This window comes from Magnolia sinica, chromosome 6 (assembly GCF_029962835.1).
Source record: "Magnolia sinica isolate HGM2019 chromosome 6, MsV1, whole genome shotgun sequence".
NCBI lineage: Eukaryota > Viridiplantae > Streptophyta > Magnoliopsida > Magnoliales > Magnoliaceae > Magnolia > Magnolia sinica.
In genome coordinates this window covers 98,642,833-98,773,978 of record NC_080578.1, presented here as the reverse complement: position 1 = coordinate 98,773,978, position 131,146 = coordinate 98,642,833, and the positions used below count along the sequence as shown (strand labels likewise).

General features: G+C 39.6%; 3 protein-coding genes across 10 annotated transcripts; 2 read left to right on the top strand and 1 right to left on the bottom strand.

The window, feature by feature from the left end:
- Positions 1-10,569: 10,569 nt before the first annotated feature.
- On the bottom strand, positions 10,570-13,603 carry LOC131249220 (cation/calcium exchanger 1-like). The gene has a single exon (XM_058249860.1). It carries the CDS (start codon positions 12,800-12,802, stop codon positions 11,039-11,041), a length of 1,764 nt encoding a protein of 587 aa, XP_058105843.1. The 5' UTR covers positions 12,803-13,603; the 3' UTR covers positions 10,570-11,038.
- A 36,429-nt stretch (positions 13,604-50,032) lies between these two features.
- Positions 50,033-54,086, top strand: LOC131249219 (pentatricopeptide repeat-containing protein At1g08070, chloroplastic-like). Its single transcript, XM_058249859.1, has 2 exons — positions 50,033-50,755; positions 52,242-54,086. Exons 1-2 carry the CDS (start codon positions 50,187-50,189, stop codon positions 53,437-53,439), a joined length of 1,767 nt encoding a protein of 588 aa, XP_058105842.1. The 5' UTR covers positions 50,033-50,186; the 3' UTR covers positions 53,440-54,086.
- A 9,795-nt stretch (positions 54,087-63,881) lies between these two features.
- On the top strand, positions 63,882-130,828 carry LOC131249218 (general negative regulator of transcription subunit 3-like). Of its 8 annotated transcripts, XM_058249857.1 has the most exons (18): positions 63,882-64,176; positions 64,258-64,398; positions 77,722-77,859; positions 83,260-83,310; positions 85,488-85,577; positions 85,681-85,827; positions 86,156-86,266; positions 93,853-93,930; positions 99,359-99,533; positions 99,615-100,150; positions 103,065-103,169; positions 115,318-115,456; positions 115,603-115,748; positions 117,742-118,020; positions 123,809-123,943; positions 124,039-124,220; positions 125,124-125,236; positions 130,623-130,828. In XM_058249857.1, exons 1-17 carry the CDS (start codon positions 64,084-64,086, stop codon positions 125,188-125,190), a joined length of 2,613 nt encoding a protein of 870 aa, XP_058105840.1. In that variant the 5' UTR covers positions 63,882-64,083; the 3' UTR covers positions 125,191-125,236; positions 130,623-130,828. The 8 variants fall into 8 exon arrangements, with proteins under 8 accessions (XP_058105840.1, XP_058105836.1, XP_058105837.1 ...); XM_058249853.1 differs by having other exon boundaries at positions 64,267-64,398; positions 99,359-100,150; XM_058249854.1 differs by having other exon boundaries at positions 77,743-77,859; positions 99,359-100,150.
- Positions 130,829-131,146: the final 318 nt, after the last annotated feature.

Genomic DNA, 131,146 nt, shown 5'->3' with positions numbered 1-131,146 from the left:
GGTGCCCAAATGAGGCCCTTTTATAATGCTAGATTTGGTGGAAATGGCCCTAGATGTTGGGTTTTTACTATACTAGACCTATGGGAGGGTCTTTCTAAGCTCTAAGGCCCACTATGGGGTGTACATATTGATATACACCGTAGGATAGTTAGCCCTAATGATGATCTACGTATGAACATGATCGGTCCGCCATTTGGATGCGTCGATCGACAGATATGACTAGAAATCTGTTCAATGGTCACCAATGGTCGATCGAGGCCACGACTATACGGATATGAGTAGGGAAATATCCTTACTCCACATGTAAAGTTTGGTCGCAAACCGACGATCCGAAATCCTCAATTTTGCATGAGAGTGGACCACTCAATTCACTTAAGTTTTAGCTCCTTTCTTTTAGGTATTTGCGCTTTTCATGCACTCGCCCTTCGGCCCAAGTTGAGCGGTTCTGCATACTACCCGGTCTGACTCCCGCGATGGACGTCGAGCCCAGTAAGACGAACATTACTCTATAATTTTGGAACTAATGATCCACCAACGAGCGGTCTAGAACTTGTTCGAAAAATCGAGGCATTTTTAGAATGAATTAGGTATTGAGGTTTTTCGTGGGCAGTGATTAGGATTTGAGTTAACTATATTCGTAGTGTGGTTTATTTATAACTAGTAAAAGTGGAGATTTGGTCATGATTACTTTAAACCGTTGGTTTTAGGCTAAAAGAGTAACGGGATTCATTTGGTATATTAGTCAAGATCCGGGCCTTGTTTGACTCGGCTTCGGTTGGATCTTTAATTTAGTTATGATTATCTTAATTTATTATCGATGGGTCGGTTAGATTTGGGTCCCATGTGAGTAAATCATGGGGTTAAACTTGTTGTCCAAATGATCGGGCGGATTCGTTGGCTTCCTACGGTTGATTAAACGGACTTGTGCGGATCTTTACTGGTACCACTCCTGTATAAACTAACATTGAGTGTCAATAGTCACTAAGTGGTATTATAAGTTAATTAATAAAAAAAATTCAAGGATTTTTGGAAATCCAAAGCAGTGAAAATTCAGGATATTACACCGAGTCACCGAAGTGGTTTAATCCGAGTTTGATTCAAGCTGGATTCGAGCTAGATTCGATCCGAGTTGAGTCTAGCTGGGGCCAGTTCAAACTTAGCTTGAAATCATTTTCGAGCTCAAAAAATCAGATCAACTCGGGTCGAACCCAGCTTCAAACCGAGTCAAATCGAGCTTTTTCGAATCGAATCGAGCGAGCCAACTGAGCTAGCTCAGTTTGTGTACACCCCTGTGTAGAGGCATATAAATACCCCATTTTCCTCTCGTCTAATTTATTCGCAGGTGAGGAATTTTTAAGAGAGTAGAGAGTATCTATACATATATGGAGAGAAGCATGAGTGAAGAAAGGAGAGATGCAGAGAAGAAGGGAGAAATGCAGAAAACAGGACAGAACCCTAATGCACGGCCGTGCAAATCAAAAATATTTTAAAAACTAAAAAATCATTATTTGGCGTATGCTAATGTCAAAATTTTCTTCTCTTGCTTTTAGAGATTTCTCTTCTTATAAATTGAAGTGTCATGTTTGAAAAGAAGATGATAATATCTTCTCTTTTATCCATGCATTTACTATGTTAACCATCCTCTACCTAGGGGTGTACATCGAGTCGAACCAAGTCAGCTGGCCTCAGCTTGACTCGGCTCGACAACTAGCTGACCTCAGCTCGAACTCAGCTTGATCGGCTCAGTCCTCAAGCCTAACTGGCCGGCTCAGCTCGGTTTGGTCAGCAGCTTGGGCCGAGTTCGTCATTGAGGCAATAGTTTTACAGGTACTTTATCAAACACCTTCTAGCAACATAAAAATCAAGAAAAAAGGGTGTTGGTTTCATATACATACCTTCCTTGCCACCGGCCACACTTCTTTGAGTCATTTTACTAAACTGAGCAACATCAATATCAAAGTAACCGAGTCACTGAACGGTTCGACCCGAGTTCGATTCGAGCCGGGTTCGATCCAAGTCGAGTTGAGTTGGGGACAGCTCTAACTCATTTTCGAGCTCAAAAAATCAGCTCGACTTGGCTCGAACTCAGCTTTGAACTGAGTTGAATCAAGCTTTTTCGAGTCGAGTCGAGTGAGCTAACCAAGCTCCCCTACCTCTACCCCCCTTTCCTCCCTCCCTCTTTATATGTGTGTGCATGTAGTCTGCTCATGTTTCTTATTTCTCTGATATCCTCTCTTTCTCATTCTCTTTGTATGTGCCTTGCATGTGCAACTTCCCTTAATGTATATATTTATATATTTATAATATTAAATATTACAAACTCTTTATATATATATATATATATATATATATATATATTCATGGTAAAATTTCATCAAATTATATTATTATGAGATTACCATGAGACAAATTTTTATTTTTCATGAATTTATCATGAAATTATTGTGACTTAAATTAGACAAGTATTTAAAAGTTTAAATTAATTCATTTTCTCTGTATGAAATGATGATTTTATCTTTTTCACCTTGGGCCCGCATCTCACACGCCCATGAGAAGCTTTCCCATTTTCAAAATATATTTATTTTCAAAATAATACTTAATTTTAACATTCTGTTAAAATATAGTAATAAAATTATTTATTTTCCATTAAAATAAAGTTTTAAAGTATAACCTGAAACCAGTACATATTACCCAGTGCATACCAATGTGCCCATAAAATTAAAGCCGGCTAGTCGCATCAGCCTATATCTAAGCAAAATAACCTGCTGCAAGGAAAATTTAGGGCAGAATCAGTAGTCAACAAAATGATACCCAGTACACCAATTTAAAACCTTATTAAAATTGAGACAATTTCACAATAAATTTATGAAAAATTAAATAAAAAACCTCACCATATTATCCCTGATAATATCGTCTGATTAAAATTTTAAAATTAAAAGGCCCATCGGCAGTCATATGCAGCTGGAGAATCAAATAACTATTAAAAGGCCCATCGGCGGTCATATGCAGCTGGAGAGTCAAATAACTCTTGGTGCTGAGATGCAAGGTGGGATCCCCTCGATGTTTATGAGAAATTTATCATGTCCATCCATTTTTTAGCTCATTTTAGGGCATTCAACCAAAAATGAGAAGGATCTAAATTTCTAAGTGGGCATATGCGAGGAAACAACGGGGATTTAGTGACTATTGTTGAAACATTTGTATGACCTTATAAACGGTTTAGATGGCATATAAACATCAAGGTGGATCCTAAGAAGGTTTCAACGGTAAGCATTCCTTTCTCCACTGGTTCATCTCATATGGCTGATTAAAGTTTTGCATCTTCTTCATTTTTTGTTGCATGTCTTAAAATAAGCTCTAAAATTAGATGAACAAGTTTGATTTCTCATAAACATCATGGTGGACCCCACTTTGCATCCCACCACAAGAACTTCCTGCCAAAGGCTTTCACAGGGAATCTGCGTCCATCCATTTGTTAGGAAGCAATGAAGCAATTGGATGGTTTGTGAATCTCACCATGGTAAGTCTATAAAATCCGTCATTGTGCCAGTTCATGTTAGGACTTCAACCAAAAAATCTAATGTACTCATGGCTCAAATAAGCCACAACATAATAACATTAAGTATGAGATGGCCACCATAGAAACCTTATAAATGGACCTGCCATTATGATTATATGCCATCCAATCTATCAAGATAAAGAAGAAAAATAATTTTGAGTGGCCCCCAAGTTCATTTTGGTAGCAGGCCCCATCCTCACTTTTCCCTGCAGTGTAGCCTACATTAATTGCGGTGTAAACGACATCAATTTTATATTATTTTAATTTTTGGGCTCATGATTTGAAGTTATCTTAATCAAAAAATAGATGGAGTGAGTTTCATACACACTGTTTATCTATTTTTCTATATCATTTTATGATATGATCCAAATTAATGAAGGAATCAAAATCTCAAGTGGACAACATCATTGGAAATAACGTTGATTGAAGACCCACCATTAAAAACTTCCCGGGACCATAAAAGTTTTGGATCAAGCTGATATTTGCTTTTCCCCTTCACCTAGGTCTATATGACATAATTAATAGGTTATATATCAAATAAATATTACATTGGACCTTAGGAAGTTTTAAATGGTGGACATTCAATCACTATTTTTTTCCGTGGGAGGGTCCGCCTATCATTTAAATTCCCTCAATTTTTGGATCAAGTTCTAAAATGATTTTTTTTTTTTTTTTAATCAATGGACAGCATGGATAAAACACATACATCATCATAGGGCCCACAGAACACCACTAGCCGTCTCATCTGGATAATATTGTATGATTAAAAGCTCACAATAATTGTGAGAAATGTACTAGCTAGAGATATTTTGTGATATTGTCAGTGGGAGAGACTATTGAGAGTTGGTGAACTGCCCAGGAAAAGTCTCTAATTTCAACCAACTTAAAAACGGCTGTTGGGCCAACAGGGAAAGGAACTGTTCTCAACCAATCAATCATGGACCGACCTGATATGATTACAACATGATATGAAAATCAGGCAGATCTACTCACTGACTGGGTATGGATAGGCCACATTTATTTGGATGTTATGTCCCAATCGATGAGTGGATCGAACTGGTGATCATATGGTGTGGCCCACCTTGTTGATAGGTTGGATATTCTACACGTGTGTAGGTATGTCAATACAAAAAGAAAAAAGATAAAGGCAGTTGATCCAAGCCATTGATCATTTCTATTTAACTTTGGACCTTCAATGATCCAAGCCATTGATCTTGTGGGCTAAGTAATGGATGGGAGATGCTTTGATGTTCTCTTCTAGATGGGTAGATCCTGACCATAGTTTAAGATCTTGAATAAATAAATAAAATGATTTGACTCACCTGAGTAAACTCGATTCCGACGCGGATTTCCTCAGATCATTTTAAAATCGTGATGTAAGTGTTTGATCCACGACGTTCATCGCTTTTCTCAGATCATTTTAAAACTTTAACGGAAAAATTAAGTATGTCCACAGCTCCAGTGGACCACACCAAAGGAAGCTGCAGTGATGATGACATCCACCGTTGAAACTTTTTTAAGGGCCACCGTGATGTTTTTTTACCATCCACCTATTCATAAGGTCATGTGGACGTAGATGAAGTGAAAACACAAATATCAGCTTGATCCGAAACTTCTCCAGCTCCCTAGAAGTTTTTAATGGTGGACGTTCAATCCCCACTTTGTGGTCCATATAAGACCTGTACCTGGCTCATTTTTTGCCTCGCATTGTAAAATGATCTGAGAAAAATGATTAACGGCATGGATAAAATACTTACATCACGGTGGGCCCCACAGATCCCTGCCCGCCCGGATTAGAGGTAGGACGACCAGATTTCACCGAGACTAAAGAGAAACCTGATACATCTCGACTGACTGGGTCAAAACTCGAGAAAATTCCAACATGACTCAGTAAAAACTCAGCAAAAATCGACTTAACCAGGTTTTCAGTCACCAGAGTTTCTGTGTTTTAAGCTATGATCGTAGCCCTTCAACCAATGTTCTCAAAATAATCAGTTATGTACAAACACACGAACGGACCACATTAGAAGTTAAGTAGTCCAAAGATCAAAGTCTTCTGATTTAGAAGATTTTAGAGATATCACTATCTACAGTGGGACCCATCAAATCAACGGTTTGGATCACTGACCATCAACCCAAATTAACATAATCTGTCATGTTTGCAAAATGTACGGTTTCTGAAGAGCAAGACCAATAATTCGTTTATAGGGTAAGGACAAGGGACAATGATGACCTTTGGCTTCATCCTCCAAGTTGTAAAATGTGGTCCATGGTGGGCCATACCTCGGTCGAGTGATTTGAAACGTGTCTTTCAACCGCTTATGCATATTTTCAATTATGATAAGTGAGGCCCACGATTCAATAATCCAGACCATTGATCTCTTTCATCCTATCTTGGATGGACTATGGTAGGAGAATCTTAACATTTCAATATGCACCTTGCAGATATTCCACTAAAAAGAAAATTAGAAATAAAAAAGGAAGTGCCATGGTTTATCATTTGGATCTTCCAATTTTGGATATTTTTGGTCTATCCTCGGTCATATGAAATAATCCAACGGTCTGGATTATGGAATCATGGGCCATGCTAGTCAAAATTGAAAAGCTGAGCACAATAAGAAAATGCAGGGGTAGCGTACCTTATAATTACTCTTAAATTATATGGCCCGTTGTAGCCACTTGCCGGAGACGTACAAACCTCGGATTCCTCTTGAAAGCTGTCCATAGGGTTGGATTCATTCATACCATTCAATGCATGGGCCACATCACACTCACGATTCAAACCGATTTGGGTGATTAATAGGTCCACCTCAGCACTACTGGATGCAGCCCACCTGCCCTCAAAAGGTTTTTAACGGTTGACGATCATTCAACACTGTTTCCTGTAATGTGGTCCACTTGAGATTGAGATATAACTCATTTTTCGTTTCATACCATTAAATTTCTGAAAAAATAGATGGACAGTATGGATGAAACATATCAATCATGGTGGGCCGATAGAGCACCGACCACTAGCCACGGGCTGGTGTCAGGTGGAGACGGATTGGCTACTCCCCCTAACACAGCCCCTGGCTAGTGGTCGGTGCTCTGTGGGCCCTACCATGATTTATATGTTTCATCCATACTGTCCATCTATTTCTTCAGATAATTTAATGGTATGAAACCAAAAATGAGGTGTATCCCAATCTCAAGTGGACCACATTACAGGAAACAGTGTTGAATGATCGTCAACCATTAAAAACCTTTTGGGGGCCATAAAAGTTTTGGATCAAGCTGATCTTTGTTTTTTCCATTCATTTGGGCCTTTATGACCTAATTAATAGATTGGATGTCAAATAAACAGTACAGTGGGCCTTAGAAGGATTTTAATGGTGGATATCCAATAAATATTGTTTCCCTGTGGTGTGGTCCACCTTAGATTTATACACCACTAATTTTTGGGATCAAGCTCTAAAATGATTCGTAAAAATGGATGGACAGAATGGATGAAACACATACATCATAGTGGGGCCCACAGAGCACCGACCACCAGCCATTGGCTGGTGGCAGGGGGAGTAGCCAATCCGTTTCCACCTGCAATAGGGTGATTGTAATTTGGACTGTTGGATGGTTAGGATTGAACCTTGGTATGTACTGAAGGATGGCCGCCTGAAATCCTATTCAGTAGAAGTAATCGGTCAGGTGGGCCTCATGAGTTGATTCTACTGGATTGAAACATCCAACCCCTTCGGTTGGTGCCCCACTAAATAGATGGTAAGATGTGATCATAGAGTAGTTTTAGGGAGGGGCCAAAGATTGGATGGTTAGGATGGTGCAATTAGAAGAGTTTTGGGTGTCGCCAATCACGGTGGGTCCATCATATCAACGGTTCAGATCTTTGAACTGGGCGCGGATTAGCTACTGACAGGTTGAGTAGCAAGCCTTGCTACTGAAGTGACGTCACCAAGTTCCATGGGCCCACCATGATGTATGTTTTGTATCCACACCTTCCATCCATTTGGAGAGATCATTTTAGAGTAATAACCAAAGAATAAGTTAAATCCAAAGCTCCAATGGACCCCGGCACAGAAAACAATGGGGATAGTGACAGCCACCATTAAAAAATTCCGTGGGCTACCAAAGTTTTAGATCAAGCTGATATTTGTGTTTTTCCTTAACTTTTGAACAGGTCGGATTTCAAATAAACATTATGGTGGGCCTTAGGATAGTTTCAACGGTGGGAATCACTCTCCCCATTATTTCATGTGGTGGCGTCTACTATAGATAAAACTGCCTCATTCGTTGGCTCATTCCCTAAAATGATATCTCAAAATGGATGGACGGTGTGGATACAACACAGACCACAGAACTTGGTGACGTCACTGGCCGACTCGCTACTCAACCTGTCAGTATCAAATCCGCGACCCTTTATTCATGTGCCGACGGGAAATATATCCTAATATATTAATGAAAATTCAACAAAAAGAGACTTTTACAGTAAAGAATTCCTCCGCCATTCCCGATTTACCGAATAATGCCTCGGCAAAACCGAACTTACTTGTTGTCGTTGATTCATGGGGAAAGGATTGGCTACCCCTGCCACCAGCCCCGTGGCTGGTGGTCGGTGCTATGTGGGCCCTACCATGATGTATGTGTTTCATCCATTCTGTTCATCTATTTTTAAAGATAATTTGAGTGTTTTATCCCAAAAATGAGAGGGATATTAATTTAAGGTGGACCACACCACATAAAAACAATAATGATTGGATATCCACCGTTAAAATACTCCTAAGGCCCACTGTAATGTTTAGTTGACATCCACTCTGTTGACTAGGTCATACAGACCCAAATGAAGGGAAAAAACAAATATCATCTTGATCCAAAACTTTTATTGCCCCCAAAAAGTTTTTAATGGTCGACACTCAATCAACACTGTTTTCTATAATGTGGTCCACTTGAGATTGGGATATACCTTTTTTTTTTTTGTAACAACATAAAATTATCTATAAAAATATATGAACAGCATGGATGAAACACATACATCATGGGGGGGCCCACAGAGCACCGACCACAGCCATTAGCGGGTGGCAGGGGGAGTAGCCAATCCGTGGGTACTGAAATTACTAAATTATTCCCAGATATTTTTGTACGCGGATTAGCTACTGAAGTGACGTCACCAAGTTTTGTGGAGCCCTCTATGATGTATATGTAGTATCCACACCGTCCATCTATTTGGAGAGATCATTTTAGGGCTTGAGCCAAAGGATAAGGCATATCCAAAGCTTAAGTGAACCCTACCACAGAAAACATTGGGACAGTGATGCCCACCGTTGAAACCTTTCTAACCCCACCATGATGTTTATTTGAGATCCAACCTGATCGTAAGTTAACACAGACATTGACGAAGGGAAAACACAAATATCAGCTCGATGGAAAACGTTTGTGGCCAGAACAAGTTTTTAATGGTAGGCATTCAATCCCCACTGTTTAAGTTGTGGGTTTCACTTGAGGTTTGAATCATTCTCATTCTTTAGTGCAAGCCTTAAAATAATATCTCCAAATGGATGGACGGCGTGGATACATCACATACATCATGGTGGCGCCCACATAACTTGGTGACGTTACTTCATGAACTAGATTGCTATCGTGAGGGTCGCAATTATTATTTTTTCCACTGATAAAGCTAAGAATTGCAAGGCCCGTCTGATATTTATATGACATTCCGACATATACACCCCACCACCACGATAGCTTGAACAAAAGAAACAAAATACACGTGAATTCAAATGTTTTTTGGACAGTGCATATTATTTTTTTTGGTGTGGTCTACTTTCAAGTTGGATGTCTTACACTTACAATGCAGACTCCTTTTGATTTTATTTTATTTTTTACACACGCACCCTCACACTCACACAACACAGTGAGTACTCGAAACTATGATCCGTGTTGTAACTCTAGCTAGTCTACTACGGAGCCATGAGTAGAGACCCGGGCTCCTTTGACTTAGCCCTTTAATTTTTTAGAGGGATTATTTTGTAAAATTAAAAATTAACATTTTAAATTTTAAGTTATTTATTAATTACAGTAAATATTTTCAGGACTTATTGCAAAATTCTTTAAGAATTAGAATTTTACATATTTGTTAATTAAAATTATCCCATATTACTCTTTGAAAGTGTAAATACCAAAATGCTTTCTTTTACTTTTTTTTCTTTTAAATTGATAAGTGGAGAATTGTTGGGTGCATGTGATAGTTTTATGAAATCCAATTACTCTAATATATGAACCCCATCATGATAATCACACAAACTAAAAATCTAGGGATCAAATTGTTGTTGTTCGATCACATATATTTGACTTGAGTTTGATTAAGTAATTACGACCCTACGCACTAAATTAATTATCAGATTAGACTTATAAAGATTGACCTGATTATCTAACCACCAATGTCACACTAATTAGGAAATTTAGAAGGAAGATTTAACCCGACAATGGAATCTTTTTGTCTTGAGTTGAAGACTTTTCTTTGAATAGTGATGACGGTTCTCAAATTTTTCAATAATATAATAATAGAGGATTAAAATTTAAAAATAAAAGTTAGATTGTCAATTATAGTAATTTAGAAGTAAAACGGGTACAATCAACATAAAAAATTAAAATAAGCAGAAAAAGATAAAAGATAAATTACTTACAATTGTATATATACATAAACAATTGAGGTTTACAATCTGCAGGACAAAACTGATAAGATCTTCCAAATATGGACTCGGTTAATTAAAAACCTAATGACATAAGTCCACTTATCAGTTTAGCCATGCTCAACAAAACAAATGTACAGCTAAAGAAAACATGTTGGAAGATTTTTAAGCCACTCATATGTTTCAATCATCAAGACACCCAATGAGTGGACCCACCCATATTTCAAGCATCTCCACCGACGGTGGATTAATTCAATCCCACGGTTTCAATTGACCTGAGGTGCGCCCGCTATATACCAACTTGCATTTTGGGCCACAAGAAGGGAGAAAGAATTTGTGCTAGATCCCAGTTCCATTTATTTGACAAATAAGAAGGAATATACTTATATGTATACAAGCCAATTAGTCCATTTACAAACCATTCATAATGTAAAAGAAAAAAAAAAAAAACCATCATCCGCCACTGTCAATAGCAACCTCATGTGGACATGGCTGGGAACATGCTCTAGCTTTTACTTCTCAGTAGATATGACAGATGAATCATTTATGCATCTATTACATCAGCTGATATTTTCATATCAGCGGAAGTGCGAATCGTAGCCCAAAAAATAAGGCATTGTGTTTCGCTGGAGCTTTTCAGAGAAAGCCGCAGCACTTCCCATGCTATGATCACAACTCTCTATTTAAAAAGGATTACAGGCCATTCTACTATTCTGTGTCATATGAGTGGGACCCAACAAGAAGGCGATCCACGGAATCGATTAGCCAGTTAATGAAGAGGGCCGCAAACCTACAGTCCAGATCAAAAGTTGGTTAATGGGGCCCAAATATTCTGGCCCAGCCTGAGAGAGAGGAAGCAGAAGTAAATAGCCAACAGCCCACTACCCAACACCCGATCGAGTTTCATACCCCTCTTCGGCAGAACAACGACGGCCCACAGCAGTCCGCCGACCAAAAACCCGACCGTCATGAAGAGTGACGTGTCTTTAGAGAGTGGAATCGAAGACGGGTATGCACGCCAGGACGAGAAAATCAAAGACAGGCCGAGGCCCACTAATGTGTTGAAGATAGGCCCTGCATAGCACCCAGAGATGGCGATCTGGGCCCCATCAGGCCCATCTTTTAAAGACATCGCCACGTTGGCAATCAGGTCCCCAACCGAGTTGCCCCAAGCAAGGACAGTCAGTCCTAGGATTGAAGGACTAATCCCAAGTACATCTCCAATTGAAGCCATCAAAGCTACCAATTCAACGGCTATGATGTAAGTCCAGATCACACTCATCAGAAAACCACCAGCAAGCCAAACTAACAGGAATCTCTTTGGTGGGCCACACCTATCAGTGGTAAAAAATGCAAGGACCCCAAGAAGCATTCCAACCAATCCACCAGTCAGATAGATCAGGAGGCCTGCTTTGAGGCCCATGTCTGCCGTTTGGGAATTCCAAAGGGCTGCAAGCAGAACTGGCGCCAATGTAACTGAAATAACTGCAAATGGCTTAGACCATCTCTCCTCACACACTACAGGAATAGTCAGTCTCCTTGGTAGATACAGAGGCAGCTCCATAAATCTGAGAAAACAACCAAAGTAGTATGAATTGAAGACAAAACACCTTGTTATAACTCTCCGATCGCCGTCGCTTTCACTGGCCTCCCTCGGTGTCAAATTGGGTTCTTTATCAGTATCAGCCAAAAGCGGCGTGCTCAAATAACCCAATTCAGGAGACCCACAATGGAAGAAGTTTCCATCTGTGGGAAAGAGAGAATCGACATTGACGGGGGCGGTCTCGACATCTTCCATCCTTCGTAAATCCATTGCATAGACGACGACCACATAAACAATGTATATTGAAGTGAAAGCGACTGCGCCCCAAATTACCACCCGTCCAATGATCAATGTCACGAGCAGAGAAGAAAGTGCGATGATGAAGAAGCAAACATCTCTCACAAAACTGCGTTTCTCAATAGAAATCCCACGTGGGGCCACCAGAATGCTTATGATCCCCACGATGACGCTGGATACAAAGAAAGCCCCACCTAGGACGCTGTTGAGGCCCACGTCGCCGGTGGACCCTGGCCCCATGAACGACACAATACTAGACAAGACATCCGGCGCGCCGTTCCCCAGCGAAAGGAGTGTGACACCAGCCATTGTAGGAGAGAGATTCAAGATACTTGATAAGCTCTCCAAAGAAGAACAAAAGTACACAGAAGCTGTGTTCCCCAACAGATAGAACAGCACGAGAAGCCAGAGGGAGAGAAGAAGATAGCCCAAAACAGGCCATTTCCCACAAATGCAATAGAAAATGTAAAGATAGTCAATGTAACCTTGGGGCCCATATAGGTCTTCTGATCTGAGGTGTGAGTAGTTGGGTTTGTGGCCTTTAAGTCCATGTGGGCCACCACAACATTCATTTGTGCAATTGAAGGGATGTGAAGAAGAGAGAAAATGAGAGATTGAAGAACGGCCTAGATGGGTAGTAGTTGTAGTATTCAACAGAAAACAAGATAGGATTATAAAGAGAAAAGATATGTTAAGAAATATATGGTATTTCTTTGATATGGACATGGAAATTTTCAAGAGAAACGTAAGCAAATTCAATCACGTGATGTGGAAGTTTGGCTATCCATTCAAGAAATTCAAACCAGACCCAACCATAGAAAATCAAAGAAGAAGAAAAGGGGGGAAGAAATTCAATGCAAACACATCAGAATATCAATTCATAAAATTGCACCAAATCCAAGTGGAGAAAATCAATGACTATGACTGAAATCATGAGGGAAATCCAATCAAATGGGCCATTGATCATGACTCAAAAGACACGTTAGTCCATGTTTAAGCTAAACTGAATCAAACCCAAGTACACAAAATCAAAGACCATGAGAAAAGATGTGGTGGTGCATTAGAGAATCCGTTCATGAAACTGAAACAGACCCATGTGGAGAAAATCAATGACTAAGAAGAAAATCATGAGAGAACTCCAATCAAATGGACCATTGATCATGATTCGAAAGACATGTTTAGCCCATCTTTAAGCTAAATTCAATCAAATCCAATTAGACAAAATCAAAGACCATGAGAAAAGAAGTGGTGCACTAGAGTATAAAATCAAAATCTATGAAGAAAATCAAGAGAGAACTCCAATCACATGGGCCATTGATCATGATTCAAAAGACAAGAAGTACAGACAGAAAATTATCTTTTCTCAAAATTTCAAGACATGGGTATTGAAGTTCTACACTACTCTAAGCTAGTGTTGAACTAACCCTGTGTTGGAAGGATTGGATTTGAAGAACACTCACCTTCTCATGTGTCCATGATCATGGAAATAACTATAGCCACCTTTTTATCTTTTATAGAGAAGTTGGGATTTTTGCAATGGGCGTGGGAGGGACGCACAGATTGATTCTTTATTTAAAAGGTTGAAATTTTCTAAAGCTATTCGCGCGAGTATAGATTAGTGAGTTAAATCTTGCTCTAAATGCCAACTTAGTACAAGTATATGAGATCCATACCATTCATTAGTTGAGGATCAACATTAGAATCCATGTAGGTTAGTGATATCATGAATAGATACAAAGGAGTAATTGGTGATTTTATTAACCGTCCATTTTACTTAGGCAGTGTGTCCCAGATTGGTTTTATTTTTAGTTGATATGTGGTTAAGAGGAGTTTCGAGGCGTTTCCCAACTATTTAATGTCTTGGATACGTTACACGTGTGCCTCTTGTCACGTGATTCGACTCTTTAATTTATCCTCGCGCGATTATATGTATGATTTTTATTTTTTTTTTAATGGGGATGAGATAACTTCGTTAGGGAGAAATGAAGCGCGTGGCAGTTACGCGTCCCTTTTTCTATCTACTTTAAACAAGAAAATCTCTTCTTGCTTTATTTGCTGAGCCAAGAGAGCGTAACTCGCGTTGGTGACTTCGCGCACCGAGAGCCACTTGGGTGTAATTTCAATGCAATCCACACCGTCCATAAGGTACAATGCCTCGTTATAACTATCGATTCGAAAATTTAAGACCATCTAGAAGTCATCAGGGCCACACCAGAGGAAAACGTTGGAATGGGATGGTCACCGTTAGTTTTTGTTAGGGCCTACCTTGGTTTGTACATGCCATCCAATCCATTCATAAGATTTTCCTTATAAGAATGAAATATTGTCCAAAAATCAAATTATTAAAAATCTCAGGTGAGATATAATGCACGAATTTAGATGTTTTTACGTATATTTTTATGGAATGGCACACAGAAATAACGAAACTTCATGATTTCTTGGATTAAGATATAATAAGTCATGATGCACCTGATGGACGGTTTAGATCTTTTTCACGTTAGTCATTTTCCCCATTTTTAAGAAGTTACTCCGTTGGGTAACAACGGGAAGTGCTCGAGCTTTTCGTTATCTGCCTGCACCCTTTCGGCAGTGGATAAAGGAAAAAATCACACGGTTTCGACGCTGAGTTGCATGGGGATACTGGTACACACCGATCAAAAGATCCAGACCGTCCATTAGGTGCATCATACAGTTCTTGGGCCACATTTAATAGAATTCGAACCGAACGTATGATTAAATCCATTGTTAACATGTACTTATTTTTACATCCGTTCGTTTTACAAACCACGATTGGGACGGTCAGGATGGCTAGATTAAAGTGATGTTTTAATCCATAAGAGATCATTGATGGGGCCCATTGGGTAGATGCTTAGGGAACCTATTTTATATGGATGATGTTGACCGTTCATTACTGCAGGCGTCTATTGATCGGATTTTGAAAGGGTCGGATGGGTGTTGTACCGTATTTTAATAGTGCGCACGTGAAATATACGATAGTACTAAGGAAGAGGCGGTTTGGCTACTGACGCTGCCACCAGCCAGGTGGATAGTTGTCGGTTCTATGTGGACCCCACAATGATGTATGTGTTTTATCCACGCCGTCCATCTATTTTGAAATATAATTTTATAACTTGATTCGAAAATTTATTTAGATATAAATCTCAGGTAGACCACACCATGGGAAAACAGTAGTGCTTGAATGTCCACCATTAAAAACCTCCTACTGCCTACTGTAATGGTTATTTGACATCCAACCTGTTGATTATGTCATAAAGACTTGGATGAAGTGAAAAAATATATCAGCTTGATCCAAAACTTTTGTGGACCCAAGAAGTTTTTAATGGTGAGCGTTCAATTAACACTATGCGGTCCACTTGAGATTTAGATCAACCTCATTTTTGGAATCATATCATAAAATGATATGGAAGAATTAGTGGACGGCATGGATGAAACATATAAATTATGGTGGGGCTCACAGCGCACCGACCACTAGACCACTGGCCAATCCGTTTCCGGAACGGACGCGGTTTGTATCTAATCAAATGAAACGCGGACTGTGAAGTGAGAAAGCAGAGTGTGAATATGAATTCTCCGTTGGCATTGTGATGTATGTGTTGTGTTTAATTAGCCGCCCATCTGTATTTAATTCATTTCAGAACGCAGGCCCAAAATTGAAGCTTTTTCAAGCTCAAGTAAGTTCAAATCTCTTCATTTATTAGATGTCTCAGCTGCAAACATCACCGCACTTCCACTTCATACCCATGATAATGATAAACAGCTCTTCTTGTGACCTTATCTAGAATTCATCCCCCCAGGGTGGCCAGAAGACCTGTCACTGTCTCGACTGTTCTACCGGAGGCTATGGGGAAGTCGGAATTGCAAAGCACGTCACATGAAATAGTGGAAATTGCACAGTCATCATTGAATGGCCAAAAAAAATTTTGGATGAAGCTGATATTTGTATTTTCCATTCATTTAGGTCCGAGCAAGACGTCTGTCCTTATGAACATGTTAGATGACAACTAAACATAATGTGATGGCATTGTTCCCATTATTTCTTATGGTGTTGTCCACTTGAGCTTTGGATATACTTCAATTTTAGGCCGGGCCTAAATTGGATTAAACATATACATCACAGTGAGCCATACAAAAAATTCAATTTGAGGCCTTCATTAGACAATTTGCGTCTTATCAAATATTATCCAAGTGTCCTGATTTAATATGACTTCAATGGGCCCAGTGAATGGACGGCCAATTGCATACTAACAACGTTAGTAGCGAGGTGGCTATTGACAATGCTATGTGGACCCTGCATGGTATATTTGTGTTTTATCCAAGATGTTTATCTATTTTTTTCATATCATTACAGACCTTGAGCCAAAATATGAAGGAGATCCAAATCTATAGTGGACCACACCGTAAGAAAATAACGGCGACCTATAAAAACTTCCTAGGACTAACTGTAATGTTTATTTGCCATCCAACCCAGTGATTAAGTCACCCATGCATGGATGAAGAGAAAACACAAATATGAACTTAATCTAAAACTTTTGTGGCCCTTAAGAAGTTTTTAATGGTGAGTGTTCAATCAACACTCTTTCCCATGGTGTGGTCCATATGATATTTGGATTTGGTTCATTTTTGGTTTCATGCAGTAAATTAATCTAGAAAAATGGTTGGGTGGCGTGGATAGGATATGTACATCATGATGGGGCCCACATAGCACTGTCAGTAGTTGTTGGCTGTCAGTAGGAAATCTACATAGGATGCGGAATAGCTATTGAACCTGTCAATAATGAGACTCCTTACTGAAGTGACATTAGAGTCGTACTTGTACATGAGTTGAACCGAGTCGAGCTTAGCACAGTTTGACTCAACTCGGCCACTAGCTGACCCTAGCTCGAACACGACTCGGCTCAGTCCTCAAGCTTGATTGGCCAGCTCAGCTCAGTTCAGTTAGTAGCTCAGGCCAATTCGAGCTGAGTTCAAGCGTGTACAACATTTTCTCATATACATGAAGCGCACCTTTAATTTCTCACAGTTTGCAAAACAACAGCAATAATTTACATGTATTTCATCAAACACTCAGTAGGCAATATCAAAATCAAGATTCAAGGTTAGTTTTATCATGTAATATTTGTTTGTTTTTTTTTTTTTTTTTTGTAGTGATTTGTTTCATATACATACCTTCCTCGCCATTGGTCGATCCCATGGAGAATGTATCCACCCGAAACAACACTTCATTAAGTCATTTCATCAAACACTTAGTGAGCAACATCAATATCAAAATAACTGAGTCACCGAACTAGTTCGATCCGAGTTCGATTCAAGTTGAGGTTTGATTCGAATCAATTTGAGCTCGGACAAGCTCGAACTCGGCTTAGAAATTTTTTCGAGCTCCAAAAATTAACTCAACTTAGATCAAACTCAGTTTCAAATCAAGTCGAATCGAGCTTTTTCAAGTCGAGTCGAGTCAATCAAGTTAACCGAGCTGGTTCACGTACGGCTCTAAGTGACATCACTGCGTTTTGTAGGCCCCTCTATGAAATATGTGTTGTATTCACATCGTCTATCCACTTTTAGAGATCATTTTAGAGCATGATACAAATAATGAGGTAGATCCAGAAAAGAAAATGATGGGGGTTGAACAACTACCTTTAAAAACTTTTTAAGGCCACATAAAAATTTGGATCAAGCTAATATTTATGTTTTCCTTTATTCCATGGTTGTATTAACTTCTACAACACGTACCCTAAAATAATATCTATTGATGCAGTTTTTCGATGGACCCTCCTTGAAAGACCTTTTGAGACATGCACAGAAGAAAGTAAGAAACAAAGGAGGCCCTGGCTTGTACAGGAGATCCTCCGGTGCTTAAGTCAAGACCTTGAGTCTTTTGAAGGAAATGATCTCTTGGAAAAGAGTCATCAATCGTGTTTTGTGATGAAATATGCGTGCCTCACATTGGCTAGAAGCACTCCTATTTATCTGAGAGGAAAGATCACACCATAGGGAGTCTTTCTTATTTAAGATTCTAAATATGTCAGAGATCTTCTCACGTAAGCTTCCAAATCTGCAAAGGATCTAAATCTCAAGTCAACCACATCACAGGAAATAATGTTGATTGAAGACCCACCATTAAAAAATTCCTGGGACCATAAAAGTTTTGGATTAAGATGATATTTGTTTTTTCCCTTCATCCAAGTCTAGATGACCTAATCAATATGTTATATATCAAATAAATATTACAATGAACCTTAGGAAGTTTTTAACGGTGGACATTTAATCATTACTTTTTTTTTGTGGTATGGTTCACCTGTGATTTAAATCCCCTCATTTTTTGGATCAAGCTCTAAAATGATTTTTAAAAGAATAATAAAAAATGAATGGACAGCACGGATAAAACACATACATAATTGTAGGGCCCACAGAGCAGTACCATCCACTAGCCGCCTCATCTGGACAATATCATATGACTAAAAGCTCACAATAACTGTGAGAAATGTACTAGAGATATTTTGTGATTAAAAGCTCACAATACAGTTATTAGGCCACATCAAAAAACATTCGAACCGACTGTATGATCAAATCCATTGTTAACATGTACTTATTTTTACAGCCATTCGTTTTACAAGCCACGGTTGGGACGGTCAGGATGGCCAGATAAAAGTGATGTTTTAAACCATAAGAGATCCTTGATGGGGCCCGTTGAGTAGAAATTGAGGGAACCTATTTTATATGGATGATGTTGACCGTTCATTAATGCAGGCTATTGATCGGATGTTGAAAGGGTCGGATCGGTGTGATATTTTCATAGTGGCACGTGAAATGCACGATAGTAGTAAAGAGCAGACGCGGTTTGGCTAGTGACGCATCCACGATAGTAGTAAGGAACAGAGGCGGTGAAATGCACGATAGTAGTAAAGAGCAGACGCGGTTTGGCTAGTGACGCATCCACGATAGTAGTAAGGAACAGACGCGGTTTGCCTAGTTACGCTGCCATCAGCCAGGTGGATAGTTATCGGTGCTATGTGGACCCCACGATGATGTATTTTTTTATCCACACCGTCCATCCATTTTGAAAGATAATTTTAATGTTTGATACAAAAAATGAGGTAGATATAAATCTTAGTTGAACCACACCATGTGAAAACAGTAGTGATCGAATGTCCACCATTAAAAACCTCTCAGGCCCCAATGTAATGGTTATTTGAAATCCAACCTGTTGATTAGGTGATAAAGACTTGGATGAAGGGGAAAATATATATATATATATATATATATATATATATATATATATATATATATATATATATATATATATATATATATATATATATGGGGAAAAGGTACTATGCGCTCAACCTCACGAGTCCGTCCCATGAGGTCGAGCTGTGTGGGCCCCACCATGATGCGTTTCGAACATCTACCCCATCAGTCAGATGCACCATTCCATCGTGGGCCTAGGTCTCAAAAATCAAGTCAATCCGTGACTTGTGTGGGCCACATCACATACAGAAGTGGGGAGGGGCCGTGTACCATTAAAACATTCATAATCATTTTTTGGGCCCACCGAGATGTGGTTTGCAAATCCAGCCCATCCATTATGTGTGTCCCACTTGGATGAGGGTTTAGACCAAGTTTCAGCAGCATTCAAAACTCAGCTTGATCCAAAACTTTCGTGACCCCAATAAGTTTTTAATGGTGAGCGTTCAATCAACAATGTGCGGTCCACTTGAGATTTGGATCAAATTCATTTTTGGGATCATATCATAAAATGATACAGAAGAATTAGTGGACGACATGAATGAAACACATAAATTATGGTGGGGCCCACAGCGCACTGACCACTAGACCACTAGCCATTGGCTAAGGCAGGGTCACTAGCCAATCTATTTCCGGAAGGGACGCGGTTTGTATCTTATCAAATGAAACACGGATTCTGCAGTGAGAAAGCTGAGGGTGAGTATGAATTCTCGAGGGGCATTGTGGTATATGTGTTTGTTGAATATCAATGGTTTTTAAAATAATAAAAATTCAAATTCAAATTTTTCAAGATTTCAGGATTTTCCCGTCAAAACGCTTTTTGAATTTTTTGAATTAAAAAGTACGGTGTGTGTGCTTTGTCCCACATCGAAAATGAGAAGAAAACTTTTGTGATTTATATGTGGACTTGTAAAGAGCATTCTTACTTGGAGTTTCTGGAGGAGATGATGCTTAGGTTGCGTGACGCACGTACGCGCGCGCTCGCTCGCACTTGGGTACGAGCGTAGAGTGGGCAGTGAGGCAATGTAGCTGTAGTGGCGCTAGATGGCGCACTTTGCACTTCGCGATGCAATGGGTCTGGTCTGTGCCTGTGTGCAGTGGGTCTGAAATGGTATGAGTTTTATAGAAGATTGAGAACGGTCGGATCATAAATCCGAAACGTTCTGTAGTTTCTGAAAATGGCTCTCTGCCTTGAAAGCCAAACTGTCCGAAAATGGACGGACCATGATGATCCAACGGTCGGATCCTTTAATCCGAAAACTAGAAACAGTTGGAGTTAATGATCAACGGTCAGAAACATAATTCAAACATTATAGACCATTGATAGCAGTCTAGCAACGGTCCACTACCTAATGCCTATATAAACCGAACCATACCAGTCCGATTTGATCATCTCAACTCACCATCTCTCCCATCAAATCAAATACGATCCATAGCTCCATTCTAAAATACTTAAAACATCTCCACCATCTGAGTCTGTTAGAAGAAAGCTGCAGCGTTAAAAATTATTCCACAGTGGACCTATCGTGATTGCTGCACGCTAGATCTAGAGAAGGCTTGTCTTATCCTGGAAGCAATTCGCCTGTAACCCATCAGCAGTTGATAAGGGGGCGAATCACGCTTTAAGGACAGTGTATTTTATACGTGATTCAGCCTAGTGAAATATTTTATTTTCGATTTACTTTTTAATATTTTCGATGTATCCAATCGTTTATTACCAACAATCTTAAAGCGTGATTCCATGGACACCGAAGGTGTTGCATTAGTCAAACTGATGAACCAGGATCTGATCCGATTGGACCGATTCAATGGTTCAAATTTCACTAGATGGCAGGATAAACTGAAATTCCTGCTAACCGCTTTAAAGATCTTCTACATCTTGGACCCGACTCTCCAGCCTCTGCCTGAAGCAAAGGACACTGACACTCCAAAACAGGTTGCTGCTAGAATCAAGCGACAAGAAGATGAACTGCTGTGTCGTGGCCACATCCTCAATGCTCTCTCTGATCGGTTGTATGATTTGTACATGGGGACCACATTAGCGAAAGAAATTTGGGGCGCATTGGAATACAAGTACAAGGCTGAAGATGAAGGTACACAGAAATTTCTAATTGCCAGGTATTTCGACTTCCCGATGGTAGACAATCTACCGCTGCTTGCCCAAATCCAAGAATTGTAACTTATTGTAAACAAAATAAAGACCATAAAAATTGATCTTCCTGAATCCTTTCAAGTCAGAGCTATAATTGCAAAATTGTCTCCAAGCTGGAAAGACTACAGGTAGAAACTACTGCATAAATCCGAAGAGTTCACCCTGGAACAAATCTAGAAGCATCTTCGTATTGAAGAAGAATCCTTTACCCGAGACAAAAAGGATGACGTTAATGATGCATCCTCATTCAAAGTGAACGCAGTAGAACGGTCATCCCAAAATAATACCTATGAGAAAGCTGATTCCCTTAAACCTAACAAAGATGAAGGGAAATTCAAGAAAACCCAAAAGAAGAAAAATGACAAACTTAAGAGAGCTTGTTATGTCTGCGGCAAGACTGGGCATTTCACCCGAGTTTGTAGGGACCGAAAAAAGCCTAAGAAAGAGGCTAATGCAGTAGACGATGAAATTGTAGCTACGGTCATAGAAGTGAACCTAGTTCAAGAGAAAATTCTTGATTCGTAGTATGATACAAGTGCCACAGTCCATGTATGCAACGATCGATCTGCCTTCAAAACCTATGAAGATGAGACCAATTGTCAAGAGGTTCAAATGGAAAATAAAGGACGATCGAAAGTTACAAGAAAAGAAACCGTGGAGTTACTCTTTACCTCTAGAAAGAAGGTAATCCTAACCAACGTACTGCATGTCCCAGACATAAGGAGGAATCTTGTCTCAAGGGATCTCTTAAGCAAACCTGGATTAGGGTTATGTTTAAATCAGGCAAGCTGATCTTGCCTAAGAATGAAAACTTTATGGGTAAGGGATACGCTTGTAATGGGATGATCAAATTATCTCTAAATGAAAAGAATTCTTCTGCTTACATGGTTGAGTCTGTAACGCTATGGCATGGAAGACTAGCCCATATTGGCTACAGTATGATAAAACTTATGGCTAAGAACGGCCTAATATCATACAATGATAGTGACAAAGATAAATGTAAAGTATGCATACGGTCTAAAATAATCAAGAAACCATTCCCTAGCGTTAAGAGATCATCTCAAATATTAGACCTAGTGCATACTGACATATGTGAACTAAATAGCGTCCTTACCCGTGGAGGTAAAAGGTACTTTATAACGTTTATAGATGATTGTTTAAAATATATATATGTATATCTGTTAAAATCGAAAGATGAAACATTTAATGCATTCAAGATCTATAAATCTGAAGTAGAAAATCAATTAGATAAAAATATTAAAATCCTTCGTAGTGACCGAGGAGGAGAATATTTCTCTAATGAATTTTCTAACTATTGTGAAGAACACGACATAATACATCAGTATACAACACCTTATACACCACAACAAAATGGTATAGATGAGAGAAAAAATAAGATATGGGTAGAAATGGTCAACTCAATGTTAATACAAGCACAGTTGTCATTAAACATATGGGGAGAAGCACTGTTAGCTGCATGTCATATTTTAAACCGAATTCCTTATAAGAAAACTAAGACCTCTCCATACGAAATATGAAAAGGAAGAAAACTAAACATAGGGTATCTTAGAGTGTGGGGGTGTCTTGCATACTACAGAACACTAGAACCTAAAAGAACTAAGTTATGACCAAGAGCTATCAAGTGCGTCCTTGTAAAATATGCACAACATAGTAAGGCATATAGACTTATAGATTTACTCCAATATAATCATAGAGTCTAGACATGTAGAGTTCTTTGAGAATTCTGTATTCACGGAGAAAAAGAATGCTGAGATTCAATCTGCTAATAAAACTATAAAAGAAAAATAAATAGAAGAGAAAACTCCTAGTGAACCTCGTAGGAGTTAAAGAGCAAGAATAGAAAAGAGTCTTGATCTTGATCAAATAGACTCTCAGCGACTCTTTTTTCATCTAGTTGAGGGTGATAAAGAAAAGGTGATTAGGAAGTTTTGACTATAGAAGATGAACCTAAAACCTTTAGTGAAGCTATGACTTCAAGAGACTCTCCTTTTTAGAAAGAGACAATTAATGATGAAATGGATTCCATAATATCTAACCAAATATGGAAATTGGTAGATCTACTTTCAAATTCTAAACCAATTAGTTGTAAGTGGGTATTTAAGAAAAAATATCACACAAATGGTACAATTCAAACCTTTAAGGCAAGATTAGTTGCTAAGGGTTTCGACAGAACGAATGAATCGATTATTTTGACACTTATTCACCAGTAGCTCGAATAACATCGATAAGGATCTTATTCACTCTCGCATCCATACATCATCTTCATATCCATCAAATGAACGTGAAGACAGCATTCCTGAATGGTGATCTCGATGAGGAGATTTACATAGAGCAACCAAAAGGGTTTGTTCTACCAGGAAATGAAATATATATATATAGACTTGTTAAGTCTTTGTATGGATTTAGGCAAGCACCAAAATAGTGGCATGATAAGTTTGATTCTAAAGTTATGTCTCATGGTTTTAAACATAATATTGCTGATAAATGCATATATTCAAAAGAAGGTAATGATTATGTTGTAATCATATACTTGTATGTAGATGATATGTTAATAATCAGTAATAAAATGAAAGGTGTAACTAAAACCAAAAAGTTTCTCTCTTCAATTTTCAAAATGAAGGATTTTGGACAAGTGGATACCATATTAGGTATCAAAATTAAAAAATATAGTGGGGGTTTCGCATTATGTCAGTCTCATTATATTGAAAAAATAATAAATAAGTTTAATCACTTGAAAATTAAATAGGCAAAGACCCCATTTCATCCAAATATCAAGTTAAAAGAAAACAGTGGAATAGCAGTTACACAACTAAAGTATGCTAGTGTTATAGGCAGTCTTATGTATGCAATGCAATGCACAAGACTGGATATAGCATATGTTGTGAGTAAACCAAGCAGGTTTACGAGTAATCCAAGTGTTAAATGCTAGAAAGAAAAAAGTAGAGTTCTAGGTTATCTTAAAGAAACCAAAGAATTAGGATTATTTTACTCAGAATTTTCAGCAGTGTTGGAAGGATATACCGATGCAAGTTGGATATTGAGTGCAGGAGACAACAACTCCACTGGTGAATATTCACCCTAGGAGGTGCAGATGTATCTTGGGGATCCAAGAAACAAACTTGTATAACGCATTCAACTATGGAATCTGAGTTCATAGCTTTGACTGCTACAGGCAAAGAGGCTAAGTGGTTAAGGGATCTTCTATTAGAAATCTCATTTTATGCGAAGCCTATACCGGCCGTTTCACTTCATTGGGATAGTGAAGCTATTCTAGCGAGAGCCTATAGTGGTACCTATAATGGGAAGTCCAAACACATAAGTTTGAGACATGACTATATAAGGCAATTGATTCAAGATAGAATCATTGCGATCTCATATGTAAAGTCAAGTAATAACTTGGCTGATCCTTTTACTAAACATCTAACTAGAGAGGTAGTAAAAACAACATCTAGAGGGATGGGGTTGAAACTCTTTACTTAAAGTTTCACCAGTTAAAGAAACCCAACCCTAAATTAGAAAATCTCTAAACATTGGGTTTAATGGGTAACAACAATTCAATGATAAGTGAAAAGTTTCAGCACTAAATAAATTAATAACCTCATCTAAGATGATAGTGCTAACCGTTTTAAAAGAGGGATGAGTATTAAACTCTTAATGAAGTCCAGTCAAATAGGACAAGTGTTTTAACAAAAACATTGAAAGGATTTCACCTATGTGAACGTAGAAGTGGTGCCGCTTCTCATGAGAGTTAGAGTTATCTCGGGATTGTTCATGAAACAGGATAAGCACATGGCCATTAAAAGTGTTAAGCGATATTATAAAGGAACACCTAACGCAGGAGCTATTATATGTATGGTATTTTCAGTTATATCATATAAGAATAACTGGTTCAATGTTGTGGCAACCAAAAATTTTGAAATAACTTTAAAATACTTACACTAAGGAAAGATTCAAATCGTAAGATATCTTTCTTTATGCATAATAACTGTTATTATTCTGGCAGAGTTTTCATTGTTTTAAAAAATCAGTGGGGGATTGTTGAATATCAATGGTTTTTAAAATAATAAAAATGAAAATGCAAATTTTTCAAAATTTCAGGATTTTTCCGTCAAAACGCTTTTTGGATTTTTTGAATTAAAAAGTGTGGTGTATGTGCTTTGTCTCACATCGAAAATGAAAAGAAAACTTTTAATGTTTATATGTGGACTCGTGAAGAGTATTCTTACTTAGAGTTTCTGGAGGAGGTGATGCTCGGGTTGCCAGTGCACATGCACGCATGCTCGCGCTCGTGCTCGCGCTCGGGCTCAGGCTTGGGCACGGGCACGAGAGAGGGCGAGGGTGAGGGCGTGGGCGTGGGCGTGGGCAGTGAGGCAGTGTGGCTGTAGTGGCGCTAGATGGCACACTTCGCACGTGCGCATCGTGTCGCAGAGTGGTCGCTCCCTCGCGACCTTACGCGAACTGGCGCGAGACAGTGTGATGGGTCTAGTCTGTGCCTGTGTGCAGTAGGTCTGAAATGGTCTAAGTTTTATAAAAGACTGAGAATGGTTGGATCATAAATCCGAAACGTTCAGCAGTTTCTGAAAATAGCTCTCTGCCTTATGAGCCAAACGGTTCGAAAACGGACGGACCATGATGATCTAAAGGTTAGATCCTTTGATCCGACGACCAGAAACGGCTGTAGTTAATGATCAACGGTCATAAACGTAATCCAAACGTTATGGACCATTGATAGCAGTCTAGCAACGGTCCACTACCTAATGCTTATATAAACCGGACCATACCAGTCCGATTTGATCATCTCAACTCACCATCTCTCCCATTAAATCAGATACGATCCATAGCTCCATTCTAAAATACTTAAAACATCTCCACCGTCTGAGTCTGCCAGAAGAAATCTGCTGCGTTAAAAATTGTTCCACAGTGGACCCATCGTGATTGTTGCACGCTGGATCTAGATAAGGCTTGTCCTGGAAGCAATTCGCCTGTAACCCATCAGCGGTTGATAAGGGGGCGAATCACACTTTAAAGACAGCGTATTTTATACGTGATTCAGCCTAGTGAAATATTTTATTTTCGATTTGCTTTTTGATATTTTCAGTGTATCCAATCGTTTATTACCAACAGTGTTGTATTTATCAACCATCCATCTGTATTTAATTCATTTTAGAACACATGCCAAAAATCGAAGCATATTCAAGCTCAAGTAGGTTAAAATCTCTTGATTTGTAATGATAAACTGCCTATCTCGTCCTGACCTTATCTGGAATTCTCAAGACTTTCGCCACTCCATCCCCACAGGGGCAGAAAGAAAACCCATCACTGTCTCAATTGTACTACCAGAGGCTATGGGGAAGTCATAATAGGAAAGCATATCGCATGAAATAGTGAAAATTGAACACCCATCATTGAATCAATGATCACAAAAATTTTGGATGAAGCTGATATTTGTATTTTCCATTCATTCGGGTCCAAATAAGATGTGTGTCCTTATGAACATGTTAGATGACAAATAAACATAATGTGATAGCATTATTCCCAATATTTCTTATGATGCGGTCCACCTAAGCTTTGGATATACTTCAATTTTAGGTCAGGCCTAAATTGGACAAAACATATACATCACAGTGAGCCATGCAAAGAATTCAAATTGAGGCCTTCATTATACAATTGACCTCCTATCAAATATTATCCAAGTGTCCATATTTAATACAACTTCATTGGGCCCAATGAATAAACGTCCAATTGCATACTGACAACGTTAGTAGCGAGGTGGCTACCGATAATGCCATGTGGACCTTGCATGGTATATTTGTGTTTTATCCCAGATGTTTATCATCTTTTTCTTCTTTTTTTTTATCATTATAGGGCATGAGCCAAAAAATGAGAGAGATTCAAATCTATACTGAACCACACCATAAGAAAATAATGGTGATTGAATGGCGACCTATAAAAACTTCCTACGACTAACTGTAATGTTTATTTGTCATCCAAACTGTTGATTAGGTCACTCATACCTGGTTGAAGAGAAAACACAAATATGAACTTAATCTAAAACTTTCGTGGCCCTTAAAAAGTTTTTAATGGTGAGTGCTCAATCAACACTCTTTCATGTGGTGTGGTCCATATGATATTTGGATCTAGTTCATTTTTGGTTTCATGCGGTAAAATAATCTGGAAAAATATATGGGTGGCATGGATAGGACACATACATCATGGTGGGGCCCACTGAGCACTGTCAGTAGGCAATCTATGTAGGACACAGATTAGCTACTCAACCTGACAGTAACGAGACTTGGCTCAGTCCTCGAGCCTGACTGGCCAGGGCTCGATTCGGTTAGCAGCTCGGGCTAGTTCAAGCTAAGTTCAAGCATGTACGACACTTTCTCAAATACGTGAAGTGCACCTTCAATTTTTCACAGTTTGCAAAATAGTAGCAGCAATTTACAAGTATTTCATCAAACGCTCAGTGGGCAGCACCAAAATTAAGATCCAAGGTTAGTTTTATCACATAATGTTTGTTTTATATATATATATATATATATAATGATTTGTTTCATATCCATACCTTCCTCGCCATCGGCCGAACCCACGGAGAATGTATCCACCCGAAACAACACTTCATTGAGTCATTTCATCAAACACTTGGCGAGCAACATCAATATCAAAATAACCGAGTCACCAAACTAGTTCGATCCAAGTTCGATTCGAGTTGAGGTTCGATCCAAGTCAATTCGAGCTCGGCCGAGCTTAAAATCGGCTCAAATTTTTTCAAGCTCCAAAAATAAGCTTAACTCGAATTGAACTTAGTTTCGAATCGAGTTGAATAGAGCTTTTTCGAGTCAAGTCGAGTCAAGCAAGTTAACCGAGCTAACTTAGTTCGTGTACAACTCTAAGTGGCATCACTACATTTTGTGGGCCCCACTATAACATATGTGTTGTATTCACACCGTTCATCCATTTTTAGAGATCATTTTAGAGCATGATACAAATAATGAGGTAAATTCAAAGCTTAAGGCCGTGTTTGTTAACGCTGAATTTTTGCACTTAACACTGAATGGGGAAAATTTTCCGTGTTTAGTGGTGTTTGTTAGTGCGTTATTAACGCAGAAGACGGAAAGCGCTAAGTGGTTTTTCACTGAATTCTTTCAGTGATAGGAGTCTGGCTTAATGGTGAACGCGGAATGCGCTCCGTGATTTTTCATTAATCAGGTTCAATGATTAATTGAACCATAAGGTGGGGATTGAATGTGCACCATTAAAAACTTCTTGAGAGCCGGAGAAGTTTCAGATCAAGCTAATATTTGTATTTTCACTTCATCCACGTCTACATGACCTAATGAATAGGCTAGATGGTAAAAAACATTGGCCCTTAGAAAGGTTTCACATAATGAATGGGATGGGGCCATATGATGTATGTGTTTCATCCATGCCATCCATCTATTTTTATATATCGTTTAATGATAATAAAAGTTTTGGATAAGATTGATATTCATTGTTTCCCTTCAGTCTTTATGAACTAATCATGTCAAATAAAATGCAGTGGGCCTTAAAAGGATTTTAATGGTGGATATCCATTCAGTAGCTAAGATTTATATCCCTATCAGTCCTAAAATTATCTCAGCGGAATGGATGAAACACGAGTGAGCACCAAACAACCGCTAGTGTCGATCCAAGTGAGTCGGATTGGAAGTGGATTCGAGCATCATGATGTATTTGTTATATCCAAACCGACCATCCTTGTAGTAAGACTTGAGCCAAAAAATAAAATAGATCTAAAGATAAAGTAGATGAAGTCAATTTATTTTCCTCTTTATTCAGATATTTTAGACCTTATGAATAGATTAGGTGCAAAATAAACATTCTGCCGGTTCCAGCGGTGCTCTCCATTTGAGTTTTGGATATGATTCATGCTCTAAAATAATCTCGAAAAATTTATGAATAGTGTAGATATTATAAATACATTATTGTGGGGCCCATGTAACTTTGATCTCCTTTGATTCCTACAACTGGGACCTCGAGGAGCGTCTTGCGCATGACACGTATCTACACTGGCGATATAGCTGATGTGTGATACGGAAACGGATTGGCTACTCCTCAGCCTGGTGGGTGATGGTCAGTGCTGTGTGGCCCCATAATGGATGTGTTTCATCCATCTTTACATATCATTTTTTTTCTCCATCCCAAAAATAAGATGGGTATAAATCTCAGGTGGACCCCACCACAGGAAAACAATAGTGATTGGATATCCACCATTAAAATCATTTTTACATATGTCATAGTTAGATGGGAAGGGGTGGCATGTTGAGCTTGATCCAACAAAGAAATTTATGTTGCCTCCTCCTGGTAATATTATATATATATATATATATATATATATATATATATATATATATATATATATATATATATATATATATATGTATTTCATATTATATATTTATAACTTGAAACTTTGCTAAAATGTCATTTGTTTTTATATAGATAAATATTATCTGCTTGATGATGTTTACACTCACATAAGAGGATTTATGGCACTATACCATAATTTATTTGAATTAAAAAGAATAATTTTATTTTCATTTAATAAAAGAAATTCAGTCATTTCAGATATTTGTTAACAAATAAATTGTTTTAAATTCAACTTCAGATTTCATATTCAGGTTTTAGATTTCAGATTCAGCTTCAGATTTCAGATTCAGGCTTTAGACTTTAGATTTAACAAACGGGGCCTAAGTAAACTCCCACCGGAAAAGAAAACAGTGGGGATTAAACAACTACCCTTAAAAAAATTTTAAGGCCACGGACAACTTTGATCAAGCTGATATTTATGTTTTCCCTTATTCCATGACTGTTAACTTCTAAACAAGTTGGGTTTCAAATAAACATAACGGTGGCCCTCGGAAGGTTTCAACGGTGGGCATCACAGTCCCACTGATTTCTATGCTAGGCCCATTTGAGCTTTGTATATGCCTTAGTCTTTTGGCTTATACCCTAAAATAATATCTACAAATAAATGGACGGCGTGTATACAACACATACGTCATGGTGGGGCCCACATAACGTGGTGACGTCGCTACTGTCGGGTTCAGTAGATAATCCGTCCATCCGCGTCCCCAATGAAAAGGATGGTTGGTGCGCACATTGTAAAGACAGGACGCGGATTTCCTGCATAAGCCTTTCGCAGTATGTGATAAATCCATTCCGTCCATTCATTTTGATAGATCATTTTAGGACGTTCTACCAAAAATTAGGGGATATAAAACTAAGTAGGTAACACAAGAGGGAAGATTGGGGAAGGAAATTCCTATCGTTGAAATCTTTCTGGGCGCTCCACCTTGATGTTTATATGCTATCCAAACCGTTTATAAGGTCATTCCCAATGGTATGAAGTGAAAAAACCAAAAATATATTCTGATACAGAACTTTTATGGCCATAAGAATGCTTCAACGGTGATCACTATATGCAAACTGTTTTCTATCGTGTGGTCCACTTTAGTATTGGATATAGATCATTTTTGGTCTCACGTCCTAAAATGATCTCTTAAATCGTATGGACGGAGTGGATTTATCAAAAACATCTCAAAGGGCCCCGCCCAGCATCCTTGCGCAGGAAGGAACTTACTGGCAAAGGCCTTCTCAGGAAATCCGCGTCCGAAAAGAAAGTGGGCGGAATTTATAAGCACTTCACACTATGATTTCTCAAAAATACGTTTTTTTTTTTTTTTTTTTTTTTTAAAAGAACGCGGCCCGCACACGCAATCTTAGTTACTCGGTATGCAATCCGCGTCCCCATGAGCAGCGCTGGTAGTGGTTGGTCTGGCCTAAAATCAGATTGCATACGAGCTACTCAGAGTAAACTCTGTTGGGTCCACCATGAATGTATGTGATTTATCCATGCCGTTCCTCCATTTTTCTAGCTCATTTTAAGGGTTCAGCTCAAAATTGAAGTATATCCAATGTTGAAGTGGATCATACATAGGAAATTGTCGTAATAATGATTTTCAATCTTGAAAACATGCTAGGCTTACAATAATGTTATTTGTCATCTAACCTGTTAATAAGATCTCACAGACATTGATGAAGGGGAAACAAATATTAGCTTGATCTAAATATTTTGTGGGCCTCAAGAATATTTCATGGTAGACGTCCAATTCACACTGCTTTCTGAGGTGTGGTTCACTTGAGCTTTGGATGTACTTCTTTTTTGGGCTCAAACACTAAAATTATCTGTAAATGAAAAGAAAGAATGGATAAAATATTTAAATCAGAGTGGAACTACCACAGTTTACTCAGTATGATTGTTGATGCGGCCATTTTGGTGTACATGTTCCTGTAGTTGAGTCTCTTATTTATGCTAGTTGGTTGGAGTGAATATATCCGTCAATCTCGGCACATTCTCTGCCATTAGATGAGAACTTTGAGTGCACTGTTATCGTCAGTTATTCTATGAATGTGGTGTAACAGTTAATGCCATCGTGCATTACTAGATTAAGCCCGGTTCAACAGTAGTATCTCAACTGACTGTCTAAATTCAGACAGAGCAGATGAGCCGAGCACAATTACACCTATTGGTCAGGATTATGTCGTATCAATTGTATACAGATATGCCCCGATCACTTGCAATCGGTTCGGTCTAAATCTTCTGAGCCCATATCTCACCATGAGCCAAACTTACCTAACTTTGTGATCTTGTTTGATGAAATATCTTATGTTTCTACTCGTCTGGTTGAGCTGACCCTGAACTAAGCTCAGCTGAACCAGCCTAGGATGTGGTCGAGCGGAGCTACCTCCAATTGAAGTTGGCTCGGAATCTCCCATAACAACAATAAAAGCATAGTGAGTCACTCACGAGCGATCCGATTTGGCTTGCATTTGGCCACCGATATGCCTCGCTACTGGATGGTCCCATATAGGCCCCATGTGGTCCGTCCATTTTGCTGGCTCACTTTATGGCTGAGCCAAAAAAATGAGGCATATCAAAATCTCAGATAGACCACACCATAGAAAACAATGGTGATTAAAAGATCAAAAAACTTCTCGGCAACCACAAAAGTTTTGGATCAAGCTGATATATGTGCCCTCATCTACTTATTTGTGACCTAATCAACAGGTTGGATGGAAAATAAACATCACAGTGGGCGCTATGAACTTTTTAATGGTGGACATTCAATCACTATTGTTATTTGTGGCGCAGTCTACTTAAGATTTGGATCAATCTCATTTTATGGGTCATCCCCTGAAATAATGAACTAAAGTAGATAGTGTGGATAAAACACATACATCATTGCAGGACTACATAGCACCATCCAATAGCCACATGGCGGTTAGTAATGTCAATACGCAATCCGTGTACCTGACCGAATCTATTTTCGTTGTTTCACACCTAAACCTGCCGTTGGGCTTCCCACCCTCATCTACTTTTAGTGAAGTGGCCCATGTAAGTCTAGAGGGAGTGGATGTCCCTTACCTATTTGTGGAGTCTATTCATAGTCATCTGATTGTGATTGGAGTGAGCATCCTTATGCCATGGGCCCATTTGGATACCACTTAATAAGTTATTTTTATTTATTTATTTATTTCTCACACACATGTAACTACATGGGCATTCAAACACATGACCTCATGCTGAAACCTATGGAGTCGACCACTGAGCTGTGAGCAGGGAATCAACCTACGCATGCTAATAAGTTACTTTTTAACTTAGGTTAGCTTCGCAAGTCACACTCAAATCCATAGCTCAACTGGCAGACTAAGTAAGATACCTCGTTTCAACACTTGAGGTCTTGGTATCAATCCTAGCGGGGGTGGCTAACATGGAGTGCATGTACTGACATGGGTGTGTACTAACAAGCTAACCCAAAAACAACAACCAAAAAAAAAAAAAAAAAAGCTTCCCAAGTGCGTTTGTAAAAGTACCTTTAGGCTCTCTCTCTCATCTTTTAGGATGGATGGTCCATATCAAAGGAGGGCACACATGAAGGACAATCACATTAAATATGGGGCCACACAATAGATGGTCCACATTAAAGATCAGCCCCCCACATTCAAAGTGTGCGTCATATGATGGATGACCCACTTCAAAGGTAGGGCCCACACGATGGGCAATAGCATTGATGGTGGGGCCCATATGATAAATGGTCGGCTAGCCCCTAATGATGATGACCACATCCAAGGTGGGCCCACACGATGAAGGATCCACATCAAAGTTGGGTTCCACATGATGGGCAGTGGATCTTGAACGTGGGCTTCATTCTATGGACAATAAAATTGATGGATGACCCCCACAAGAGGATAATTCACATCAAAGGTAGACCCCTAATAATCAATGACCCACATCCACCACAGGCCATGCATAATGGATGACCCACTTCAAAGTTGGTCCACATTAAAGGTAGGCCCCACATGATGGATGGCCCACATCTAATGTCTGACGTGATGGACTACTCACATCCAAGGTGGGCCCTGCATGATGGATCGCACGCATCAAAGGCGGGCCTCACAAGGTGGGTGGTTCACATTAAAAGTAAGCCCCACATGATGGATGGTTCACATTAAAAACAAGGCCAAGGTGGTCCAACATACTGAATGGTCTACATCTAAGGTTGGCCCCACATGATCAATGACCCACATCCACCACGGGCCATGCATAATGGATGACCCACTTCAAAGTTGGTGGACACCACTTCTTTTATAAGCATGGACTGTCAAATCATCATCAATGTGGGCCATCCACTAGGTTGAACCTAAAGGGTGCAAATGGGTTGGGTTGATATAGTGGGTACGTCGTTGGACCCACTTAGGAATTAAATAGGATAGGATCGAAATTTTAGACCCATGAGTAGGTCTAGGTCCAAAAGTTCAACCCTATTGTTGAATGGGTTGCAAGCTGGACCTTTAAAAAACATAACCCCGCCCGAGGAAAAGTGGCAATTTTGTATATCCAACTAGTTTTGTTTTTTTCTTTTTTTTTTTAAAGCAAACGAACTGACAACCCATCCATGTAGTTGGTGTGTGGGTGCACCGTGGTGTTTGTATGACATCGGGCCCATCTAGCAAGGCTGTTACATCATGAAAATGAGATGTCCCAAAAATTGGTTGATCCAATTCTCAGGTGGGGCACACCATTGAAAACCATGAACAACCACTTACAAAAAGGAGAGGAAAAAAAAAAAAAACTCTACAATCATGTGGACCATTCTATTTTTATGGTTGGATCTACCTGATTACTGGGGCATTCCATTTTCATGATTGCCGCAACCTGATTTTTGGGGCATCTTAATTTCCTTGCTAGATGGGCAAGATGTCATAGAAACACCCTGGTGAGTCCTAGACACCAATTGGTTGGACGTACAGCTAGTGTGTTATTTCTGAATGGGGATTGTGTGCCGACACTGCCAGTTGGGATGTAGCTACTGGATTATGCTGTGGGCCCCACAATGATGTGTGCTATATACCCAAGTCATTCATCTATTTTTGATTATTAGTTTAGGGTATTAGCCAAAAAATGAATTGATCCAAATCTCAAGTGGACTACACCATAGGAAAACAGTAGTGACTGAACGCCTACCATTAAAAACTTCTTAGGATCCATTGTAATGTTTATTTGCCATCTTCCCTCTTGATTAGATCATAAAGACCTTGGATGGATGAAAAGACAACACAAATATCAGCTTGATCCAAAACTTTTGTGGCCCTCAAAAAGTTTCGCGTGGTGGGTGTTCAATCACCACGGTGTCCTATGGTGTGGTCCACCACAAATTTTGATCTACCTAATTTTTGGGCTCATACCCTGTAATGAGCTGACAAAATGGATAAAAACGGGGTGGGTAAAACACATAAATCATTGTGGGGCCATGTCTGCTATTTTTAAGTTTAATTAGCAAACATGAGAATAAAAAATTATAATTAATTAATTAATTAATTAATAGATGTGAAAGTTGGTGAGATTGGTTGTTATCAAGTGTGACATTTTTGCAGGAAAGAAATGTATAGATGTCATTAAAAAAAATTTTAAAAGCATCTTGGACCCCACCTAATCGTTGTTATTCAGAAGCTAATCCGCATTATTGAGTAAGCAGGACGGTTGATGGGCCTAATGTCTATCTATCTTACTTTATACTTTAGATTTTGAAATGTACGTTTGTAAGGGACGCTGGTTGAGTTACTGCGTTGGGATGCAAGGTGGGACTGACTGATGTTTGTAAGAAATACACTCCGTCCATACATTATTTTGGAACATTTCAGGGCAGGAGACCAAAAATCAGTTGCATGCAAAACTCAAGGCGGCCACACGAGAGGAAATATGCTTACAGACACACCTGGTTAGGTGCATGGGGGTACATCATGGTGTTTGTATGACGTCTGGCGTGCTTAGCAAAGTTGTCCCATCATGAAAATGTGATATCCCAAAAATAAGGTACATCTAACTATCAGGCGGAGCATACCATAGAAAACCTTGAACAGCATGGGCGCCTATTTGGCGCATGGTATTAGGTAAGATTAAATGGGATGGAATTGTCTGAAAATAATCATTATAGGTATGGATGTATATCGAGTCGAATTGAGTCGAGCTGGCCTCAGTTTGACTCAGCTCTACCACTAGCTGACCTCATCTCGAACTCGGCTTGGTCCTCGAGCCTGACTGGCCAGCTCAACTTGGTTTGGTCAGTAGCTTGGGCAGAGTTCGCCATTAAGGTATTTTCACAACCACCTAGACTGCACCTTCAAAATTTCACTGTATTTGAGATAACAGAAATCGTTTTACAGGTATTTTATCAAACACCTTCTAAGTAACATAAAAATCAAGAAAATAAAAAAGATGTTGGTTTCATATACAAACCTTCCTTGCCACCAACCACACTTCTTTGGGTCATTTCAACAAACACTTGGTGAGCAACATCAATATCAAAGTAACCAAGTCACCAAACAGGTTCGATTCGAGTTAGGTTCAATCTGAGTCGAGTCGATCTGGGGCAGCTTGAACTCGGCTCGAAATCATTTTCGTGCTAAAAAAATCGGCTCAACTCAGCTCAACTTCGAACCGAGTTAACCGAGCTAGCTCGGTTCATGTACACCCCTAATTATGGGCAAGGGTCGTCGTGGAATTCAAGAACTTCATCACATCTTATTGCATGTTTGGAATGTAAAAATGATCTCATGTATATCATTAATGAATCCAATTACCGTGTTTGGCTAGCAACGGTGAAAACCCCTGGTAGAGGAGATAACGCGGATTGTGGATTGTGACAAAGAGGCACCCAATGTGTTTGTGTTTATGTCACCACATTTTGTGGGGTCCACAATGATGTATGTATTACATCCACATCATCTATCCATTTTACGATATCGTTTTAGGGTTTGGACCCAAAAATGAAGCATATTCGAATCTTAAGTGGACCACACCACATAAAGTAGTTAGATTTAACGTCTACCATTGAAAACCTCTAGCGGGCCACTGAAGTTTTGAATCAATCTGATATTTGTTTTTTTACCTTTACCTAGGTCTGTGTGACCTTATGAACAGCTTAGATGACAAATAAGCACCATGATGGGTCTTCGGAAGGTTTCAACTATGGGAATCATTATCCTCACTACTTTCCATGGTGTGGTCCACTTTAGCTTTAAATCTATCTCATTTTTTGGTTTTATGGCTTAATATGATCTCTCAAAATGGATGGACGGTGTGGATATAATACATATATCATCATGAGCCCCATGAAACTTGGTGACGTCCACACACCACCATGCAATCTACCAATTTTTTCCTCCTCTTAAATCAAGGATCCACTCTATCAGTTGTAAATCCAGTGCGGTTTCAAAGTCTTGAACCAATGCCACCAAAGATAATAGCCAAACATATACGAAGTTTGAATTGAAGAAGTGATTTTTCTTGTTCCATCTCACCTAAAACTGTTTAATACAGTGCACCAAACTAGCCCCGGAGAACTTCACATCCATGTGGGGCATCCCATTTCATGGTTGGAATTACTTAAATTTTTTTGGGCATCTCATTTTCATGGTTGGATGATTTTTGGGGGTATACCAATTTCACGATGATCAACTTTGGTGGATGGACAAGATGTCATACAAACACCATATTGGTCCCACACACTAATATTTAATTGGATATATAACTAGTGTATTATTTATAAGTTTAATCAAGGAAAGTAGGAATTAAAAATTATGATTAATTAATTAATTAATTAATAGATGTGAAAGTTGGTGAGATTGGATGTTTTCACGTGTGACACATTGGCGAGAAAAAAATGGCCGGATGTGATATAAAAGTAAAAAATAAGAAAACGGTTCCGTGATATTTGTGTTTGTAAGTATCATTGCCAACACAACCTACGTTATCATTTCTCTTTTAATATGCAGAATAAGCAAAATGAGAAGAAAAGAATATCATCTCAAGCAATGATGTTGCTAGGTTTATGTGCATGCATGACAATACGATGGTTACCTTTGGAATGTGTCAGGTGGTTGTCTTATTTTGACTTGGGACTTGATAGGAACCGATCCAGCAAAATTATGTGCCCGATTATAAATGGCTCGGTCCGGGCCCCTCTATCCAACGTAATCCATTTGCATTCTTAGTTGGTAGAGTTGGGCATGGGATGTCTCCACTCCTTCGGATTGGACTCAATCTGAACTGAGTGGGTGAGTTGATCCGAATCGAGTAGACTTCGTCCAATTTGTATTCAAACCGAGTCGAGTTCAAATTATCTAATAAATCGACTCGGCTCAACCCGCGATCCAACTCGGTATTAACTCAACTCATATATATATATATATATATATATATATATATATATATATATATATATATATATATATATATATATAGGCTGCAATTCTAGCAAGTGCGCCTAGGTTTTGAGCCATGATTTCAGCCCGTGGATACCTGTTGCACCCGACCCAACTCGGTGTCGACTCGACCCAACTTGGTACTTATGACCAGGTCAGACTCGATCCGGATTAGTTCGGGCCAGATCCGGACTTGGATCATGTCAGGCATGCAGGTCTCAGTACCGAGTCGGGTCTATTTCGAGTGAGTTCTATTTCAAAACCGAATTGAGTCGGGCCAGTCCTAACTCAATCCAACTTGACTTGATGCCCAGCTTTACTTGTTAGACCTAATTTGCACAAGTCAGTGAAAAATCCAATCCATTGGCGAAACCTTTGCATTTGATGTTGGATTTTTAATAATTGGTGAACTGTTACTGATCAATGGACTGGGTTATCTGGATTGATGGCCGTTGGATTGAAGGATTATGGGCATGTAGCGGGGTGATCCATGGATGAACGAGAGACTGCATACACTTCTACATTTCCATGTGCATGGTATCCAAGAAGAGTGTTCGGAGTCCAGGAATCATTTGGCAGCATGAATTAGAGGTATTTGGAATTTAGTAGATTGCCAGTTAACTAAGTTTTTCAATCTCTCCCTTTTGCAGAGATTACCAATCTTTTCCCTTTTTGCTTATTTTAAAATCAACTGTCGAAAAACTTTGGTTAGTTGGCTGTTGTGATCCAATGCTTGTAGTCTACTCCAAGCTTGAAATTTCATTATTTTTTTTATAAAGTATATATTTGAATGGGTTTATTATAACCATAGTGTCAAACATCACATGTGGATGTTAAAGTTGATTTAATAATTATATTCAAACTCAGTAAATATACTAAATAATTTCAATGCATTGTTATTTTTGAATTGCAGGAGATTCTGAATAAAGGCTGCTAAACACAACTAAGGATTAAAAATTTAGGTATTTGAAAACCAAGCTACAAACGGGATAAGGGCAGGGGTTGTCAACAGGCTAGGCCTGAAGTTAGCCTCGGCCTAGATTTTGAATTGTTTAAGACCAGACCTATTCAAAATTTAGATTTTGACGACCGACCCAGCCCATCAACAATCTTTTGTAAGGGTTTAGCATGGGAAGAATAAGGCTAAAGATAATAAAGGAGAGGCTAATGTTAGGAAGGTCAGCATCATTGGTCACTATGATTTATGGTGACTTATGGATGGTTGGTCAAAATTACTCATCTATGCATTAGATTAGACCCATTTTTTAGAAAGGGTCAAGCTGGGGTGTCTCAAGTTCTTGGGCTATGCTCAGGCTGATAGATTGCCAACTAGGTCAGGCCGATGACCTAGACCCGAATCTGATCAGGTTCGGGTGCTTGTCAGATACCTCTTGGGTCACTGAATCTAAGTTGCAAGTTGGGCTCAAGACAAATAAGAGGATTTACATAGTTGGGCCCACCTAATGAATGAATTAGATCTCATATACATGTATTAACTCAAAATATGCATGATGTATAAATAAGCTCTCTTACATGTGTGTAGCTCTGGAAACCAGTCTCATTGCTAGAATAATCAATACATATCTACAAGACCTAAGTTTTTGAATCGTTTCCGTAAAGGTGAGACCCGGACATGCTAAAATTGGTCAGGTTCTATAAATATGTGTAAATACATATTTACACATATAAGAGCTCTATAAAGATAATAATATTACTTGACTGGACTGTTGCAAAAATATTGATTTTAATAAAAAATATTTTAATAATAAAATATAATATAATATAAAAAGTTGTTTTGAAAAACACTTTTCTACGGGTTTTTGGGGAATAGTCCCACATGGAAAACAGAAGAGAAAAACTTGCGGTTTATATGAAGGATGTGGAGTATTATAATATTTACCTACCTAGTCCGTGGACTATGGAACACCCGCGCTCGCGCTCGGGCTAGGGCACGGGCACGGGCTCGGACTCGGTCACGAGCTCGGGCTCGGTGCGAGGGCGTGGGCATGTGAGGCAGTGTGGCTGTAAAGGCGCTAGTGGCGCACTTTGCACTTCGCACGTCCGCATCGTGTTGCAGAGGGTCGCTCCTTCGCGACCTTAAGCGAACCGGAGCGAGACGTGTGCGAGTCGCGGTGCGACTAAGTGGCTATGGTGGGTGGGTGGTTAGTAGAGAGACTAAAGGATTGAGAGAGAGATCTCTCAGTATAAATAGAGGGACTGAAAAGAGCTGTTGCAGCAGAAACTGTAACAGCTGAGCTATTAGTGTAAGGTCCAGCTGTAACTGCTGCATGGCTAGCCCAACAGCTAGAAAACGGCTAGCTGTTGTCTCACAACAGTCAGCATGCAGCAGCTTGATGGTCCATGCACAACAGTCAGAAAACGGCCATAAAATGGCTAGTTTTCCAACAGCCAGAAATGGCTTAATGGAATTTAAGTCTCTGGACCATAACCCCCTAGCCACCATAGTTTATAAAAGGAGGACCTGGATGGGTTTCCAAACCATCTCAACTCACTCCAGCAAACCCATACGAACTGAGACAGCCAGCCCCTCTCCACTCATATATTCTAGTGTTTCCAGCAACATAGCAAGGCTTAAACCTTAGCTTAAAGAACAGACCAGCGGTGTGGTCTAGAACAGTTCAACTGAACCAGTAGCTGAAGATTTGAACTGACTTGTGCAGAAGTTTTTCTCTTCTTTTCTTCTTCTTTTGGGATTTTTTCCTTTATACTGTAATACTGCCAGAAAATGTGTAATTGAGTTCCATTTAGTGGGCCTTCGTGTTTGCTGAACGCAGACCCACACCAGGCTCGTCGTATCCTAGAAGCTATTTGCCTGTAACCTATCAGCATACTCAATTCACTTGAGTAGGGGCAAATAACGCTTTAAGGACAGCGTTTCAGACGTGCTTCAGCCTGTCCTGATTTCTGATTATTTTGCACTTTTCGGTTTCCACATTATACAGAAATACATTAATCTGTATAAAATCTAATAATCTTAAAGTGTTATTTTACTGATGGAAGCCGATAGTGTTTCATCCATCAAGTTGATGAATCAAGACTTGATACGTCTTGATCGGTTCGATGGAACCAATTTTACAAGATGGCAAGACAAGCTGAAATTTCTCCTGACGGCGCTGAAGATATATTACATATTAGATCCAAATTTGTAAGCACTACCTGAAGCATCTGACAACGATACACCTAAACAAATAGCTGGCCGCACCAAAAGAGCCGAAGACGAACTCTTGTGTCGAGGACACATTCTGAACGCTCTCTCCGACCGCCTGTACGATCTGTACCAACAAACGTCATCGGCAAAGGAGATCCGGGTTGCTCTGGAATTCAAATACAAGGATGAAGAAGAAGGTACCAACAAGTTTATCATCGCCAGGTATTTTGACTTCAGCATGGTAGATAATAAACCGCTGCTGCCCCAAATCCAAGAATTGCAGCTAATAGTAAACAAAATCAAAGCGATAAAAATCGATCTTCCTGAATCATTCCAAGTCGGGGCTATAATCGTCAAATTGCCACCGATGTGGAAAAACTATAAAAAGAAGTTGCTTCATAAAACTGGGGACTACACACTGGAACAAATTGAGAAACACCTCAGGATTGAGGAAGAATCCCGTAACCGCGATAGAAAAAATGATAACGGGAATACCTCGTCTAAGGTACATGCTGTAGAAAATACTAATAACAAACATCCCGAGAAAGGACGATTCCCTGAAACCTAATAAAGGAAAATTCAAGAAGAACACTTAAAAGAAAAACGGAAAGTTCAAGGGCTCATGCCATGTCTGTGGAAAAACCGGGCATTATGCTCGAGTATGCCGCTATCGTAAATCTAAAAAAGAGGCAAGTGCAGTAGAAGAAGGCGATATCATGGCTATAATCACTGAGGTGAATATCATCCAAGGCAAAGTTCTAGGTTGGTGATATGATACTGCTGCTACTGTACATGTATGCTACGACAAATCAGCCTTCAAGACCTATGAGGAATTGACCGATGGTCAAGAAGTCCAAATGGGTAATGAAGTCCGATCGAAGGTCGTCGGCAAAGGAACTGTCGAACTGATATTCACCTCTGGAAAGAAAGTGATTCTAACTAATGTACTGCACATCCCAGACATGAGATGAAACTTAGTTTCTAGGGATCTTCTGGGAAAACCAGGCATACAGGTGGTGTATGAGTCAAGTAAACTGATTCTGTCCAAAAATGGAAATTTTGTCGGAAAGGGATATGCTTGTAACGGAATGGTTAAGTTTTCTCTGAATGAAAGTAGCACTTCTGCGTATATGGTTGAATCCGCTGGACTGTGCCATGATAGACTAGCCCATATAGGGTATAGTACGTTGAAGTTCATGGCTAAGAATGGTTTCATCTCATACACAGATAATGAAACCGAAAAATGTGAAGTGTGCATAAGATCCAAAATGACAAAGAAACATTTTCCAAGTGTTGAAAGATCGTCTCAAATATTGGATCTTGTGCACAGTGATATCTGTGAGTTAAACGGCATTCTTACTCGTGAAGGTAAACGGTACTTCATAACCTTTATAGATGATTGTTCTAGGTATGTGTATGTGTACCTATTAAAAAGTAAAGATGAATCATTAAACATGTTTAAAATATATAAAGCAGAAGTAGAGAATCAACTGAATAAGAAAATAAAAATTCTCCGTAATGATAGAGGAGGAGAATACTTCTCCAATGAATTCGATAACTTCTGTGAAGAACATGGACTGATACATCAATGTACAGCGCCATACACACCTCAACAAAATGGTATAGCTGAAAGGAAGAATAGAACATTAGTAGAAATGGTCAACTCAATGCTGATAAGAGCAAAGTTGCCACTAAGTCTATGGGGAGAGGCACTGCTTGCAGCATGCCATATAATAAATAGAATTCCATCTAAAAAATATAAAATATCTCCATATGAAACATGGAGAGGTAGAAAACCTAACCTAGGATATCTAAAAGTGTGGGGGTGTCTTGCATATTGCAGAACCCCTGATCCAAAAAAAACTAAGTTAGGACCAAGAGCTATTAAGTACGCCTTCGTAGGGTATGCTCAAAATAGTAAAGCTCATAGACTTCTAGACATAAAGTCTAATGCAATAATAGAATCAAGAGATGTTGAGTTCTTTGAAAACTCACTGTCCTTGAAGTCAAAGGATAATGAAATCCAAACTCCTAATAGAGAACCAGATAGCACAGCTCCACAGATGGTGAAAGCTCCTATTGAGCCTCGTAGAAGTCAAAGGACAAGAATAGAGAAGAGTGTAGGAGATGACTATATAAACTCACAACGTGTCATTTTCCATCTTGTAGAAGGAGATAGAGAAAATGTTATAAGAAAAATACCTATAGTAATGACTATAGAAAATGATCTTAAAACATATAAAGAAGTCATATCCTCTAGAGACTCAGCTTTCTGGAAAGAAGCTATAAACGATGAAATAGAATCTATACTATCAAATCAAACATGGGAACTAGTTAACTTACCTCCAGTTTCTAGACCCATAGGTTGTAAGTGGGTATTTAGGAAGAAATATCACACTAATGGGACTATCCAAACCTTTAAAGCTCGACTAGTAGCTAAGGGTTTTAGACAAAAAGAAGGGATAGATTACTTTGACACATACTCTCCTGTAGCTAGGATAACATCCATTAGGATATTATTTGCGCTAGCTTCCATACATCATCTTCACATCCACCAAATGGATGTAAAGACTGTATTCCTGAATGGTGACCTCAACGAGGAGGTATACATGGAACAACCTGAAGGATTCGTTCTACCAAGAAATGAAAACAAAGTATGTACATTAGTCAAATTATTGTATGGATTAAAACAAGCACCAAAACAGTGGCATGAGAAGTTTGATTCCAAAATACTTTCTCATGGTTTCATACATAATGTAGCTGACAAATGCATATATTCTAAAGTAGATGGTAGTTACATCGTTATTATTTGTCTGTATGTTGATGACATGTTAATAATAATAATAAAATGGAATGTGTAATTGAAACAAAAAGATTTCTGTCTTCCGTATTTAAAATGAAGGATCTTGGACAAGTTGATACCATTCTTGGTATCAAAGTTAAAAAACATTGTGGGGATTATGCTTTGTGTCAATCTCATTATATTGAGAAGATACTAAACAAGTTTAACCATCTAAATATAAAAGAAGCAAAAACCTCATTTGATCCAAGTATCAAGCTAAAAGAAAATACTGAAAAAATAGTTGCACAATTAGAATATGTGAGTGCTATAGGGAGTCTTATGTATGTTATGCAATGCACTAGACTTGATATCGCATATGCTGTGAGTAAACTTAGTAGATTTACTAGTAACCCCAGCACTGAACACTGGAATGCAATAAGTAGAGTCATTGGTTACTTAAAAGCAACCAAAGACTTAGGACTATTCTATTCAGAATTTCCTGCCGTATTGGAAGGATATACCGATGCGATCTGGATATCGAGTGCAGGGAACAACAAGTGTACTACAGGGTGGGTATTCACCCTAGGAGGTGCTGCTGTATCTTGGGGATCCAAGAAATAGATTTGCATAACGCATTCGACTATGGAGTCTGAATTTATAGCCCTGGCTGCAACAGGCAAAGAGGCTGAGTGGCTAAGGGATCTTCTATTAGAAATTCCTTTCTGTGTAAAGCCTATATTGGCTGTATCACTACATTGTGATAGTGAAGCCACATTAGCTAGAGCCTATAGCGGGACTTATAATGGTAAGTCTAGACATATTAGTCTTCGACATGATTATGTCAGACAATTGATTCAAGATGGAATCATTGTTATTTCTTATGTAAAATCAAGCAATAACCTGGCAGATCCTTTCACTAAACCTCTACCGAGAGAGGTAGTAAAGGCTACATCTAGAGGGATGGGGTTGAAACTCTTCAACAAAAGTTCCACCAGTGATGGTAACCCAACCTAAAGTCAGAAAATCTCTAATTTTGGGTTTAATAGGTAAGAACAAATCACTGATATGTGGAAAGTTTTTCAGCACTAAAATTATAAAATCTCATCCATAATAGATAAGTGCTGAGCGTTACGATAGAGGGTTGAGTCTTAGAACTCTTAATGAAATCCAGTCTATAAAAACAAGTATCTTATAGTAACGGAGATACTGGAATGATTTCACCTATATGAACGTAGAGATGGTGCCGTCTCTCATGAGAGTTAGGAGTTTTTCTCTCGGGATCGTTCATGAATTAGGATAAGCACATGGCCATTAATTGTGCTGAGCAAGATTGTGGAAACTCTAACAAACACATAACGAATATGTGTGTGGTATTTTCAATTTTGTTATCTAAGAATAACTGGTTCAAAGCTGCGGCTACCAGTCATTTCGACAGAGTTTTGAAATACTTACACTAAGGAAAGATTAAAATCAAAAGATATCTTTTTTTATGCATATAAGCAAATTATTCTGGCAGTATTGTTTAACCGAGAAAATATTTTTATAAAAATCAAGTGGGGGATTATTGCAAAAATATTGATTTTAATAAAAAATATTTTAATAATAAAATATAATATAATATAAAAAGTTGTTTTGAAAAACACTTTTCTACGGGTTTTTGGGGAATAGTCCCACATGGAAAACAGAAGAGAAAAACTTGTGGTTTATATGAAGGATGTGGAGTATTATAATATTTACCTACCTAGTCCGTGGACTATGGACTACGCACTGGAACACCCGCTCTCGGGCTCCGGCTCAGGCACGGGCACGGGCACGGGCACGGTCTCGGTCTCGGTCTCGGTCTCGGTCTCAGTTTCAGTCTCAGTCACGGGCTCGGGCTCGGGTGTGGGCATGTGAGGCAGTGTGGCTGTAGAGGCGCTAGTGGCGCACTTTGCACTTCGCACGTCCGCATCATGTCACAGAGGGTCGCTCCTTCGCGACCTTGAGCAAACCGGAGCGAGACGTGTGCGAGTCGCGGTGCGACTAAGTGGCTATGGCTGGTGGCTGGTTAGTAGAGAGACTAAAGGACTGAGAGAGAGAGATCTCAGTATAAATAGAGGGACTGAAAAGAGCTGTTGCAGTAGAAAATGTAACAGCTGAGCCATTAGTGCAGGGTCCAGCTGTAACTGCTGCATAGCTAGCCCAACAGCTAGAAAACGGCTAGCTGTTATCTCGCAACAGTCAGCATGCAGCAGCTTAATGGTCCATGCACAACAGTAAAAAAACGGCCATAAAACGGCTAGTTTTCCAACAGCCAGAAATGGCTTAATGGAATTTAAGTTTCTGGACCATAACCCCCTAGCCACCATAACCTATAAAAGGAGGACTTGGATGGGTTTCCAAACCATCTCAACTCACTCCAGCAAACTCATACGAACTGAGACAGCCAGCCCCTCTCCACTCATATATTCTAGTGTTTCCAGCAACATAGCAAGGCTTAAACCTTAGCTTGAAGAACAGACCAGCGGTGTGATCTAGAACGGTTCAACTGAACCAGTAGCTGAAGATTTGAACTGACCTGTGCAGAAGTTTTTCTCTTCTTTTCTTCTTCTTTTGGAATTTTTTCCTTTATACTGTAATACTGACAGACAGTGTGTAATTGAGTTCCATTTGGTGGGCCTTCGTGTTTGTTAAACGCAGACCCACACCAGGCTTGTCGTATCCTAGAAGTTATTTGCCTGTAACCTATCAGCATACTCAATTCACTTGAGAAGGGGCAAATAACGCTTTAAGGACAGCGTTTCAGACGTGCTTCAGCCTGTCCTGATTTCTGATTATTTTGCACTTTTCAGTTTCCACATTATATAGAAATACATTAATTTGTATAAAATCTAACATGGACAAGTAGCAAAGTTAAGAAGCAGTGATTGTACCTGTCTACCATAAGCAGGACAGGACTCAAGTTTCATTAGAAGAGTCGGCTCTACGAAAAAAATAGACCTACCTTGAAGTCTAGCCCATTGGCATCCCCAAGTGGAAAATAGATTGCATTAAGACATGCCACGGTCAAAGATGAATCTTAGTTGAGTATGTACTCGACCGAACAACTTTCAAATATCCTTTATGTGGAGGGTTATCTCTTATAGCATTACATGACCCAATCAAATCCTGTCATGCCAAATTATTTGGCTCAAACTCAATCTTGCATTTTGTGTGTGTCAGGCGCTCTAGATCCAGATGTGGCTTGAATCGAATTGAACACCTACCACTCTAGGTGCAAAAATAAACTAATAGAACAAAATTCGTACCATTTGACCTTTTATGTAGCAACCAATCATAGAAAATTAGGTGATTTGCAAAAGGAATGGTTTATCCTTTTAATGAATTATGTATGCCTTCTGGATGAAAGAACTTTCAATTAAGCACATAATGGCAATCGCAATTCAATAATAACATAATATAAATAAAAAGTAAAACAAGCTCAAAGTTGAAAGTATTTTATTAGTATTTATAGTAGCATTCATAATCAACTTTAAAAAGAAAAAAGAAAAACACAATGGTGTGTTCAGCCATCGGCAGAAAATCAAGTTTCATTGCGAAACAACCATGATGCCGAACGATTTTCTATTTGATACCTGATGGGAAGTCAGACTTCGTGGTAAGATGATCATCTAACTAGGATGGTGGTTTGTTCATCATTAAACAAAAATCAAGCTTCGTGACAAGACAACCGATAGAACTTTCTCAATAGGGTGATAATCTATTCAAAATTCCGGCAAGTATTAGACTATTGGCTAGACAGTCATGATTCAACTATATATCCATCACTTCAATCACGAGACATTGTCTCCAGCGTGAGATAGTGGATGGAATTACGTCACACATGGTATGAAAGCTCTACATCATTCCATTTGAAATTTAACAATCTTTTTAGTGATCCAATGGTGTGTTCATAAACACATGATAGAGAGATGAGTAGTATAATCGGCCAATGTTTTTTCCAGCATTGTGATGGCCAACAGTAGAGGAGTTAAACCAGAACAAAACTAAGGGCATCTTAGTGATGAAGTCGATTACCGTCTTCCTCAAGGATAACTATTTCGAATCTACGAAACTTTTCTGGACTCTTCACAGAGACTTTTCAAATTCACGAGGAAAAATAGAAACTAGAAATAATTATAAAAAGTCAAAATAAATTTATTGAATATTGATAAATGAAATAAATGAGTTTACAACCCTTTAAACAGGGATACCAAGACTTGAAGAAGTTTAGGAATTAAACTATAACTAAAACTTCCTAAAATTCATAATTTACTAAAGTGTCCCATGTGGCTTAATCATATTATTCTCCTAATTTTTTCTAAACACATTTCATATTGGACACAACTCCTAAAGCCAACGGATGAAGAGTTCTAATCAAACTAAAACTTACTAAAGATAGTAAAACGGAAATAAACATGGAATTCAAACGTTGATATAATGTAATATTGCAAATTTAGCGTAGGTAACTCGGCATAGCCAGGTTGCTTGTCTTACTCCAAAACCATATATGGTATGTCAAGTAACTCATTCTGGTTTGCGAGATGTGTCTAATTTAAGGTTTTGACGGTCTTGATGAGTTCGGGCCTTCTCTGATCTATCTTGAACATGAAAGTGTTCGCAACCCGCTCTACATCAGATAGGCATGAGCCCAAGGCTCTTTATTATTTACTTCGGTTACAGACATGTGGGAGTCTACAAGCATATAACTTTAGGAGTGTCTTTCCATTATTTTCGTTCGAGTTAATTAGCTAATTGGCAAACGTGGTTGGTCGCACTCTCTTCTTAGTTGCACCCTACGAGTTTTGCATAATCAACCTGCCATCAAGCATGCGTCGTCATTTATATCTTAGCATGTGTGATAAAGAAAATCATCACTATCCAACCATGCGATTATTACACTCTTTCAAGCCATTATGTAAACCATGGTCATTCTTAATTTGTCATATATACATGTGACAATTGCTCACTTTGATCCTTGTAATTGCGTGAAGCTTGTTCTTGGGTGTCGGCCATCCTAGTTCTCCACAACTTATCTTCTACGGATCATCTCGGTTATTAGGATCTGGTCGTGATTTTTGTACAACAGTGTCGTCATGCATGGCAAAATTTAATTGAATGGTAAGCCACCGTAAGAGACAAGCTCAAGGAGATCCAAACAACTTTGAAGCATGCTTTGTGTGGGCCATCTTCACTAGTGACCTGCCATCCAATTAAATATCGCCACATTATGCTTGCATCCATGTCATTATAAACCGGATCACATGCCCTCATGTTATCACTTAACAATGTACCGGGTGTTTTTCTGACCGTGGGACCCACTTTGATGTATGCATTTTGTGCTTCAGTTTTTTCAGCTTATTTTAGGGCATGGTCCAAAAAATAAAGCATATCCAAAATCCTAAGTGGACCACTGAAGATGGATCTGCTCATTAAAAACTCTCCGTTTTGGATCAAGCTGATATTTGTGTTTTTCCTTCATCAGGGTCCATGTGACCTTATCAACAGGATGGCAAATACAAATTATGGTGGGCTCCATGAAGCTTTTACGGTGGGCGTTCAGTGACCACTGTTTCTCGTGGTGTGGTCCACTTTTGATTTGGATACGGTTCATCTTTTAGACAATGCCTTAAAATAAGCTGAAAAAACTGATGGACGGCTAGATATACAACGCGTACATCAAGATGGGCCCGCAGGGAAACACCTACTACGGTGCTGCGCGGGTAACACCCAATCCTCTCCCTAGGGGCACGTCCGGCCATCTAAAGATAGTAAGTCCAGGTCCACCATCCAATCTTCCACGTGGACGGTCAGAGGAAGGTGGTCCTGTCATATCATTTCCCGCCAATAAGAGGGATTTTCAAAATCCGCATAAGAAACCACATTTCGCTGCAGAATGCCGAGAGCTCTTCCCCGTATCCCATCTTCCAAACCCCCCACCTTCCAAAATCTCATCTCCCAACTCAACAGCTGCATCTCAACCGTCAATCTCCGCCCCCTCCATGCGAAAATCCTCAAAACCCAATTCTCCAAAGATCATTTTCTCCTCACCCGGATCGCCCACGCCTACATCCGATTGAATGATCTCCCGCCAGCGAAACGGATCCTCACGAAAACTGTTAAAAACCCGCCCGTCTTCTTGTGGAACGAGACAATCAAAGGGTACGCGAGGAATGGGCTTTTCAGGGAATCCATCGATCTGTATTACGCGATGGCGAGCTGCGGCGTCCAGCCCAACGAGTTCACTTTCACGTTCGTACTGCCAGCTTGCGCGGGTGCGAGGTCGGTTTTGGACGGTCGGAAGGTACACGATGACGTCGTGAGGCTGAACTGTGAGTCGAATGTTTTTGTTGCAACAGCAATTATCGACATGTATGGGAAATGTGGGGAGATCAGTCTTGCAAGGGAAGTGTTCGATAAAATGCCCAAGAGAGGAACAGCTACTTTCAACGCTATGATTGGCGGGTAAGTTGTTTCTACTTCTTTGGTTGTTTGCGGAATTAACACCATGGTAAAAGACTGTTGAGTTGTATCCCAAGCCATCACTGATGAAAATGATGGGACCCACATAGCAAATGGCAGGCTCGAATTGTTGAAAAGACATGACATTCATGTACACCGATCTAGACGGTCCAGATAGTGTGCCACTTTTCTGGATGGAGCATAGCTTGGAAATTGCGCTGATCAGACCGTCCTCACATTCTTGTTAGTGAACCATCAAACAGGCAGTTAAAGAGAAAGGGTCCGGACTATAATGTGCATTTGCTGCAACTTCGACTCACTGAGTTGTAGCAACTCATTTGGCCTACACTGATCAGACACTCTTAACATTTCACCTATTGAATTCGGACCAGTTTCCATTTTCTACACTGATCAGACACTCTTAATCTACACTGTCCACATCATAGGTACCCTTTTTGCAGATGCAACATAACTTAATACCACACTGATCAGACACTCTTAACATTTCACCTATTGAATTCGGACCAGTTTCCATTTTCTTTCTTACCATTCTTCTGATGAGCATCAATCAGATGGTTAGGATCATTCAATCAATCTAATGTTCCGGCTGTGCTCCATCCATAACAGGGCTAATAATTTGTACAGTCCAGATTGGTGTGCATTTATGCTGTGTACAATGGATGAGTTCCCAGTTGCCACAACTCACTGAGTTGTAGCAAATTCATATTGTAGTCTAGCCCAAAAGAAAATGTTAATTGGTGAACAATTCAAATTCAACAGCCAAGAGCATTTGGTTAAGATTGTCTGATTAATGTAATTTTTGGGCTATGCTCCATCCACAAGGGGACTGCAGCCCATCACAAAGGCCCCTACGATTTACACGATCAGGGTTGAGTTGGTAAGTTCCATGTACGGTGAATGTGAACGTTAGTCTCACCTCGTTAGGCTATCTAATGCTCACAGGTGTTAGAATGTGGAGAATGCCCATTAGAACTTTGGATTGTCAGTCTTTTTCAGTACGGTGAACTTTTGAGCACTGGAACCTTTGAGATGAATATAGGGGGAAACTCCCATGTCATTTGTGAACACTGAAAACTTAATGCGGCATGCTTGGACATGATCCGAAACCATTCTTTAGGTGGGCCCTACTATTTAAGGTCCATAACTTTAGAATCGCATAAATCAGTAAGAGGAGATGATGAATTTGGAATCTTGAACTGTTGCCTATTTTCATCTTTCATTATCCATCTACAATCTACCTTGGATCTTCTGGTCAGTGTGTTTTTTGAGTTATGGACCTTCATGGAAGGCTGATGAACAGCTCAGATCTAGCACAAAGTGCCACTTGTACAGTCTTGGATAGGACTGTTTTTTTATGACTGCAAAGCATGCAAAAAACTCTCTCTTTTTTTTTCTTCTTTTTTTCTTGGTTGTATTTGTTATAATTAATTAGGTAAACATCAGCCATCTTCAATTCTCAACCCAACAGGTATGTGGTGAATGGAGAGTGTGACAAAGCTTTATCCCACTTTAATCAGATGCAGAAGTCAGGGATCCAAGCTGATGTGATTACGGTGGTGAGTGTCCTCCAAGCTTGCGCGGCTCAAGGAGCTCTACAGCAGGGGAGGTGGATCCATGAACAAATCAAAAGAACTAAAATGGAAGTCAATGTCTATTTGGGTGCAGCTCTGATTCACATGTATGCTAGGTGTGGTAGTATAGAAGAATCGTGGAGAGTCTTTGACCAGATGCCTCGGAAAGATCTAATATGTTGGACGGCGATCATCTCTGGCTATGGAATGCATGGGTTTGCTGAAGTTGCAGAATCGCTTTTCGTCCGCATGGTGGGGTCTGGGATTAGACCGGATGCGGTGACCTTCGTCGGGGTCTTGTCAGGTTTCAGCCATGGAGGTATGGTTGATAAGGGGTGGCAATATTTCAAGAAAATGTTGAATGAGTACTCCTTGAGGCCCGGCTTAGAGCATTATAGCTGCATGGTTGACATGCTCGGTAGAGCTGGGAGGCTAGAAGATGCTGAAGGGCTTGTGAAGACAATGGCAGTGGAGCCGGATGCTGGTGTGTGGGGCGGGTTGCTAAATGCTTGCAAGATTCATAGAAATGTTGAGATGGGTGAGAGAGTAGTCAAAGAGGTGCTGAGGGTGGACCCCGCTAATGCAGGTTGGTATGTGCTCATGTCAAACATTTATGCGATGTCAGGGAAATGGGACGGGGTGGCGAAGATGCGGTTGATGATGAGGGAGAGAAAGGTGGCTAAGCCTCCTGGGTGGAGCTCAATCGAAGTCGCCGGCCAAATTCACAGCTTCCTAGCATTTGATCGGTCGCATCCAAGGTCAGGAGAGATCTATGAGTTCTTGAAGGATTTAGAAGATCGGATGAGATTAGAGGGATATGTTGTGGAGACGAGCTGCGTGCTTGGCAATGTGGATGAAGAACTGAAGGAAGATATGTTATGCGGACACAGCGAAAGATTGGCGATTGCATTTGGGATCTTGAGCACAGAAGAAGGAGACGTGTTGAGGGTGATGAAGAACTTGCGAGTGTGTGTGGATTGCCACACTGCAACGAAATTCATATCAAAGATTGCAAGGAGGGAGATCATTGTTAGAGATGCGAATCGGTTCCACCATTTTAGGGAAGGCATGTGCTCTTGTAGAGATTACTGGTGATCATGGTTGAATTTATGTGCTCTTTATTTTGGCGGTAGGCCTACATTCTGGGATGAATTATCCCCATCCTGATGCACCCAACTGATACTAGTGGCCCCATGGTTCAGTGATCCATGCCATAATGGGTTACTCCCCAAAATTCTAACAGACTGGATAATCCTAGCCCTTGATCATTTACCCACAAATGGATGTTTAAGAAACAGGAAAGAAAAGAAAAACACAGCAATTGTCTGGGAAAGGGCCATTGTTCGGATGGTGACGATTTTTTAATCCGGATGAATTTTCCAGCATGGATCTATGTCCAGATGCAGTGCATCACACTGGATGATTCCTCATGTTCCGAAATTACCTCCTATGGGCTTATTGGTTCTCAAAATGGGGCTGCACGTTATCGAAGGTGTGATTAAGTTGGCCTTCTTGGGGCAGGCTGGGGTTGGAGATGTACAGTTTTTAGGAGATTTTGATAATTTAAACATTGGTATGTCTTCTATAGGATGGCTTTTTGAATCCCTTACAATTGAAGGTGATTCTAGTAATGCTATGGAGTTCAGTCATGTGTTCTGCTGGAGGCAAATGTGATTGTGGCTGTCTTAATGTATAGCTGTAATTTCTACTTCTTTTAATAAAACTGTATTACCCATGCAACATACTCTTGCTGGAGAAATTGGTGGGATTGTATGTTGGAATCCAGCGAAGGTACGAAGAGGAATGCGCCCACCATCAATGGGATGTGGACTGCATACTGAGTAAATTCTATGGGGGCTCATTGTGATGTATGTGTTTTTATCCATGTTGTCGTGTATGTGTTTTTATCCATGTTGTCAATCTGTTTTTCCAGCTCGTTTTAGGGCACGAGCTCAAAATTGAAGCATATCCAAAGCTCAAGTATACTGCTCTACATAAAACAATGGGAATTGAATGGCTATCGTTGAAAACTTCTTAGGGGTCATGGTAGTTTTGGATCAAGCTGATATTTGTGTTTACCCTTCATCCATGTGTGTGACCTCATGAACAGGTTGGATGATAAATAAACATCATTGTGAGCTCTAAGAAGGTTTCAATGGTGGACATCAGTATCCCCACTGTTTCCTATGGTTTGGTGGTGCAATCCAATTGTCGTGGTAATGAGATCTCGATACCTAGAGTGTAAAGAAGAAAGAAAAAAAAAATACTCACATGAACAATGGACTAGAGAGGGAGAGAATTTTCATTGTATCAACATTTTCTTTTACAACAACTTAAAGAACCATACTTAGAAAATTATTCGAATGATCAACTCCTACACCACTACTCCTTGTATAGATCATAAATGAATCTTTAATTGAAATATCTACAAGTAAAAGAATTAATTACAATTTATTACAAACTAATTTAATCTTTCTTTATGTGGCAAAAGTCTAATGAAAAGTAATCAAATTTCTAAATCCAACCCATATCTTCAATCATATCAATTACATCATCATCGCACCTTTAATTCAATCTTCCATATCTCCCAAAAATAACAAATTATAATTGCCAAATATGTAAATAATCAGCCAAAAAATCAACACATGTTAGACTCTACAATGTGTTATGGTCTTTTGTCCTATCGGGCCCTTAAGTGAGCCTATTGGGCTTAAGTGAGTTGGACCCTATAGTAATCCTAGATGGGCTTAACTGGGTCATAGGCCTATGTCATGTGGTCCGCTTGAGCTTTGGATATGCTTCGATTTTAGGCTCAATGCCCTAAAATGAGCTGAGAAAATGGATGGACAGAGTTGCGTATATAAGACATACATCACATGTGGTGGACCCCATAAAGTTTGCTTTGTTCACAATCGTGCCCTTGTCAATGGAAGTGGATTGCCTAGTGACCAAATCACCAAGGATATCTCCTATAATCCAATGTGGCAGGATTTGATTGTTGCCATCAGAAATGGGGCATGCAAAGCATGTTTGAAAGTTGTTCATCCCTATATGAACCCAACTGGGCACTATATACAACGAGAGCATGCGGTCCAATCAAATCTTGCCACGTTAGGTCACCACTGATATGCCCGGTAATTCGGTCACCGGACAATCGGCATCGACTTAAAAAATGCTCTTGCATGATGTGAATGGGAGGGTGATGGTACACGTGTGCAAGATCCTAGCAATAAAATGTGCTCGTGTTATAATCCATAAACCAAGCAAATCCATTTGTTAAAGCCAAATTGTACGGTGAATATAGACCGTGGTGATGTAGGGGTGAACATGATAAGGTTGCGGAGCTTCTCTGGACTCCTTAGAAAGACTTATAGAATCCACGAGGAAAAAAAGTAAAAAAATAGAAATAATATTCAAAAAAATTCATAAATTGATTGATAATTGAAATAAATGAGAGTACGGACATTTAAATAGGGATGCCAAGCCTTGAAGAAGTTTTAGAATTAAACTACAACTAAAACTCCTTAAAATTCGTAACTAGTAAGTGTCCTATGTGGCTTAACCAGGTTATTCTCCTAATTTTTCTAAACACTTTTCATGTTGAATACAACTCCTAAAACACAAAGGATGAAGAATTATATTCAAACTAAAACTTACTATGAATAGTAAAAACGGAAATAAATTGGATTTTCGACGGCCATCCATTCGATGGAATCTCCCAAATTCGGCATGGGCAGGTTGGTTTGCTAAAGTAGCTTCTCCTACCCAAAATCATATATGGTATGTTAAGTAACTCTTGTGAGATACGCCCATTGTGAGGTTCCAATGGTGTGGGTCACCTCAGCCTCCAATGGGGCCTTATTTGGTCCATCTTGGACATGAAAGTGTCGGCAACCTGCGCTCTACATCAAGTGGTTTCACATAAAAGTGCGCCCCCTTATAAGTGGATGAGTCCAAGTTTTGGTCGGGGCATGCCCTCTCCAGGCCATGATATTTATATGGCATCCGTACTGTTCATAAGGTCATTACTATTGGGATGAAATGAAATTACAAAAATATTATCATGATCTGATACTTATGTGACCCCACAAATGTTTCAACGGTGGACATTCAATCTTCATTTTTTCTTGTGGTATGACCCACTTGAGTTTTGAATCTCATCAATTTTGGGCCCATGACCTGATATGATCTGGCAAAAGGGATGGACGGAGTGGATTTCTCACAAACATCATGGTGGGCCCCACCCAGCTTCTAACCACAAAAACATCCTGCGACGGAGCATGGTAGGCAATCCACCTCCCCATCCAAGGTGTGGCCCATCATATAAACGGCATAGATCATTAATACATGGCCCAAGGATTGTATTCCCAATGCATTCTATTGCAGTGCATCAGACGATGCTAGAAATGGAAGTAATTGCAGGGTCTTGATTCGTAAATGTGGGAATATGGTTCGCTGTTCCACCGCGGTTGATGATGGCCCCACCATAGATGACGATGCCTTTTAAATGCACCAGATTGGAAGATCATAACCATTTCCACCAGATCAACGGTTCTGATCGTCACACAGTGGACCCGCATGTAAGAAAACCCGCCTTAGAATACTGCTGCTTGATGCTTGGGAACGAATGGACGAGGATTGCGTCCTGCCCCGCTCTAGGGGCCCACCATGATGGATGTGTTTTTATCCGCACCGTCCATTATTGAAAGACCGATTTAGGGCATGGGCCCATAAAGGAGGTAGATCCAAGGCTCTAGTGGACCACATGGTGGGGATTAACGGCCACCGTTAAAAAGCTCATGAGAGCTGCAGAAGTTTTGATCAAGTTGGTATTTGTGTTTTCCCTTTATCTTTTGCCACGTGATTATGTGACCTTAAGAACAGGTTAGATGGCAAATGAACATCAAGGTAAGCCCTAGGGAGGTTTCAACAGTTACATTGTTATCACCACTACTTCCTTTGGTGTGGTATACTTGAGCATTGTATCTTTTTAGTTTTTGGGCTCATATCCTGAAATGATCTTTCAAAGTGGATGAACGGCATGGATAAAACATTTACATCATGGTGGGCCTCACAGGAAGGCTTCAATTATCTTAACCCTTAACTGGCTGCACTAATTTCTTGAAATAGGAGTAGAGGACCATTGGGTATTTGCATTTTTTTGCTATCTAATAAATGTCCACCATCAATGGTTTATTGATCACCTAAGCCATTTTTTTTATCATGATGTAATGAAACTGGGACCTGTGGTGTAGATGGTCCATTACTTGGTATTCTATGCATGCAAGCAAATAAGGAATTTCTAATTGTATGTATCATCCATCCATCACATCATAGAGCAAAAACTGTTTTCTTCATGGGCTCGCTTGGGAGCATGGAATTGAAATCCTGAATTTTCAATTTTATTAGGTATTTTGGATTTTTAAAATCTTGAATTTTAAATATTGTGTTTGGGAGCTTGAATTTTGACTCTTCGATTCCTAGAAGTATTTTGTGGTATATTCATAGAATTATTTATATGAATGAATAAATGCTTTTAAATATTCTAAACATGACATGTGCGCAATAGCTATTGTGAGACAACCTTAGCCTGAAAACAAGGCAATTTTTAAAGTTTTTGGTGGCCTATACAAATGGATTCGCTAATTTTATAATTAAAATAAAATTATATATATTTTTTGGTAGTTGTGAATTTTTTAATGATGTGACCTACATAGTGATTATATAATCTCAATTTAATAGGATATCATTGTTCCAATATGGGCTATGGATTATGTGGTAAGCATGACACCCATAGCCTTCGCAGTGACTTGATGGGGTGAGATTTAGCTTGGCCACATGCAACTGTCAGATATGCGGTCATGTGGAGCATGTTTGAAAATTGTGTGGAGCATGTACTTGATTGGAGCTCATCTCTAACAATGGCATATGGCTATATCAAATTAACCGCCATGTGAGGTTACCACAAAGGTTAGTGTTGTCAAGGTCAGCACACGGTTCTGTCCTTGAGACTGTGGTAGATTCTGAGGAGTTTCAACGGGATGTAAATTTCATTCGGTGTTTGGAATTGATAGGAATGATTGAATTAATACATGTACTTGGCCTTTAGGTCTAATAAGACATGCAATGGGATTTTAGCATATTTCAAAATTCACTTATTTGTGGGCCTCATGTTGGTGCATATGTTTTTATCATGTTGTTGTTGTCAATAGAACAAGGCCATATGTGTGAACGATAGCCTATGTCCGGATTTCGTGTGTATGTGTGATACATGGGCATGGGTAAAAATAAAGCCACGTGTGTGCCATAGACTCCTCAACTCAAAGATTGATTGAACTATCGCTGTTCCCTGCGTTGAGTTGGACTAATTAGAGACCGGACATGGGATCTATTTATCTTTTTAACCACCAGTTGCGCCCAGCGTTTAGGTGATTTGTGAAGGGGTATGGGTTAGTACTTTTCACATGAGTTCTTTTTTCCTTGTGACAATATACTTGCATTTACATACTGAATAATTTATTCTTTTATCAATACTTTAATTTAATATTTCTCAAAAGAATAAAGATAAATTAATAAATAAAATAAAGGCTAGCACTATCGATTTTTATTTTTATTTTTTATTTTTTAATACTTGAATGTATGGCCCATTAGAATCAACAATATTTCAAACAAGCAAATAAATAAATGAAAAATGGATAACTAATTCATCTATGGGAACAAATGATCGAGGGGAGTGGCCAGCAAGAAGTGATTGAATAGGTGTGATCGCCTAATTCGAAACTCAAATAATTGTGATCCAACAAATGAAGGTCGTGGATATTTAGGGGGTGTTTTGCATCTCTACAAATAATAGCTTATTGGCTTATTTACTAAATAATAAAAAAAAAAACTTAGACTGCTTAATAAAAGTCTAATTTGATGCCTTATTTGTTTAGAAAGTAGCAAATAAGCTTCAATTTTATAAATAAGCTTCAATTTGATGGATGGCCGACATCAAAGGTGGGTACCACATGATGGATGACTCTGATCGAAATGTGACCCCGCATGATGGACTATCCACATCAAATGGGCCCCATATGATAGATGGTCCACAACAAAGGTGGGACCCACATGATGGATGTTGGACATCAAAGGTGGGCCCTCATGATGAACGACCCATATTGAATGTGGGGCCACTCATGATATATGGTCCACATTAAGGTGGGCCCGTATAATGAACGATTCACATCAAAGGTGCGCCCCACATGATGGATGGCCCGCATCAAAGTGTGTCCTAACATGATGGAACATCCACATCAAGTGGGCCCCATTTGATGGGCGGTCCACATCAAAGGTGGGACCCACGTGATGAATGATGGTCATTGAAGGTGGGCCCAGATGATGGTCGGTCAACATCAAAGGTGGGCCCACATGATGAACGACCCATATTGAGGGTGGGGCCTCACACAGTGAATGGTCTACATCAAGGTAGGCCCACATACTGGATGGAGTGGGCTTCACATTATGGATGGCCCATATCAAAGTGTAGCCCCTCGTAATGGATGGTACACATCTAGTAGGCCCCGCCTAATGGATTGTCCACATTCAAGGTCTCGAAGGACGGATGACCCATATCCGAAGTGGGCCATATGATGGATGATGCATATAGAAGGTGCTAGTGGATATCAACAATGGGCCCTACGTGATGGATATATACTTGGAAGGGTAGGGCCCACACTATGGTCACATCAGATGTGGACTCCATGTGTGGGTGATGGGTAGCAGACATTGAGGGGCCCCGCATAAAAGGATAATTAGCATCAATGGTGGGCCTCGCATGATGGACAACCTTCGTCAAGGTGGGCCCCTAATGATGAATGGTCCACATTGAAGATAGGTCTTGCGTGATGGACAACCCACTTTGAAAAATTGGCTCACATGATGGATGGTCCACGTCAAAAGTGGGCTCCATATGATGAACAATCCACATCCAATATCCGACATAATGGATGGCCCAAATGTCTTAAAACATGAAGATCTTATGTAGTCGTCCAGTCATTTGCCATTTGGGGTATGGTCCATATATGATGAGATCTACTAAAACAACCATCTCAGTTGCATTTCATTATATATATATATATATATATAAAGCTCTTATTTAAATGTTTTGCCAAACGTGCTTATTTCAAATAATAGCTTTTCAGGGTTTAAGCAAGTGATTTTACCAGACGAGCTTATTTTAAACAAGAGCTTGAACAAAAAGAGTTTACTATAATAGCTGTTATTGAAAAAGCTCTTATCGAATTAGAGTAGAGATGTTAAACAAGCTCATAATTTATTCTTATGGTAATGTAGGGGAAACCACTAAGCAATAGCTATCTATGTTAGAACTAGGCTAAGCTATGCTAAGAAAGATAAATTGAAAAGTGGATAGAAGTGTTTGGTTAGGGCCTCGAGTTCTTTCGTGTGCTCTTTTCATAGCTTGTGGAGGCGGCAAAACCCTTCTTGGGTTTCCTTGCTGATCCTGGATCATCCACTTTTGTATCATGCTTTTCGGATAAGAACATATCCTGGACGTATCCGGATCCGCTGGCTTCTAAGATTCTTCTTGTAACTAATCTATTTAGAGAGATCCTCGTGGCCCACTAATAGTACTCGGGATTTGAGAACCTCAAGGGTTGATCCTGAACATAAAATCAGTCATAGCCAATCAACATATCTCTGGACTTTCTATCTTTTTTGCTCCGAGGTGTTGGATGGTCTAGATTGATCGACCACCCGCATTTGATTTAATCATCCACAAGGTGATGGTCTAGAGTATTGGAGAGAACTGATAGATAGGATCCTCTTGACACCAATCTATTATTGGAGGTGGGTCAACCCATATACCGGATCTAGCTCTCCCATTCCTTTAATCCTGATCAATGTATGATTCGAGACCTAATATAGTCGCTGTCCATTTTCTCATGATTTTAGTTTGAACCCTAGTCGATTTGCTTGGATATCGTATCGATCTCTCGATATTCGGAACATTCTCAAACACTTAAGACTCTCCGAACATGTCTAGGAATATCTTTCATTTTAGAAGGACTGTGGAATACTATCTCACCGAGTGTGTCATAGCCAAGTATATGATAAGATACGTTTTCTTGATGCGTCTTTTATAAATGTGTTGGGTATATTATATATCTTATTAATTCGCATGATAAACAGGGTCATGTAGCATCCATTGATCTAATCTCCTAAAGTCACATGTAAGGGTCCATGCCTCTACATTAATAACAGAACGTGTATCATTGAAAGAAGATAAAATATGAATACTTTCGTATGTGAGTAGAATTTTTGCCAGCACTAGCCCTATAGTGTTAACCTTTCATTGGTCTATGTCAGGGCGCCAAAAAAATAGGTGTAAAGATATGTCGTCCATCCATATGCGCTCTTTACACATGACACATAAATTGCACATGAATATAGGTTACCAACATCAGCTGTAAATTTTGTTCTATTAATTACAATTCCAACATTGACCAAATGCTAGTGCTTTACTCAAAGGAATAATTCGATCTCAACCGTGTAATTGGATGGTCAATATACCATGATATTTTCAAACATAATCACTACATAATAACAATGTTAATTCCATCTGATGCAATACAATGCACCTCACTTTTACAAACTATATATATTTATTCCTACCTATTTGAAATATAATAATTCATGAGGGATGCCAAATTAATCTTTATTATGAGTTAATATATGCTATGTTTTGCTCAAGCTGTCCATTAAAATCCATTGCATGTGGTTCATTAGATCCATCCATGCACCGAAACACATAAAAAATATATGACTATCAACAAGGATTACATGCCCATGGTTTGGTGTGTAGAAGAACATAATGTTTTTGTGCACGTGTAAGGCATGCGCCATGTGTAGTTGTTCAAGTTTCAAGTGTCATGCATGCATCCCCTAATAATTACCTTCAAGCACCCTAACATGCGCCACATGTTCAATGTCCATATGCACCTTAAATACTCATCAATGTATACCCGATCTGTTGAAATATAAACACCCTTCAATACATTATTAGTGATCTTCAAGCTCCTCACATGCATCACGATTATAAAATATGTTGAAGTGCAAACACCCTACACTTCATAACCTTCAGGCTCCTTACATACGTATGTTGAAGTGCAAACACCCTACACTTAATAACCTTCAAGCTCCTTACATACGACTATAAGATGGTATGTATACGATCGTTGGCATTAAGCTTTCCACGTGTACCATAGTCAATCTTGACTACTTGTCTCAAGGAGTTTGACAAACAACTAACCGTATAACTGCATCAAAAGCATCGCCTTGATAGCCTGCACTTGTGCAATTAACCAAGCAAGACCTTGCATCTTATATCCAAATGCAAGAGCACAAACCTACGGGGGTCACTTCTGTAACTGGATAACCAGCATTGACAATCGTCTTTATACTAAATGGTTTGGTGTTTTGATGATCCCTAACTTACTGGCTACAACTTCTATATTTATTATGGCTTTCGTTGCTGCTCCTACCGTGGATATTGATGGTGCTCGTGAGCCTTTTTATGGGCCCCTGCTTTATGGAAACAATATTATCTCTAGCTCCCAAGTGGCTACTTTTATCATTTGAATTATACCCTACATGTTTTTGTAGCGAATTGTATACAGAGTAAACTCAATGGTTATTTTATCTGCTCTGTCTATCAATTTTATCATATAATTTTAATTTTGGGGCTTGATCCAAATAAAAAAAAATGAAGAATATCCAAATCTCAAGTGGACTGCATCACATAAAATAGTGTGAATTGGATTTTTACCGTTGAAAAGTTCTTGGGACTACAGAACTTTTGGATCAAGATGATATTTGTTTTTTCCCTTCATTCATATTTATGTGATCTTATGAATAAGTTGGATGGTAAATAAACATTATTATGGTCTCGATGGTGGAAAGATATTATTTCTACTGTTTTTTGTGGTATGACCCACTTGAGATTTGGATATGCTTTAATTTTGGACTCAACCTCTAAAATCAGATGAAAAAACTGAAGACCGGCGTGGATAAACCACATGCATTCACGGTGGGCCCAGGAGGGTTTACTCAGTACGATAAAAGGCTGCTGAGTTACTGGTACCCAATCCGATATCCGATGTTTTTCTTTGCTAAGACCACATGCTTTGTCTTCGTCTTGGGCCCCACATGTTGAGTGGTCAGATTGGAACCTTTGCCTCTGTCAAATCTATGATGCGTGCCACCGAAGTGACCATTAATATATATTATCTGTAGATGATTTTAGACAATGAAAGGAGATTTTTCAATGGCTTGCATTCAAATCTAAAAAATCAAAGGTTAAGATCACGAACGAAGTGTGATAAATGACAATTGTTTACATCTATAGAAGTAAGAAGAACATGGACGGTTCAAATTATCGAACCATCTTATCATGGGGCCAGTGGGTGGCGATACACACTAGTTCATGTGTCGCGACAGACGCAAACGAATTCATTCGTTCTCATCTCCACATCTCTTCTCTGAAGAACTCGATTTCCGAGACTTAAAAAAATAAAAAGAACACAGAAAAAATCCCTGATTTCTCCGCTTTTCTCTTTGCAGCATCCAAACCCTAAAAAAACCCTAGAAACAAAAACACCATCCTCTATCAAAAAGGAAAAATCCCAACCCTCGGTTACTCGAATCCTCCTTACCGGTCTACTCTACTACTTCCTCCCCATGGGAGCGAGCCGAAAACTGCAGGGCGAGATCGATCGGGTCTTGAAGAAAGTCCAGGAAGGCGTTGATGTATTCGACAGTATCTGGAACAAGGTCAGAAACCGAAAATCCATATAACTTTCCACCCGTTTTCAGTCGTAGACCGATCTTAGTCTCTGAATTCGTTTTTCCCAGCGTTTTCAGGTCTACGATACAGAGAACGCGAATCAGAAGGAGAAATTCGAAGCTGATCTGAAAAAGGAGATCAAGAAGCTCCAGAGATACAGAGATCAGATCAAGACATGGATACAGTCGAGTGAAATAAAGGATAAGAAGGTTAGGATCCACACTCGCCCCCGATTCCTTTCTGTTTTCTGTGATTCCGCTAGATTTGTTTTCTTGGCATTTGCGTTTGGTCGAACGTCATAAGATCTTGATTTCAGAACTCCGCCACACTTTAACTGTATCTGATGTGTGTGAAATGCTATAGCGTAATTACCGAGAACTTCGAAAGGATAAATCCAGGCACTTAAAAGGAGCATTTTTAACGTCAAGCGTGAGAAAAAGGCACTGATGTTGGTGCATTTCCAAATTCAATATTAACTGATCTTAACTGAGTGGAAGTCCCCCATCCCTTTTTGTTAGATTCCAGTGGTTTTATCTTATCGGCATGCGCATTTAGTTCGAGCATTTTAAGATCTTGATTTCAGAACTTTGTTGCATTGTAATTGTAGCCGATGCATGTGAAACCCTAGAGCATAATTATCTAGAATTTTGAGAGCATTTGCATTTTGCATTTGAGAGGAGCATTTCTAACTGAGTGGAAGGGTGAAAGATTGCATGCCAGAGACGGGCAGCAGAAATTACACCAATTTGGTAGAGAAAATTCACACACGATAGGAGATAGATGGAATAAAGGCTGTGGACAGATTGTTCAATGGTCAAGTCTTCGCACCCCTCCTAATGCTTCTACTGTGAATTTTGTACTGAAAATATCATTCAAAATTAAAATTGGGGTCATCTCTCAAACAAAAAAAACATTTAGTGAGTGTTTGGATCGTAAGTCATTTTGCTTCATCTACTTATATTTCAAGTAGCTGATCTCGGTTTTCTACTTAGTCAGTGCATACGTAAGTCTTCGCACCCCTCCTAATGCTTCTACTGTGAATTTTGTACTGAAAATATCATTCAAAATTAAAATTGGGGTCATCTCTCAAAAAAAAAAAAAACATTTAGTGAGTGTTTGGATCATAAGTCATTTTTCTTCATCTACTTATATCTCAAGTAGCTGATCTCGGTTTTCTACTTAGTCAGTGCATACATATGTTTTGTAACAACTGTCTTACCAGCCAAGCCCCCCACCCCTCCCCAAAAAAAAAGCTGCGGCAGCCATTGGTGCAGATCTCTCTCCCTCCCTCCTGCAGCCACAACAGCAGCATCCACTAACGCTGCCCTGGCCCAGCTGGCCTATCATCCGAAGTGTCCTTGGGGAGAGCACGCTGAACCGCCAAGGGAAAATGTTGGAGCCAATCCGCTGATAGGAGGAATCTGTCCAGCTGTGACATGGTGGGATTAACCTGCCTGCTCGACCAAGTGAATCTGAAAAAGGTTGATCCACCAAGTCGTGCCTTGCCATCCAATCAGAAAAAGCAGAAATGTTTTTAGAAACCTTACTACCCCGAGATTTCTCGAAGGAAAAACGAACAACATTAAAATCCCCAGCAACACACCGAGGATCAGACCATCCCTGCCTTACATCATCTAGTTGGGCCAGAACTGCTCCCTTAAGCTGCAACAACAAAGACCATACACAACTGAAAAAACCCACTGAAAACCTGAGGAAACTTCTTGGAGCAAAACGGAAACAGAAAATCTTCCAGAGAAAGAGTCCAATTTAGTCCAAATTTGAGATTTCCATCCAACCAAAATACCCCCCCTCTGTCCCAACAATGTCTAGAATAACCCAATCAAAAGATTTCACCCCCCAAGCAGATATGAGTGTACCTCTATTGGTAGTCCGCAACTTGGATTCTTGTATAGCAATGATATCAACCTTCGAGCTTTTGCAGATCTTCTTAACCCGGGCCCTCTTCGCTCCATTCCCCAGGCCTCTGACATTGCAAGAAAGGATTATCATTGAGTAATCAACTTGCCCAATCTGTCCTTAGCAGAACCTCCTGGCCTGTTCGCTGAATCATAATTAATAGAGCATTCCAGGTTAACGAGCTCCCTCCAACCTCTAGGCGATTTCTTTGACTTTGTCTGAAGCTGGACGTATAAACCCCGCTCCGCCTTCTCCCGAACAAATTGGAAGAAATCGTATGCGGCTTCATCTCGTGTCCCATATGACAAACCGATCATCCCTCCTACCCTTTCCAGACAATCTTTGGTCCATTCCAGATGCTCTTCAAAGATGCGAATGTCACTTACAGAAACATCATTTATCGCTTCAACATCTCGATCGGGAGGGGGTCCAAGATTAACACCCATCTTCTCCGCACACGAAGGTGTGACTATCAAAGCTTCTTCCATTATCTCATTTTCGTAGGAATCTTCTTCAGATGGGTCATCGCTTCCTTTAGATCAGGCTTCTCCCTCTTCAATTGAAGTTTCACTCTCTTCCATTTGAACAACAATGAACGGTCCCGACTGCAGTTGAAGTCCCTCTTTAGTGCCCATAAAATCTCTGCTATTGATGCCATGGGCCATAGCTTTGTCCTCTTAGATGGCACAATCTGACCTCATAGCACCTTCAATGGCTTTGGGAGAAGAATCTTCCTACGAATTGCTGGAGTTGAAGTGCAAACTGACCCCTTCCTTTCTTGACAACTTGAAAATAGGGGATTGAGAACAGGAAATGAGAAGAGGACCTTCGTTGCACGTGGTATCTGAAGTCAGCAACTTAAGAGGCGGGACCACGTGCAATTCAAAAGAGGTAAATTTCTCACGTGGGACGCAAGTGATCAAGTGATCGGCTCATGCGACCTCCACACAACTGTCACCCTTCGAAGAAAGCAAGCGGATCGACGCTTGGTTCATAACACCCAAATCCTTCGGATGAAGACACGACTCCCGAACCAGCGGAACTAAGGAAGCTTCGGGATGTTCTAGAGGCTCGTGGACTTTTGAACCTATGGCATGAGCTAAGTTTGGGAAAGACCACCATCGACAAACGACACCCGCGGAACATCGATTGCCACGTGTCTCAGCTTAGTCTCTTTCGGCTAAAACCACCCCTAGAGCGCCAATCACCTTGTGACATGAGACCATCGAAATACTCGGAGCTCCTCGGCAGCACGGATATCGTGGTCCTCTCAGCTCTTCCCGTCAAAAATCATGGCTACTCAGCAGCTCCATACCTTGCTTTAACCTCCAGAAGTCGCCCCATCTCGTCGTCTCTCCATTTTCTTCCTTCTGAACGAGCAATTCTCTCCTATTAAGATGGAAATAGTACTAGGGATCTCAAGACCTTTCTTTCGTCAGATATGAATTCTGACCACCCCATCTCATCCCTTGTCTCCGTAGAAGGAACTATTTGAATCAATTCCTTGAGGCATTCTGCCAATGGCTATGACGAAATCCTTGAACCAAAACTCTAGGGTGACCCCCAAAATCAGGAACCAAGCTTCCTCCATTCAAAAAATAGAGAAATCATCCCAACTATGCATGGAAATAATGGGCCCTTCTTTATGAATCGCGCCTGCCATCAGAATAAGATCTCTATTTACCGTTGGGCTCAAACGAATCCACACGTCATTCCGACCAATCGGCCTAAAGGAGGAGTTCTGGCTTCAATTGACAACAATTGTCTACGACTCCCGAACCTGTGAAAGCGTAGCTTCTTCTTTGGTAACAACAATAACAAAATTCTATAGCCATTCCCAATACTATTTTATCGCCTCTTGGTCTTGTCGCACTATCCCCCCCTCCCCCAAACCCACAATTTATGGGACAACCTATATCCCTTCCTTATCTTTAACAAGGGAGTTATCGTCAACTGAGAACGCTTGTACAACCTTCCCCGTGAGCTTCCTAGCATCTGCATCTCTAAAGGAGATTGGCCATCCTAACTGGGTGTCCACCATAGCCATATGTTTTCTTTCACCCCTCTTGCCTCTTTGTTCTTGAGTTTTGGGCCAAACCTAGCCCTCTGCACTAACATGTGCCTCCCCCCAAAACTCTCTCCATGGAGCAGTGGTACCGCTCGAGCACAAAACCCCTAGGTGCCGTTGTAGCTTTGTCTCTTGGCACCATCACCACACCAACTCTCCTGAAGATTTTGGAGAAGTTTATCGGCACCCATCCTTCTGGATATCCTGCAACGTCCAAGGTCGAGTACTCTGATACGTCGGTCTTCCTCCTTTCGTTATGAGTCTGCGATGTCTTTCGACTCTTTAACATAGTCCATGTATCGTCAAGTACTTCCTGGTTTCTTCCTTCTTCATTCTCTGAAATCACGCCTTTACCTTTACTAGTAATGATCTGTGAAGAATCTTCTCTTCACGAAGAAGCTTCGATCTCATTGAACCCTTCCTTTTTCTCCACATCTTCCTGATTTTCATAGCTTTTATTGCAGATTGTAAAGACTGATTATAAATAAGGCCTATGGCCTATGGAATAAGACAAGTTGAATGTTATTTCTTTCGAGTAAATTCTTTTATTTCTCTATGGTAGTCGTTAAAAGGGGGGAAGTAATCTCTAGTTAAGACTACAGGACTATCGAGCTTGCTCACAGTCTTGCATATGTGGTCTTTAGCATTCGGCTAGAGCATTGTTGGGTCTTTTCTCACAATCGGTTTTTTCTTTTCTTTGATCTATTTGCTTCCCCTTTCGGGGTTTGTGTTAAATTGGTATCAAAGCAAGTTCTACTATTGGGAAACTGGAAAAAAAAGATGTCATGGATAGAAAGATATTCATTTGCGTCATATAATTATCCCTATTTTGACTTCCATGCCTTTCCATATCCATCGCACTATTCTTATCCGAGTTACTTTGATGATCAAGATCGCTATTCACATCACCTTGAGTCATACTGATGTAGGACAACTAACCGGTTGCTCTAAAAGCTTGAATTGATAGAGCATGGTAAATCAATCCCTTTATCTCATAGCCCAGGCCCCACATCCCATGGTTTAGGTCCTTGGCTGAACCCCCCTCGTGGGCCCCACATCATATGGGTTCCACCTCACACGGGCCGCCCACCCCGAGTGTGCCCCTGCATCCCACAGGCCTCCCCACTCGAACCTGGTGTAAAAATGTCCCTGCATTACATACCCATTTTCATATGTGCCTTGTGGTGATTCCTTTTAACACCCCTCCGCACATGTCGGTTATCCAAAAACATCCTATCGCTGCATCAGAAATGTCAATGACAACTAAGAATATTCAAAAGATGTGGGAGGAGAACTTGCAGGAGGTTAAGACGGGCTTGCTTTGAGCCCTTGATTAAACAGGAAGAGCTTTATGGGCTTCAATCTTTTATATCTAGTGTTACAAGAAATGACGTGGTTATAAATAATAGATAGTGTGGCAACCAAAATGAATCCTCCTTTGGATTGGTTGATGGATCAATGGTCAAATCAGAGGAAATTCAAGTAAAACCAAAATATCATCTGACGGATGATCCAATTGAAGAGACCGAAGGTTTCATAGACATGGACAATCCGATGGTAAAAGAGATGAATAGTGCTACAATCATAGTAGCAAACTCCATAAAGGTTAACACAATAGTACCATCTCAACATCAAGGTATGCAAATCGAAAGTTGACTGTGACGAAGGGGCCACAATCGACGTCTAGAAAGTGGAGGACCAACAAGAAACAAAAGAAACGATGGTGTGTTTCAACACCATATTATGCACAAGCTACTTATCAAGTGTGTAGGTCTCCACCATCAACTGCCAGCGAAGCCAAAGAAGACATGCTACAAATGAGGATTTTCGCAAGAGATTATGACTACCAATTTAAACTTGACGACAAGCTTTTTTTCCAAAGCCGGGTGTAATTGATGCAACCAAATGGCCACACAAGCCGATTGATCAAAATTTGAAGAAAAGGTCCACATCTCATGTGTGCATGCTTCACACGTGTGCATAAGAAAATGCCCACTTTTCCTTTTTAACTCATCTCTACTTTTCATTTTTTAGGCAAATCTCTACATTTGAAAATATCTTCACTTTTTATTTCTTTTAAATCTGTACATTTTGGATACCTTTATATTAGGTGAGAAGTAATCTTAGATTCTTCTTATTTAAGCGATTTCTTATTTAGATAGTTGTCTATTTTTCAGATCTTTGCCAGCTAGAAATTCTATTTTTAGATTTAATAGCTTTTATTGCAGATTGTTAGGACTGATTATAAATAACGCTTATGACCTATGGAACAAGATAAGTTGAATGATATTTCTTTTGAGTAAATTCTTTTATTTCTCTATGGTACTCGTTGAAGGGGGGAAGTGATCTCTAGTTTAAGACTAGAGGACTGTTGAGCTTGCTCACAGTCTTGCATATGTGGTCTCTAGCATGCAGTTGGAGGATTGTTGGGTCCTTTCTCACAATCTCTTTCTTCTTTTCTTTGATCTATCTGCTTCCCCTTTTGGGGTTTGCATAACCCACTCAACTGCCAGGTCCCTAGCATGCATCTTGACCCAACCCAAGGCATGACTCATGTTCCTAAAACACTTTCCGTTCCTTTCCTCCCACATCGTCCACAGACACGCCAATAGACAGAGCCTCCATCCTTTCCTCTTCTTTCCAACCTCCACCCCATGCCACGCTAGCAGGTGGTATCCGTAGTAGTTAACTGAATTCGTGATGGCCTAAGAGACACTAAACTTGGAAAGAAGAAAAAAATTCCATAATCTAGAAGCAAGAGGGCAATGAAGAAAGAGGTGTTTGACCGTCTCCATATTGGTCATGCACGACGCAAATATTTGGAAGCATCATACCCCATTTCTGAAGATCATCCACAATCAGAACCCTGTTTCCCTTCCAACAAGCCATGTAAAGGCAACCACTCTTAGTGGAGCTCCATAAAACCAAACATAGTAGACTTAATAACCCCATCCAATCCATAACCATGGACCAAGTTATTGGAAGACTGTATTGAAAAACATCCAGATTTCTCCCATCGCCAAACCATTTTATCTTTTCCCCCAATGATCAACCTTCAAATCTTAATGAGATCATGCAATGAAACCAATTCATCGATCTCGCTCTCAGATGAGCAAACGGCATGGAGGGGCCCATACCCCAGAATTTCCACCACCCGAGAAGCACCTAGCTATTAAAATGACACGCTCCACCGCAAGACAGGGGCAATCTCGAAAACAAAGCTTTCGATGGCCCCTCCCCAATCCAAGTATCTTCCCAAAAGTGGATATTCGCACCATCGCCTAGAGAAAACCAACATGTTAGATGGCTTGGATATCACGTGTCTGCCATGCTAGCACTTTTGCGCATGGTTTCCACTGTCAGATGGCAATCAAAATGCTACTAGATCCAATCCATCCATCAGGATTCCCTAGCCCAAAAATTAAGTCGGTCGAGCAATCAGGTTGACTAGTGTTCGAAATATCGGTATCGTGCTATGTATCGCACCGTTGGGATACAGATACGTATCGGTTGTCGCACGGGATATATCGTTTGTATTGCATAATTTATCGTAGTATTTGGGAAACATGGGGTAACATTGGGAAAATGGTTGAATTTTTCAATGAAACTTCATGGATTGTTAAAAAGGACCTTAATACACACTTTTAAATCATAACATCTCAAAAAAAAGGTGCACATAATAAATTTCTTTTGTAAAGGGTCCTAAGTTATGCGATGTTTAACTGAACTAATGCAACTATATTTAAATTGAATGCATGACATTTATAAATATATTAAAGACATGTATGAAAACACAACTAATTCATTGAAAAGTAAAAGAAATAAAAATTGGGAAATATATATATCAATGATGGGATTGGTTGTGGCTTAGACCCACATAAAGTTGAGCGGTGGCTTGTCTCCATTGTCTCGGGCGCATTTCCTGTGAAAGCCTTCTCCAGGAAATTCATGGGCTGGAAACTTAGGTGGGGCGTACCGTGATGTTTGTGAGAAATCCACCCCACCCATCTGTTTTGTGAGCTAATTTTAGGACGTGGTACCAAAAATGAGCCAGATCAAATACTCAAGTGGGCCGAAAACGTGAGGATTGAACGTACACAATTGAAATATTTGTGGGGCCACAAGAGTTTTAATTAGGTAATATTTGTCTTCTCAGTTAATCTTAGTAGGAATGACGTTATGAACGGTATGAATGGCATTTAAACATCACCGTCTACCCAGGGAGGTTTTAACTGTAGGAATTTCCCTACCCACCTTTTCCTTTAGTGCAGCCCACTCGAGTCTTGGAACCTGCTCACTTTTGGTCCCCCTCAGAAAACGGATGGACGGGATAGATTTCTAACAAACATTATGGTGGGCCCCACCTAGGTTTCTAGCGCAGGAACTTCCTGCCAAAGGCTTTCGCAGGAAATCTGCGGAAGTGGATTGGCTGGTGTACCACGCACCCTGGTGTGTTGATGTTAAAAAGTTCTGTGGGTCCCTCATGAGGTATGTTTTATATCCAAACCACCCATCAATTTTGCGAGCTAGTCTTAACGCTTGAGTCGAAAAATAAGGCAAATCCAATTATCAACTGGACCACACTGCAAAACGTCGTGGAGGATTGAACGTCTACCATTGAAACCATTTTGGGGTCACAAAATTTTTGGATCAATATGATGTTTTTTCCCCCCTTCATCCAGGTATGTGTGACCTTATGAACAGATTGGATGGAAAATAAATGTTATGGTGGGCCCTACAAACGTTTTAATGGTGAGAATCATTATCCCCACAACCATTTGTGGTGTGGTCCACTTGAGCTTTTGATATGACTTATTTTTGGGCTCATGATCTAAAATGTTCTCGCCAAATAGATGTACGGGGTGGATATAATAAATACATCATTGTGTGGCCCATGTGACTTTGATGTCCTTTGAACCATTCGTACAACTTGGAGAGTTAGCACTCGTCTTCGCACCACACAACTTGTGGTACAACAGCCAATCTTGTCACAGGATGTGGGGTCCACCTTGCTGTATATATTTTATCCAGGCCGTCCATTTATTTTTTCATATAATTTAAGAATATTATTCCAAAAATTAAGCAGATCCAAATCTTGGGTGGACCACACCAGAAGATCCATATCATTTAATGGTAAGTGTTCATTAATCATTGTTTAATGTGGTGTGGTCCACTTGATATTTGAATGTGTTTGATTTTTTTGATGACATCATAAAATGGGCTATAAAAACGATTGGATGGATTGGATCTAGAACATATCATTAGCGTGGGCCCTACAGTAAGCGTAATACCCACTAAGTTGTTACTCACGTAGCACCAATCCATGAGAGTTACGGGTGGATTTACCGGTGCATTTTATTTTGTGTACTTAGTAAACACTGTGGGGTCCACCGTGATTTATATATTTTATCCACTCCTTCCATCCATTTTAAAAGATAATTTTAGGGCTTGAACCCAAAATTGAAGCATATCTAGAGCTTAAATTGACCGCACCACTGGCAACAGTCTGAATTGAACATATACCATTGAAAAATTCCTGAGGGCCATGGAAGTTTTGGATCAAGCTTATATTTATGTTTTCCCTTCATCCCTGTTTTCTGTGATCTTATGAATAGGTTGGATGACAAATAGACATCACTGTGGGGCTTGACAAGGTTTCAATAGTTGAAATCATTATTCCCACTGTTTCATATGGTATGGTCCACTTGAGCTTTGGATATGCTTCAATTTTGGGATCAACCCCTTAAATGAGCCGTAAAAACAGTTGGACGGCATAGATAAACCACTTGCATTCACGGTGGGCCCACGGAGTTTTATCGGTATGATAAAGCGTACGAGTAACTCAGTACGCAATCGGATTTCTAAAGGATTCCAAGCTACATTTCGAAAGAGGGAAGAGGGTTCCGGAATTCCAAGCTACATTTCGAAAGAGGGAAGAGGGTTCCGGAGCTTCCGAAACCCTAACATCTCAAATCTTCCCGATTTCTCGCCGAAATCTCAGTTGGAGAAATCCCTTCGCCGAAATCTCCATTGCGATGCATCTTCATTGGATTCAAAGAAAAAAGAAAGAGGGAAATCGAAACCCACCAAATTCTACCTCCAATCACGGTACTGAAATCCTCCATCCAGTTTTTCCTCTCTTTATTTTTTTAAATTCTTTTTATTTTTGTTTTTTGGTAATTATGATATCGATGATAATGGGGGCGATTTCCTAAGATATATCGCGAGATGCAATCATTTTTTTCTTTTTCTTGAACTTTTGAGTGGTTTCGTGTATCGGCCGATAGTATCGATATTGCGAACACTGAGGTGGACTACTATTTATGAAACAAATCCACATTTGTAGAAAACTCCGATGAATCTTTCTATGGCCTCCATTATTTTCTAACATATTGCCCTGCTTGTTGGTTGGATGAACTTGATTTTTGGGTCAAAGCATCATTAAAGTCAGTCCTAACTAGTAGACAGCTTGGTTACCGCACATGTCCGCTGTGCTGGCATCTGTGTACACACATGTGGACTTAGAAGCCTTACAAAAGGTTTTTAAAAAAAAAAAGAAAAGAAAAGAAAAAGAAAGAATGAAAGAGAAGGGGACAGAGAGACCTTCCATTCCATCTCCTTTTTACTTTCCAACCAAAATGGGTCACGTATCCACCAACTTTAAAGGGATGGTAGAGCGGAAGCTTACTTGAGAAGTTACATACCTGTATGACAATCTAGACCATCTAAATCACTGACCCAACTTTTGGGAGTTATTAAATTCCCTTGTATCACACAAAATATTGAAATGTATTGCCAATATACTGTAATATATCAATACGTTGTGATGTTTGCGAAAAACCCTCTATAAAATTCCCCATATCTCATTATATGTGATACATGCCCTACTGGAAATTCGAAAAAATTGCAAAAAAATCCATTTTCTCTTAAATATTTTTGGGGAAGTCTGTTTTTATACTTGTATTGTATGATTTATGAATTATGTGAACTCATTTAGGATATAATTGCATCATTTCTGTCAAATAACACATAGTTTAAGACCGTATACAAAGGAAACTTGTTTTGCATGCTTGTTTTCTATGATTTTTTTTTAGTGCGTAATCATGTCTCTTTCAACAAATCCTAAAGTTTTATTGAAACCATTATGTCCTAATGTTTCCCTCAAATAGCGATACACTTCCTGATGCATGCATTTTTCCCATGTGATTCCAATATGTTTTTGTATACTAACAGTGTGATATGTGCATCAATACTGATATTTAAATCACTGCATACTGCCAACTAATTAATCATGAGTTGGACCCCCAACTCCTAGTCAGTTTATCACCCATCCTCAAATGTGTCACACTGATGTATAGCTATCCAGACCATCCTGATTGTTGGTCCCGTTGTGGGTGGAGCATATCTCTAAGTGCCAGTTTGGTTTGGAGGAATCCTAGGTAAAAGAAAAGAATTTTGTAATAATTTAAATGGCCATTTTTTGGATTGCATGGATATGGGAGAAATCCTTCTCCATCAATGTTGAAAGCTTTTATTTCTTTGATGATTGCGAAGTTCTTTTCTTTTATTCAGTGCTCCTCCAATCCAAAATGCCCTAAGTGTTTCGATTGGAGGAATACCTGGAAAAAGAAAAGAATTTCACAAAAATTTAAGATGCCCACTGTTTGGATTGAATGGAAGTGGGAGGATTCTTTTCTACGGCATTTCAAAAACTGTTGAAACGTAAGTTAAAGGGATTGCATAATTGATAACTTTTTACCAAGGATTCCTTTAATCCAAAGTACCCCTAAATTCACACTCTTCAAACATTCCTATCTATTCAATTAATGGCTATCAAATGGATGTTTAAAAGTAAAATAGCGGTCCAAACTGAAAGGGAAAAAATAGATTGTTAATATTCTCTTCTTAGTGCAATGTTTTGGTTATGCTCCATCCACAGTTTAAGTCAGTGATTTTGTTGGTCTAGATTGCCATACAACTATGCCATGCGTGCGGTTGAAGAGTAACCACCATTTTTAAATGGCTCAAAACTAACATATAAGTCTAGCTCTTGAAGCATTCCAGAATTGATATGAAACTTGAAATTTTAGATCCCATTTTTATCAAATGGTACGACTCATTGGAAGGCATGAATCCAGACTGTTGTTCTGGTTTGTCCCACTGTGGTCTGTGGATGGGTTGTTCCAAAAAATATTTTCAGGTTGGTAGATCCTACCAATTGAGTTAGACAGTTGTATTTCTCTTCTTAACCGTCTACTGTCCTGTACTCCTACAGATTATTTTTTTTGGGGAAATGTTTGATCCACTGTTGGCCATAACAAAGCCACATTCCTGATCAGCCAGCCTTGGGCCCCACTTGTCGAAATTGAAACCCTTAGTATGTTTCGGTTTGTATCGGCCGATACATATCAGTTTCAGTTGCGATTGTTATGGTGCACCTAAACCAATTATTAACCATTAGTTAGGAATGCCTGTGAATTTGTTCTCCCAGCCAGAGTAGTCTTTCCAAAACTAGATTCTTTTGCCATCTTCTTCCTTAAATCTCACACCTTCATGAACACCTTCCCCGTGCCTTTACAGGTGTCTGCATACTTCGGTTTGACCTTCCACATTTGAGTTTTCGAACTTCCCTTCACTCCTCTCCATGTGACAATCACTGAACACCAGATCATCTAAGGTTTTAATTTAGCATCTTCATATTTAGTGACTGATTTAAAAAGAAGAAGAAGAAGAAAAACTCTACATTTAGTGTTTTGATTCCTCCTTTCCATGTTAATCTTTTCCTTGTGAATTTGGATGGCATATCTTCTGTCGGTAATTTGTTTCCTTTTCTTAACAAATCGATTACATTTGAATTTATATTAACTATTATGTTTTTTCAGCTTTTGTAACTATTCAATTGCTTACTGATGGTCCCGCATTATGTTAATTGTCAGTTTTTTTTTTTTTCATTAATCTAGTGTTTAAAACAGTGAATCAAATTCATGATCTCGTTTTGTTGTGTCCTAAAACTTGCATTTTTGGATGCACATAATGTACTCGAATCTTAATATGTTAGGAAGGATCATGTATAGACTAGCAATTGTGGATGTTCATTATTCAAAGCATGCCATGTTAATAAGTGGATCTGAATTTCCTTTCGAATAAAAGCATGTGGTGCCTGGGTTCACTGGAATCTACTTAAATTGGCTAGTTCCAAAAGGGTCTGGTTTTGAAATTATTGTTGCTGTAGGAATTATTGTCAGGGTATTCTTCTAAGAGTGTTTCAATGGCCATCTCAAATTCTTGCCTTCACCAACTTTTGACCCATTTTTGTTTAGAAGCTCAGAAAATATAAAATTGCAGATGAGTTTCAATTATGTTTCTATTGGTGATCTTCCATATTATGAATTTGAAATCTTTTAGTTTGTTTGCAGGTTTGCAGCATTTGTAATCATATTATCTTTTCAGCTTCATTAATTGACTTTGGCTAATTGATAGTCTCCTAAGATTTTGGGATTATGATTCTGGAGTTGACAATCAATTTTGTGATACATGTTTGACATAGGTTAGTGCCTCTTATGAGCAGGCTCTGCTGGATGCTCGCAAGCTCATCGAACGTGAAATGGAACGGTTTAAGGTCTGTGAAAAGGAGACAAAGACAAAAGCCTTCTCAAAAGAAGGGTTGGGTCAACAACCTAAAACTGTAAGTGGACGAAGGCCTTCTCAATAGTTTAGTTTGTTTTAGCTCCTAACATTGTTAAATTGAGTGCTGAATACTGAATTAAGTGTTTATAAGATATTGTCAATGGCTTGTCTTCAACTGTTATCATGCTACTTTCTTGCCCACACTTAGGTTTAGTGCTTTTACTGAAATTACATTTCACAACCTGCATTCTTGTTACAGTTGATATAGAGATAATTTTAAACTTCTTTCATTGCTGATAGGGATATATTGGTAACTCTCACCTTTAGCACACTATTGTAGATCCTATGGCACCTGCTACCATCACAAAAATGGGTGCTGACTTCTCAGTTTTCTCAATGATCTGTCTTCATTTTGCTGCTTATGCCGAAGTTGAATAAGCATGAACTAACAATCATGATGATAACTTAGTGTTGTTAAGTACTGTACGGCTTCAAACAAAGTGCCTGTTCGATATTGCGTCTAGCAACTACAGAATTAATTCTCAAGAATTGCATATATGAAAAGCTGCATGTTTGATAAACATACATAAGAAAAACAGTTTCTTGCAGGAAATTGCTTTTACTATCAAAAGACGTGTTTGGTTAATAAATAATTTGCTAGTAAGCCAACACATATGACTAGTGGCCCCACAAAGCACGCTTGGGCTTATATAATTGTGAGTGGTTGTGACAAGGTCAGAAGCAGGTCTGTAGCGTATGTGATTTCAATTTTGAGAAATTAAAGCGATTTCAGAAGGATGGGCCCTACATGGCTGACAATCCATTTCAACGATAGAGTTACTGTTGGATTCCATAGTGTTTCATTTTTGTAAGTATTCCATGTTGTTTTTCCATGTCCATGTTTTGGTTTATTCCATCCAAATGGCCCTTTAGGGAAATTGTTGATTTCCATTTTTTTTAATCACTTCCTAAAAATGTTGTCAAATCACCTAAGCATTTGGATGTGATCCCAGCTGTGTGATCGCTTATGCGATCACACAACATTTTTTTTTTTTTTTGAAAAAAAGAAGGAAAAGTCAGAAAAATGGGAAAAATCTGATTTTTGTCCCGTAAAGATTTAACTACTCCCATCAATTTTCAAACTAATTTGTGTAATATTACTATACTATCTAAGTTATAAATAACTAATAACTAAGTTAAACCATTAACCATAAGATGTAATTATGTAAAAAACTAAAAATTAATTACAATTCAACAAATTATTAATAAAAAATTAATAATTTTATTGATAAATAAAATCTACAAAGTAAAAACTACTAATCTATTATATACATTGTTCCTTCTCCCATTGTGGCACATCACCACCATTACTGTTGTCGTCGTCATTATCGTCAGAGTCATCTCCTTCAATGTATACTTCATCTTCTTTTGTTTCTTCATCACCTGTCCGCACAAGTTGCTCATGCATGTCTAATGGTTGAGCATCTTATTCTTTTACTTCTTTAATCTCAATATTATCTTCTCCTCAAGGACCTTGACTGCTAGTAGGCATCGTGCTATTGCTCGCCCCTCTAGCTCTTCTCCGCAATTGAGAACCTTTGCCAGGTGCCGATTCATAAGCGACGTCTTCAATTTGGGCCCATGTAAGGGACTCGCCTGCAAAGACTGCTCACTATCTACCTCCAAATCATCTATGCTAATAGGATCATAGAATCCAGGCTTTTCTTGCCTAGCCTGGAATCTTTCCAGCAACTTGTAGTTATACTGGACGAAGACCAGATCCTTGAGTTTCTTTTGTTCGAGGCGATTTCTTTCTTTTTCGTGTGAATCTGTATAACATTCAAAATGTTTATTAGCAATTTAACATTGAAATTTGAAATTGGAAATGAATTATAGAACTTTTAAGTTGTAAAAATTATTGACTCGAATATACTCTAATTGTGCTCGCAACTGCTCGAAGAACACTAAAGGCCAAGAATTCTAATGGCCAGCTTCTGTAGTGCCGGATCTCTCCTAGTCAGTACAACTCCATACATAGACCACAATCAACTATGCAAATAAGTTCAAGTTAGACACTTTCTCACTTAAACTTCTTACATTGTAAGTTGGAAAACTTCATAGAATTGCATACTTTGCAATTTCATACTTCTATGCCTATTAACAATCTCTCTTGCCTAAATCTCTGCACTCTTCATGTAGAAGTCTAGCTCCCGAGAAATTCTATCCTCTTCATGTAGAAGTCTAGCTCCTAGAATCATTCTTTCTAAAGCATCAAGAAATCCCACCATATGAAACGCAACTGCCGCAGTCTGATCAACAGACGTAAAGAATACAACTGAATTAAGGATATAGGCAACTAAATACAAAGGGGATGACATTTGGCTGCCCCATCTAGCATCTATAATATTTAAGATGAGTTGGTAATCGCGTTCTTTATAATTAAAGTGTTCCATTAATTTGTTTCCAGCCCTCTCCATCTCATCGTAGATATAGCATATGGGCGGATTTTCCTCACCGTCCACCAGTTGCAAAACGCTAAGGGTTCTGATGATTTTAAGGCCGTTACCACTAGAGCCCAAAATGGATCGTAAAGGATGGTTTATTGGACTAACTTTCCTTCGGCCTTCTTTGACCATGGTCCATTATTCCAATCGGCCAACACTACAAATGACCTACGTTCTGCTTTTTTTGAATTTAATCTTTGTAGTGTTAAGAAAGCTGTTGTGAATTGGGTCACGATTGGACAAAGCAAGTTGCACGCAATGTGGCTTCTCATGTGATGGAGAAGAAGGGCATGCTTGTACATAAAAACCGTGATTCTTCTAGCCCTAGCAATTACTGTAAGATATAACTTACCTATATCTTCTAACATTAAATCGCTACAATGTGCAACACATAGTGTCCAAAATAAATGTCGCTCCTTTTCCATAAGTTGGCAACCGACAACTGCATAATTAGCTGCATTGTCCATGATAACTTGGACAACATATTCCTCTCCTACCTCTTCAACTACACTATCTAACAATTTAAATAAATAGTCGGCTATGTGGGAATGGGCCGATGCATCCACAAACTTTTAAAACATTGTACCAATTGGACAATTTACAAGGAAGTTTATCCATATCCCGATCGGATTCATTGGTCCATCCATCGACCATTAACTAACAACCATATATTTTCCAATTTTCTTTGTATTTGTAGATGAAAGTTTATAGTAAACTCCACCTCCTTTTTTAGGCAACTTTGTCCCACTTCATGATAGGAAGGGGGTTTCAAGCTGGGTCCAAATTTACCTATACTTTCAACCATTACTTTTAAACTCTTTATCTTCACGGTGTTAAAAGCTACACCAGCTTGATACAACCACTTTGCAATGTACTGAATCATGGTTTTTATATCCCCTTATTCTCATACCGGTTTTCTAAAGTGGTTTGGGCAAGTCCTTTGCTCTTACCCCTTTGGTCAACCACATCGTCTGGATGTGGTGTACACCACCTATCCATAGGCCCATGCTCACGGGCCCTTTTGGCAGCCGGTCTAGATCGCCCTGTGGATGTAGGTGGTGTAGATTCATCCAAATCTTCTACATTGATGTCCTCATAAGCTTCCCTCTTCATAAATTCTTCTTATATGGCTGTTGTGTCACATTTTTTTTCGAGCATGCTTATCCATATACTTCATGATTTCCCTACGGATTTCTAGAGTAACATTAATACATGTTGCATTTGCTCCCGATGCGTGCACAAGGTGTGGTTTACGCTGGCCAATACTACCGAAACTTACGTATCCACATAGGTCACATAATACATGGACTTTTTACCGGCACTTCGATAGTGCCCGTACTTCCAATCCGGGTATTTGACTTTGGCCTGAAAGTAAAAGATTGGGAAGAAGACCTGATGACGCTATGTAGTAGGGTAGACTCGAGGAGTAGTAACGGTAGTGTGCTAGTGTACGAATCTTAGGTACTAAACTAAGTAGTAAGTAGTACACACTACCAAGTATTAGTATAGCAAGTACTAAGCAGTAACTAACTACTAAATAGTAAATATCAAATTATATATTAGTTACTAAAAGAGTAAGTACTAAGTATTAGACTATTAGTAACTACTAAGTAGCAAGTTACTACTAAATACTAAAAACACTAAAAGAGAGAGAGGGAGAGAGTGTCTTGAACTTCAAAGTTGAAACTTGATTACTTGAAAGTCATGAAGTCTGGAATCAAGATTCTTGATGTAAATCACAATCTTTGAGTCTTGAATCATGAATCCTTTTTTATGCTTGATATTGTAATTCCTAAATGAGTATAAACTAGAAACTCGACACAAATAAGAACCTAGAAACTAGAAACAAATAAGAAACAAGAAACTAGAAAGTAGAAACAAACAAGAAACTAGAAAAACAAATAAGAAACTATAAATTAAAAAGTAAAAACTAGAAATTAGAAACTAAAAACTTGAAAATTGAAACTAGAAACTAAAAACTTGAAACTAGAACCTAGAATTAGAAACTACAAACTAAAAACTAAAAACTAGAAAGTAGAAACTACTTACAATTACAAATTTAGAATTTAGAAATTACAATGAAACAAAATAAAAGACTTTGTTGGTTGAATGATTGTCTTGACTCTTGAGTCTTGAGTGTGCTTCTTGCCACTTGAGACTTTACTTGACTCTTGACTTGAGTCTTGAGTCTTGATGAATGATAATTCTAATGAAAGAAATCAAGAATAGATCACATGAGTTAGAATAGAGACTGGAAATAAAAAAAATTAGACTGGAGATTAGAATAGAGATTAGAATAGATATTAGAATAAGAAAAGAAATGAAGAATAGATTAGAGAAGAGATAAAGAGATAGAAGTAGAGTGATTTTTCTTCTTGTCTTGCTTCTTGATCTTGAAGGCAAGAATCAAGGATTCAACTTCAAGTGAAAATAGTAAAGCTAAGAGAAATTATGAAAGAGATTAAGAAAGAATGGAGGGCTTTAGAATGATGTATGGGAGCAAGAGAGTGTGAATGAGAGGTTTAGTGGATGCGACCACATATGACAACACTGCTTCCTAAAAGTAATGGAGAAACAAAGGACCTGTGAACTGGCTAAAGCTAAACTCTTAATTGTCTAAGCATTCTAGATGTTCATTATGTAATTAAATTATTTATCATCCACTGCAGTGGGCCTATTGAACCAGTAATCTGATTATTGGAAATATAATATTGGACAACCTTGAGACTAAAAATCAAGAACCAACTGAAGCCGCGACAAATAGATGCAGATGAGAAGTTTTCTTGTAAAAAGTAATATGGAGGAGAAAGTCGGCTTTTGATCATTGAATTTCTTTTGCTTTATGCAATTTGAGTCTTGGAGAACCCCCAAACTTTTCCTTAATGCTTACATTTTTTGCTTTCCCTATTGATTACTGATTACAGAAATTTACTGTTAGATCGTTTTTGTGATAGGATCCAAAAGAGAAGGCTAAGTCAGAGACTAGGGATTGGTTGAACAATGTGGTATGCAAAAGTTATTTTTATCTTGTTTCTCGTGTTTTTTTGTTATTCTGTTTCTTGCTGCTTTTCTTTTTCTTGTATAGTTTGTTTCTTTTTGGCTCTGCCAAATAAATTGCTTCTTCATCTTTCAAAAAAAAAAAAAAAAAAAGGAAATTATTTTTATCTTTATTTTCCTCGTTGTTTACTTCTTGGGTTCAAAGTCTTAAGGTCGGCAAATGTAATTAGATTCCCCGTTCTTGCTTTCATCTTGGAAGCTTTTGCCATGGTGAAACTGGCATGACAAAACCATCTATTGTGGTCAGTTGAATGAGAAAAAGTATTGAGTTTTGGTTTCATACAGATGTTTTGCCACCATTTTCCCCATACTCTGCTCTTCTTCTTATTATTATTTTTCCTTTTTTTCTTTTTCGTATATTTGTTACTTAATGCTATTGTCTTAGGCACCCTACCCCTTTTTTTGGGAGTGGCAACAGAAAATGCTATTAACAAAAGCAAAAAAAAAAGTACAAAAGAAAGAGGAGAGAGAGTTGATGAGAGATCCACCCAACTCCCCACCACTATAGGCTTTTGAAAGTTCTCCAACAATTCTATAATCTCTCTAAGTTTACATCCCTTAAAATGGGGAAGCCCCCTAGGCCCATACACGTACCCTCCCTTTAGCTCTGTTGAAGTTAACGTCATGACTTTACAATTTGTTGTGGAAAACTCCAGTATTCCATTCTCCCTGTTAGGGCCTGAAGACCAAACAAGAATGTTAGAACTTTATTCCTTTTGGAAAAAGTCCCCCTTTTCCTGGCTAGAAACAGGGCTGTAATTGAGTACGGCATTACCCACTGTGAGCCAAAGAGAGAGACTAGAATCTCCCCCATATAAGTGGCGTCTTTAAGGACAAGAAACATGCATTTGTGATAATAATATTACTCCTTTGGAGATTTTCAATCATCAAAAATATGAAGTGCATTGGACAATTTCTCTTTATAAGTTGGGCTTGTGCACAGGCTTGTTTTTCTCCCTTGCTGACTTTGTTCCAGAAAATATCCATTCTTACTGATTTTAAAAAAAGGAAAAAGGGGGATTTTATTATTTGTGAGCAACCACCCTAACGAGATGCCATGGGAGGGGCAGGGTAATGCCGCATGTGATCCGAAAGGCCACTTGACTCACCCTTTCATCGTTTTTGTGAAGGAGATAAACAAATTCAACTGAATTATCACTCTTCTACATCCATCAATCCAGTATCCAGAACTCTGGGATGGAGGACAACTAGCTGAAAAAACCTATCTTGAAGCCTTTGGAAATCTTCAATTTCCTCCTCCTTGAGGCTTCTTCAAAGATTCAAGGACCAAATATTCGCTTCCCTTCCTCAAGCAGTGGGAAATGAAGTCCCCTTGATAAGAAGATATCCTTTACAATCTTGTAAAGTCAACTGGCAACAGACTATCATTTAGCCAAGCATCTTCCCAGAATCCGATTGAGGAACCATCTCCCACCTCATATGAAACATGTTTCCTAAAATGGTGAACACCATATTTGACAGTATGAGAACAGGCAGAGGTGAACCAAATGCCCACTTGGACACCGTATTTGGCAGTACTGATCTGCTTCCAAAGTTGGTTACCCTCCAGTCCATACTGAATCTCCTCAACCATTTACTGAATGAAAAACTGATTAATCATTTTAAAAGCTTTAATTCCCTCGCCTCCACTTTCCTGGGAATAGACATCATTCTACCCATGCAAGTGAAATGACATTTTATCAACTGTACCTCTCCATAAGATGTCTCTTAGAAAATTTTCAATCTGACAGGTCACACTAACAAGGCATTGTAGAAGGGTCATAAAGTACACTTGCATGTTTGGCTACACTGTTTTGATGGGCGTAATGCGTTCGCCTAATGACTGATATTTGCTTATATCATGCTGAAAGTTTCTAGGCACCCTTCTTGCTCTTTTTCATTGTTTAGAAGCCCAATTCATTGCAAGATTGATTAGGATTTCTTTATTTTTAGTAGTTCTTGCTTTAGTAATTCTAATCTGTGAATTCTGTTATGGTTGCCTTTTGTTCTGTTTAAACCTTTTAGATCATTTTGGTCTAGTTTTCATATTTTATTTTATGTCTACCCCTTGTGATGGCTCGAAAGAGAACAGTAGATCCTCTACATGTCTTTATGTCTTTGATAGGTAGGGGAGCTGGAATCTCAGATTGATAACTTTGAAGCTGAGGTTGAAGGGCTTTCTGTGAAGAAAGGAAAGACAAGGCCACCTCGACTGGTACGATGAGAGGCTAATCCAGCTCAAACCGTTGGCCTTCATGTTTATGTGTTGCTTCGGCATAACATTTGGGTTTTGCATTGATTATCTTTTTGTTTTGCAGACTCATTTAGAGGCATCTATCGTTCGGCATAAAGCTCATATAGTGAAGCTGGAATTGATACTAAGACTACTGGATAATGATGAGTTAAGCCCTGAACAGGTCAATGATGTTAGAGATTTCCTTGAGGATTATGTTGAACGCAATCAGGTATGCTTTTGTTATGAGGTCAATGAAATGATACTTTTTTTTTTTTTAATGTTCTTTTATTTATTTATTTATGATATTGAATGTTTGATGATCTCCTTGTTGGTCTGAAATTTAGTAGTATTATGGCAGTTGGTTCCTTTGTTTCTCATCGTCATCATAGCATTATTCCTGATAGTTGGGGCTGACCCATGAAGACTATTTTGAAAATCCTAGCTGCATGGTTCATTTCTCTTTATTCAATATGGTTTTGTCCAAATCATGCAAATGCTATTTCTGGAGCACCATTTAGTTGTTCTTGACATTCTTTTATTTTGAAATCCATCTGTAGGAGGATTTTGATGACTTTAGTGAAGTTGATGACCTTTACAACACTTTACCATTAGACAAGGTGGAATCAATTGAAGATCTGGTTGCAATCGCCCCCCCTGCTCTTGTCAAGGTATCATCTCTCAGTCAACAAGTTCCATTGCTTATCAAATTTTATATGAAGTTTGTTAAAGGTCTGAAAAGTTGTTTAAACTTTTAGGATAGACCAAATGGTTATGTTTTACCTGGATCTTTAATACATCTGCTATGTTTTTTTAGTAACATAATTTATTTAACTTTTTCATTCCGTGCTTCTGGCATTTATTAATAACTTATACTGTTATACAATTAAGTTGTATAAAGTGCTTTTTCCTTCTATCGTTCAAAAAGAAAAAAGAAAAGAGAGAGAGAGAGGATAAAGTTCTCCATCAGCAGACCCTTGATTTGGGGCCTCAAAATTGCTTGATGAAAAATTGCAAAGTTTATGTTAAGAGCCGAACCTGGCAGGTTATTGTTGACATGACAATATATAGATGGGTTTCAATGTAGGGACACCACGTTGTTCTTTTTTTAGGTTCATAGTTCATTCATACTTGTTAGGCATTCAGATTTACCTCTAAATCTTCATCTTTTATCATTATTTAAACCTTTTGACAATCCTTAAAACATGTACCTGCATGTGATGGAGGATATTGTTAGATGATTTAGGCATTAATCCAAGCCTCTCCATTTTGGCAGTAATTTCACCTTTTGGCTGGGAACTAGGGGGAAAGACTGTCCCATGGAAATGGAAATAACAATTCCATGGAAAACTTCTCCATTTTAGTATGTTTGTCCATGGAAAATAGTTCCTTTTTTCATTTTATGTTGTTTGGAAGAGTATTTTCAGAGAAAAACAAAACGGCTCCTTTGCAACAGTTTCTATAAAGGAGGTCTCATATTGAAGATTAGGATAATTCAAGTGACAATTTTTCTGGCCACCATCCATGATGGGGACCATCTGGTCAATGTTTTGGATTAGCTAACTGTGAGCCCACTTGAACAAACACTATTTTAACACAAGTCGTCATCAACCTGTAGACAGCTGCAGCCAACATGAACTCATTACCAAACCAAAGTTTTATGAATGATTATCGTTTCACGTAGGGCATTTTACCCATATCAATAATAGGCTATTTTCAGGGTGAATCACTTCGGTGATTCATGAAAGAAGCTATGAGGAGGGATTTCCATAAGAAAGAGGAAAAGAAGCAGGTGAAGAATGACAGCGAGTGGAGAATAGAACAAGGAAGAATCTTAAACCCCCAATTGCACATCCCTCTTTGTTGAGAGATTTCCAGAGGAATGGTCCTAACCCGATGCTTGGAGGGTATTCGGAAAAATTTGTTAACATCTCAATTGTCGTCCTTCTAAGACAAAAACTTGTCATTCGTGGATTTGCATTCATTTGCTTCCCATCATTAGAAGATGCAGAGGTTGCAATTCAAGGACTAGGATGGAAGAAGGCAAGGAGAAAGGCGCTTTCCATTCAAATAGTACAATACAGACAACAAGATTGGAAAACCCGAACTCAAGCTATGGGGATGCCTATTCGAGAAATTGGTATAAGAGACAAAGGAGGCCATTCAAGAGGGGGGAGGATACGTCTCTTTAGATGCCATTAATACTTTTAAATAAGCCTTTGTTGGCCTTGATGTATACATGGGATTGAGGGGTAATAGTATGTTTTTAAGGAAGATTCAATCCTTCTTAGGGTTCCTATCATAGGTCAAGGAGTCAGGCCAACCCGAAATTCTTTAGTCCCTAAGGGCACTTTGGTCCTCTCACGTCATTCTTTTGGGGAAAGTCTCTCCTTTCTAAGAAAATCTTTAAGGGTATGCATGGTATCCTTAAGTTTCCGAGGGGTAATCAATGAAAGGCATGGAATAACATGGATAAGCCCCTTGTCTCTTAATCATATGTATTAAAAAAGCACTGTAGAGACCCAACATATCCCCTGGAGTAGAGAGGTATTGGAAGAGAGGATTTCAAACATTGTTGTTGAGAATAATGGATGGATTTTGCTTTGGAAGCAAGGTGGTAGAGATGAGCTTTGGGCCTTATAGTGAAAGGAAGTTGCTTGATGGTAGAGAGAAGGGTGATCCAACGTGTCATGAAAGGACAAGATTGACATCAGAGGATTCTTTCTCTTATATTCAGATGGTATTATTGAAGCTACACCAATCCAGAATAAAGTTGATTCAGGCCCTCATCCCATGAGAATCAGATAGTCTCATAGGTGGAAGATTTGCGAAGGAGTGCTTTATTAGATAAGATAATCTCCTTTAGTGGTGGTAGATTGTCATTTCGAAGCTAGAATCTAGTCTAAAGAATGGATCATGGACATCATCATGAAGATGGCTTCTTGATGTAGGACAACTAACCATTTGCTCTAAAAGCTCGAATTGATAGAGCGTGGCAAATCAATCCTTTTATCTCATAGCCCAGGCCCCACATCCCATGGGTTAGGTCCTCAGCCGAACCCCGCTTGTAGGCCCCACATCACATGGGTTCCACCTCACACGGGTGGGGCCTATCTCATATGAGCCACCTGCCTCACACGGGCTGCCCACCTCAAGTGTGCCCTTGCATCCCACGAGCCACCTCACTCGAGCCTAGTGTGAAAATACCACTGCATTAATCACCCCTGATCAGAAGTCTTGAACACAAGACCTTCAGCTTTGATACTACTTTGATGCAAGACAACTAACCACTTGCTCTAAAAGCTCGAACTGATAAGGTGTGGCAAATCAATCCCTTTGTCTCATAGCCCAGGCCCCACATCCCACGGGTTAGGTCCTATGCCGAACCTCCCCTCTTGGGCACCATATCACATGGGTTCCGCCTCACACGGGCCGCCCACCTCGAGCGTGCCCGTATATCTCATAGGCCACCCCACTCGAGTCCAGTGTGAAAATGCCTCTGTATTACTTCCTAGATGAAGTTATCATTTAGTGAGGCTGAAGTAGGTGTTAGAAATCTAATCCGATATTTAGAAGATTGTGATCATGGCTTGGCAGGTCTGTTAAAAAAAGCAAATACTTCTGGGACAAGAAGAAGCAAAGGAAATAAAGAGTTGGTGAACCTAAAGCTCATTAATCTTCTTTTTTTTTTGGGGGGGGGGGAGGTGTAAGTGATGCTTGGCTGGAAGAATATCTAGAGCTTATGCAGGGTGTTCGTCCTTATCCAGGGAAAGGGATACATTGTCAACTTTGTCGTGGAGTATTCGAAGGCTAGGGAGCCTAAATAAAAGAGCATGGGTGAAAGGGGTTAGCGAGGGGGTGGGGGAGACATGCAAGTGATGCTTGGTTGGAAGAATTTCTAGAGCTTCTGCAAGGTGTTCGTCCTTATCCAGGGAAAGGGATACATTGTCAACTTTGTCATGGAGTATTCGAAGGCTAGGGAACCTAAATAAAAGAGCATGGGATAAAGGGGTTAGCCGCATGGGGAGGGTTGTGGACGTGCAAGTGATGCTTGGCTGGAAGAATATCTAGAGCTTATGCAGGGTGTTCGTCCTTATCCAGGGAAAGGGATACATTGTCAACTTTGTCATGGAGCATTCGAAGGCTAGGGAGCCTAAATAAAAGAGCATGGGTGAAAGGGGTTAGCGGGGGGGAGGGGGAGACAAGCAAGTGATGTTTGGCTGGAAGAAGTTCTAGAGCTTCTGCAGGGTGTTCGTCCTTATCCAGGGAAAGGGATGCATTGTCAACTTTGTCATGGAGTATTCGAAGGCTAGGGAGCCTAAATAAAAGAGCATGGGTTAAAGGGGTTAGCCGCGGGGGGGGGGGGGGGGGAGACACCAAGTGATCCCTGGCTGGAAGAATTTCTAGAGCTTCTGCAGGGTGTTCGTCCTTATCCAGGGAAAGGGATACATTATCAACTTTGTCATGGAGTATTTGAAGGCTAGGGAGCCTAAATAAAGAGCATGGGTGAAAGGGGTTTGTGGGGGGCAGAAAGCCCAAGTGGAGACACTACATGCGACAAAGGTCCAAAAGTGGGACAACAACATATCTTGAGATGTTTCAAGTGGCTGGAAGGTTTACCAGGTAGATTTGGGTGCTTAGGAGCTTTTAGGGTATCATCATCTTATGAGATAAAGCTCACTCAATGAAGATGGATACTTGGATTGGAAAATTATACGTATCGGTATGTTTCGAAGACGCTGGGAAACGAATTTACTGAGTGCTTACATCATTCTACATGCCAAATAATCCTAACGCCAAGGACGTATTTTAGGCGGTGCTAAACGCAGAAGGTGGAACTTCCCTTGGTGCATTAGAGGTGATTAGAGCCGGGCACCAAGTCGAGTTAGTGCTGAGTCCAGCATGCCTGACCCGATTCGAGTCCGAGTCTGGCCTGGACTAATCCGGACCGAGTCGGGTGCATCAGGTATTCACGGGCTAAAATCACCACTCAAAGCCTAAATTCACTTGCCAGAAATGCAACCTCTGCATTAGCTACACGTCATCTTAGATATGAAATGTCATATTTGAGATTTTTATTTATTTATTTATTTTTTAATATATATATATATATATATATATATATATATATATATATATATGTACGAGTCGAGTTTCAGATCGAGTCAAGTCAGTAGACTCAGTACCGAGTTGGATTTCGGATCGAGTCGAGTCGAGTTACTGGGTGCCTCGAACTCAACTCGGTTTGAGTTCAGATTGGATGAGGTCAACTCGATTCAGATCGACTCACCCACTCAGTTCGGATAGAGTTGGATTTGAACGAGTTTGCCGAGTCGAGTAGTCCCGTGCCCAGCTCTAGAGGTGATATAGTCAAAGAGCCAACAAAATGCAGCTCTATAGTTAGGGTTGTTAATAGGCTAGTTTTAAGGTCCGGTCCTATAGTAACCATACCTGGGCTAACCAGGTTCATGTCTTGGTGGTTGTGTTTATTTGTTGAAGACTTGTACCTGGCTCCAACGGGTTTGGGTACCAATCGAGTACCAATTGGGTCTTTGCATCTAGATTTCGAGTTGGGTTTGGGACAAATAAGAGCATTTACATGGTTGGGTGGTTGCACACGTGTATAGCGTGCAAACGGACTCTCATACATGTGTGTGGTTTAGGAGACCTTGTTTCTTTCGTTAGAATTATCAATATAGATTAAAAAATATATATTATTTACTATTAAAACTAACTGGACCTAATTTAGACCCAACCTGACCCTACTTCAGCGGTCCAATGCATGTATTTGTCTCAAACTCAACTAGATCCGATTTTTACTAGGTCAAAAAGGGAGACCCAACCCAACCCGATTTCTTAACCTGTCCAATAAAAGGGACTTGGACCTGTTAAAATCGGGCCGGGTCCATTGGGTACCTACGTGCCTGGGTTATGCTTGATTTTTCAGATTGGATTCAACGTTGATTGTAATCAACTGATGTAATAGAAGTAGATAGCACTTATTGCTATCAACCTATCTAAAAGTCTATTGCATTGCACCTATGGGAGTTTTATGCTCTCATTATTGGCCTCTATCCTAGATAAAGGCGGGTCGCAATTAAGTGCAATGGAGGAAAATGATATGTAGTTGTGTTGATCTCCCTCTGGAAGGTGCTATGTTGACTTGGTTGAATAAATAAACCAATCCAATTATCTCAATAATTGATCGATTTCTTATCTTGGTGAGTTAGAAGGAGGGGTGGGGGGGTGTGGGTGGGGGAGAGAGGTCATTTGACTCTTTTTTGGAGGAGAATGAGAAATTGATTGTTTAATATTCGGGCTGTGTACGGTGATTGATTCGTAAGCACATACAAATGGTACGAGTGGGATACATTGACTCAAGCTAAACTGATGAAAACCCACCCTGTTTGAGTCACAGCCCAAAAATCAGATTGTTTGAACAATTATAACCTCTGATTAGTCGGCACTTGTTGAAACAGGACCATTGGATGGTTTTGAACATTTTTATGTTTAACTGTCCAATAAAGCCCACCGATCTGACACGGAGAGTCAGAATAAGCATACTTGTTGGTTCATGGTACATCTAAATTTGACTATTTTGATTGAATTACTCAAATGTGATGCATGCATTTTCAAATAATTTCTAAGTGCATTTCTGTTTCGTCCATCACACTCTAAGTTTAATACTTTTTCTCTAAGATAGGGTTGGAAAAAGGAAGATGTTGGCATGATGATGCACAGGCATAGAGGGGTGTTCTCCCACTGCTTTTGTGGGGGCGTACGACTTCATGTGTATGAGATCCACACCGTCCATCAGGCGAGCTACCTAATTTTTGCCTTGATTCCGTACATCACACAGATACAAAATTCAGGTGGGCTGACCATGTGGAATAGTGTAAATCATTCCTATAACCTTTAAATTCATGTGGTGTGGCCTACCTGAGATTCTGAACAGTGTGATCTTTGGAACTTCCCTTTGTCGTGGTGATTCACGTCAAATGAACGAATTGGGGGACATAAAAAAGTGTAAACAACGATGGAATCCACTCTCAAATAATGGTGACCATCCCATCCCAACTCTACCCTACAGTGTGGCCTACCTTGAGTTGTGAACTGGCCTGATTTATGGGCTCCACGGTGAATGTGAGGCAACACACCTAATGGACAGGGTGGATCTCATGCGTGTCGTCCCCCACGTGACGGTCAGTTAGTAGTAGGCACACCCCTGTATGGCTCCTCTAGTTGGCTAGGGCAATTAGCTAAAAACAGTAAAAATGCAATGCACCTTTATGCGAATTTGAAATCGTATAAACTATTTATTTGCCCAAGTCAACTCATTAGCTCATTCAACTCAGCTGACTTTTGTTTCTAAGAACCCCACACAAATAATCATGACTTCCCAAATCACTGAATCATTCACAATCTCAGGAAAACTCTCCTGAGTGATGTACAATTTTGACCCCCACCGAGCCTACACTAATTTTGACTTGGTCGGGTTAAATGCATTCTCTGTCTTTGGGATGGCGTCCATGGGGAGTCGGTGGATCGTTTATTCAGGCATTGCATACTTGTGACATCAGTTTGGTGAAGGGTCCTTGATCTCTTCAAAATCAATTGGGTGATCCTGGTCGATTGCGGATTTTTTCTCAGGTGTGGCTTGAAGGGTGCTGTCATAAAAAAGGGAAGTTTCTTTGGTGTTTTTCCCTGTTTGCAGGGTTCTGGTCAACATGGGCAGAACACAGTAACAGAACCTTCCGCAATTTAGTTAGCCAGTTAGAAGGGGTGTTCCTCCAGGCAAGTCTAAGTGTGTTTGGATGGGGAAATTGTTTAGTGTGTTTACACACACACACAAAAAGAGTTGGGTCTGTGATTCTCAGTTGTATTGGGATCAATGATCTCTCATCATCGATTCTTTCTTGTTTTTCTTTTGTTTGATTGGTGAATTTGTGTTGTCTTTCCCAATAAAAAAAAAGAGAGTCACCTTTAAAGAAATGACGTCCCAAGTTCCCATCTGATATAGAGTTGGATGTCCTATACGTGCCAATTCGCTGCGCGACAAGGGATTTGTGTGGGGCTAGGAAACCTCCTTCTAGAAAATGTTTGTTTTGTACTTGATCATTGTAATGTTTGTTCTATTTGATTCCAGTACTGATGGCATTGAGATACATAGTCCATAAAAATATGGCTTCTATGTAGGTAAGCTGTTGGCATATTGAATGTTTTGACAAATTTATCTAGTTATGTTTGTATTTTGCAGGGGGTTGGTTCTGTTTCTACAGCTAGTGCAGTTTTAGGCTTAAAGACTTCTATTGCAACTTCACCAACTCCATTATCTGTAAGTCTTTGTTTAGAGCCCAGAAAATAACTTTTCTTAAATCTTTATATGAGTGGAATGATGGGGTATCAGACTCCTTTTGCTCTTTTGCTTTTGCACTTTATGGTGGAAACCAAACTCTTTTTCCTGAGAACAGTGAAAAAAAGCCTCCGTCTCCCATGTAGAGAAAAGTATGATAATGAATACTTGTTTCTATGGAGTGAAATGGCAGAACGAAATTTGCTAGCCAACCCCAATTAGTTGGGATAAGGCTTAGATGATGATGATGGAACCTATATAATTCAAGGTGCCAACACTTCTACGATCTTTTTGCTTTTATAGGTTTAGGCACAGTATAAAAGGGAAAATAACACGTTCAGTTAGAAAAGCTGATATTTACAGTCTTACACACACACACACACACACACACACACACACACACCATTTTGAGTTGATAAAGTTACATTTTCATTGTTGTGATGTGTAGAGACATGTATCATAAACTTTAGGGGCTGTAAATATCAACTTCCTTTTCTTACCAAAAAAACCGCTGCAAATTTATCTAGGAATAAACCAATTTGGAGTAATTTTTTGCCAGAAAAAATATCGATATTGCTGCTAATGTTGCTGTATATATATATATATATATATATATATATACATAGGGTGGGCATGAACTGAGACCTCTAGGGCTGTAAGCAGGTCAGATATGGATCGGGTATTGCAATATCTGTATCCGATATCCAACTTGGACATCAAATACAAATTGAGATTTAGATATTGTCCAAAGAAGTCGGATATGGGTTGATATAGATATTATGCAAACAAGTCGGATAGCCGGGTAATCAGATAACTAACTTGACGCAGGGATGGGCGCGATAAGTTCGATCACCGTCTTCCTCAAGGGGATTACTACTACGAATCCACGGAGCTTCTCTGGACTCCTCACAGAGATACCTCGAATCCACGAGGGAAAATAAGAAAATAGAAATAAATTCTAGAAAATTTGAAATTTCATTGATAGATAATAAAAACGAATTTACAACCCTTTAAATAGTGATACCAAACCTTGGAAGAAATTTTAGCATCAAACTCCAACTCAAACTCCCTAAAATTCGTAACTTACTATAAATAGTAAATTTACTAATTATAGTAAATGTCCTATTTAGCTTAACCACGTTATTCTCCTAATTTTTCTAAGCACTTTTCGTGTTGGACACAACTCCTAAAGCTTAAAGGATGAAGAGTTATAAATAAACTAAAATTTACTATAAATAGTAAGAACGGAAATAAAATGGATTTTCGACCATCGATCTGATTGAATCTCGCAAATTCGGTGTGGGAAACCCAGCATAGCTTGGTTGGTTGGCTAAAGTAGCTTCTCCTACCCCAAAATCATATATGGTACATCAAGTAACTCATTCCGGTTTGCGAGATACGCCTGTTGTAAGGTTCTGATGGTTCGGATCACCTCCGCCTCTGATCAGGCCTTCTCTGATCCATCTTGGACATGGAAGTGTTCGCGACCCACTCTACATCATGACTATTTCTAATTAAGAAAATAAAAAATAAGTTAAATACCTAAAAATAGAAAAACAAATTCCATAGTATAATTAACTAATATTAAGTTACAAATCCTAAAGCCTGTAAACAAAAACTTACCAACTTTGACAAAAGATAGTAATAGCAACTGTCACCATATCAACCTCATCATCAATGTCAATGTCAATCAAGACCTTAACACTTGATATATTAGTATTTAATGTTTTAGTAAAAAATATTATTAGATGAAAATGCCCTCAGGTAAGTGGATAGGGATATGGTAATATCCATATCTGACACGCTTAAAAGTCGGGCAGTTGGATCATTAGATAAATTGTTTTAAATCTGGTAAAAATCCAATATCCATATATGATTTTCTTGGGTTGGAACTGTGTAATCAGGTAAACAGATAGCCTTTGCCAGCCCTAGAGACCTCAATATTAGCTCCCTTGTCTACCATTGAACTACAGGATCCAAGCCGTTACTACGATTTCTTTCTTTTTATGAAGGGTGAAAATTTTATTAAAAAAGAAGAAAATTACAAAAGAGGGAATGAATCCCCTGTTACAATAGCCTAGATATTGTTTCCTTTTTAGGCTACCTCATTGGCAGCAGAATTAGCCTCTTGGTCAATATGAGAAAAAGTAACTATCAACTAAGTGTTTTCAAGTCTCTAATTTTGTTGATCCAGCAAGCAAGAAACCAAGGGTAGACCCTGGAGAATTCAGTCCACCAAATGGTGATCATAGAATCTCCTTTCATTATTGAAGGGGGTGCCTGTCGCTGAACCAATTCTTTGAAGCCAAGCCAAGGAGCATGCATCTCTGCTTTGATATAGTCCAAAATGCTTATGAATCCTGCAAATGCACCTTGAACCTCCCCCGTTTCATTAATAACCCCCCTTGAACCAGCAGGGCCTTGGTTTCCTTTTGAACTTCCATCAAAACTAGGTTTCAATTTTCCTTTAGGCGGAGTGTAGACGTGCCAAGGTGGTGAGATGACTTCCCTATCTTCTGTAACCTCCAGCCACCATTTGGATAGATCTAGGACATACTCCTTGAAATTCCTTTCTAGCCACGGTCCATGAGATTATTTTCTTGTTGCCGATTCAGCCACCTTAGCATTGCTTCCCACTGCTTCTCAAAGCAAGATTGTTCTGCTCTTTCCAAATTGGCCACCAAATCACTGGAAGCATGGTATTAAATAACAGTTTCATTATGACTATAAAAGCCTTTACGTAAAGGAAAAGGCCACCTCCATTATGCAATATAGAGGTGAATCAGTCAGTAATGAACAAAAAAGGGCCGTATTGGTCAGTATTGACTGATACACCCCATTTTGGCACCGTTACAGGGCTGATATGCCGTTACAAGGTGTTACAACCATAAAGGCACACTTTGAAAAACAAAATTATTTTCAATTATCTGCAACCATAAATTATCACCTTTTTTCTTTTTTCTTTTTTCTTTCATTTTTTCATCTTTGTTTTGTTGTACTTGTATGTAATAAGCACCAATCCACCAAATCATGCTTTGACTTGTGTTTGATTAGGGCCTATTTGGTCAACTTTCAGCTGGTCAAGTTGACATTGCTCGACTGACAACATTCTTACCAAAAAATGATCCATTACACCATCAAATACATGTCTAAAACTGAAAAAGAACAAATGTTTGGGATCCTCACATGTTTTTTTTTCCCTGAAATTTACCATTAATTTGATATTTTTTCCAAACAAATAAAAAGGTTTTGGCTTCTGTGGGGTCCTATTGGGTGATATGGGGGCCATACGCTGGCAGTTACTGTTACATAATACCTTGGCTGGAAGGGTAACTGCCACAAAATCTTGCATCCCACCAATTTAAGGCCTATATGATCTAAGCCTCCAACAAGTATTCAACTGATTCTAGCATTGCCGAAGAGGCTAAGGATATAACTCCCAATCACATTGGAAAACGGACAATGAATAAGCAGATTGCTCTCTCTCTCTCTCTCTCTCTCTCTCTCACACACACACACACACACACACACACACACACACACTCCATGAATGGAGATGGAAGCCAATTAACAATATAGCTTTATGTTGAAGCTGATCGAGCGTCAGGATTTTGTTTGAGTGCGTGGATGATCAGTCGTCACGATTTTGTTTGAGCGGGTGGACAATGAAAAGTTGTTCCCAAGATCATATCTGTGCTAGAGTGGGTGAATGTGATTTGAGGAGGGCAAAACACATTTCAGATTTTCATTAATACAAAACGTTTCAAAATCCTGGCCATTCGTCGGATGGGGTGTACGTTGACTCTTCCATATCAAAGATCAGGGTAGCACACTCATCAAGTCACCTGCACATGCATGTTGAATCTGGACTGTTGGACTTTTTCCTAACAGCCCTTTTTTTTATACTAGTTTGATCTTCTTGTCAGCTGACCAGCATTATTTTTGGTCACTAGCATGTTCATGGTTTACCCTGTTGATGATAAATGTGAGTCCGCCTCATCTATATCATATGTTCCATTCCCACGCTAATTACTCCAATGCATGATGCCAGTGGGAAGGAAACCCTTCTCCAATTCAATCAGCTATAGAATATGGGGAGTTATTTGGTAATGCAGGCAGGAATACTTATTGCAAGTGCTTCATGGGGGGCCTACCGGAGTGTGTTTATGACATCCAACCTGTCTATCAAGGTAGACCCATCATGAGATTTGGACGTCCCAAAAACCAGGCTGATCCAACCATCATGTGGGCCACCACATAAATTTGGAGGTTTTTAGATGGTTTTCCATTATTTCTTGTGGTGGGCCTAACATATTGTGTGTATGCCATCTGACTGTGCATCATGTGCGCTCCACCATGATAATGTGATGCCCCAAAAGTCAGGCCTGACCATAGAAATAATGGACAACCATCCAAAAACCTCCAAACTCAAGTGGTGGACCACATGATGAATGGATCCACCTGGTTTTGGGGGTGTCCAACTTTCTTTTGGGGGTCTAAACTCTGGGCAGGTGGGATGCAATAAACAAGCTTTGTGGGCTCTACATGCATTACTTGTAGAACAAGATTATTCCGCAAGGACTCAAGAGGAACCAGCCTCCTTAGTGCATTCTCCAATTCGTTTGGCTGGGAGCTATTTGATACTCTTGCAGCCTGTAATGCTTGATACACAGCCACCCTAAAACTGTACATGCGGCACTGTCACTATAGTAACAGTCCCAAAATCAGATTGGTTAATCAATCCTAATCTCTGATTCATTGACACTTGTTTGTTCAAAGAGAAACACCGCATATTTTTCATTGTATTACATCCCAATAAATTTCAACCAATCTAATAACTAGATAATCAAATAAACATAATTTTTAGTTCATGATACATCTAAATTGGACCCATAATTTGCACAATTTAATTTGATTTGATTATATGCCACATATATAATCAGCTCTTGGTGTGGCCTTGGGTTGGGCTTCTGTATTTAGTGTTCCTTTCGGTTCTCCTCCTTTTTTTTTTTTTCTTTTTTTCTTTTTTTCTTTTTTTCTTCCTGCCTTTCTTGGCTTTCCAATAAAATTCTCATCTTGCAAATTAATAATAATAATAATAATCAGTGGGCATATCACATTGGAAGCCGCCCCCCCCCCCCCCCCCCGCTTTATGTTTACCAAGCTTGTTTATTGGGAATCGATTTTGCATGGCCAATTCTAGATAAACAGTTCCAAAGTGTTTATTGGAAATCAAATTTTGCCATTGCTAGAAGCAACACCAAACAGGCCCACATACTTTAGAGCCTGTTTCATTGCTTATTCATTCTCTGTTCATTAGTTTCCACAGGGATAAGCCTGTAATGACAGTTGTTTACTTGCCTTTGTTTGTAGGTGCTTGTTTTTATTTATTTATTTATGATATATACAGGTCACATTAACACCTAGCTCTCAGCAGAGTACCTCCATTCAGGAACAAGCTGAAGAGACAGCTTCCCAGGACAGTAATTCTGATATTGCTCCAAGAAATCCGTTTTCTAAAAATGGCATAACGGGTTCTTCAGTTTCCACAGCTACTGCTGGCACTGGTTCTGGTACGCCAACAGGTACAAACACAAGCATTGCTTCGAGCAACATCTCTGGTCGCAACTTGGTTGGTGGATCAACTGCTTCAGCAATCCTTTCAGGTCCAGTATATGTCAAGGGTAGCATGGAGAACTCAGTTGCTCCTGCTTTATCATCTCCTATAACTTTGGCTACTTCAGCAAAGGAGGATGAAAACACAAGCTTTCCTGCCCGTCGAGCATCTCCAGTTCTCACTGATATTGGAACGGGGAGAGGTATTGGCAGAGGCTCTGTTCTTGGAGGTGCATCCAGCCAAGCATCTACTGTTCCTTTGAGTTTGAGTTCTGGCAGTGGAATACCAAGCAATGGAGCCCTTGGTGCAGGTCCTGCAGTCTCTGATTTGACAAAGAGGAACATTCTAGGGGCTGATGAGAGAATTGTAAGTGGTAGTCCTGTGGCACAGCCACTTGCTTCCCCACTGAGCAATCGAACGCTCTTGCAGCAAGTCTCCAAGGCTACTGATGTAACAGGTTCAGCTGATCCTAATAACATTCGAGAAGGTGCTATAATAGGCGGAAGAGTTTTCTCACCTTCACCAGTTACTGGAGTACAATGGAGACCTCCCAGTGCAAGTTCATTTCAAAACCAGAATGAAATGGTATTTATTTGTCTTTCCGTCTTTATTATTATTATTATTTTTTAAGGTATGAGGTATCAGCTTGGTGCATGTTTTTCTAATGGTAGCAGGGCATGCCTGTTACGTGATGGGGTGAGGGTGGAATAACAGCTTGCCTTGTAACTGCTGTTCTGGTTGCTGATAGGTTGGCATATTGTGTATAATGACCACTACTTTAGTCCATTGCAGCCTTAGTTGCAGGATCCTTTTAACTAGATGCCACTCCTGCTTCGAGTCCCTGCTTCAGGCTCTCACTCATACTCCTGCTTCCCACCTATTTACACTTGTTTACATTTTGAAAGAGGCGCCTCCCTGCTCACAAACCTGAATTTGTTTCTGCTTTCCTTCACGCTTTAGTGACTATGTTTTGTAGTGACATTTAAGAGTAAAATAAATAATGTAATATATTAAAAAAATATTGCTTGTATTGATCATCATGCTGATACGTTGCCCACTATCTTGGTTCTTAACACCCAGTATATATTTATTTTTATCTTCTTCATCATTCGCTTGTCCCAGCTATGGGGTTTGGGTCATAGTTTGCTTGTCAAAAGGTTTGGCAACTGGCTGCCCACACGTAGACCCTCTTCTACTTGCGCTTGGGACTAGCTGGTGTATGACTACCAGATGGATTGTTTCTATATTTAAAATAATTAAAGATCGTTATTTCAGCCATAACGGCCGATGAAATGGCTCATAACAGATTTTGGCCCCAGCCATTATGACCTGTTATGGCAAATTTCAAACCTGGGGCCTGGGCTTGATTTTAGTTTTGTTCTTCCAGATATATTTCTTAACCTGATTTTCGCATCCTGATATGGTGTCTTCTCAGTTTCTTCATCTACCTTGCATCAAAGGACGACATGATATGGTATATAATAAATGATTGTTAATATTACAGTGTTGGTTGTTTGATAATCCTATCATGTTTCAACATTCAAAAACTCCATTGTTATAATTTACTGTTGATGTACTATAATTGCAACATTGCTCTTGCCATTAATGGGTCAAGGTTTTCCTTGGGTAAATTTTGGGTAGAGTGATTCATGATAAACATATTTCTGCTTGCATGCTCCTGAGGATATTTTTTTCCTTTTTTTTTTTTTTTCGTTGAGATGTAAGTTATGTTTTTGCTTTTTATTTTCAATTGTCAATTCACTGTGTAAAGTGATGTTGATTGGGATTGTTTCGTCTCTTATAGATAAGTGCTCTAAAGCGTTACACGCATTCATTTCCATGATGGAAAATCAGAAGCTTAACACTGCTTCCTGCAGTTGTCTTCTCTCTAATCCAATTCTTTTGCTTGAACTTTTGTAACAATTTGTTTATAACCATTCTTCTTCTCTTATGGATGAATGATGTGATATGTGCATGCATTCTTTTTCATGCTGGGAAGTCAAAAGCTTATATTTGATTCCAGAATGTCGAAGTTTTTTAATAATCTTATCCTTCATTTTATTTTCTTCATTGGTCTTCTAGCGTGTTGTTGTTAGAATCTGATCTTTACATGAGCACTGGTTACTGATTTTGCAGACTCTTTTATTTTGAAGGGCAAGCTGTAAAAAGCTAACTGAGTAAGAAACAGCCGGTGCATGCATCCATGATAACCCAAAGGAATTATGGCATACATGATCCAAGGCTTTGTTCAGTATATGCAGGTTTTCATTGATGACGAGTAGTGGGCCCATTGCCAGTCCAGACCACTGTTCTGTTGTGTAAAATGTTGGATGGAGCATGCCCAAAAAAATCTCCCTGATTGGACCATCATAATGTTTCAATTTGTCGCCCACAAAAGAAGAGAAATACAACATCTATCCACATTCACCTGATAAAAGTCCAATTACTGGTGGTTTGGATTTTCCAATATGAGTTGAGGCCTGGTCCATCAACAGAAAAATAGACTGGATTACTGAAGAATGGGCCCCACTTGTCACTATAGAGAACCTGCATATATTGTGCAAAGCCTCAGGTAGAAATTCTCTAGTACTCCATGACTAAATGCTGTTGTGAACTTGTGATAGACCTATGTAAAAATCTTAAGTCTGCACTTTCCAGAACTATTGTTTACATCATATCATCCATGACTTGGTCATGTTATTTTGCCTTCATGTATATGGCTTCGTCTCATTGTTTTTCCTTAGTGTACCCCTATTGGTTTGACATGATCAGGGCAACTGAATGGGGCCTGTTCTGAGATTACATATATTGCTCTATTATTATTGTTTGTTATTGTTGTTGTCATTGTCATCGTTGTCTTCGCTGTCATCGTCATCATTGTTTTATAGGTATTATTGTTGTCGCTGTTATTGTTATTGTTATCTTATTATTCTTGTTATAGTTTTTTTTTCTTCTTCTTATAGTTATTGTTGTTGTTGCTGCTGTTGTTATTATTGTCATTATTGTTAGTAGTATTATTGTTGTTATTATTATTTTTGTTGTTGTTGTTATTTTTATTTTGTAATGCTAATGAACTGGTGAATAGAGCTCTACCTGGGCCAGTCATATTTAAAAAGAGCTCTATCTTGGTCAGTAGAAGGCTAAATAAATAAATCTCAGGAAGTTTTCATATTGCTGGTGAAACGCCGTCTAAATCTTTTGTAGATTGTACTTTGGCTGTCGTTATGTTTTGTCGAGGAATTGGTCCATGTGGAAAAGTATTCTAATGACAACTTTTAATTTTTAAATGCTGTTCATTCACTAAAAGGTAAAAGTTAAATGTTTCTGGGAGCTGTCTTGATGGCATTATTGTGTCTTTTGCTAAATGATTCATCCTGATATCCATCAGGCAACTGATTGCAAAACAATTACCAGTTTATCATTTAAAAGACGACCCCAAATTGATGGGAGAAATGCTAAGATGATAATGAGGAAGATGCTAAATTTAAGTTAATTTCAGGGACAGGTTCGTGGAAGAACTGAGATTGCGCCTGATCAGAGGGAGAAATTTTTGCAGCGGCTCCAGCAAGTCCAGCAACAAGGTCATAGCTATCTTCCACTCCAGGTCTGGATGCTTTGGAATCTCGTCTCCTGTTCTGGAGTCTCAAGCTTTCTCCCACTTCCACTTCTAAGCCTCCTATTGCTTTACAACCAATCTCCATCACTGTTATTTCACCAAGATTGTCTTTAACTCAATCAACTCCGTAAACCCCATCAAAACTTAATCAACACTGTATTTTCTAACTCAATCACTGTTATTATTATTATTTTTTTTAAAATTTTTTTCTTAACATAGCATTTTTGAGTTTCTATAAACACCATAACTAAATAAGTAGATTCCTAGATGTTTAGTGTATGTAAATGTATGCTTTAATTTATTTAGGATTGTTTGTGTAAAAAATTCCTTGGGAGCTCCCACATTGATAGTTGCCACTTCCTTACTTCCATACCCGAACCCATTCCACTTCAACTCAGTCGAGAAGATCAGCCTTATAATAATGATTTTTATTTTTTTTTTCTTTAGAAGCGATTGAATATAACCATTTACTGTTTATGGATTGAATGACCTTATTGTGATATTTTAAGTTGAAAAGCTTTGCCTTGTATATTTGGTGAAGGTCTTTCCTTTATTTGGTATGTATCGGTCCATTGTTGTGAGGGTGTCTTGGATTTTTCCAATTTGCTATGCAGAGATTGCAATTTTCAGTTCGACCGAGGTCTGATTCGATCAGACTGAAAATTGGGTGAATTCTCTGCTTGCTCGTTGTGAAGTTTTGGTCGATTTTGGTTTGACCGGAAAATTCATCGGCTTGACCCGGTCCAAACGAATTTGTTATGCAGAGTTGCGAGAATCAGGCTATTTAAGCCTAATCTAGGATTAGGGCTTCAATTGTATTACGAGTGTTCTCTTTAAGGGAAATGGTTTACGAGGTGAGAGGGGTTTCCAACACTTGTAAGGACTTGGGAAGGATTTCTTGAGGGATTGCGCATAGTGTACATCTGTAATCAAAGAAGGTGAGTCCGTAAACTCTTAAGGTTTTGATTATAGTGGATCTCTGCCACTGTGCCGTGTTTTTTACCCGTAAGGGTTTTCCATATAAAATATCATATGTTTGTGGTTGTTTGCTTTTAGTTTGGTTATCTGCATTATTATATTGTTTTATCTTCGTTTATTGTGTTTCCGCAAGGTGCACAGATTAGCAGTGGTGTTAGATCCGAATTCTAATACCTAGGGTTTGATCTAGGTTTGTTGTGGCTCGGGTTTGCATAGTTGTGGTGTGATAAGGATCCAGTTTTCTCCAACAAAGTGGTATTAAAACAATAAGTTAGACGTTTGGGATTCAACGAAGATGTCGGGATCAAAATTTGATATACAGAAGTTTGATGGAAGAACAATTTTAGTTTGTGCAAAAGGTCAAGGATGTTCTAGTTTCATAAGGTTTGATCAAGGCATTGTTGGAAACAAATCCTGAGAAAATGTCAGATGATGACTGCAGCGATCTTAGGGGGAAAGCTATGAACACCATTCGTTATGTTTGTCGGATGAAGTTATGTACAATGTCTTCGATGAGAAATCTCCCCTAGAAATGTGGAAAAAGATAGAAGACTTATACATGTCAAAGTCCCTAACAAATAAGTTGTTTGTGAATAAATAACTTTTCGGGCTAAAATTAAAGGATCGGATCTCCTACAGAACATGAACACATTTACAAAGGTCTGTAGTGAGTTGGTAAGGCTCAAAGAGACGGTTAAGGAAGAAGATAAAGCGGTGCTACTTCTAGCATCGCTTCTCCCGTCATACGACCATCTCATCGTTACTCTGCTATATGGGAAAAATACAATGAAGATTGAAGAAATTACCACGATACTTGTTTTCAACGAGATGAGGAAGAAGTCGAGTGATGAGGACTCTCAGGCGAAAGGGCTAGTCACGAAAGGGGGTTAGGGACATGGGTGATCCGTAGAGCGATCTCGATCCGACAAGAAGAAAAGGTCCAGATTGAAATTGAAGGCAAAGGACGGATGCTTCTATTGTGGCATAAAGAGGTACTTAAAGAGAGACTACTAGAAATAGAAGGGTGACCTGAAAAGCAAAGGAAAAGGGAACACAAGTGAATCAGCGAGTGTAGCAAAAGAGAACTCAGGAGACCTCTTGATCTCTTCAGGTACAAGTCGTCTCTTAAGCACTTGGATTCTAGATTCGAAATGTTCATATCACAAAAAGGGAACACATGTGAATCAACGAGTATAGCAGAAGAGAACTCAGAAGGAGACCTCCTCTCAATCTCTTCAGGTACGAGTCGTATATTAGACACTTGGATTCTATATTTGGAATGTTCATATCACATGTGCTTGAATAGGACTTAGTTCGCTTCCTACAAGTCCTATGATGGTGGATGTGTTCTAATGGGGAATAATGCGGCATGCAAGACCATTGGAATAAGAATAATCAAGGTAAGGATGTTTGACGGAGTCATTCGGACTCTAGGTGATGTAAGGCATGTTCCAAAGGTAAAGAAAAACTCAATATCCTTAGAAGTTTTAGATATAAACGGTTGCATGTTCACTGCATCTGGCAGTGTATTAAAGGTCACCAGAGGTGCAATGGTGTTGATGAGGGGACATAAGGTTGAAAATTTGTACAAGTTAGTCGGAAGCACAATTATGGGTGACACCACTACCACCTCACATGCAGAATCTAGTACAGATGATACAAATCTATGGCATATGCAATTGAGGCATATGAGTGAGAGGGGCATGATGAAACTCTACAAACGGAAACTGTTAAAGGGAGTTAGGCATGCAAGGTGGGTTTCTCTGAGCATTGTATCTTAAGCAAGCATTGCAGGGTAAGGTTCAAGACTGTTACGCACACTAGCAGCGAGGTGCTTGACTATGTTCATTCTGATGTTCGGGGGCCAGTGACAGTACCATCTAAGGTAAGGGCACAATACTTCGTGACCTTCATAAACAAGTACTTGATGAATGTTTGGGTCTACTTCATGAAGCGCAAGTCAGAGGTGTTTGCCAGGTTCAAGCAATTGAATTGGGAAGTAGAGAAGCAAATTGGGAGACAGGTTAAGTGTCTCACGTCAGACAATGGTACAGAATACAAACAGGCAGAATTCATAGGATTCTGCAAGAATCAAGGCATTTCAGTCCCCTCCACCATCACCACCACCACACAAACACACACTACTGACTTCTTTTCTATTTTCCACCCTACTACCTTTCACCACTAAGCTGTTGTTCCTATATTTCTTGTGCATCAACAATTTTGTGAAAAAAATTTTGAGTTCTTAACCTCTTCCTTTAGTCATATTGCCCAGGTATTTGATGTCACATAATGTCCTCTCTGTTACTTCCCTTTTATATTTGGGTTTCAATGACATATCTTGGAGGGAAAGAAGAAATTTCCTTCCATTTTTAATAATCATCAATAAATCGTATATGTGTGGCCGTACAGGTCCTTTTATAGTGCTAATGACGGATATTGAAAATATTGACTTCGCAATGTTTATACCTAAAACACATGTTAAATCAATACAGATTGGCATCTAGAACTCAAATCTAAACAAGAAAATAAAACAACTAGGACAGATTCTAAATCCCGAAAGATCTCCAATATAACCCCACATTGGCTGTTTACATAATTTGCACACGCGTAGGGGTATTTTGGTAATTTCCTTGATGTGTAGGGGTATTTTTGGTTCTATGGTGCGCCCCCAAAAGTAGCTGCCTTCACATGGTTGGTAGGTAGAAACAAGGTGCTGACAATTGACAACCTACAAAAGAGATCTACGATTATCCCTAATATGTGCTATTTGTGCAACCAAGACAGATTTTGCGCAATAGAAGAAAAGTCATCTCTTCTAAACCTATAGTGACATCCAAGCACTGTTACCCAACCCTCTTCGTCAGAGGGTACCCTGATGGATGGCTCCCCATCAACATCTCCAGAATATTCGGTCGAGCAAGCGCAGTAATGGATGTCATTATGCCAAGAGATAGACTAACAGGGCATTACAGGGGCTTTGCATTAGTGAAGATGAGCTCAGAAGAAGAGCTAGCCAGAGCGGTAGAAATGTTACATGGAGAGAAATTTGCTGGGGTGCCCTTGTTAGTTCAGAGTGCGAGATTTGGCCCGGATATCCCCCACGCCAAAAGTAAAAGCTATCAAACTAGACAAAAGGCTCATATTGCTCAATAGGCCAACCCCCAACCGAAGGCTCAACAAAAGTATGGAGGTGTCTCTTTCAGAGACGCCCTTTTGAATCCTAACCGCACAGAGAATTCGAAATCAATCGACGTTGACCCCTGCTCTCCCAAGAAGGCCTCAACCAAGTTGACAGATTCAATCTACGTCGAATCTGCTGGTAACTCTAGCAATAACGTAATTATCATCTCCCCAGAGAGATTGAATCGTCAAAGAGCGAAGTTGCGTGACACGGTGGTGATGATAGTTAAGGAAGGGGCTTTGATCGCGTAGGTCCGGGATTGGATCGACGAGTGTTGCGGAATCAAACCAGGAAAATACAATATAAAACTGATCGGTTTCAATGAGTTATGGGTCAAGGTTAGTCCGGGAATTAATCAGGAACTATTGATTATTGTTGGATCCATCCATGCCAATGGCCCTGTATCAAAGGTTCTTAGCTGGGACAAATTCTCCATGTTTGGGATGGAGGAAGTGTGGATTCTAGTCTGGGTAATCCCTATGGAGCTATGGTACGAGGAGTTCTTCATTGCCACAACAAAACTCCTGGGATCTCTCATCGAGCTAGATCTGAAGACAAAAGTAGGGGAGGAAATGGCTGTCATTAGAGTCTGCGTAAGAAGAAAGAAAGGGGATCCCCCCCTCCCCCCCAAGATTCAAGCTGACAACAAATCCCTCCTTCTGGTGCAAAGAGAGGCGAAAGACGCTTGCATCCCCAGGTGGGGCGACATCTGGAGAACCAGAGACACTCCTCCCTTCTGTGGGATCCAGGGAGCATGAAGGAGCACAATTTCGGTGCTCCAACGAAACTCCACAATTTCGTGTGCAGGTTACAGTTGTTCCCTCTCTGGAATAGTCGTCTCAATGTACACGGGTCAACTGCGCAGAATCGCAGCTGTGTTGTCTCGATTTCTCCGCCCCTCGTGACGCACAAAGGCATTAGAGAGGGCCTTCGAGAGTGACACATACTCTGATTGCAGCTCCCATCCATATGGACGGCTATAAGGAGAGTGTAGGGTGTCTCGCGAGAAGACATGTGGCCCCATCTCGCTTACCCAAACAACACGACGAGTCTAAAGACCTCAGCATGGACCCGAACCTAGATCTGAATACCCCTCCCGATCAAAATCTCAATGCTCCCAAACCCCAGAACCCCCCCCCCCCCCCCCCACAACCTAAAAAAATCCCCAAATTCTCGAAGACGGTTCGTCGGATCCTTCAATCCTTCAACGATAAGCTACAGGGAACACCCTCTCCTATCTACATGGCGATGAGAAGCGACCTCGACCTAAATCTAACAAAGGGAAACTCAGATGATGAAGAATCGGAGGACACATCCCCTTCGATGAAGCAGACTTCCCTCCTTGACTCTCCTCTTTCTTCCCACGCCACTTCCCCTTGAGACTGGACCCAACTAGGCCCCATTACGCTGTTTCAAGAAGGCACTGATGAAGAAATCATAGAGGTAGAACCGCTGCAAATGCGAGTCAAGCCCCCTCCCCCCAAGGACCAAGAGGAAGTCCCAAACAAGAATCGAGTTGAAGATGCCTCCAGATCCATCCTCATTCAAACCATCCAGGGAGATCATTAGGGTTGTCGCCCATGTAGGGAGATCATTAGGGTTGTCTTTCGGAGATTGTCTGGAAGATTATATAGCCCTCTTCCAATGTATTAAGAATAGAGGCAAACCCCTTCCAACACAGATCTTCATCCAAGCGGTTATCCAGATCTATCAGTAGTTGGGAACTCACTCGGTTGGGGTCTCCTCTCTTCTCCATGTATGACAGCTTCGACAAATCAAGCAGGCAAGTGACTCAGGGAAGCTCGGTTCCTCAATGAAGATCATCTCCTGGAACATCAGAGGGGCGGGGTCCAAGCAGAAAAGAAGGCTAATCAAAGACTCCATCAGTAGAAAGAATCCAGATATTGTTTGCTTCCAGGAATCTAAGATCCCCCACTTTACCAACAGACTGATGTCCTCTTTGTGGAAGGCCCCATACGCCAAATGGGTTGCTCTCGAGGCGCAGGGGAGTGCAGGAGGCGTCTTGGTGGCCTGGAGATCCTCTCTATGGACTCTGCTCAAATCCTGGGTAGGACAATTCTCTGTTGTCTTGCAAGATACATCGAACGGTCGTAAATTCCTCTTTATCGCTGTGTATGGGCCTAACCTTGAAGCAAGTAGAGCTCAAATTTTGGAGGAATTGTCCTCTTCAAGACAGATTTTTTCAGGCCCCTGTTGCATAGCGGGAGATTTTAACACTTGCAGAACAGCCGAGGAGCACTCCAGACCCAGAAAGGCTTTCCCAGCCATGAAAGCTTTTTCAGATTGGATCGAAGAGCAAGAGCTCGTGAACCTGTCAATCTCTAAGGCCAACTTTACGTGGACTAATGGGAGAGCCTCTTCTATTATGTCAAGGTTGGACATATTCTTAATCTCTCCGGATGGTTGGAAATCTTTCCGTTGATTCATCAAGCCACTTTGCTGAGAACAACTTTAGCCCACTGTCCGATCTTTCTATCATCAGAGGAGGACAATTGGGGCCCAAAACCCTTTCGGTGTTTGACTCTTCTTGGCTTAACATTGACGGCTTTTCAAAGATGATTTCTGTTTGGTGGTCTGAATTGTAGGTGAAAGTGAAAGCAGGATTCAGACTTCTATCAAAACTCAGGCTCCTTAAAGGGAAAGTAAAGCTATGGAATAAGATAGCTCTGCATTAGAGAGGCTGAATTGGAAGGCATGCTCTCAGACCTGCAAAATATCGACTCATCCTCAGAGCAAGAGCCAATGACATGTGCTGCGTAGATCAGAAGAATCAAACTCATCCAATCCATCTCAGCTAGAGTCCTGGAGAAAGAAATCTCCTCAAAGCAAAAGTCCAAAGACAAATGGATTAGGGAGGGAGACAGGAATATGGCCTACTTCCACAACATCGCTAGTATGCGGGCTAGATACAACAAGATCACCAGCATTGCCATAGATGGAGAGCAGATTGAAGATAAAAATGTCATTGTAGAGAAGGCCATTTAGTTCTTTGTCTCACTCCTATCAGCTGAAGCTTGGAAAAGACCGCGCTTGGACCTCCTTCACATGGACAACATCTCAAAGGCAGACTCCAGATTACTCGAATCCCCTTTTCAGGTGGAAGAAGTGAGGAAAGCAGTAGTAGAGTTGAGTGGCGACAAGTCTCCAGGCCCAAATGGTTTCCCACTATCGTTCTTCCTCAGGTTTTGGGACGTGATCCATCCTGATATTATGGAATTTTTTCACGACTTCTTCGAAAGGGGAAATTGTCAGCGGGCAGCTTCCTTCATAACCCTTATTCCCAAAGTGGCGAGCGCGGCCACCTTCAAAGATTTCAGACCCATCAATCTGATCAGAGCACCATACAAAATTCTTGCGAAAGTTATAGCATCCCGTATTAAGTCAGTGATGGGGAAAATCATCTCAGCCAACCAAAACGCTTTCATCCTGGGGAGACAGATAATTGATGGTGCGCTCATTGCTAACGAGTGCCTCGACTCCTACCATTGATCAGGTTCGAAGAGCATCCTATGCAAGCTGGACATCGAGAAGGCTTACGATCACGTCGATTGGGATTTCCTCCAACATATGCTTAGATGGATGGGGTTTGACTCCAGGTGGAGAGGGTGGATTAATGAATGCTTAGGTTCGGCCCACTTCTTAGTCCTTCTCAACGAAGTGCCAAAAGGTTTCTAGAGGTCTATGGCAAGGCGACCCTCTATCCCTTTTTCTCTTTCTCATGGTGGGTGAAGCTCTGTCAAGAATGCTTCACAAAGGCCAAGCCGAAGGCATCCTCACTGGTATAAGTATCCACGGTTTATCTTGTCCAATTTCCCACATTCAGTTCGCCGATGACACCCTCATCTTTTCAGAAGCTTCACAAGTCAAGATCGAAAATCTTCGCACCACGATGAGATGTTTTGAGGCTATGTCGTGGCTGAGGGTGAATCTCGAAAAATCCAAGATTTTCGGGGTGAATTTGGAAGTGGGTGAGATTGATGCATTAGCGGGAGCCCTGCACTGTGTCCCTGCCTCTCTCCCGTCTTCTTTTGTTGGCCTCCCCCTTTGTGTTGGAAAGCCCCCAAGTCTCTATGGGAGAAGATTATTGCCAGGTTTGAGCTTTACCTCTCAAGGTGGAAATGCTGCTTCCTCTCCATGGGAGGCAAGCTGACACTAATCAAAGTGGCCCTCTCTAATTTGCCGCTCTACTTCATGTCTCTATTTAGATGTCAGGCTTCTTTCCGGGACTCGATTGATAAACTCAGACGCAACTTCCTATGGTGCAATAAGGAAGGCTCGAAGAAATTCATCTATTGGATTGGAAGGAAGTTTGCAGACCTCTCAGGGAGGGCAGAGCGGGGGTGAAAGATCTCAAGAAGATGAATCAAGCTCTTCTAGGGAAATGGATTTGGAGACTGGGGACAGAGGGCGATAATCTTTGGAACATTATCATCAAAAGTAAATATGGAATCACAGGAGGGGGCTGGTGGACTAAAGAATCGTCTCTTTACAGGGCGTCTCATATCTGGAGGGGTATCCTAAGCTCGAAGAAAGCTGTCCTTAAAGGGATCAGATTTGAAGTAGGCCATGGTGCTAATATCAAATTCTGGGAGGACCTGTGGGAGGGTGACGCTCCTCTCAACGAGCGATTCCCGAACATTTTCAGACTGGCGCGCAACAAATCAGCCTCTGTTGCTGATTGCCTCTCTTGCTCCTCAGGAAAATATGTCTGGAACGTGGCCTGCAGAAGGAATCTCCAAGATTGGGAAGTGTCTGAATTCACCGATCTGTTAGCAAGTATCAATCGAACCACGCCCAATCCAGGTAATGAAGACTCGCTGGTGTGGAGATGGGAAAAAAATGAGATCTTTCTCTGTAAAATCCCTCTACCGTCATTCCCTTAATCCTCACCCCCTAGCTATAAATCAGACTTCCAATTTCATTTGGAAGTATCAAGCGCCCCCCAAGATTGTTTGCTTTGGCTGGCTGGTTGATAGGAAGAGAATCCTTACCGTGGACAATCTGAAAAAAAGGGGTATGCAGATTGTTAATGTTTCCCTTTGCTGCATGAAGGAGGAAGAAACGATAGATCATCTGCTTATCCACTGCCAGTTCATATCTAACATCTGGGCGGAATTCTTCAAGCGGTTCAGAATCTCTTGGTGTATTGCGGGCTCAACAGACAGTCTGCTTTCAGCATGGCATGGGGTCAGTTTGGAGGAAAGAAGGAAGTGTATATGGAGAATGTCCATCCTTGCAATCTGGTGGTCAGTTTGGGTTGAAAGAAATGCTAGATGCTTTGATAATTCTTCTAGATCTGCGGAGGCGATTTCAGCTAAGGCTAAGGACCTTGTAATAGAATGGGCGATTAGCGTCCCCTCTCTAAAGGGATTTGATTTTTCTTTTTTTGGTGCTTAGTGCTGCCTGCCACCTCAGCAGGAGCTCTCAGCTTCCTTTGTCTTTGTTTTTCCCCTCTTATCAATATTAATCCAGTTATCTTTCAAAAAAAAAAAAAAAAAGACAATGAATCAGTGGATCATCTCTTCGTTTTTTGTCAGTTCGCTCGATTTCTTTGGAACACTTCTTAGCTGGTTTTGGAGTGTCTTGGGTGATGCCGAGGTCAGCTTGGGATCTCCTTTGGGTGTGGCATGGGGGAGAGGGAAGGAAATATATTCCCTTTCCAAATGGCATCTTTCGTTAGTGGCTATTTGGTGGTCATTATGGGGAGAAAGGAATCAGATTCGCTTCCAGAATCAGTCTAGGTCTCCTCAGGCGGTGTTGATAGGGGCTAACTCGCTTTGTCCAAGTGGACTGAGTAGATATGCGTTGTATTCTTGTGGCTTTTTTATCTTTTCCTTTCTGGGCGATGTTTTTTCTTTCTTTTTTGCTGTCTGTCTGGCTTCTTTTTTCTGCTGCTAAATAAGATTTTCACTCTTCAAAAAAAAAAAAAAAAAAATCCTCGAACTTTCTTCAACAGCCGGTTGACTTTCATTTGGTTCCCATTGCACTTTTGATCAATCAGTGCCATCCAATTGGTTCAGTTGACAATAGAAACCAGTTGGACCATTGAATCCATTCTGCATATATCATTTGACCCTAGATCTGACCCAAATCCTCAATCTGATCAATTTGGAGTCTTGAAGTGGTCTTAATCTCCCACCATCTGGATGGTTGAATGGTCCAGGTCTCTAATTTGGACCAGTCTCTCCAATCTGTGGCTAGGAAAATTAGATGGGCCTGATATGTGTTTTGATGGTCAGATATTTAATTGGCTAGCTTGAGTGAGTGACCTGGATGCATTTCAAGTATGGTCCTAAATGCATCGCCGCATGCTTCTTTGACCTGGATAAATATGACCACACTTGGCTGTGAAAATTCATCTCAAATTGCAGTTTGTCTCCTTGAACAACACCAATACTTAAATGGAGCTGACCAAATATCTAAATCCACACTACAATGGTACCTCCTGAGGTTCCTTTTGCATCATAATGACCTTCAGAATGAATTCTCCATGGTGTTGCTCCTCGATTGGATCTTCATCTCTTGAACTGCTACAACTTGAACCTTTTTCTGCTTTCACGCTTAATCTACAAATGGTCTTCCCCCTTAAATATCAGGAAAGTTGGATTGCTGCTCACTTTTGTCATGCTTCAGTAGAAAAAATGTGGGATCTAGAAAATAGTCTCTGTATTCACTAAGTATCCCTTCTGTTCTCAAAATGAGTTCCCAGTTTGTGGTCAACACATAGCTAACTCAATTGATGAGTTAGAGAGCCCTAAATTCTGTGAAATACATTTGTTATTCACTATGCATGTAATTCATAAAAACTACTGAATAAAAAGCATGCATAAGGATAATAGATTACCTGGTAGAAAAGATTTTGAAATGATCACAAACCTCCCTTTTTTTACTATTGCAATTCCTCGAGCCCTAAATTCTGTCAAATACATTTGTTGTTCACTATGCACGTAATTCATAAAAGCTCCTGAATAAAACTCTTACTTGAATAAGATGCATCACCATTCTTCTGTGGAAAAATCATCTCTAAGGCCATTCTAATTTAAGAAATGGCTCTACAAGACCATACTTTGAGCACGCTGTTTTCAGCTTTCAGACAAGATGCTCAATTTGATTGCATTCTATTTAATTTGATTTCCTAGTAACTGTTAAAATTGGTGCTACAATTGGTTGTTTTGCCTAGGGGATGATTTAATCAGTGCATTTAGCCTTCTAATTTCTAGTGATCTCTTGTATAGTACATCCATTATGATGTGAAGAGTTCTCTATCAGGTGATAGTTAATTCAACTATTTGCTGGTGGCCTGTGATCCATGATGTCGTATGAGATGCGTGTTATGGTTTCACATGCATCAGGGAGGACTTTCTTCTTTCTTTTTCTTGAACCCAAAGTGAATGTAGTAATGGAAATGGGTACCCTTGCCTGGTATGGCGGAATTGAACTTTGTTGGAGGTTCTTTAATGACTGGATCCTTCTCAGCTTTTATGTGTACGCGAGTGAAAAAGTTCACATACTCTACACCTGCACATGTACACACACACACACACGTCAAAACCTTAGTTGCATGATCTTTCTAACTACTCCCTCTCTCGCTTTGAATCGCGCTTTATACTTCACCCCCTCTCATTTTCGTGCTTTGTGCTATTTGTACTCACTAACATTTTGAAACAGTCACTTCCCTCTCCCACACTCAAATTGGTTGCTGCTTTGCTTCACACTTAGTGCAACACTGCAACTATAGTCAAACACAATTTGAAAAAAAAAGAAAGAAAAAGAAATCAATCCACATGCTTGGAGATAGCACATGCATGCAATTTTCTGATTGGTTATCCAAGCGTATGCAAGCAAATTTCTGATTGGTTAGTGGACAATGATGTTCGTTGATTATGTATTCCATTTTTTATGGTTTCTCTTTCTTTCATTATTTCTGAGCTGCCATTTTATAACCTAGTGCAGTTAAATTCTCAAAGCTCATCTCTATCACATCAAGTTGGTCTGGGACTTGGAGCTCAGTCTCCGATGGGTCTGAATGCTGTCACATCTTCCTCATTACAGCTGCAAAATGCTATGCATCAGCAATCTGCTCAGCATGCAGGTACTTCCACATGGCTTCAAGAAAGTTTATGACTTCTCTACTAATGCCCTTTGTTCCAGTTTATCAACAATTGATTTCTCACATCTTGAAAAGAACTTGGTTCAAAATTTTGTTTTTTTATTTCTTTTTCTTTACCCATGATGCAGATACTGGCAATGTGAAAGTAGAAGACCAGCAGCAGCAACAGAATTCATCTGATGATTTAAATGTGGAATCTGCTACAAGTACTGGACTCAACAAGAACCTCATGAATGAGGATGATTTGAAGAGCCCATATGCAGTAGATACACCTGTATGTTCTAAACTGTTCGCCTTTGCTTGCTATTAAGAACCGTTAAAGTTTTCAGCCACTAACACTTCGAAGGAAAACTCATCTACCAAACAGTTGGCTTCACTGTGTGAGATTGCAATGATGGGGAATCCAGATCTGCCATTATAAAATCTCATAAAATTGTTGTTGGCATTGCCAGAATGCCTCCCCGAGCTCTTCCATCAAGGAGTTCTCCTTCGCTGTCAAAGGCAACAGGAAGTGGGAGAAGCATAGCCTTATCCTTTGCTGCAGACATAAGATATATCTAATACACCTGCTTAACAGAAAACCATCTGACCTTTCTTGAGGTGCTCCTCTCCAAAGCTTGTTGGGCAAAATAAACCTAATGTGCCTCCAGTGGCATCTCTACCACATGGCCATTCTTTGTCAACTTTGTCAACCACACAAGATAATGGGAACGCTCTCTATCATGCATGCTGGTTCCGCAATTCACTGGGAACACTATCCTGATCTCCTATTGTCTTTGGAATTTTGATTACTTTCACCACCAGTCAACTATCCTAGCCCTTTCCATGAAGTGTCATTATTCCTGTCCTGCCCAATTGTACCCATTACAGCATAAGTTAGAGATTCCATTTCATTTCTTTCTATCACCAATCAGCAAAATAAAATAAAATAAAAAGGCTTGTCTTTATAAAGGAATTAGAAGACCTATTCCTGATGAAAGAAGAAAATAACATCATAATTAAGGTGGCAGCAAAAAGTCAACAAGAAATGACTCTCTTGATTCTCTTCATCAATCAAAAGAGTTGGGAATTTGTTGGCTTCTCAAGATACATGGCTGAGAGAACCATCATTTGGCTTTGATGATAATTCCAAAATATCATTTATGGTCTTTCAGCAACACCCATCTTATGTTGTGAACTCACCTTCAATGACTATTGAATCATTTGAATGTACCATACCTACAGGAGTAGAAAATTTTCACCCTTAATTCAGTACAGCTCTCTTGTTTTGACGTCAGGCACATTCTATTTTCAACTGACATCAAGTTCTGAATGTAGTCAAGCCACTTTAACCACCTTGTCAGGTCCTGGAAGTAAAACATAGATGACCTGACGGTTAGCTTTCAACTGTTCAAGACAAGCCAGGAAAAATCACCTTTAAATTCTCATACTTATCCAATACACACACGAGCAATATAGAGGAAATGGCAATAAGATTCTAGAAGATAGAAAGGGGGTAAGCTAGCTTCAATTCCAACCCAAGAGCTAGGAGCCACCTTTAAATACTCCAACTTATCCAATCCATATAAAAAAACACTATGGAAGACAAGGAAATGAGGAACATTATAGAAGGTAGGGTCTTACTAATAGTTCTCGACAAGAATCTCTCTCCTAGGACTTAGGCTCCCATCTCAGGAAAAAAGAAAAAAAGGAAATCTATTCATTCAAATTGCGCAATAGCATATCTTTAAAATTCCATTATCTTTGGCTATCCTTCATATATCTTTTTGCAAGATCTACTTCATATATAGAAACCAATACCAAGACTCTTTTGCTCCATTATAAATATCTCCTAAAATATCCCAACTTGCAACAAAGACTAACGAAATAAGGAAATTTAAAGGAAAAAAAATAAAATCTAAACACTACCGAAACCCCTAGGACACCATGTGGGCTGTATACCAGCCTATATGGTGTGTTCAAGCCGTACAGTTGGTATATATATTCCCTAAAATACTCTGCAGTTTGGCGTATGAGTCCATATGTAGAATCTGGTTGGCCTTGTGGGTCTCAAAGTTCAAACATTGAGCATTTTTAGCCATCGAGTTGACTGTATGGGCCCCACAATCCAATTGGAGCACAAATATTGGCTTGATCTTTCTCATACAGCAATGAGATCCACTGTCGGACCATGATTGTTTATCCAATGCTCTTGCATCAGGAAGATTGGCCCTTCAGAATACACAATTTTTCAAAAGTTGTGAAGACTCTTGTATTGGCTTATGCAGGCTGTAGGTTCTGGCCCTTTAACAGAAGCTACCCAAGTGCATAGAGATATTGATCTCTCTCCTGGACAACCTTTACAACCAAACCAATCTTCAGTTGGGCTTGGTGTCATTGGTCGAAGAAGTGTTTCAGACCTTGGTGCCATCGGTGATAACATTATCGGATCAACTGGAAATTCTGGAGCAATTCACGATCAATCATACAACTTGCAAATGCTTGATGCTGCCTATTACAAGCTTCCTCAACCCAAAGATTCAGAACGTGCAAAGAACTATATTCCAGTATGCAAGCTTTCATATTCTCTACCCTATTTTCGATTGTTTAATAGACCTGTTTGAAAGTGGACCTCTCCACTCTGCACGCACACTTGTGAGGAATTATCATGCATAGTTGATTGTGTGGGCCCACCTTGGTGCATGTGAGGGATTAGCCTGTCCTTTAGGGTCACCCACTATGAAATTGGGCTCCTCCAACATCATACTAATCCAATAATTAGGTGCAGCCCATGTGATAAGATTGTGCGCAGTTGGCCATTTTTTCGATGCCGTGGCCCACCTGATGATTAGAATGGCTTGATTTTTGAACTGGGGGGAGGGGGGGCATATTGGATGTGCTCGAAATCATACACACACCATGATGGGCCCCACACGAGCCGCACATATGATGTGTTGCCAATTTTATGCTAGATGATAAAGTAATCCTTCAGCTAGCATGTAAGTTTAAACGTGTCAGGTTTGCCCAGCATCCAATGAATCCTAAAGGTTGGTCCCATCATGAAGAACACTTGATTAAAAAAAAATAAAAAATCAGACCTGATTCACTGATGATGTGGACCAGACCATAGAAAAACAATGTACAACCATCCATCTTATCCAAAGTACATGTGTGGCCCGCTTGATGAGCAGATTGGCCTGATTTTTGTGGTAGGTGATCTTTATGGTCGGGCCAACTAATATAACTCTAATTCTATGAACCTCTCTCTCTCTCTCTCTCTCTCTCTCTCTCTCTCTCTCTCACCCTTCATGGGGACACTAGCAACATCCCTCAACTTCTCTCTCTCTCTCTCTCTCTCTCTCTCTCTCTCTCTCTCTCTCTCTCACCCTTCATGGGGACACTAGCAACATCCCTCAACTTCTCTCTCTCTCTCTCTCTCTCTCTCTCTCTCTCACACACACACACACACACACACACACACACACACACAGGGACACTAGCAACATCCCCCAACCTTTCAAGTTGGACATAGGGTAACCTATTGTTGATCCAAACCGTTCAGCCATACAACTAGGAGCAAGCCATGATGGAAAAAATCATGCCAATTTGGTGATCCTAACCTATCCATGGTGGAAAAAATCATCCTAATTGGGTGATCCTAACCCTTTGAATGGGGCCAATTTGTCACAATTGTCCATTGTTACGAGCCATAAATCACATCATCAAGTCAAAGTGTTTCTTTAGAATAATAAGAAATACAAAGAGGGATCTATCAAGTAGATGTTTCGAGAATGATCATTAGACCTAGCTCTCTCCAGTCAATCTTGACTATTCGTCTTCATTCTATTGATTGGAAGCTTTAAATCACCTGATCCACCATGGCTTGCTCCCAGTTGTATGAATGAATGAACAGTTCAGATCAACAATTGGTCACCCTGTGCGCAATTTAAAAAAGCTTGGGGCATTTCTTACATCCTCATGGAGAGAGGGGGAAGGCCTCATGCTACTAGTTGTAGATGAAAATTTGTGCAACTTTCAGCCACCATGTGTGTGTGTGTGTGTCATCCAATAGGATGGCCCAAAGATCATGTTGATCCAATCATCATATGGGCCATATGATAGAAAACCATGGACAATAACCCAAAATCCTTGAAATTCACATGGTGGCCGACTAGTTATATGTGAGACCTTCCCATATAAATAGGGAAATGCTCCAATGGTAGTGTTACCACCATAACTATGATGGCAATGAGCCCATGACCTCTATTGGCCACACCACGATGTGTTAATGGCGTTCACTTCAACCATCATGGACCCAAAAGTCTTCCCAATCCATGACTCAGGTAGGCCACACCATAGGGAACACTTGAGAGGGTACACCTACCCATGATTGCAAAGGGCACATAGTACTATGTGTATGCCATCCAATTTCTTCATCTAGGACGTCCACCCTAGATGAAGGGAACCTAAAAAATCAAGCTATTCTGATGCAGGACGTGAATTTAAATATGATATGCAAGATTGCAGGCTTAGATCACACCAATTCAGAAACAATCACACAAATTCCACATCCCACATGAAAATCTAAACATTCAATTAAAGGGGAATCTATGCGGGTCCAAGCCGACACAGGCTAGGATTGGACCAATAAAATTATAATTCAAACGATGTCAAAGGGAAATAAAATCAACTACTCATGCATAAAAATCAGTCCTTAATCCAAGGGATTCCCTAATTTCAATTCAAGGAACCCTAAGATGATAAAAAGGGGTAAATCAATTAGGGATCATGTAATATAGGGTTAGGATTCATGAAAAAACGGCTATGAGAGGATAAAAGAGGATAAAAACCTGAGCCAAAAGATGATCCCGCGTGTGGACAGCAACAATGGCCCTGACGGACGTGCCTGTGATCCCGGCCGCACGTGTGTGGGGCCCACTATTCAGAAAAGGCCACCTTGGCCCTGGTCAGCCAGGGATGGACTCCAAAACCCCCAAATCTCAGCTCGATCCGATGTACGGTTTGTGCGTGGTGCTCCGCCGAAGTTTCAGCTCGCTTGCGGGCTGAAATCTGGAAACCTGCTTCAATGAAGAAATCTGATGCAACAAAAGGACATTCGAAGTACGAATGGGGGAAGATGGAAAAAAAAAGATGATGGAAGATGGGGGTGAATTGGGATCGATGTGGCTTTGCACCACGGTAGTTAGCCCTTCGAAAAGGGAGGGCTTCACACCCACTTTTGAATTCTTCCACAACTCACGAAGAGAGCAGAAAAATAAAGCAGGAATTTTTTATTAACTTCAATGAATGAAAAGAACTACAAGGGGTGCCTATTTATAGGGAGAACCCTATACCCAAAAACTCGCACCATGTGCGACACCTATTACTTGGTGATGAAGTAAACTAAAATAAAAACCAAACAAGGAAATCTAAAGCGTTCACGATGTTCTAAATAATAACAATAAGCAAAACCTAAAATATAAAACCAATCCGACGAGTGGGCCACGATCATGAGATCCCATGGTGTGCTTTTCTTGACTATCGGGCCACTTTTCTGAACAAAAACTTGTCTTCTAGCTAGGAGACCCTCCCTGGACGTCGTCATCGAGCCAGATCGATGGTGGGGTCCTCCTTCTGCATACATACGTGCGTAGGGGTGGTGATGTGCGGGCGTGCGTGTGCACGATGTCCTCATCATATTCGGAAACTTAAGTGGGGCCCAGTGCAACTAATGATATGCGTCCTCCTCCCAACTATTCCTATTGGTGTGGCCCACTTGTGATTTTTGGGCCCATTGCCAAACACAAGGGGTGTGCATGATCGCCAATGTGGGGTCGGTGTGGATGCCATGAACACATCATGGCGGTGTTCACAGAGGTCGTTATCACCATAGTTATGGTGGTAACACACGCACGCATATATCTAATCAACAGTGGTAGTTTACTCCCAGCTGATTCCCCTTAATGTTGCCTACGTGAATCACGGGTTGGCCTGATTTTTTGGTCTTAAACCTAATGTGATGCCACGCATCCAATGGCCATAATAGATTTCAGTTTGTACATCATGGTGGGGCACACCCAGTTTGCTACCATTGATGTTCTCTTATAGCGTAGCTCGGAAGACCATCTCTCTCTCTCTCTCTCTCTCTCTCTCTCTCTCTCTCTCTCTCTCTCTCCCCCCCATTGTGTGTCCGTGATACCCTAATTTCATTGGGGGGGGGGGGGGGGGGCGGGGAGGGATTAAGTGTCTTGATGATGGTAATTTTGCAAATTTGGAGGTTTGGGGTGGAGGACGATTATTGTTGGAAAATGTGGCTCCTCTTCTATGGATTGGTGGACCAAGGAGTCATCCCTTGGTTGCGCTTACCACCTTTGAAAGGCCATTGCTCGGATTGTGCCCAAAGTGTTTGGTGGATTGGGTTTGTTGTCGAGGATGGAGTTTCGGTTAGGTTTTGGTATGGCATTTGGTGTGGGGAGTTCTCGCTTAGATAGGTTTTCCCTAGGCTAGCTGGGGTTTGTCCTATAGTCGATGTTTTTGCCGCCCATTGTTTCTTGGTCTCCGAGGATGGAGGTGTGTGGGTTCCTTGCTGGTGGAATTTGTCTAATATAGAGATCAATGATATGGTCCGCCTTCTTTCTCGTCCACAGGAGTTCCAGCCTTTTTCAAGTCTAAATAATTTGCTAATTTGGTTGTTTGATAAGTCTGGTATCTTCTCGATGCGGCCTTTCTATTCTCTCATCTCCCAATTCGTGAATCAAACGGTTTGCGGTCATACTAGCACTGTATGGTCCTATGGTGCTCCTCCAAAAGTCGCAGCTTTCACTTTGGTTGTTGGTGGGAACAAGGTCATGACCATCAACAACCTTTGCAAAGGGCCATGGTACTTCCTAATATATGTCTTCCCAGCTTCAAGGACATGAAATCGGTGGATCATCTATTGCCTCTTCGTGAAATGTTTGGAGTAGTATTCTGTTGGCGTTTAACGTTTCCTGGCCGATGCCTAGCTCTGTTGAAGGGTTGTTTCGCTCTTGGCATGCGGGTGGGCCAACGAGTAAGAGTAGATCCAGATGGAGAGTTGCTATGCTTGTTGTCCTCTAGTCTCTTTAGCACGAGAGGAATGATCGATGCTTCCGGAATAGGAGTTGTTTTTGTTTAGGGTAAGTAGTAGGGTTAATCAGTGTATGTATCAGGGATTAGGTGCCTTAAAGAGGTTGTTTGTATTTTTCTCTTTTTACTCTCTTCTTTTCTTTTTTACCTTTTCTGTTGTTTTCCCTCTTCCTTTTGGCCAGTTTGGTCCCGAATAAATTCAATATCTTTCAAAAAACAAACAAAAAAATTGACCAACATTCAAGGGGTCGGATTATCTGATTGCAATGTTTTAAATATCGACGTACTGGCTAATATATCTTGTATCCCACTTGTGTGATACGAAACGCACAGGTAGTGTCGATATATCCCACATGTTTGATCTGGTGAGCAATTTCAACTTCCAAGCCCTTTTTTGTTAAAATTATGTTGAATTGGTGTTAAATGGTTACAAATCCATTGGTTCATCATGTTTTGCATAAAAAATCGTGGAGTTGAGGCTTTGATTTCAATATCCACTAGTTCTTCATGTTCTCCATTTTTTTTTTCTAAATTTTCCTTCAACCAGTTGTCAATTGAGACTAATTTCGAAGTACTTAGGAGTACTTGTTGAAATGATCATCACATGCACTCTAAATGTTATGCATTCAATTTGAATGTAGTTACATTAGTTGAATTAGACAGTGCATAACTTTGGGCCCTATACAAAGGAAACATATTATGTGCACTTCTTTTTTTGAGATGTTTTGATTTAAAAGTATGTATTAAGGTATTTTTTTTAACAATCCCTAAAGTTCCATTGAAAAATTCAACAAATTTCCTAACGTTTCCCCATGTTTCACAAAGAAGTGCAATTAATTACTTGATACAAACGGTATATCCCATGCGATAACCGATACATATTTGTATCCCAAGGATGCGATACATAACACAATACCGATATTTCGAACACTGTCCGATTGTACCATGGCCTACCCCTAGTGGTAAGCAATGACATTACAAATCAATGATAGACTATCCCACATGTCAATTTCAAGCTTTGGGACATCGCTAACGTCCCCATGAAGGTGGGCTGAAAAAAAGTATGAGAGGAAGACCTATAAGGATGGGGACCGAGGCGGCAAGAGGGGATATGAAGACTTGTTCACTTACCGAGGATAGGCCCTCAGGAGTGATTGATGAAACAAGATTAAAACCGACCCCAAATAGCTGGACAAGGCTATGAGGCTAATGATGATAAAATAGCTTTTCATTTTTTTTTAATTGCAGAGGCGCCCTGCAAAGACTCCTCCCAGCTACCCTCAAGTGCAGGCACCGATTGTTGACAATCCTGCATTCTGGGAACGGTTAGGTGCTGATACTTCGGGTACAGATACCCTGTTCTTTGCTTTTTACTATCAACAGGTGCCTTCTTGACCTTTTTTTCCCCTAATTCTGTTACAAATGTATTTCCTATGGTGCTGAGATGTACATTCTTAACTTGAATGTTACTACCACAGAATACTTACCAGCAATACTTAGCTGCGAGAGAGTTGAAAAAGCAGTCCTGGAGATACCACCGGAAATATAACACGTGGTTTCAACGGCATGAGGAGCCGAAAGTCACAACTGATGAATATGAGCAGGGAACGTATGTGTACTTTGATTTCCACATTGCAGATGATGACTTGCAGCATGGATGGTACGTAGACGTGTTTTTCCTTTGAATGGGGAGCAATATGTTTAATTAAATTCTCAACTGTGCCGAGGCGTAGACATTTTGTATGTCTGCCTATTAATTGGAATATTAGATGATAACCACGTTTGTGGATGAGTATCTGTTCTGCTAATATGAATTTCTTTATTGTTAAAATAAGGATGATCGCATGCAACTGTTGGCATTCTGTTATGGTGCAGATGAATTATAATGGGTATGTGGAGAGCCTAAACATCAATCAGCATTGTCCATCTAGTCCAATCCACTTTTAGTGGGCCACCACACAAAATTCCAAAAGGTGCAATGCGAATGGTGGCTCATTTTGGGAACTTAAGATCATCAAATCAAAGTAATTCTTCTGGGATGTTAGCAATTCTAGGTGGATTATTACACCCATGGTTACGAGACGAACAAATGTGGGAAACTATGGGATGAACAGATGCCAAAAAAAAAAATCACTATACAATGGTTGAAACCATTGCGGGAAACAGGTAGTGAGAAACATTGGGTAAATATGGTCCACCAGATGAACTATCTACTTTGACGATTATATTCCTTTTGTTGGAACTTACATAAATCATCCACTTTGTGGCCAATGATCATTTCATTACATGGTAAGTTTGATTTGACTCTTGACAATTTGAAAGCAGGTTGGAATGAATGGATGGTCCCGATTGATCTATGTATAGTCCATGTGTCGAATGCGACTTGTTTGCACCATGATACAGTGAAACCTAGTTGTATCAGATCAGTTCCCTTAAAATGTTCATTTAGCCAAATTGTGCTCATTGCTTTACAGTTATACATACAATATGTTGTGCCTATGTTGTTGAAATGAGATGGCACCATTTCTCATCACTTTTCCTCCTTGCTACCTCTGATTTGTAGGTGCCAGAGAATCAAGACTGAGTTCACATTTGAGTATAGTTATCTTGAAGACGAGCTCGTTGTATAGCTTTACGGGAGTATAACCTTTTAGTAACCAGCAATTGAGGTTTTAGGTATGTAATTACTCTTTCTTTTTCTTTTCCTTTTTCTTCTTGAGGAATGAATTATTTTGATTTGAAGCGTTAGAAATGCTGCGTGGTTAGTGATGGTATTGATGGTATTTTGTTCCCTTTTCACCATCCCACATATGATTATGTTAAAAGATAGAAAAATAATAAGTGTAAGAACCATGCATCTTATCCACCGATCATTTATTATATTTACTGATATTCTTCAATGGAGCTTTGCTAAGCCCACACACGTGTACAAGTCAGCTAATGCACCAGCGACCACATATGCCAATGTGGCAGACAGGTAAAATATCCAAGCCATCCATCAGGTGGACCTTATCTTGTAGATGTCACTGCTCAAAGATAAAGGTCGTCTGTTCGGTAGGTGTGCCATGATATTAGAACTAACTTGATGGGTTAGAAAACTTTAGCTGATTATTTCACACCCATACATTCAATCAGGTCCACCTGACTATTGGACCTACCTGATTCTTTGGATAGGGAATCTGCAGTGTTACTGTTCTCATGGATGGCTTTGATATTTCACTTGTGTGCCATGCTGGCATATGCGATCAAGTGTGCATTAGCTGAGTACATGTTTGCACGCTTAGCAAAGCTCTTTTCAACAATCATTTCTATCATTTTATTTTTTTGTAATTTGTAATAATTATTTCCACTGTGTAATCCAGATAATAATTATTATTATTATATGTAGTAATTGGTAATTAAGAGGTTTCCACACGTTACCCTCTTCACAAACTTTACACATAAGACGTGCCAATATTGCAAGGTGTGATTATGACCATTGCATGTGGCTTGAGACTGCCTGGGTGAAAATTGATGGGTTTGATCTAGTTGCTGATTGGTGGGTCTCCTTTGAAGTGGGAGGAGGGTATGCAGGGTTCAGGTTGAGCAGAAAACTTAAGCTTTTGAAGGACAAAATCTACATTTGGAAGAAAGAAGTGTCAGGGGCCTAGGAACCAGCTTTCGATGCGATGGCAGATGTAATCCATGAGTTGGATTTATTAGAGGGAGGAGGGCTGTCCATAGAAGATAGAGATAAGAGGGTTGCTCTTTCTCAGTCTCTAGCAAATTGGACCAAAGAAGAGGAGATTAGATGGAGGTGGAGAGATCGAGAGCGGTTTGGTTAAAAGCAAGAGATAAAAATAGTAAGTATTTCTACAGTATTGCTAGTGCTAGGGCTGTGGCAATAGAATTTCTAAAACCACGGACAAAGATAAGATTTGTAGGGCTATTGCCTAGTTTTACAAGGATTTGTTATCTATTGATCGGTGGAATACATTGCAGTTTAAGAATCTTGACTCTTCTTAGCTTTCAATTGTGGATGCCTCCTCTTTAGAAGCTCCTTTCTCCAAAGACGAGGTGGTAGAGACTTTACAATCTCTTTGGCGAGAAAGCCCCGGCGGCTTTCTGATTCTATTCTTCCAAAACTTTGGAAGGTGGGATCCTTACTCTTGCTCGCGTGGTAGACTCTCAGGAGTTTCAACACCCAGTCAAGGGTTCGAGTATCCATAGGTGGTGAAATTCCACTACGGTGTGAGTGTGTGTGCGTGTAAAAAAAAAAAAAAAAACTTTGGAAGGTGGTCAAGTTGGATGTTATGGATTTTATTATGGAATTCTGGCATCATAATTGTCTTTCTAAGGATTTGGGGGTGTTCTTCATAGCGTTGATCCCTAAGATGGAAGGGTGCATAACACCTTAAAGACTTTTGGCCAATCAGCCTTATTGGGGGGTCATATAAAATATTGTCTAAGATTCTCGCCGTTCATTTTAGGAGGTTTTTGTCCGAGGTTATTTTCAAAAATCAGGATGCCTTTGGGGTCGGCAGACAGATCTTGTTTAGCACGTTGATTGCTCCCGACTGTATCGACTCCGAATAGTTTGTAAACTAGATATTGAAAAGGTGCAGGACTGTGTCAATTGGGAATTTCTCGATTATATGCTTTTGTGGCTAGAATGCTGTGAAAAGTGGAGGGGGTGGCTTCGGGCCTGTGTTTAGTTGGCCTCGTTCTCCATTTTGGTTAATGGATCACCGAAATGTTTTTTCAAAGTGTCAAGGGTAGGGTGTAGCAAATCAGTTATGTAACAGCTAATACATAATGGTAACGGCCGAGTATGTTACGCTATACGGGGGTTGAAACTTTGAAGCGATTTTTAGGTTGAAGGTGAATATCGGCTATATATATATATATATATATATATATATATATATATATATATATATATATATCAACTGCTCAATTGGCCGAACCAAGATACAATTTTCGTTATTTTTAGGCACTTTTCTCATCCAATCTCTTTCCTAAACTATTCTACTGCAAATTCCGACCATTGTTAGCTTGAATTTGAGGATCAAAACAAGTCATTTCGAGGATTTTGTTGAATCGCAGGCTCCATGGGCAAATTTTTTTTTTAAACTTCAAAAATAGGTATTTATACTTTCTTTTTTAAAATATTTGTTGTTATGGTTGAATATAATGTGTTATTCAAATTAGAACATATGAATGTGCATTTTACAGATTATGCATCTGATTTTCTTTTCCTTTTTTTGTAATAAAATTTTTTATTTTCGAACTATTTTCAGTCAATTTTAAAAAATTCTGAAAAATCTTTCTTTTTCAATATTTTTCTGTTTTAATTGTTGAATATTGTGTGTTAATGATGGTAGAACATATAAATGTTATTTTTACTGATTATGCAATTGATTTGGTTTTTTTTTTTTTTTGTATTTACGGAATATTTTCAGCCTATTTTTAAAATTTAGGAAAAATCAAATTTTGTTCAATCTTTTTATGTTTTAACAGTTGAATATGATGTGTTAATTATAGTAGAACATATAAATTTTTTTTTTTTTTTTTTTACAGATTATGCAAATGTTTTTTTTTTTTTCAAACTATTTTTGGCTTATCTTTAAAAATTAGGTTAAAAAATCAATCTTTTTCTGTTTTAATGGTTGAATATGATGTGTTAATGAAGGTAGAACATATAAATGTTCTTGTTACAAATTATGCAATTGGTTTTTTTTTTTTTTTTTTTTTGTGTCTTTTCGGACTATTTTTAAAACTTAGGAAAAAAATCAATATTTTTCCCTTTTAATGGTATATATATATATATATATATATATATATATATATATATATATATGGATTATTTTTGGCCTATTTTTAAAAATTAGGAAAAATCATTTTTTTCAATCTTTTTCTGTTTTAATGGTTGAATATGATGTGTTAATGGTATAGAACATATAAATGTTCTTTTCACAGATTATGCAATTGATTTGGTATTTTTTTGTATTTACGGACTACTTTCTGCCTATTATTAAAAATTAATAAAAGTGTGTCTTTTTTTCTTGTTTGATGATTTAATAAGAATGTGGATTTAATATAAGATGACATGATGTGCTTGAATGTCATATTGTCGTTATTAATTCAATCTTTTATTTATTTATTTATTTTTTTTTTTTCAAATTATTAACTGTATGTTTATATTTTCTTATTGTTTAGTACTTAATTTCTTTTTTATTGATTAGATTTAGAAGAACTTAAAACATTATTTCATTAATCTATTTACAAGTTTCGAGATTTAATTAATTCATTCTCTTATTAAATTGTATTTAGACATAGAGAATCAAGTAGACACTCACATAGGCCATATCTAAAAAAGAAAATGTATGGCCAACAAGGAAGTGAGGATATTGGATGGTAACATTGTCAGTGGGTAGGTGGTGGTAGGCACCAAATGAAATGCAATTATTATGATAAACTAATAATAACTTTATAAACAACATTTGGCACATCAAAAGGGTCAAGTTGTGAGATAACTTTATAAATAAAAGGTTAGATAACTTTTAGATTTGTTAACAATGGATGGCTAAAAATGAAAAAAAAAAAAAAATATCCAATGGTCTTGTTTCAACAGACAAGTATGCCCAAGTTAGAAGTTGGGATGTTTCAACCCATCTGATTTTTCAACTGTAAGATGGCCACAGTGAATTCCAAAATTTAATCGGTTGGATTTGAGTTAATATATGTCAATGTGCTATCTCTAAGCGCCTGCATATCATGCGTCATATGCAGCAAGAGTATCAAATAGCTCTCCGTATCCATTCCCTTCAACTATGAGAAGTTTGTTCTTCTTCTGTCGCAACACAGGTTCAGCTTGTATGTCACACACTGAGGCCAACATTTGAACTGGTCTGGGGATCGGAACTGTCCGTGTTGGGGACTATGCTATAGGAAACGCATTTCGCTGAGAGGATCATTTTTTAACATTTCTATATTAGATGGATATATTACTATAAAAAGACATTTTTCAATGGCTCATGTTGAACTTGTAGGATGAAAGGATAGATTCATCTTTTATGCATGATTGTCGGACAATGTATTACTTGTTCTACTAATAATAAGATGGATGGTTTGAATCATCAGACGTTCTCAACATGTGGACCCAAAGTTACAATCAAGAGAACAAGAAACTTTCGGACTGATAGCCTGATACGCTAGATACACTGGAAAGTTATGAAACTGCACTCGGGGAATTGGGCAAGGGGATAATGATATTACCATATACATATCCAACCATTTGTAAGGAAGGTAATTGGGTAAACAGCTGATCAGATAAAACTCTTGAATCAGGTAAATAATCGCATATCTGAATCTGATTTTCTTGGTCGGATTCATCGGGTAATTGGGTAAACAGATATCCATTGCCAGCCCCCTATTATTAATGTTTGGGAAATGCTCCGGTGCTCTCAAAGCACCAAGTGATTGTGTTCCTAGTTGCATCGGTTCGCTTGGAGAGTCCAATTGATCGATCTGAACTGTCCATTAAGTCTGGAACCCATTCTGTTGGCTACGATGCAAAAATTCACTGATGAAGTAATGCAATCCATACTTGATTTGGCCTTGACTAAGTGTCCTAATGTAACTAGGAGCACTATAACTTAAAAACTGCTTTGAGTGCCTGGAGCATTTCTCTGTTTGATAAATATTTTTTCCATTAGATATTTTAAGCATTTCTAATTCTAACCTTATACCTTATTTCTTCCCTGTGGTTTCCGAAGTCCAATAAAACTGAAACTTATCAGTACTATTGTCTGTGAATTTGGAACTCCGAAGTAGACCAATCTGTGCATAACTAAGATTTAAATATTGCTTCTATCAAGTAGGGCCTACATAAACTATGTTAGCTGTTTCACTGTCCAATCGAAGGACCTTGATATATATATATATATATATATATATATATATATATATATATATATATTTCTTAGACGTCCAGACATTTCTTTCCCTTTGGTTTTAAACTCCTCGTGCTTTCCTGTTCATTCTCCTCTCTTGTATTATAGTTTCATTGTATATTTTGCAGGCTCAGCTGATACAGTGGATGATTGATTGGCAGTGCGATGGCGAATCAAGCAACTGCAGCCGTGTACATTTGTTGTCATTTCCATTCTCCCATTCGTTTTTTAATATGTTAATTCCAAAATAGCCACTAACTCTCACAAAATGAAACACTGGTGTTGTCTCTCTCCCCCTTTTTAAGTGGGCTATAAAATAGTTCTCCTTGTTGCATTAGGAAGATCCAGAAACTCCATTGGGTTTGGCATACAGATCATGGGTGATGTGAAAATCACACTGATTGAATTGTCAGATCTGTCCATGAGTTGGTGTTCTTCTTTTATCCATCTGTATTTGAAGCCATGGATGGAATGCTTTCGATTCTATATTCAAACACCAGGAGATGGATCTAAGTTGCTAAATGGACCTGTTTCTATATAAAATATCTTTAACCACCCATTTTATGGGCCAAAGTTTACACAGATCCAACATCCGAACCTGTCGATCAGGTTCAATTCTTCACAGTGAAAAATGTTAGATGATCTCCATGGT

Bases quoted from the DNA above. Each gene is read 5' to 3' on its own strand.
- LOC131249219 (XM_058249859.1), top strand. From the start codon at position 50,187: ATGCCGAGAGCTCTTCCCCGTATCCCATCTTCCAAACCCCCCACCTTC. The intron at 50,756-52,241 runs GTAAGTTGTTTC...TCAACCCAACAG, and splicing joins TTCAACGCTATGATTGGCGG to GTATGTGGTGAATGGAGAGT.
- LOC131249220 (XM_058249860.1), bottom strand. From the start codon at position 12,802: ATGTCCATATCAAAGAAATACCATATATTTCTTAACATATCTTTTCTC.
- LOC131249218 (XM_058249851.1), top strand. From the start codon at position 64,084: ATGGGAGCGAGCCGAAAACTGCAGGGCGAGATCGATCGGGTCTTGAAG. The intron at 64,399-77,721 runs GTTAGGATCCAC...TGTTTGACATAG, and splicing joins GTGAAATAAAGGATAAGAAG to GTTAGTGCCTCTTATGAGCA. The intron at 118,021-123,808 runs GTATGCAAGCTT...TTTTAATTGCAG, and splicing joins GTGCAAAGAACTATATTCCA to AGGCGCCCTGCAAAGACTCC.